Source organism: Lithobates pipiens, unplaced genomic scaffold (assembly GCF_037356315.1).
Source record: "Lithobates pipiens isolate NorthernLeopardFrog02 unplaced genomic scaffold, aLitPip1_a1.2 Scaffold_47, whole genome shotgun sequence".
Classification (NCBI taxonomy): domain Eukaryota; kingdom Metazoa; phylum Chordata; class Amphibia; order Anura; family Ranidae; genus Lithobates; species Lithobates pipiens.
In genome coordinates this window covers 5,471,131-5,615,309 of record NW_027507871.1, presented here as the reverse complement: position 1 = coordinate 5,615,309, position 144,179 = coordinate 5,471,131, and the positions used below count along the sequence as shown (strand labels likewise).

The following is a 144,179-nucleotide window of genomic DNA, read 5'->3' as shown; positions in this document are numbered from 1 at the left end:
TTTGTCGCCTCAATCATGGACTTGTTAACAGAGAAAGATTATGAACCTTCACCAAAATCTACCAAATTTTGACAATATTTTTTTACAATCCAGTTTACTGTACAGACGTTCGAAAATTCCCAACGCCAAGAACGCGGTGACGTACAACACTTACGACAAACCGAGAAAAACGAAGTTCAATAGCTCACTGCCTCCCATTTGTCACCTCAATGTGCTAACAAGGAACCCGCTAACGGAAAAATATGAAATTTCACCAAAATTTCTCAGATTTTGGTAAATTTTTTTGAAAATTTGGTTTACTGTATGGCTGCTCCCTCACTGCCTTCCATTTGTCGCCTCAATCATGGACTTGTTAACAGAGAAAGATTTTGAACCTTCACCAAAATCTACCAAATTTTGACAATTTTTTTTTTACAATTCAGTTTACTGTACAGACGTTCGAAAATTCCCAACGTCAAGAACGCGGTGACGTACAACACTTACGACAAACCGAGAAAAACGAAGTTCAATAGCTCACTGCCTCCCATTTGTCACCTCAATGTGCTAACAAGGAACCCGCTAACGGAAAAATATGAAATTTCACCAAAATTTCTCAGATTTTGGTAAAAATTTTTGAAAATTTGGTTTACTGTATGGCTGCTCCCTCACTGCCTTCCATTTGTCACCTCAATCATGGACTTGTTAACAGAGAAAGATTATGAACCTTCACCAAAATCTACCAAATTTTGACAATATTTTTTTTACAATTCAGTTTTTACTGTTCAGATGTTCCCTCACTGCCTCCCATTTGTCACCTCAATGCTGCAGTGCACATGTGCTAACAAGAAACCCGCTAACGGAAAAATATGAAAATTTTGCCAAAATTTCTCAAATTTCGCCAAAATTTCTCAAATTTTGACAAAATTTCTCAAATTTTGCCAAATTTTTTTTTTTTTAATTTGTTTTACTGTATGGCTGCTCCCTCACTGCCTTTCATTTGTCACCTCCAATGCCTCATAGAACACCCTTCAAAGTACTTATGGAACTTCTTTAGTGGCTTTTGGGTCAAAGCTTACACAGGGTTATACATCCCGCTACTGTACCATTCCCCCCCCCCATGTGACAATGCTCATGCATGATGATAGGCTGGTTAGGCATCCAAATATCATTTGCGGGAGGAAGAAGGAAAACATACATGCTTCCAAAACCTGGAAGTACCAGGTGGTTCCATGGGCTCCACCGAATGAATATGGAGGTTATTGAGTAAGAAGATAGGCTACCCACTGAGCTCGGTATTTTGCCCTAAATGGAAAAATGTTCTGTTTTGGAAGAAAATAGGTTGTGTATCATATATATAAATTACTACATATAATTATTTTTATTAATAATAATAATAAATATGTTAAATTCTGTAGCAAAACTAGATTTGCCCTTTTAAGCAGATAGGAGGACTATCAGAAGATCCCATAGGGTATTTTGGGTACACAGATTTTCTGTTAGTGGATGTTGCCCCCTCTCTCTTTCTTTGTCTGTGGATCTGTTTATCTTTATACAAGTGGTCATTTCGAGGAGTCTTTAGGTTTACCTGTATCATTGGTGTAACGGGTCTCTTTCTGGTCCAGGTAGTAATCGGAGATGCCGTACAGGACACGTTATGTGGACGCAACTTGGGTGGAGTCCCAGGACAACCCATAAAAGAAACATACTACCCCTCCAATGCACTAAAGCTGATCTTTACGTCTGACTTCTCCAACCAGGAGCAATACACAGGATTCTCTGCCTACTACGTGGCAGTCGGTATGTGTGTGACACGTCTTTGTCTTACCTGTGCTCTACCTAGTAGAAGATATGGTCACCAAAGTGCCACTATGGAAGAATAATTTGTGGAACCATTCAACTTTTGCTTAAATGCAGACATTTACATAGATAGATATACCACATAAGTCAGCCTTTCTCAACCTTTTTCAACACAGAGGAACCCTTGAAATAGTTCTCCGGTCTCGAGGAACCCCCTGCTAAAAATTAGAAGTCTACAACTCATTATACATTAGTGTGATGGTCAGTGAGAGGAATGGTCCTCACACTTGTGGTCATTGGGAAGAATGGTCCTCACACTTGTGGTCATTGGGAAGAATGGTCCTCACACTTGTGGTCATTGGGAAGAATGGTCCTTACACTTGTGGTCAGTGGGAAGAATGGTCCTCACACTTGTGGTCATTGGGAAGAATGGTCCTTACACTTGTGGTCATTGGGAAGAATGGTCCTTACACTTGTGGTCATTGGGAAGAATGGTCCTTACACTTGTGGTCAGTGGGAAGAATGGTCCTCACACTTGTGGTCATTGGGAAGAATGGTCCTTACACTTGTGGTCAGTGGGAAGAATGGTCCTTACACTTGTGGTCATTGGGAAGAATGGTCCTTACACTTGTGGTCATTGGGAAGAATGGTCCTTACACTTGTGGTCATTGGGAAGAATGGTCCTTACACTTGTGGTCAGTGGGAAGAATGGTCCTCACACTTGTGGTCATTGGGAAGAATGGTCCTTACACTTGTGGTCAGTGGGAAGAATGGTCCTCATACTTGTGGTCATTGGGAAGAATGGTCCTCACACTTGTGGTCATTGGGAAGAATGGTCCTTACACTTGTGGTCATTGGGAAGAATGGTCCTTACACTTGTGGTCATTGGGAAGAATGGTCCTTACACTTGTGGTCATTGGGAAGAATGGTCCTCACACTTGTGGTCATTGGGAAGAATGGTCCTCACACTTGTGGTCATTGGGAAGAATGGTCCTCACACTTGTGGTCCTTGGGAAGAATGGTCCTCACACTTGTAGTCATTGGGAAGAATGGTCCTCACACTTGTGGTCATTGGGAAGAACGGTCCTCACACTTGTGGTCCTTGGGAAGAATGGTCCTCACACTTGTAGTCATTGGGAAGAATGGTCCTCACACTTGTGGTCATTGGGAAGAATGGTCCTTACACTTGTGGTCATTGGGAAGAATGGTCCTTACACTTGTGGTCAGTGGGAAGAATGGTCCTCATACTTGTGGTCATTGGGAAGAATGGTCCTCACACTTGTGGTCATTGGGAAGAATGGTCCTTACACTTGTGGTCATTGGGAAGAATGGTCCTTACACTTGTGGTCATTGGGAAGAATGGTCCTTACACTTGTGGTCATTGGGAAGAATGGTCCTCACACTTGTAGTCATTGGGAAGAATGGTCCTCACACTTGTGGTCATTGGGAAGAACGGTCCTCACACTTGTGCTCATTGGGAAGAATGGTCCTCACCCTTGTGGTCATTGGGAAGAATGGTCCTCACACTTGTGGTCCTTGGGAAGAATGGTCCTCACACTTGTAGTCATTGGGAAGAATGGTCCTCACAGTTGTAGTCATTGGGAAGAATGGTCCTCACACTTGTGGTCATTGGGAAGAATGGTCCTCACACTTGTGGTCATTGGGAAGAATGGTCCTCACACTTGTAGTCATTGGGAAGAATGGTCCTCACACTTGTGTTCATTGGGAAGAACGGTCCTCACACTTGTGCTCATTGGGAAGAATGGTCCTCACCCTTGTGGTCATTGGGAAGAATGGTCCTCACACTTGTGGTCATTGGGAAGAATGGTCCTCACACTTGTGGTCATTGGGAAGAATGGTCCTCACACTTGTGGTCATTGGGAAGAATGGTCCTCACACTTGTAGTCATTGGGAAGAATGGTCCTTACACTTGTGGTCCTTGGGAAGAATGGTCCTCACACTTGTAGTCATTGGGAAGAATGGTCCTCACACTTGTGGTCATTGGGAAGAATGGTCCTCACACTTGTGGTCATTGGGAAGAATGGTCCTTACACTTGTGGTCATTGGGAAGAATGGTCCTCACACTTGTAGTCATTGGGAAGAATGGTCCTCACACTTGTAGTCATTGGGAAGAATGGTCCTTACACTTGTGGTCATTGGGAAGAATGGTCCTCACACTTGTGGTCATTGGGAAGAATGGTCCTCACACTTGTGGTCATTGGGAAGAATGGTCCTCACACTTGTGGTCATTGGGAAGAATGGTCCTTACACTTGTGGTCATTGGGAAGAATGGTCCTCACACTTGTGGTCATTGGGAAGAATGGTTCTCACACTTGTGGTCATTGGGAAGAATGGTCCTCACACTTGTGGTCATTGGGAAGAATGGTCCTCACACTTGTGGTCATTGGGAAGAATGGTCCTCACACTTGTGGTCATTGGGAAGAATGGTCCTCACACTTGTGGTCATTGGGAAGAATGGTCCTTACACTTGTGGTCATTGGGAAGAATTACCTCCTTACAGATAGCTAAAAAGATCAACGGTGTCAGTGGGAACTTATCTGAGAGGCAGAAATTGCCCAATGCTGAAGGAACCCCTACAACCTCTGGAGGAACCCTAGAGTTCTATGGAACCCTGGTTGAGAATCACTGACATAAGTGGTTTATTCATATAGATTCTGAGTTTAGAGCCCTGATATGGTCCAATAAAACAGCCCGCATTAGCCTATCCACACTGCAATTTGGAAAGGATCAGGAAGGGCTTAGCGATCCTGCACTCTAGATACTACTTTAATGCAGCTCAAGTACAACATCTGGAATATGCAGTTCAGTTTTGGGCTCCAGTTCTCAAAGGGAATATCGGGGAACTGGAGAAAGTGCAGAGAAGGGCAACCAAACTGATAAGAGGCATGGGAGGAGCTCAGCTATGAGGAGAGATTAGAGGAACTGAATTTATTCTCTCTGGAGAAGAGAAAATTAAGGGGGGATATGGTCTCCATGTATAAATACATAAGGTGGGATATGATCTCCATGTATAAATACATAAGGGGGATATGATCTCTATATATAAGTACATAAGGGGGGATATGATCTCCATGTATAAATACATAAGGGGGGATATGATCTCCATGTATAAATACATAAGGGGGATATGATCTCTATATATAAATACATAAGGGGGGATATGATCTCCATGTATAAATACATAAGGGGGATATGATCTCTATATATAAATACATAAGGGGGGGATATGATCTCCATGTATAAATACATGAGGGGGGATATGATCTCTATATATAAATACATAAGGGGGGGGGTATGATCTCCATGTATAAATACATAAGGGGGATATGATCTCTATATATAAATACATAAGGGGGATATGATCTCCATGTATAAATACATAAGGGGGATATGATCTCCATGTATAAATACATAAGGGGGGGATATGATCTCTATATATAAATACATAAGGGGGGATATGATCTCCATGTATAAATACATAAGGGGGGATATGATCTCTATATATAAATACATAAGGGGGATATGATCTCCATGTATAAATACATAAGGGGGGATATGATCTCTATATATAAATACATAAGGGGGGATATGATCTCCATGTATAAATACATAAGGGGGGATATGATCTCTATATATAAATACATAAGGGGGGATATGATCTCCATGTATAAATACATAAGGGGGGATATGATCTCCATGTATAAATACATAAGGGGGGATATGATCTCTATATATAAATACATAAGGGGGGGTATGATCTCCATGTATAAATACATAAGGGGGGATATGATCTCTATATATAAATACATAAGGGGGGATATGATCACCATGTATAAATACATAAGGGGTCCATATAGTGAACTTGGTGTTGAGTTATTCACTTTATGGTCAACAATGAAGACAAGGGGGCACTCTTTACATCTAGAGGAAAAGAGATTTCATCTCCAAATATAGAAAGGTTTCTTCGCAGTAAGAGCTGTGGAATAGACTGCCTGCAGAGGTGGATCTGGCAAGCTCAGTAGATTGCTTTAAGAAAGACCTGGATACTTTTCTAAATTTACATAATATAACTGGGTACTGACATTTATAGGTAAAGTTGATCCGGGGAAAATCTGATTGCCTCTCGGGGGATCAGGAAGGAATTTTTTTCCCTGCTGTAGCAAATTGGATCCGTGCTCTGCTGTTTTTTTTTTTTGCCTTCCTCTGGATCAACTGTGGGTATAGGATTGGGTATATGGGATTGTTTGATATTTTTTATTTTTGTTTATTTATTTTTATGGTTGAACTGGATGGACTTGACTAACTGTGTAACTATCTATGTAACATCTGGGAGACTGGGGCCATGAAGATCCTCTGGAGCAGGTGTAGGGAACCTCGGCTCTCCAGCTGTTTTGAAACTACAAATCCCATCATGCCTCTGCCTCTAGCAGTCATGCCTGTGGTTGTTAGGGTCTTGCAATGTCTCATGGGACTTGTAGTTTCAAAACAGCCGGAGAGCCGAGGTTCTTTACCCCTGCTCTAGACCCAATTAGTAAATTGACCGATCCCCCTGGGGCTCCCTATGTCCCGCACTGTCCCATTTGGAAGCTGGATTTTCACGCTTAGGTCAAACATATAAGAAGTCAAGGCACAAGGCAAGGTTGTCCAATGGATCAGACAAGGGGCTGTCCATTATCTCAGGTAGTTCAGTGAGAGTCTTCGCCAACATACAGCAGAGGTCCCGGGTTCAAGTCAATTCCGTGTTATATTTTTCTCCCTATCTTTTATTCTCAGATGTGGACGAGTGTGAAGGTGATCCCTGCTCCCATTTCTGCAACAATTACATTGGAGGTTTCTTCTGTTCCTGCCCTCCCGAATATGACCTGCATGACGACCAGCGCACCTGTGGAGGTAAAGACCCCATCCTTGAAGGGAAACTCTAGATCAGTGATGGCGAACCTTGGCACCCCAGATGTTTTGGAACTACATTTCCCATGATGCTCAAACCAACCCGAAGAGTGCATGAGCATCATGGGAAATGTAGTTCCAAAACATCTGGGGTGCCGAGGTTCTCCATCACTACTCTAGATCTCTAGATAGACAAATACTTTTGTGGTTCACACATCCCTTCCACACTGCATAGCCAGGAGGGTGACACTGCTATGCACTGTCACAGCTTCCTGTGCCACCTCACCGGCCTGCTTGTTGGCACGTGACTGAGCCTGATCACTGGTGATACCTGATTTATCCCCCCCCAGTGGCGTTATTCTCAACTAGGCAAGAACTGAGGAAGTCGGACCTATAAATAAAGAAACCTCAAAAGGTGTTAGGGGTGGAGGAGGAGGATGGGCAGTACTTTCACCTTTGAGTGAAGGTCAACTTTAACCACTTGCCGACCAGCGCACGCCGATGTACGTCGACAGAATGGCACGGGCAGGCAAATGGGCGTACATGTACGTCCCTTTAAATTTGCCGCCCTGCCATCGGCGGTGCGCTCCCACGCTGGTCGGGACCCCCGTGAGTCCGGTCGCGGGACCCGCGGACTCGATCGCCGCGGGCATCCCCGCGATCGTCTCACGGAGCGGCTGAATGAAGAAATGCCGTTGTAAACAGCATTTCTCCATTCTGCCTAGCAACTAGTGACGCTGATCTCTGCTCCATGTGATTGGAGCAGAGATCAGTGTTCACTAAATGAAAGCCCAACCCCCCCACAGTTAGTAACACACCCCTAGGAACACTTAACCCCTACAGTGCCACCCACTGGTTAACCCCTTCACTGCCAGTGTCATTTACACAGGAATCACTGCATTTATATAGCACTGATTGCTGTATAAATGACAATGGTCCCAAAAATGTGTCAAAAATGTCCGATGTGTCCGCCGCAATGTCACAGTCACAATAAAAATCGCTGATCGCCGCCATTACTAGTAAAAAAAAAAAATAATAAAAAATTATTAATAAAAATGCTATAAAACTATCCCCTATTTTGTAAACGCTATAACTTTTGCGCAAACCAATCAATAATCGCTTATTGCGATTTTTTTTACCAAAAATATGTAGAAGAATACGTATCGGCCTAAACTGAGGGAAAAAAATGTTTTTTTATATATTTTTGGGGGATATTTATTATAACAAAAAGTAAAAAATAATGCGTTTTTTTTTCAAAATTGTCGCTCTATTTTTGTTTATAGCGCAAAAAATAAAAACCGCAGAGGTGATCAAATACCACCAAAAGAAAGCTCTATTTGTGGCCACGTCGCAATTGTCAGTTAAAGCGACGCAGTGCCGAATCGCAAAAAGTGGTCTGGTCTTTGACCAGCAAAATGGTCCAGGCTGAAAGTGGTTAAATTCATGAACTGTAGGAGGTGCAGAGGATGTGAGAAGAACCACAAGAATAGTAGTTTGAAAAATATGGACCCGAATCTCTTTCCTGTCAAGATGGTCTGTACAGTTGATAAGTAGTCATACATATAATGCAGAATCCATGCTTCCTCCAACAACACATTATTATTTATTTATTTATTTATTTATTTTTAATAGTCACATGACACAAGGGAGGGGCTTGTAGAATAGGGCATCAATATTCAGGTGTGCCATGAGGGCCTCATGATGGATAAATACAGCCCTGCATAAAGGCTCTGGATTTATAGTATTAAATGTCCACATATACAGTATATGTACAATAGAATGGAAGGCTTTGACTGGGTGCTACGGGTGACACCGATACCTTTTATACTCTCCAATTTTTATATAGTATGTGTGAATCTAAAGGCATGGCCAAAAGTTTTGAGAATTACACAAATGTTAACTTTCACAAAGTCTGCAGCTTCAGTGTTTGTAGATCTTTTTGTCTAATGTTACTATGGGATACTCAAGTATAATTACAAGCATTTCATAAGTGTTAATAGTCGTTTATGCAATATTTTTGGTGTTTTGACCCTTCTTTTTCAAGACCGCTGCAATTCACCCCGGCATGCTATCACCCGATTTCTGGGCCTCACCCTGACTGATGGCCGCCCCCCTCATTCTTACACAATCAATGCTTGGAGTTTGTCAGAATTTGTGTTTTTTTTTTTTTTTTTTTTTTGTTCACTTGCTTCTTAACCACTTCAGCCCTGGAAGAATTTACCCCCCTTCCTGACCAGAGCACTTTTTGCGATTCGGCACTGCGTCGCTTTAAGCCTTTGTACACACGGTCGGAGATTCCGACAACCAAATCCGTCGGATTCTGTCCGTCGGATTTTGTCCGAAACTGTTGCATACACACGGTCGGACAAAGTTGTCGGAAAATCCAATATTTCAGAACGCGATGACGTAATTTCGTTACGACGGGACTACGTTCAGGCTAGTAGCCAATAGCTTTGGTGTAGGAATTTGATCTGAGCATGCGTGGCACTTTGTCCGGAATTGGAATTCTCTACACATGATCGGAGCATTTTGTCCGAAAATTTTACCAACAAGTTGGAAAACTTGGTCCGTCGGATACTCCGACGGAAACAGTCCGATGCAGACCACACACAGTCGGAATATCCGACAAAACGGTCTGATAGGACACATTCCGGTCGGAATCTCCGATCGTGTGTACAAGGGCTTACACAATCAATGCTTGGAGTTTGTCAGAATTTGTTTTTTTTTTTTTTTTGTTCACCTGCTTCTTAACCACTTCAGCCCCAGAAGAATTTACCCCCATTCCTGACCAGAGCACTTTTTGCGATTCGGCACTGCGTCGCTTTAACCACTTTCAGCCCCGGACCACTTTGCTGGCCAAAGACCAGACCACTTTTTGGGATCCGGCACTGCGTCGCTTTAACTGACAATTGCGTGGTCGTGCGACGTGGCTCCCAAACAAAATTGACGTCCTTTTTTTCCCACAAATAGAGCTTTCTTTTGGTGTTATTTGATCACCTCTGCGGTTTTTATTTTTTGCGCTATAAACAAAAATAGAGCGACAATTTTGAGAAAAACGCATTATTTTTTACTTTTTGTTATAATAAATATCCCCCAAAAATATATAAAAAAAAACATTTTTTTCCCCTCAGTTTAGTCCAATACGTATTCTTCTACATATTTTTGGTAAAGAAAATCGCAATAAGCGATTATTGATTGGTTTGCGCAAAAGTTATAGCATTTACATTATAGGGGATAGTTTTATGGCATTTTTATTAATATTTTTTTTTTTTTACTAGTAATGGCGGTGATCAGCGTTTTTTTTTTTTTATTGTGACTGCGACATTGTGGCGGACACATCGGGCATTTTTGACCAATTTTTGGGACTATTGTCATTTATACAGCAATCAGTGCTATATAAATGCAGTGATTCCTGTGTAAATGACACTGACAGTGAAGGGGTTAACCAGGGGGTGGCAGTGTAGGGGGTTAAGTGTTCCTAGGGGTGTGTTACTAACTGTGGGGGGCTCGGCTTTCATTTAGTGAACACTGATCTCTGCTCCAATCACATGGAGCAGAGATCAGCGTCACTTGTTGCTAGGCAGAACGGGGAGATGCTGTTTACAGCGGCATCTCTCCGTTCAGCCGCCCCGTGAGACGATCGCGGGTATGCCCCGCGGCGAACGAGTCTGCGGGACCCGCGACTGGACTCACGGGGGTCCCAACCAGCATTAAAGATTGGACGTACCTGTACGCCAATATGCCTGCCCGTGCCATTCTACCGACGTACAGCGGCGTGCACTGGTCGGGAACTGGTTAACTGACAATTGCGCGGCCATGCGGCGTGGCTCCCAAACAAAATTGACGTCCCTTTTTCCCCCACAAATAGAGCTTTCTTTTAATGGTATTTGATCACCTCTGCGGTTTTTATTTTTTGTGCTATAAACAAAAAAACAGAAGGGATCTCACCACTCCAGGAGCACACATGCAGGCTGTAAACGGTCTCTTCGGCTGGGAAGCCACAGGTGCCGGCTATTACCACTAGCAACAGACGAAAAACGAGCTCTGGACTGCCGCACTCTTCAGAAAACCACTTTCTTTTATAGGAAAGTGATTTTCCAATAAAAGAAAGTGGTTTTCTGAAGAGTGCGGCAGTCCAGAGCTCGTTTAAGGTCTATAAACAAAAAAAGAGCGTCAATTTTGAAAAACAAAAAAAAACGCATTATTTTTAAATTTTTGCTATAATAAATATCCCAAAAAATATATAAAAAAAATATTTTTTTCCTCAGTTTAGGCCGATACGTATTCTTCTACATATTTTTGGTAAAAGAAAATCGCAATAAGCGCAAAAGTTATAGCGTTTACAAAATAGGGGATGGCATTTTTATTAATATATATATATATATACATTTTTTAAATGGCGGTGATCAGCGATTTCTATTGTGACTGCGACATTATGGACATTTTCGACACATTTTTGGGACCATTGTAATTTATACAGCAATCAGTGCTATGCAAATGCACTGATTCCTGTGTAAATGGCACTGGCAGTGAAGGGGTTAACCACTAGGTGGCAGTGTAGGGATTAAGTGTGTCCTAGGGGCGTGTTGCTAACTGTGGGGGGGGCGTGGCTGTGTTTTACACATCACTGATCTCTGCTCCAATCACAGGGAGCAGAGATCAGAGTAACTGTTGCTAGGCAGAACGGGGATGTTTACTTTAGCATCTCCCCGTTCTTCCTCTCCGTGAGGCGATCGTGGGTATTTCCACAGCGATCGAGTCCGCGGGGCCCACGACCTGACTCACAGAGTTTCCTGCAGGCATGCGTGTGTGCCGCCGGCGGCACGCGCACGCTCCCCTGCCGCCTCTTAAAAGGCAACATACAGGTACGTGATTCTGCCTGTACGTGCCCTTCTGCCCACGTATATCGGCGTTAGGCGGTCGGGAAGCGGTTAAGTATTGACCACAAGTTCTCAATGGGATTGAGATCTGGGGAGTTTCTTGGCCATGGACCCAAAATGTCCATGTTGTGTTCCCCAAGCCCCCTTAGTTATCCCTTTTACCTTATGGCAAGGTGCTCCATCATGCTGGAGAAGACATTGTTCCTCACCAAACTGTTCTTGGATGGTTGGGAGAAGTTTCTCTCAGAGGATGTTTTTGTCCCATTCTTTGTTCAATGCTGTGTTCTTAGGTATAATTGTGAGTGAGCCCCCCACTCCCTTGGCTGAAAAGCAACCCCACACATGAATGGTCTCAGGGTGCTTTACTGTTGGCATGACACAGGACTGATGGTAGCGCTCACCTTTTCTTCTCCGGACAAAGTTTTTTTCCATTTTCCCCAAACAATCGGAAAGGCAAATGACTTTCCTCCAGTCCTCGGCAGTCCAATCCCTGGACCTTTTGCAGAATATCCGTCTGTCCCTGATGTTTCTCCTGGAGAGAATTGGCTTCTTTTCTGCCCTTCTTGACACCAGGACATCCTCCAAAAGTCTTCTCCTCGCTGTGCGTGCCGATGTACCCACAGCTGCCTGCTGCCATTCCTGAGCAAGCTCCGCACTGGTGGTGCCCCCGATCCCGCAGCTGAATTATCTGTAGGAGACGGTCCTGGCGCTTGCTGGACTTTCTTGGGCGCCCTGAAGCCTTCTTCACAAATGCAGTGTTTTTTTTTGTTTTTTTTATGGGATTAAAGGTATGGTAAAGGTATTTTTTTTTTATTTTTTAAAAATAACAAACATGTTATACTTACCTCTAGACATGTGCAAAAGGAAAAAATTTGTTTAGTTTCGTTTTAATTCATGAATTCATTAATTTCGTTTAGTTATATTCGTTAACTTCCTTAAATTCGTTTTCGGATTTCGTTTAGTTTTCTACCGAATTCGAAAAATCGGCCACATTCGAAAATATTTCAACCAAATTCGAAAATATTTCTACCGGATTCGAAATGATTTCAACCGCATTCGAAAATATTTTGTGACCCGAATTTAGGGCCATGTATCTCGGGGTTACTTGGTGCTAGAAACTCCAAATTTGGATATGTTGTAGTGCTAGTACTATTGTGTTTGCATACCAAATTTGGGGTTTCTAGCTATAAGTGACCCCGAGATATGTGGCCCCAAAATCGGGTCGCAAAATGTCATTCTCTGCTCTAATAACTAATAACATTTTGCGACCCGATTTTGGGGCCACATATCTCGGGGTCACTTATAGCTAGAAACCCCAAATTTGGTATGCAAACACAATAATACTAGCACTACAACATATCCAAATTTGAAGTGTCTAGCACCAAGTGACCCCGAGATACATGGCCCTAAAGTCGGGTCACAAAATATTTTCGAATGTGGTTGAAATAATGTCGAATCATGTTGAAATCATTTCGAATCCGGTAGAAATATTTTCGAATTTGGTTGAAATATTTTCGAATGCAGTTGAAATAATTTCGAATCATGTCGAATTCATTCGAATTCATTCGTTATATTTCTTTCGTATTCGTTGTAATTTGTTATTTTTTTATTCGGACATTCGGATGCATCCGAATGTCCGAAAGATGCAAAATTCGGCCGAATTTCGATTTGTTACGAAACTAATTGTACTTACCTCCACAATGCAGCTCGTTTTGCACAGAGTGGCCCCCGAACCTGGTTTTCTGGGGTCCCTCGGCGGCTGTCTCTGCTTCTTCCCGCAGGTACTTCTCACGTTCATGCGAGCTCCCTCCCATGGTGAGAGGCATCTGCGGGCACGCTCCAGTGATACAGCCGGTGGCTATAGCCATTCGCTGTATCACACGGCGCCGCCCCCGGCACACCGCGTCATTGGATGTGACTGACAGCAGCGTGATCCACTGGCTGCGCTGCTTTCAATCCATCCACTCCAGCCAATCGGCGGCCAGGCTGAGTGGTGAAGAGGACGTCGGGGGCGAGCGCGGGACTTTTGAGGGGTCAGGTAAGTAAAACGAGGGGACTGGGGGCACCGACACTGTCAGATGTTTTTTCACCTTAATGCATAGAATGCATTAAGGTGAAAAAACATTTACCTTTACAACCCCTTTTCGTGTCAAAGAGGGTCTTTGCAATTCATCTGTTCGCTCTTCATAACATTCTGGAGTATATGCAAATAGGCATCATAAAAACTGAGGCAGCGGACTTTGTGAAAATTTGTATTTGTACCATTTTCAAATCTTTTGGCCACGGCTGTATGTTTGACCATCCAACTGAACAAATGCATTAGATATATACGAATGCACATGAATATACCGTGACAGGTGCTCTTTAAACCAAAGAATAAAGGCAGATTGGAAGATGACTTTGTTTTATATCTTGCCTCTAGGATCTCCAAAAAAAAAAAATCACTTTTATTTACACAAGATTTAAAAAAATCCATCCAGAGCCAAGCAGCGGGCATGTAGCAACTTGACTGTTTTTCTGTGCTAACCCTTTGCCATGAGTAAGAATTGCTGTGCGAGATTAACCATGCTATATCTGCAGTATAAAATGGGTTTCGTTTCTGTAATCCCAGACGTTGTGTTGTGAAACGAAACCAGCTTCAGGTTCTAACATGCCCGTTGTCCAGCACTAGATGGCTTTATTCAGCCTCATTTATCAACATACCGTATATACTCGAGTATAGGCCGACCCGAGTATAAGCCGAGGCCCCCAATTTACCCCCAAAAAACTGGGAAACCTATTGACTCGTGTATAAGCCGAGGGTGAGATATGCCTGTCCATCCCTGTGTGTGTCCGTCCATCCCTGTGTGTCCGTCCATCCCTGTGTGTCCGTCCATCCCTGTGTGTGTGTCCATCCATCCATCCCTGTGTGTGTGTCCATCCATCCATCCCTGTGTGTGTGTGTGTGTGTGTGTCCATCCATCCATCCATCCCTGTGTGTGTGTGTGTGTCCATCCATCCATCCATCCCTGTGTGTGTGTGTGTGTGTGTGTGTGTCCATCCATCCATCCATCCCTGTGTGTGTGTGTGTGTGTCCATCCATCCATCCATCCCTGTGTGTGTGTGTGTGTGTGTGTCCATCCATCCATCCCTCCCTGTGTGTGTGTGTCCATCCATCCATCCCTGTGTGTGTGTGTCCATCCATCCATCCCTGTGTGTGTGTGTCCGTCCATCCATCCATCCATCCATCCATCCATCCCTGTGTGTGTCCATCCATCCATCCCTGTGTGTGTGTGTGTGTGTGTGTGTGTGTGTGTGTGTGTCCGTGCAGCCTTGTGTGTCCAGCCTACCTGTGTCCCGAGCCTCCGTCCGGTCCCGTCCCGAGCCTCCGTGTCGTCCCGTCCCGAGCCTCCGTGTCGTCCCGTCCCGAGCCTCCATGTCGTCCCATGCCAGGATCGCCGCTCTTCGTCGGCGCCCTGGCGGCCATTCCCCTGTTCAAAAGCCGCGCCTCCGTCTGTGATAGGCGGAACACTCAATTTCCCAGCAGTCTGTGTTCCGCCTATCACGGACATCCTCTCATCCTCGTCCGTAGTATGAGGATGAGCGGATGTCCGTGATAGGCGGACCACTGACTGCTGGGAAATTGAGTGTTCCGCCTATCACAGACGGAGGCGCGGCTTTTGAAAGGTAGAATGGCCGCTGTCTGTCTGCTCGACACGCTGTTCGGGTAGACAGACGGCGATGACTCGAGTATAAGCCGAGGGGGGCACTTTCAGCCTCAAAAAAGAGGCTGAAAATCTCGGCTTATACTCGAGTATATACGGTACCTGACGATCTTATTGTCTTTGTTTTCCAATAGCAAATGTAGGGACCCTGCCTTAGGCTAGGTAAGCCTTTTGCAATTTTTTGAACGCATAGGAACCCTTGAAAAAACATTCCAGCATAGGAACCCCTGCTAAAAAGTACCACAGTATATCTACAGTACAATTCATGATATATTAGTGCGATGGTCAGTGGGAAGAATGCTTCTTAGCCCTTGTACACACGGTCGGAGATTCCGTCGGAATGTTTCCTATCAGACCATTTTGTCGGATATTCCGACTGTGTGTGGTCTGCATCGGAATATCCGACGGACCAAGTTTTCCAACTTCCCGTTAAAATTTTCCGACAAAATGCTCCTATCGGACATACTCCGATCATGTGTAGCCTACTCCGACGGACAAAGTGCCACGCATGCTCAGATCAAATTCCTAGACCAAAGCTATTGGCTGCTAGCCTGAACGTAGTCCCGTCCTAACGAAATAACGCCATCACGTTATGTACAATCGGATTTTCCGACAATTTAGTCCGATGCAACATCACTTCCGGACCTCTTCCGGAATTAATCTGTCGGAATTACTCAGACGGATTTGGTGGTCGGAATCTCCGACCGTGTGTACAAGGGCTTACACCTGTGGTCATTGGGAAAAATCACCGCCCTAAGACTCCTTTCACACCACACCGCCCATAGCGTCGGCGGTAAAACGCCGCTATTTCCCAAGTGTTCTTCCAGGACAGCCCTTGAGAGATGGAGCTCCTCCCATCGACACAGGAAACACATTGCCACAGTTCAAAAGGCGGTCCCTCAGGTCCCTGGTCAGTCATTTGTGTTTCCTCCGTCGGAGGAACATGTTGCCAGGAACCTGGAGGCCCCTCTCAGGGGCTGCCTGAGAACCTGCAAGCCTAAGGGACCGGGTCCTGGTTTATGGCTGCAGTTTGGGTCCATACCTTTTTTCTTTGGCTCGGGTACCGTCCAGCTGAACCGGAGCAGACCCGTTACCCTCCTCCTTCCAGTGCCGAGGTGGCCAGGGGCAGAATGACGCCGGTTTCCCCCAGGAGTGGTGAGTGGAACCTTCCATCTTCCCTCCTCGTTGTAGGGGGTCGGAGACGCCGAGCGTTCACTTCCGGCGGAACCGCGTCATCTCTGTGTGCCGAGACTTCCGGTTCCGGGTCTCTAGGGTACAAGGGGGAGAGGGAGAGCCAGCGCTGTGCCTGTAAAGCCCGACCAGCGTCCAGCAATACCGGACTAGCGGCGGGATCCGGAGCGCCAGAGGGGGACTATGGAGACTATTCCCCAGGACACTCCGGCGGAGACAGGCACCAGCCAATCCCAGGTAGGCTGCCGGGCATGCTATTACTCTGGTGGAGCGGTGGTGTTTGCAGGATGGGTTCTGTAGTGCCCCACGGTGGTGGTTACTCACAGTCTAGGTTGTGTGCAGTTAGTGGTGATTCTAAGGAGGGACAGGGGGCTGGCGCTAAAAATCCTTTGTCTTCTTATTTTCAGGTTAAAGAGATACCAAAGGAAGACAAGGCAGGCTGCAAAAAGTGCCCTAATTGTGGGAATAGGTTGTCCTCTGGCTCTAACAAAGCCCTATGCAAGCAATGCATTGCAAGCTTGCTTAAATCTGAGGCAGATTCCCCTTTAGCAAAATTTTTGGGCTCCTTTAAAGAGGAAATGGCGTCGACCTTTAAGTCCCTCCGGGAGTTAATCACTGACGTGGGATCAGCTGCAGCTGCCTCCACGAGTAAAACAACTATAATCTCCTCCTCACCATGCCTTACAACACCCAGCTCAGGGGAGCCCCGTATGGTCAGGGAGCCTAGCCCCACGTTGATTAGTCCCGAATCCTCTGACACTGACTCGGGTCAGGAAGAGGATCAAGCAGCATCTAAAGCCTCAAAATATAGATTATCTCTCGAGAAAGTAGATGAGCTAATGGGGGCTATCTATGATACACTGGAAATTGAGGAGGAAGAAACTCAGTTATCCAGACATGATCAAATGTATGAGGCTCTGGGGAGAAAGAAAGCAAGGGTTTTCCCTATACATAAGGTGCTTTCTGACCTTGTCCTTAAGGAGTGGTCTGAACCAGATAAAAAGGTTTTCTTTCCTAAATCCCTTAAGAGAAGGTTCCCTTTTGATGAGAGCCCAGAGGCGGTCTGGAATAAAAATCCTAAACTAGACGCCCCTCTGTCCAAAATCTCAAAGCAGGCTGATCTGGCCTTTGAGGATATGGGCCACCTGAAAGATCCCATGGACAGGAGAACAGACATTGTCTTAAAGAGGGCCTGGGATGCCTCTATGGCAGGCTTAAAACCAGCTCTAGCCACTTCTTGTGTAGCTAGAAACCTGGAGTTCTGGTTATCGCAACTACAAGAACATTTAAAGGCAGGCACTCCTAGGGGGGAGCTTCTGAAATCCTTCCCTATGCTTTTTAAGGCCACCAGTTTCATCTCTGACGCCTCCACGGACTCCGTAAAATTTACAGCTAAGTCTGCAGCACTTTCAGTGGCAGCAAGGAGGTCAGTATGGATGAAAACCTGGGGGGGAGACACGGCGTCTAAAACCCGCCTGTGCAGCGTCCCTTTTACAGGAGACTTAGTCTTCGGGCCTGAATTAGACTCCGCCTTAGAAAGGACGGTGGATAAAAAGAAAACCTTTCCCGCAAAAAAGAAAAATTTTCAAAGAAAAATTTTTCGTCCCTTTAAGGAACCCTCTAAATCAGAGAAGAGTTCAACCCCCAAAAAACATTGGTCGGGACATAAAGGGAAAGGAAAAGGGGGCATACTGTTTAGCCGCCCCAATCAGGATCCCAAACCCCAGTGACGTCAGGGTTCCTGTGGGAGGAAGATTAAGCAAATTTCTTCCACAATGGGAAAAGACAACCTCGAACGAGTTTGTCTTAAATATAATAAAAAGGGGTCATGCGCTGGAATTTCACAGCAACCCTCCTTCCAAGTTTCTGGTGACAAAGCTTCCAAGTCACTCAGAAAAGGCCAGGGCCTTACCTTTACTGATAGGGGAAATGGTGGATCAAGAGGTATTGACACCAGTCCCTATTCAGGAACAAGGGGACGGTTTTTACTCGCACATTTTTGTGGTAAGAAAGCAGTCAGGGAGATTCAGACTAATTATGAACCTCCGACCACTGAATTGCTCCATCCGTTACAAGAGATTTCGTATGGAGTCTATTTATTCCATAAAGAATCTCCTGCAGAAAAGAGATATTTATGGCAACCCTGGATCTAAGGGACGCTTATCTGCATATTCCAATAAGGGAGGAATGCCAGAAATTCCTTCGGATGGCAGTGCAGATAGACACAAAGGTTTACCACTTTCAGTGCAGAGCACTTCCCTTCGGTCTGTCATCCTCCCCAAGAATCTTTACCAAGGTTCTCGGAGAGGCTTTAGTTCCACTGAGGCTTCAATCAGTCTCAATTATCCCCTATCTAGACGATCTGCTCCTGACAGCACACTCGGAGAGTCGTCTTTCTCAGGATCTGGAATTGACTCAACTCAGCCTGAGTCGATTAGGGTGGATTGTCAGTCAGGAGAAATCCAAGACAACCCCAACACAGGAGATCCTGTATCTGGGTTACTGGATCAAGTCTGTAGATCAGAAAATTATACTGCCGGAAGAAAAGATTTTGAATCTGTGGCAGAGAATATCTTTTCTTCAATGCAGCCCCAAATGTACGGTGAGGGAAGTAATGTCGGTCTTAGGTCTTATGACGGCAGCCATTCCAGCCGTACAATGGGCCAGGTTCCATCAAAGAGAACTTCAGGGTTTTCTGTTAGAACAATTAAAAGGCAGAGATCTGGAGGAGGAGGTATCGATCCCCTCAAGGGTAAAACGCTCCCTCTGGTGGTGGAAGGACAGGGAGAACCTAAACAAAGGGGTTCATTGGGTCCTTCCTATCACTTCAACACTAACAACGGATGCGAGCAGTTGGGGCTGGGGAGCCCACCTCGGCTCAAACTGGGTCCAGGACAAGTGGACCCCGGAAGAGAAATGTTTCTCTTCCAATTGGAAAGAGCTAACAGCAATCCTGAGAGCTGTTCTAGCCTTTTACCCCACAATACAGGGTCACCATCTACAAGTCCGTTCAGACAATACGACGGCTGTAGCATACATAAACAAACAAGGAGGAACCAGAAGTCCTCGTTTGATGTTGGTAGCCAGACGCATTCTCCAGTGGGCAGAAGCCAATCTGGAATCTATTTCTGCAGTTCACCTGAAAGGGGAGCTGAACAACACGGCGGACTTCTTGAGTCGACAAAAGATTTCGAACCAAGAATGGTCCTTACACCCAGAGGCATTCAATCTCATAACAACTCACTGGGGAAAACCAGAGATAGACCTTTTTGCGAACAAAAAGAATGCAAAAGTTCCAAATTTTTTCTCGCTAAACCCAGGAGATCAGCCCCTGGCTGTAGATGCCTTGCAAACTCCATGGACTTTCAGTCTGGCGTATGCATTTCCCCCTCTTCATCTCATTCCGAGGGTCCTAGCAAGATTCCTCAAGGAGAAAACCTGTTTGATTCTAGTAGCACCTTTTTGGCCCAGGAGACCATGGTTCACAACGTTGCTACAATTGACAGATTGTCCGCCTCTAAGGCTTCCCTACAGACAGGACCTCCTGTCGCAGGGACCTCTTTACCATCCACAGGTGGCCACACTGAAGCTTTCAGCGTGGTTACTGAGGAGGAAATCTTAAAGAGTAAGGGCCTGACAGATGAGGTAATTGCGACCTTACTACAGAGTCGCAAACCAGTCACGAGGGCTATTTACAAAAAAGTCTGGAAAAAATTTAATAGCTGGCTGAATAGCCGTGACATAAATACGGCTAATATTCTACAGTTTTTACAGGAAGGCGTAAACAAGGGTTTAACCCTAAGTACTATTAAGGTACAGATAGCTGCCTTAAGTGTATACCTAGATGAACGCTTACAGGAAAATCCTTTTGTCGCTAGATTCTGTAAGGCAGTCGCTAGACGCAAGCCAGTCAGAATCACCAAAGTCTCATCCTGGGATTTAGCAGTTGTACTAAAAGCTTTCTTGGGGTCACCCTTTGAGCCCATCTCAGAGGCCTCCTTAAGGCTTATTACATTTAAGACAGTACTCCTGGTGGCAATCACTTCAGCCCGTAGGGTCAGTGAAATCCAAGCCCTTTCCATCAGGGAACCATTTCTACAGATCCTAGAAGACAGAGTCATACTAAAGACACCCTGGGTTCTTACCAAAGGTAGCATCTAGCTTCCATAGGTCCCAAGATATTGTCCTCCCTTCATTTTGTCAAAATGCAGCAAATGAGAAAGAGGAACGTTTTCATTTATTGGATGTGAGGAGGTGTATTCTAGAATATCTTAAAGTAACAAATCCATTCAGAATCTCAGACTCCCTTTTTGTCCTTTTTTCCGGACAGCGTAGGGGACAGAAAGCTTCAAAAGTAACCATAGCTAGATGGATTAGGCTAGCTATAGCAGAGGGGTATAAGGTCTTGAATAGGGATCCTCCTGAGGGTGTTAAAACTCACTCCACAAGAGCGTTGTCTGCATCCTGGGCAGAAAGAGCTGGTGCCACCCCGGAGCAGGTATGTAAAGCAGCCACATGGTCAAGCTTTTCCACCTTTACAAGGCATTACCGACTGGACTTAATGTCTAGTCAGGATCAGGCCTTTGGGAGGAAAGTCCTCCAGGCCGTGGTCCCCCCCTAATCTGGTAAGTACTTGGGGATCCTCTCAAGGGCTGTCCTGGAAGAACACTTGGGAAAACTGGAGTTAGTACTTACCGGTAACTCCTTTTCCGGTGGTCTTCCAGGACAGCACGATCCCACCCTTTATTTGATTATAGTGATGTACTAATGTTATTACCTGTTATGGTTTATATGTTTTTCAGTTCCATCCTTCGGTTCTTGGTGAATGACTGACCAGGGACCTGAGGGACCGCCTTTTGAACTGTGGCAATGTGTTTCCTGTGTCGATGGGAGGAGCTCCATCTCTCAAGGGCTGTCCTGGAAGACCACCGGAAAAGGAGTTACCGGTAAGTACTAACTCCAGTTTTTTGCGGCGGATTTGCGGTGCATTTCGGCCACTAGCGGGACGCTTTTACCCCCCACTAGCGGCCGCGAAAGGGTTAAAACCGCCAGCAATACGCCGCAATAGCGGCGTTTTGCCGGCGGTATTACAGCGCTGCCCCATTGATTTCAATGGGGAGCAGCGGCGGAGGAGCGGTAAACACACCGCTCCTTCACCGCTCCAAAGAAGCTGCTGGCAGGACTTTTTTCCGCCAAAATGCTCCTAACGGACATACTCCGATCATGTGTAGCCTACTCCGTCGGAAAAAGTGCCACGCATGCCCTCGGGGCTTTCACACTACACACAATAGTGCAGCTTCTTTAGGGCGGATTGCAGGCGCTATTTCTAACGCTATAGCGCCTGCAAAACGCCCTGGTGTAAAAGGGGTGTTCAAGATAGCTCACAAGATCAATGGAGATAACAAGATCAATGGTGTCAGTGGGAAATTATCTGTGAGGACCCCTTAGCAGCCTCTGGAGGAACGCTATTGCCCCTTTCATACTGAGGCGCTTTTCAGGCGCTAAAGTACTAAAAATAGCGCCTGCAAAGTGCCCTGAAAGAGCCGATCAATGCACTCCAATGGGAAAGCCCCGAGGGCTTTCACACTGGAGCGGTGCGCTTGCAGGACGGTCACGAAAGTGTATTTACTGCTCCTAAAGAGCCCCTTCCCATTGAAAACGATGGGGCAGCACTGTAAACCAGCGGTGCTTTGCATGCAGTTTTAACCCTTTTTCGGCTGCTAGCGGGGGTTAAAACTGCCCCGCTAGCAGCCAAATAGTGACACTAAAACGACGGTAAAGCGCTGCTAATTATATCGGTGCTTTACCGCCAGTGCCCGCAATGCTTCAGTGTGAAAGTAGCCTAAGGTTCTCTGGATTCCTGGTTGAGAAGCCCTGGGCTAGAGTGTCCAACCCAAATTAAGTGTTGCCTACAGCTCGGCTGTAACCAGCCTAAGCTCTGTTTGTGTCTTTGTTGGGTTCCTCCTAAGTTTAGAACATTGTTTATTTTTTCATCTGTTACCATTGAGTTGTCACCAATAGTTATTGTGAGACGTAACAAAGTATTGAGTTATGACTATTTATCTGCCTAGGCCAACCACTGAGGGGTCTGTTCCAATGATATGAGGTAAAACAGGCACCTGAGCCAAGGCTGAAAGAGTCTAAGCCCCTGTACACACGGGTCGGAGATTTCGACAACCAAATTTTGTCCGTCGAATCTTGTCCGAAACTGTTGCATACACACTGTCGGACAAAGTTGACGAAAAATCCGATCATTCAGAACATGATGACGTAATTTCGTTACGATGGGACTACGTTCAGGCTAGCAGCCAATAGCTTTGATGTAGGAATTTGATCTGAGCATGCGTGGCACTTTGTCCGATCAAAATTCTCTACACATGATCGGAGTATGTCCTATCGAACCAGTTGGTCGGGAAATATTTCCAACAAGTTGGAAAATTGGGTCCGACGGATATTCCGACGGAATCAGTCCGATGCAGACCACACACAGTCGGATTATCCGACAACACGGTCCGATAGGACACATTCCGACGGATTCTCCGACCGTGTGTACAAGGCTTAAGACAGCCTGTGTTAAGACCTGAAGACAAAAAAACTAGCTCTGGACTGCCGCACTCTTCAAAAGACCACTTTCTTGTGTTGGAAAATCACATCACAGCTCAACAAACACAACGAACAGGGAAAAATTGCTGACGTTTCGCACTAGCTGTAGTGCATGAATAAGCACTACAGCTAGTACGAAACGTCAGCAATTTTTCAGCAATTTTTCCTTGTTCGCTGTGTTTGTTGAGCTGTGATGTGATTTTCCAATAAAAGAAAGTGGTCTTGTGAAGAGTGCTGCAGTCCAGAGCTTGTTTTTCGTCTGTTGCTAGTGGTAATAGCCAGAACCTGTGGCTTCCCAGCCGAAGAGACAGTTTACAGCCTGCATGTGTGCTCCTGGAGCGGTGAGATCCCTTCTCCTTAAGACCTGAAGAACTAGGAAAATGACTGCCTATCTGGAGCATCTTTAGAGGGGGTCTACTATTCCAGAAGAATGTCCAGGAGAGTCTATGGAAAGCTGCTCCTGGATTGACATTTCATGGAGGCCTCATTACTAAGCTCCTTAGGGTTCATGTGACTACTCTTCAAGAATCAGAGAACTAGTTCTTTTGGGATGCTTCTACTGTAATTTCTAGGGCCACCAAAAGAGGTACTTGGTGTTGTAATTGGGAGGCTGATACTGTGCTGCAGGGCTGGACTGGGACAAAAATTTGGCCCTGGACTTCATCCAGACCGGCCCACTTTAATTTTGCAAACACGCAAAAGACAGTATATAAACTGTACACAATTGCCCCTAGAGAGCACCCCTTACACCAGGGTCCCAGAGAGCCCCTCCTTACATCTGGGTCCCCAGAGAGCCTCCCCTTACATCAGGGTCCCCATATAGCCTTCTCCTTACATCAGGGTGCCCAGAGATCCTCCGCCTTACATCAGGGTCTCCAGAGAGCCCTCCTTAGATCAGGGTCCCTATATAGCCTTCCCCTTACATCAGGGTCCCCAGAGAGACCCTCTTACACCAGAGTCTCCAGAGATCCTCCGCCTTACATCAGGGTCTCCAGAGGGCCCCTCCTTAGATCAGGGTCCCTAGAGAGCCTGCCCCTTACATCAGGGTCCCCATAGAGCCCCTCCTTACATCAGGGTCACTAGAAAGAGGGCAGGTAGTGGGCCGGGACCCTGTGGTTGGGGACTCCTGGACTGACACGGGGCTATGGGCCCCAGATTAGGGGCTATAGCCCCAAAAATCCCCCCCAGCGATGCCACTGGCTGTCACTGAAACCGGCCCACCAAGCCATCGACCCACCGGGAAACTCCCGATAGTCCCGATGGCCAGTACATGCCTGCTGTGCTGTTTAATTTTTTTTGGTGATAAAGGAAGCTAAGAAAGAAAAACACTGATTAATGTGTAATGCAAACCAAATGTTTTTATCTTTTGCAGTGAACTGTAGCGGGGGTCGGTATACAGAACTAAGAGGCCAGATTAGCAGCCCTGGATACCCCTCACCATACCCTGAGAACTCTCTCTGTGAATATAAAGTGCTGCTCGAGCCCGGGTACCAGGTTATCCTCACCTTTCCACCAACAGATTTCGATATTGAGAAGGCAAATGATGGGAGCTGTTCTTATGACAGTTTGACCGTGAGTATCATTGAGGAACCTTATTCCGAAAAGGCATCATAATTCCAGTCATACCTTCACTATTGTATAGTGTCCAGCATTATCCAGCTCTTTCCTCACTAACCTCGCCCCCCCCCCCCCCCCCATTCCTGTTTTCATTCATTGGATTTCAGTCCTTTCAATCATGGCTGCTAAGCATCACCTGTGGCCTGTGGGTGTGTTACCATAGGTGTCTGTTTTTCTGGAAGCTATGTAGAGCGCCCTGCCTGCCCCTCCCACCATCCATTGATATTCCTGAATTTAATAGAGAAGTACAGAAAACCAGCAATGGGGCACTACTAGGTCTAAATATGGGCCCAGATCTGAACTTGCAAACTATGTTGTGTTTGGCAATGGCTGTTATAGGTGAGCCAACTGGAATGCTGGACAACTCCCTGGACAATCCTTGAATAATCCTGCCTTGAATCCTGTTTGTCTTGAACTTTGAACCCTTTGATTCCCCCCCATGAACTTCTTATTACAGCCATGCCTGTGCACTTCCGGATTGCCAGATTATTGTGCTCTCTCCAGGCGATATCTTACTATTGTCACTACTGCCAGTGCTGCCATCCGTATCTTCGCTGCCACTTGTTACTGACCCTTGGCTTGTTCCTCGTATATGCTTCTGCTTGATCCCTACCTGTTATATCTGCTACTGGACCCTGGCTTGCTCACCTCCTAGTGGCGCAATCCCGAGGACCGCAACCTGGTCCTATCACACAGCAAAACCCATCTACCCTATCGGGAGCTTTGGTAAACATCGGTTGGTACTTAGACTCAGCACTTTAGGTGAGCCAATGTCATCCGCTGGGGTGACCTGGTTGTGTACTTATCCAGCTGGTGGGTGGGAGCCTCTCTACTGCTATAGCTACTGGCCTCCTGAGCCTGACCCCTGACCATGGCATAAGGCGTGCAATGAAAATGCAAAGGTTTTATTTCATAATTCCATTAACATGAGGGGAGGAAGAATAACATGGGGAAGGCACATTTTACTATAAACTTCAGCTTAATTTTGGAAATAGAGTGCCTTGCGAAAGTATTCGGCCCCCTTGAACTTTTCAACCTTTTGCCACATTTCAGGCTTCAAACATAAAGATATAAAATTTTTATTTTTTGCGAAGAATCACCAACAAGTGGGACACAATTGTGAAGTGGAACGAAATCTATTGGATTTTTGAAACTTTTTTAACTAATAAAAAAATGAAAAGTGGGGCGTGCAAAATGATTCGGCCCCTTATACTTTGTAGAGCCACCTTCTGCAAGTCGCTTGGGGTATGTCTCTATCAGTTTTGCACATCGAGAGACTGAAATTCTTGCCCATTCTTCCTTGCAAAACAGCTGGAGCTCAGTGAGGTTGGATGGAGAGCGTTTGTGAACAGCAGTTTTCAGCTCTTTCCACAGATTCTCGATTGGATTCAGGTCTGGACTTTGACTTGGCCATTCTAACACCTGGATACGTTTATTTGTGAACCATTCCTTTGTAGATTTTGCTGTATGTTTGGGATCATTGTCTTGTTGGAAGATAAATCTCCGTTTCAGTTTCAGGTCTTTTGCAGACTCCAACAGGTTTTCATCCAGAATGGTCCTGTATTTGGCTGCATCCACCTTCCCCTCAATTTTAACCATCTTCCCTGTCCCTGCTGAAGAAAAGCAGGCCCAAACCATGATGCTGCCACCACCATGTGTGACAGTGGGGATGGTGTGTTGAGGGTGATGAGCTGTGTTGCTTTTTTACGCCAAACATATCGTTTTGCATTGTGGGCAAAAAGTTGGATTTTGGTTTCATCTGACCAGAGCACCTTCTTCCACATGTTTGGTGTGTCTCCCAGGTGGCTTGTGGCAAACTTTAGACGAGACTTTTTATGGATATCTTTGAGAAATGGCTTTCTTCTTGCCACTCTTCCATAAAGGGCAGATTTGTGCAGTGTACGACTGATTGTTGTCCTATGGACAGACTCTCCCACCTCAGCTGTAGTTCTCTGCAGTTCATCCAGAGTGATCATGGGCCTCTTGGCTGCATCGCTGATCAGTCTTTTCCTTGTCTGAGCTGAAAGTTTAGAGGGACGGCCAGGTCTTGGTAGATTTGCAGTGGTCTGATACCCCTTCCATTTCAAAATGATCGCTTGCACAGTGCTCCTTGGGATGTTTAAAGCTTGGGAAATCTTTTTGTATCCAAATCCGGCTTTAAACTTCTCCACAACAGTATTACGGACCTGCCTGGTGTGTTCCTTGGTCTTCATGATGCTCTCTGCGCTTTCAACAGAACCCTGAGACTATCACAGAGCAGGTGCATTTATACAGAGACTTGATTACACACAGGTGGATTCTATTTATCACCATCAGTCATTTAGGACAACATTGGATCATTCAGAGATCCTCGCTGAACTTCTGGAGTGAGTTTGCTGCACTGAAAGTAAAGGGGCCGAATCATTTTGCACGCACCACTTTTCTATTTGCTAAAAAAGTTTAAAATATCCAATAGATTTCGTTCCACTTCACAATTGTGTCCCACTTGTTGGTGATTCTTCACAAAAAATTTAAATGTTATATCTTTATGTTTGAAGCCTGAAATGTGGCAAAAGGTTGAAAAGTTCAAGGGGGCCGAATACTTTTGCAAGGCACTGTATCCTGAATATGGCCACCTCTTCTTTTTTTTTTTTTGTATTTTAATACTGTTTGCTTCTTAAAATTACAACACATGCAGGTTAGCCTGTGGAAAAATTAGGTTTAAAGGACGCACGCATCAATAAGTTGACACTTGTTCCCTTCAAAGACCAATTCTAGCAGCCTTGCCTCGTGCACAAGATAACGAAGACACTGGCAAGGTCCATTCGAAAGGAAGTTTCTCTACTGGTTTCATGCCTTTGCTATGACTTACAACCTCTTGTCTAGGATTTAGCATTGTGCAGCTTCTTCTTATGTTTCAATATAGAGGAGGGCCTATGGTGGGCATGGTGGAAGGGTGGTGCTGGAATCAGGGGGCCTGTATTTTCTCAAACTTCACTTTCAGAGTCAATCAGAAAATAAGGATATCTGTAGTCCAGAGGGGGTGACCAAATGGGGCATCCATTTACGGAAGCCACTCGGAAAACAGGTCACGTCCCATGACATTAAAAATATAAAAGTTTACCTGCAGTGTATGTTCAATTCCCGTTTCAGATAAAAGCCAAAGGCTACAATTCTGGTCCTTTGTGTGGGAAAGACCCCCCTCAACCCATCAAGACGGGGAGCTATGAAGTGGATATCATTTTCCAAACAGACAGCGGCGGGGACAACAAAGGCTGGAAGCTACACTATTCTGAAGAAGGTGAGTTAACTATGGATTTATACAGTAACTTAATAGGAAATATTGTACAGAAACAAAGGCTGAAGGAAGTGCCTGTGTTGTCTGCATAACCAATCATGTTTCAGCTGCTAGTTTTTTATTAATGGGAAACCTGAGCCTCGGAAAATGCACACAACCACCTTGATGAAACTATTTTGACATCAGAAGTCCCCCTTCACATCAGAGGTTCCTTCATTACATCAAAGCCCATCACTCTTTACATCTGAGGTTCCCCCCCATTACATCAGAGCCCTACCTCTCTTCACATCAGAGGCCCCCATCATGTCAGATGGCCCCTATCACATCACAGCCTCACCATCACACCAGCGTCCCCCATCATCACAGGTTCCCTCCAACACAGAGCCCCCTATCACACAGCCCCCCTAATCACAGAATCCACCCAATCACACAATCCCCTCTTGACATCAGAGATCCACATTTTGTCCCTGGCAGAGCGTGAAAAGGGGAGGAGTTCTGGAGGAAACAGACAAATATCTTCTCTAGGGGGGCACCCACGCATGTCGTCTGCCCTGGATCAGAGTCATACTTTACCATGGTGTTGGCGAGACAGCCACCCTCACCATAGCAACAAATGTCATTGTGCAATTGAGATCTCTTGACCTCCTGGTTGTGTTGGGATTCTATTGACCTCCTAGTTGTGTGGAGACTCTGTTGACCTTCTGGTTGTATTGAGACAATTGACCATCTGGATGTGTTGCAACTCTATTGGCCTTCAGGCTGTACTGGGACTCTACTGATCTTCTGATTGCGTTGAGGTTTTATTGACCTTGTGATTGTGTTGGGACTGTATTGGCCATCTAGTTGTATTGGGACTACATTGACCTTTCTGTGTGTTGGTTCTCTATTGACCTTCAGGTTTTACTGGGACTCTATTGATCTTCTATTTGCATTGAGATTTTAATGACCTTCTGATTGTGTTTTTAACTTAACTTAACTTTCTGGTTGTATTAAGATTATTGATCTCCTGGTTGTGTTGGAACTCTATTGACTACCTGATGTATTAGGACTATATTGACCTTTCTGCGTCTTGGTCCTCTATTGACCTTTTGGTTGTGTTGAGACTCTATTGGCCTTCAGGTTGTACTGGGACTCTACTGATCTTCTGATTGTGTTGAGGTTTTATTTACCTTGTGATTGTGTTGGGACTGTATTGGCCATCTAGTTGTATTGGGACTATATTGACCTTTCTGCGTGTTGGTCCTCTATTGACCTTTTGGTTGTGTGGAGACTCTATTGGCCTTCAGGTTGTACTGGCACTCTATTGATCTTCTGAATGCGTTGAGGTTTTATTGGCCTTCTGATTGTGTTGAGACTCTATTGACCTTCTTGTTCAGTTGGGACTTGATTGGCCATCTGGTTGTATTGGGGCTATATTGACGTTTCAGTGTGTTGGTCATCTATTGACATTCTTGTTGTGTTGAGACTTTATTGACCTTCAAGCTGTACTGAGACTCTTGATCTTCTGATTGCATTGAGATTGTATTGACTTTCTGATTGTGTTGAGACTCAGTTGACCTCCTGGTTGTGTTGCGACTCTATTGGCCTTCAGGTTGTACTGGGACTCTACTGATCTTCTGATTGCGTTGTGGTTTTATTGACCTTGTGATTGTGTTGGGACTGTATTGGCCATCTAGTTGTATTGGGACTACATTGACCTTTCTGTGTGTGTTGGTTCCCTATTGACCTTCAGGTTTTACTGGGACTCTATTGATCTTCTATTTGCATTGAGATTTTAATGACCTTCTGATTGTGTTTTTAACTTAACTTAACTTTCTGGTTGTATTAAGATTATTGATCTCCTGGTTGTGTTGGAACTCTATTGACTACCTGATGTATTGGGACTATATTGACCTTACTGCGTGTTGGTCTTCTATTGACCTTTTGGTTGTGTTGAGACTATTGGCCTTCAGGTTGTACTGGGACTCTACTGATCTTCTGATTGTGTTGAGGTTTTATTTACCTTGTGATTGTGTTGGGACTGTATTGGCTATCTAGTTGTATTGGGACTATATTGACCTTTCTGTGTGTTGGTTCTCTATTGACCTTCAGGTTGTACTGGGACTCTATTGATCTTCTGAATGCGTTGAGGTTTTATTGATCTTCTGATTGTGTTGAGGCTCTATTGAACTTCTGGTTGAGTTGGGACTTGATTGGCCATCTGGTTGTATTGGGGCTATATTGACGTTTCAGTGTGTTGGTCATCCATTGACATTCTCGTTGTGTTGAGACTCTATTGACCTTCAAGCTGTACTGAGACTCTTGATCTTCTGATTGCATTGAGATTTTATTGACTTTCTGATTGTGTTGAGACTCAGTTGATCTCCTGGTTGTGTTGCGACTCTATTGGCCTTCAGGTTGTACTGGGACTCTACTGATCTTCTGATTGCGTTGAGGTTTTATTGACCTTATGATTGTGTTGGGACTGTATTGGCCATCTAGTTGTATTTGGACTATATTGACCTTTCTGTGTGTTGGTTCTCTATTGACCTTCAAGTTGTACTGGGACTCTATTGATCTTCTATTAGCATTGAGATTTTAATAACCTTCTGATTGTGTTTTTAACTTTTTACCTTCTGGTTGTATTAAGATTATTGACCTCCTGGTTGTGTTGGAACTCTATTGACTACCTGATGTATTGGGACTATATTGACCTTTCTGCGTGTTGGTCCTCTATTGACCTTTTGGTTGTGTTGAGACTCTATTGGCCTTCAGGTTGTACTGGCACTCTATTGATCTTCTGAATGCGTTGAGGTTTTATTGACCTTCTGATTGTGTTGAGACTCTATTGACCTTCTTGTTGAGTTGGGACTTGATTGGCCATCTGGTTGTATTGGGGCTATATTGACTTTTCAGTGTGTTGGTCATCCATTGACATTCTTGTTGTGTTGGTTCTCTATTGACCTTCAAGCTGTACTGAGACTCTTGATCTTCTGATTGCATTGAGATTGTATTGACTTTCTGATTGTGTTGGGACTCAGTTGACCTTCTGGTTGTGTTGGGACTCTATTGACCTTTTGGTTGTATTGGGACTATTATGAACTTTCTGCGTGTTTGTACTCTATTGACCTTCTAGTTATGTTGAGACTCTATTTCCCTTCTGGTTGTATTGGGACTGTATCCGACTATCACTTCCCTCAACCATTGTCTGTTTATGGAATACCCTTGGCTTGGTGATTCAGTACATTTGGGTTTGCAGCCTTACCACTTGTCCCAGTAATCCCAAGAAAATCCAATCACTCTTGTGGAGTAACGATGTAAAGGTCAGGCACTTCTTCGACTCACAACCCAGGCCTACCACTAGGGAAACAGAGGATCTACACACTGTGTGACAATTGCTTAGAGACTCCATCTGATCCTGAATAGAAGATACTTTATCTGCTGTCTGACAGAAGCAACAATAACTGCCAAGCCTTTAGGTCTGACCCCGAATCCTTCCCCCATTCTTTAGCCAATGAATAGATAAATCAAAGCATTGTATTTCATATAAAAGCATAGACATATACTATTGCAAAAGTACAGTGGACTGTGTATTAGGCTGTACATAGCGCATAAACCATTGCAGGTGGTGCAGCTAGCGATAGGACAGCTTGTTTACAGTCTGATCTCTAGTGAGATGACTAAAGATGACCAGCACTACTGGAAATCATCCAACACATTCGCAATAGCAGATAGGCCTATTGCATAAGAGATGGACCATTTGAAAGTGGATTGTTTTTTTTTTTATTACCACATGCACTATATTGTCATAAGTATTGGGACACCTGCCTTTACACGCACATGAACTGTAGTGGAATCCAGGTTCAATATTGATATGGGAAGGCTGACCACAAGGTTTAGGAGGGTGTCTATGAGAATGTTTGACCATTCTTCCAGAAACCCATTTGTGAGGTCATGCACTGCTGTTGGACGAGAAGGCCTGGCTCGCAGTCTCCGCGCTAATTCATCCCAAGGGTGTTCTATCTGGTCCAAATCATTTGGTGGATGGGGAGGATTATGGTGTTTGTTTGTATTTTAGGGGTTGGGCTTGGCCCCCTTAGTTCCAGTGAAGGAAGCTCTTAAAGTGGTTGTAAACCCTTACAAACTACTTTGACCTACAGGTAAGCCTAGATTAAGGCTTACCTGTAGGTCCAAGAAATATCTCCTAAACCTACACGGTTTAAGAGATATTTGCCAAAACACAGGCATAGGCGCACTGAGCGTGCCGCTGTCAACGGCGATATGCCGCAAGTGGCGGCTCCCGTGCGCATGCGTGGGAGTAACATCATCGCAGGTTCGTTGAATGACAGCGTCGGAGCAGCGAGACCCACCGAGAAGATGGAGACTCCGTACACAAGGGGACAGCAGTAACATCGCTGGCTCCTGTGTCAGGTAAGTGACACATAATGGGCTACTGTGCGATGCGATGCATAGTAGTCCATTATGCTTTACCTTTGCAGGTAATCAAAGAGGAAGTAACACCCATCAGGGTTTACTTCCTCTTTAAGGCATCAGCATACCAAGACATTTTGGACTTTGTGGGAACATTTTGGGGATGGCCCCTGTGATGGACCTCTTTAACAGGTTAGGCACTCTATATCCTGTCCTCAACTCTCTCCTATCCATGGCACCAGGACCTCCTCCTTGTATTCCCCAGCTTGGGAAGACCAATCTCTGGAAGTTCAACATCTCTGTAGAATACGTTCCACCAAGTCCCATGGGGGTCGTTTCTGGAGTCCCGCTACTGTTCTGTCAACTCAACCCCCTGCCCAAACTCCTCATGTAACCCACTGTTTATCTATGGAAAAGCCACCCCCTAATGGCCAAACAGGAAATAGCAACATCCTCTTACACATAGCATGATAGTCACTGACAAGGGCAAAAAAAATTAATTTGTAGACTGTAGTCTGTAAAATGGCTTTAATAATTGTTGTTTTCTTGTTCGTATCTAATTTTGGACTTTGCACACCTGTGTATATTACAGGTATATTATGTTATCCTCAAGAATCTCTATTTGTTCAGATTCCATGCAGGTTAACATATGAAGCCCTGATGAAGGGAGCCCTTCTGTACCGAAGTGTGCAGGCTTTTCCTGTCTGGACTTTTTCAATTTCCTGGCCATTGAATATAAAATTACATTGTGGCTATTGAGTATAACATCATGAGCTTTCAATGAATGGTACTTCAGTGTGTGGATTATAATATCTTTAATATTTTATGACAGGAGGCTCATTATCCCTTATAATACATCAAAACTCAGACTGTAAGGTATTGACAGACAGTCCCGGGACAAGGTCATCTAAAGCCCAGGGCAAACATGCCAAATTGCCCCCCCCCCCCCAAATTTATGAGCATCATGTGTAAGCGAAAATCCCCTCCCTGCAAAAGGAATTGGACACTAATCAAGATGCTTATCCCCTAAGCACACAGCTTAAACCCTCTCTCTAACATATTCCCCCAGCACCCCCCCCAAAATGAAAAATCTTTCCCCTGCTAGCACAAATCCTCTACCCCTCAAATTTCCCCTTCAAGCACAAATCCCCCACTTTCAGCACAAATTCCCCTCCTCTTCCAATCCCCTATTTTAGCACAAATACCCCCCACAAATTTCCCCTACTGGCACAAATACCCCCCACATATTTCCCCTACTGGCACAAATGCCCCCCACAAATTTCCCCTACTGGCACAAATACCCCCCACAAATTTCCCCCTACGGGCACAAATCCCCCCCCAAAAAAAAAAACAATTCCCCTCTACCATATTACTTTTGTAGCACTTTTTAAACTTTCTGGCCAGTGAATATAAAATTACATTGTGGCTATTGAATATAGCACCCTGTGCATTCAATAAATGGTACTTCAGAGTGTGGATTTTAATATTTTTAATATTTTATCCCCAAATTGCCCCCCCCCCCTTCAAAATGTATGAGCATCATGTGTCAGTGAATATCCCCTCCCCGCAAAGGGAATTGAACACTAATCTGCATGTTTATCCCCAAAGCATGCAGCTCAAACCCTCTCTCTCCCCATATGCCCCCAGCACACCCCCCAAAGAAAAATCTTTCCCCTGCTAGCACAAATCCCCTACCCCTCAAATTTCCCCTTCAAGCACAAATTCCCTCCCCTCCCCCACTTTCAGCACAAATTCTCCTCCTCCAATCCCCTATCCTAGCACAAATGCCCCCCACAAATTTCCCCTACTGGCACAAATATCCCCCACAAATTTTTCCTCCTAGCACAACCCCCCCACTCCAAATTCCCCATTTACAGCACAAATTCCCCTTCTCCAATCCCCCATCTTAACACAAATACCGCCCACAAATTCCCCCTCCTAGCACAAATACCCCCCAAGCATCCCTACTGGCACAATTCCCCCTTCCCCCAAAATAAATCCCCCTCTACCATATTACTTTTGTAGCACAAACGCTCCCTCCCCCCAAATTCCCCTCTTTCTTAACACACATCCTCTTCCCCCATCCCTCTTCCCAATACAAATCCCCCTCAAATCACCACTCCTTAGCACAGCTCCCCAAATTCGCCCTTCTAGAACAATTCTTACCCTATGCTGCCTCCCCCAAATTCCCCTTCTCAACCCAAATCTCCTCCCCCTCTAATTTGCCCCCCCATCTCGCATGATACCACAGTGCCCAGGGCACACGTGCCCCACCTGCCCCCTCATCCTTGTCCTGTTGACAGATACCGATACTGCCGGCACAAAGTGACTGGAATGTGTGACCGTAGACTGTGACTTATCAACAGACACTAATTGAACATTGGGGTGATATGGCGCCCCCTCTGTGGTGCCACCCCTTCAAATCCCTCATCCTCTTTAAACTGGCAGCCTAACCAACTGATAGAGGCAGGGCTTAAAGAAAATGGGTCACATGGCGCCCCCTCTGTGGTGCCACCCCTTCAAATCCCTCATCCTCTTTAAACTGGCAGCCTAACCAACTGGTAGAGGCGGAGCTTAAAGAGAATGGGTCACCATGGGACATTCTGCCAGAATTTGAGTAATTGGCCTTAAATTATTTGAATGTAATAATAATAATAAAAGCTATATCATTTTTTATTTGTATTTTTTCTCTTTACTCTACAGCTATTACTTGCCCCAATCGGGTAACGGACAATTCTATTCTGGATCCTCTGGATGACAAAAAAGACAAAAATGACACATATGTATTTAAAGACATGGTGACAGTCAGGTGCGAGGACGGATATGAGATTGTGACCGGAGACGTAAGTGGCCATCATGGGAAGATCATGCAAAGCCATAGATGGCTTCCTACCATCAATCCTCTTCTCTCCTCTCCTCTCCTCTTCTCTTCTTTTTAGAAAAAAACACTGTCGTTCCTGGCCAAATGCCAAGCAGATGGAACCTGGAGCAACTCCCACCTGCATTGCCAACGTAAGTGCTCATGGCATCCCATGTTTTACATTAGAAGTGGCAGACTGTGTTTTTGTGGAAGCTGAGTGGCTCTACCAGGCAACTAGGAACTCGAGACCTGACCTTGCCCCTCCTCCGATTACTCAGAGGAGCTGCCCATGATACAATGATATGCCAACAGAAAGGTGTATACCAGAGAGGGCCAATCAAGTGATGATTTCCTAGCTGAAGTCTATATTTACACGCTGGATTTTGGGCATCCATGGGGACTAGGGGTAATGTTACCTAGGGCATGGACTCTTATACCAGGGGTCTCCAAACTTCCTAAACAAAGGGGGGGGATTACTGACCCTCAGAGGAGGGCTGGATTGTTGCCAGTGGGAGTAGAAAATGTCCAAGCATCAGGGAGAAAATATGAAGCCTCAGGCTTGGTGGTCAGTAATAATGACACAGCGCCTGTGATCATTGGTGCCCCATCATTGGTGTCAGTGGGAGGAATAGTGCCCCATCATTGGTGTCAGTGGGAGGAATAGTGCCCCATCATTGGTGTCAGTGGGAGGAATAGTGCCCCATCATTGGTATCAGTGGGAGAAATAGTGCTCCATCATTGGTGTCAGTGGGAGGAATAGTGCCCCATCATTGGTGTCAGTGGGAGGAATAGCGCCCCATCATTGGTGTCAGTGGGAGGAATAGTGCCCCATCATTGGTGTCAGTGGGAGGAATAGTGTCCCATCAGTGGGAGGAATAGTGCCCCATCATTGGTGTCAGTGGGAGGAATAGTGCCCCATCATTGGTATCAGTGGAAGGAATAGTGCCCCATCATTGGTGTCAGTGGGAGGAATAGTGCCCCATCATTGGTATCAGTGGGAGGAATAATGCTCCATCATTAGTGTCAGTGGGAGGAATAGTGCCCCATCATTGGTATCAGTGGAAGGAATAGTGCCCCATCATTGGTGTCAGTGGGAGGAATAGTGTCCCATCATTGGTATCAGTGGGAGGAATAGTGTCCCATCATTGGTATCAGTGGGAGGAATAGTGCTCCATCATTAGTGTCAGTGGGAGGAATAGTGTCCCATCATTGGTGTCAGTGGGAGGAATAGTGCCCCATCATTGGTGTCAGTGGGAGGAATAGTGCCCCATCATTGGTATCAGTGGGAGGAATAGTGATCCATCATTGGTATCGGTGAAAGTAATAGTGCCCCATTGTTGGCCTCAGTGGGAAGAAGAGGGTCCTGGGTTCAGGAGGATCAGCCACAGCAGGGAAGGGGGTGGGGGGGGGGTTTTCAAGCCTCTTAATGTACCATAAAGGTGATCATGCAGCCCGGGTCACTTTTACGTGACAGCAGAAAAGAATCCATACCAAGCACAGCACTGGAGCAGCAGCCTTAAACTTGCTTTAACCCCTTAGCTACCAGGATGGTTATAAATGTACCTTGGTAGACAAAGGGTTAAAGCAGAACTATTCGGGATCTTCGGTTTTATTGATTGGCCATGCTAGGATGATGTAAGTCCTGTGTGTGTGCATTGGGCCGATGCCTACAGTGTACATTGAGAGGAGCATGCGCAGCCCAGTGTATATAGACTAGAAGATGTGACCTCCCCCAACCTCCGGAGGAGCCGGAATGTAATATTTCTCATTTTTGGTCTTCCTCTTCTCCAGCTGTGGACTGCGGACATCCCGAGGAAGCGGATTTTGCAGAAGTGACGTTTAAATCATCAACTTATCAGTCCGAAGCCAAATACAAGTGCAAGTCGGATTATTATTCCCTCCTCGGCGAAGGTGAGAATCGCAACCGTTCAACTGCGATATTCCATATGTTATTATTAGAGGTCAGTGGGGATGATCGGGCCCCAAAGCCCAACCGAGGACCCTTTATTCTTCTAATGTCCAATACCCCCCTCAGTACAGAGCTCTCCCCCAATACCCCCCTCAGTACAGAGCTCTCCCTCAATACCCCCCTCAGTACAGAGCTCTCCCTCAATACCCCCTCAGTACAGAGCTCTCCCTTAATACCCCCCTCAGTACAGAGCTCTCCCCCAATACCCCCCTCAGTACAGAGCTCTCCCCCAATACCCCCCTCAGTACAGAGCTCTCCCTCAATACCCCCTCAGTACAGAGCTCTCCCTTAATACCCCCCTCAGTACAGAGCTCTCCCCCAATACCCCCCTCAGTACAGAGCTCTCCCCCAATACCCCCCTCAGTACAGAGCTCTCCCTCAATACCCCCTCAGTACAGAGCTCTCCCTTAATACCCCCCTCAGTACAGAGCTCTCCCTCAATACCCCCCTCAGTACAGAGCTCTCCTCCAATACCCCCCTCAGTACAGAGCTCTCCTCCAATACCCCCCTCAGTACAGAGCTCTCTCCCCCCAATTTCCCCCTCGGTACAAAGCTCCCTCCCCCCAATTTCCCCCCTCAGAACAGAGCTCCCTCCTCCCAATTCCCCCCTCAGTACAGAGCTCCCTCCCCCCAATTTCCCCCTCAGAACAGAGCTCCCTCCCCCCAATTCCCCCCTCAGTACAGAGCTCCCTCCCCCCAATTTCCCCCTCAGAACAGAGCTCCCTCCCCCCAATTCCCCCCTCAGTACAGAGCTCCCTCCCCCCAATTTCCCCCTCAGAACAGAGCTCCCTCCCTCCAATTCCCCCCTCAGTACAGAGCTCTACCCCCAAAACCCCCTTCTGTACAGAACTCTCCCCTTACCCCAATGTACAGAGTTATCCTGCTAATACCCTACTAAGTACAGGGCTCTACCCCCAATACACCCCTCAGCACACAGCTCTCCCCCCCAATACCCCCCTAAATACAGAGCTCTCCCCCAATACTTCCCAAGTGCAGAGCCTACCTGCAAATCCCCCCCTCAAGTACAGAGCTCTGCCGACAATACCCCCCCGAGTACAGAGTCCCCCCCCCCCATACGCCCCAGGTGCAGAATTCTACTGCTCTTACCCCCTAAGTACAGAGCTCTCCCGCCAATACCCCCTAAGTACAGAACTCTACCCCAAATACCCACCCAAGTGCAGAGCTCTCATACCAAAACAGGTTTAATACATTCAATAAGTGCTCAAAAGATTAGGTGATAAATATAATGTCGTCCCCACTAAAAGGTAATAAATAGAACGTAGAAAAAGAAGAAACAATATATGTATAAAAAAAAAAATATATATATATATATATATATAGTGAGGAACCCTCACTGCTATGCCGTAGTAGTGTTTTGAGTAATGAACAAGTGGATAAGGAAAAATAATAATAATTAAAGCTGGTGATTCCCAATGCGATTTTTTAAAAAAGTAGCAAAGTTGTATAAAGTGACAGTGCTGGGTATAAAGAAGGTCCGTGAAAATAACTTACTACTGCATCTTGAAGTGACTAAAATAATATACATAAAGCAGTGGACGAAAAATATAAAATATAAAGTGATTCACCATGCGATATGTTAAAACTGACAAAATCGCATAAAAGTGCTAGTGCTGAACAATCAATAGATCCGTGAAAATATCTGCTAAACCAAAGTATATATGTAACAGTGTACAAAAAACAGTCACTAGCTGGATAGGACAAAAGATGCAAATAATGCTTGCCTTGTGACTAAAGAAATCGCATATAGTGTCAGAGCCAAGGGAGGGTTAAACAAAGTGACTCTGTGCAGGTATCTTATACCATAGACTTAGATATCAGTGCAGTGAACTAAATAATAACATAGAACAAGAATTGAATCAAATTGTTGAATCTAAGCAAAAGACGCATAAACAATCCTGGTGTTGGTGGGAGGGAAAAAAAACCTCTGGGAATAGTCCAAAAAAGAAGAAAGTGTGCACAATATTTAAAACTATTATATAAAGAAAAGATTGAACAATAATCTTAGTTAAAAAATGTCCATTCAGCTTGTGCAACAACGAGTGGCGATTAGCCCAAAATCGCATGTAACAAGACGATCGCCTACAGTGCTGGTGCTTTAAATATATGTGCACTATAAGGTAGAAATTTGGACGGTGATAATAGTGATGGTGGATGTCTCTCACGTGGTCCTGTGTGATCGAAATATGGGTGTCCCCTTACCTTACAGCTGTAAGGTAACAGCATATGGTATATGTGTCCTCAGGGTTCCTGGTGATCTTTATCCCTCGAGGTCCTGTTCATATGTCCCCGGATCCTGGCGTTTCCTGCCTACTGTGCCGTATTGGACTCTTTATGTGGTCCCTCAGCGGTACTTCAGCGTGGGGGGGGGGGGTGGTGGTATACCTCGGAGGTTTTATGTAAGGGGTTAAACAGATGAGGAGGAAGGGAGCCCCATAGTATAGTAATTTTTTAACAGTATTGAAGTTTATTTATAAAAAACAGATTTAGTACTCACAAACAGACAGAGTTTTTGTATGGTGTATAAACGAGCCTCGAGCTCGATTGCGTCACTTCCGGTAGCGTCCCGACGCGTGTTCGTCAGTCACGTGACTTCATCAGGGGATTGCGTCACTTCCGGTAGCGTCCCGACGCGTGTTCGTCAGTCACGTGACTTCATCAGGGGATTGCGTCACTTCCGGTAGCGTCCCGACGCGTGTTCGTCACAGTCACGTGACTTCATCAGGGGATCCTTTTATGCTTTTATGCGATTTTGTCAGTTTTAACATATCGCATGGTGAATCACTTTATATTTTATATTTTTCGTCCACTGCTTTATGTATATTATTTTAGTCACTTCAAGATGCAGTAGTAAGTTATTTTCACGGACCTTCTTTATACCCAGCACTGTCACTTTATACAACTTTGCTACTTTTTTAAAAAATCGCATTGGGAATCACCAGCTTTAATTATTATTATTTTTCCTTATCCACTTGTTCATTACTCAAAACACTACTACGGCATAGCAGTGAGGGTTCCTCACTATATATATATATATATATATATATTTTTTTTTTTATACATATATTGTTTCTTCTTTTTCTACGTTCTATTTATTACCTTTTAGTGGGGACGACATTATATTTATCACCTAATCTTTTGAGCACTTATTGAATGTATTAAACCTGTTCTGACTAGATTCTTCACCATAGTACTGCGCACCAACTACTCTTTTACCCTCTGTTTTCTTTAATTGGGGTTCGAGTACCCCATCTCAGTGTGTGCAGCGGTACAACAATTAGATTACTTTCTGATTAGGCGCAGGAATATCTCTTTTTACACTTAGCTCTCATACCAATACCCCCAAGTGCAGAGCTCTCCAGCCAATACCCCCAAGTGCAGAGCTCTCCAGCCAATACCCCCAAGTGCAGAGCTCTCCAGCCAATACCCCCAAGTGCAGAGCTCTCCCGCTAATACCCCCAAGTGCAGAGCTCTCCCGCTAATACCCCCAAGTGCAGAGCTCTCCAGCCAATACCCCCAAGTGCAGAGCTCTCCCGCTAATACCCCCTAAGTACAGAACTCTACCCCAAATACCCACCCAAGTGCAGAGCTCTCCCGCCAATACCCCCAAGTGCAGAGCTCTCCCGCCAATACCCCCAAGTGCAGAGCTCTCCCGCCAATACCCCCAAGTGCAGAGCTCTCCCGCCAATACCCCCCAAGTGCAGAGCTCTCCCGCTAATACCCCCAAGTGCAGAGCTCTTTCCTGCCCCTTCCCAGTACAGTGGCAGAAATAGATGCTGCTGTGGAACAGCAACAACTACTTACCGGGGGGGAAGTCCTCAGTCCTGGCAGGTGGAGAGGGCTTCTGGAGGAGTGGTTGCTGTTCCTGTGGCGGGGAGAGCTGTGTGAGCCATCTGAGAGGCGCGCCATCATTGTAAAAACAGAAGCCAACAGAATGAAGTGAGTACCGGCTTCTCTGTTTACAACAAGTGGTGAGCACGAGGCACGGAGTATCGCCATCTTCCAGCCAAAGAAAACCCTGCATATAATTCATTTTATATTCATTCCTCTACCATGCACAGTTACAGTTCTATTTAATCTTGACAATCGTGGGTAGCTCCAAGAAAATCCCCAATATTATCTATGGTCATGTCACCATGGAATCAATCGATTGACTTTTATCTTTTCCCTTTCCGGCTAGAGGACTATGGGTGGTTTGCATGGCTTCAGGCATTAAGATGCTTAGTGGACAGGTTCTCTTGGGTTCTCATTATACACACTTGTTTCTCTTTTTTGCAGATACCTATCACTGCTCTCTGGATGGACTCTGGGTAAACAGCAAAGGACAAGCTGATCCCCCCACATGCAAACCAGGTGAATATATTTGTATGCAGGTTATTGTTTTGTGGTTTTCATGTTTATGTCTCTTGCCAATTGTCATCTGGAGACCATTGTTTGTATTTAAAGCGGAGGTCCACCCTAAAATGGACCTTCCGCTCATCGGATTCCCCCCCCTCCCCGGCGCCACAATTGGCACCTTTCAGGGAGGAGGGGGGTGCAGTTACCTGGATAATCCAGGTAACTGCACCCACTTCCGGGCTAGCTCTCTGCGGAAAGGGGCGTACATTACGCCCCTTTCCGCAAGTGCCCGCCCCCTTCCGCAAGTGCCCCGCTGCCTGCTGGGAAACACACAGATCCCAGAGGCAGCGGGGACCGTCCTCATTGAGCAGCGCGGCTCGCGCAGTAGGGAACCGGGAAATGAAGCCGAAAGGCTCCATTTCCTGATTCCCATACCCAAGATGGCGGCGGCAGCACTCGAGTGTCGATCTAGAGATCGGCTTCGGGTGCCGACATCGCGGGCGCGCTGGACAGGTAAGTGTCACTATTTTAAAAGTCAGCAGCTGCAGTATTTGTAGCTGCTGACTTTAAAAATAAAATAAAACGCGGAGTCCCGGCGGACTCCCGCTTTAAGTCGATCAAGTACGATAACTCCAATGTAATTTGCGGACCTTCACCTTCTTCATCACGTTCCTTTCCATTCCACCCTCATCTCATCCTGCAGGAGTATCAGGCTTTTTTTTTTTTGATTTTTTTTTGTGTTTTTTTGGGGGGGAAAAAAGTCCAGCCTCACCACCCCATGTGCAGGGCTGGACTTACCATTGGACTTGACTGTGCTCAAGCCCATGGGCCCTGCCCAACAGGGGGCCCCCGCCAAGATACATAGCCAAGTGTACTCGGCTCCGCTCACAGTCACGTCCAGTCCCGCCCTATGATGGACATAACACAGGGACTGGGCGTGACTGTGAGCCGAGCCGAGGACACTCGGCTGCTCTCGGCTCCACTCGGGACTGCAAGAGGACCTGAGAGCCACCGAGAGGACCCAAAAGCCACGAGAGGACCCGAGAGCCACCGAGAGGACCCGAGAGCCGCGCCGAGATACAGAGGACTCTGTATCTCGGCAGTGCCATTTTTAAACTTCAAGACTGCAATGACAAGGCGTGTTATACGCCGATAAATACGGTAACGTATAGAAGGTAGGGCCCGAAAGTGACTCAAGCCCAGGGGCTCCCACCACCCTGGGTCCTGCCCTGCCCATGTGCATCATTTGCCTTAGGCAGTTGACGCACATCCTGCCCGTTGTGCCTCCCGGGATATGCACATCACATATCCCAGGAAGCATACCTTACATTCGAGGAAAGGAGGAAGGGGCGGGCCCACCGGCGTATCATCGAGACGTCAGAGAGAACACGGCGGGGCGTGGGACAGAGCTGTGGCCGGGCGTGAGAGGATCTCAGTGGCACAACGCTGGATCCACTGGATGGGTGAGGTTCTAAATTGTCAAGATACCACCTTCAGGTAAGCAAGGTCATAAAAAAACAATGAAGGGGTCGGACAGAGGTCCTCTTTAAGCAAAGACAATGTATTTATGAGGTCCTGATGCCTCAAATAGTTCTAACATATGGAAATATAAAAAAAGAAAAATGGTAGATATGGATATTTGTACATACAGTAGTTACATTGTTGCAAGTTGGAGCAATGTAACTGTGTACTGTATACACTACACATGCGGGATTGTTCTAGATCAGGGATATGCAATTAGCGGACCTCCAGCTGTTGCAAAACTACAAGTCCCATCATCCCATCATGCAAAACTACAAGTCCCATCGCCCGCTTAGCACGGGCACCATGCTTATTTTATTCTCTATGTGCAATTTTTTTCTTTTTTTACAATATTGCGTAATTGACTTCCATGTTATCGTTTGGTTAGAGGTCCTTGGGTTATATACGGTAAATATGACATTAATGACCATGCCTGACGTTATTGTTTTTTTTTTTTATTTCACTTTGATTACTAACAATATCTGTCTACATTTATTCCTAGTCTGTGGCAAAACCACCTTGCAGCTTCAATCCAGAATATATGGAGGTTCCCCAGCAGAGAACGGGTACTTCCCTTGGGTCATCCATTTTCCATTAGGAAACCTAGGAGGGGGATCGCTCATATCCGATCAATGGGTCGTCACAGCTGCTCACGTGGTCCAAGACGATAACCAACCGAAGATACGCGCCGGTGATGTCGCGCTCCGTAAAGGAGTGGATCTGGTGGCCAAGAAGGTCATTATCCACCCCAGATGGATCGCAGAAGATAATGACAACAGGCAGAATTATGACAATGACATCGCCCTCGTCCAGCTGAGTCGTAGGATTGAAATGGGTCCCTGTATATCTCCGGTGTGTCTGCCGGAAGATGTAGAGGACTCCTCCCCAGATATAGGTGAAGTCGGGTATGTGGCAGGCTGGGGAAAAACCAGCGATGATTTCAAGAGACTGAAAACCGCACAGCTGCACTATGCTCCCGTTTCTGTCCGCAAGACCGAAGACTGCAAGAAGTCAGTAGTCACCAACCAAGTCTTTACCGAAAACATGATCTGCGCTGGTGGAGAGGGTAAGGACAGCTGTCAGGGTGACAGCGGCGGTCCGCTCATGTTCAGGTATGGGTCCGATGAAGTGACGGACAATAGATTATATCTTGGTGGTATTGTCTCCTGGGGCCTTAGATGTGGAGAATTCGGAATGTACAGCAGAGTGAGGAATTATCTGGAGTGGATCAAAGAGACAATAAAGAAGGTCGAAAAGGAAGACGGTGAGCAGAAGGCCGAACCACTGAAGATTTGTAAATAGAATAGTATGGTGCACAGGAAGTGACATAATTTCCTGTCTAAATGATGAATATGAAACGGGATATGTGAGCACAAAGCCAAAAATTATTATCGCAATAAAAATCAATATCTAAATATTTTACTTATCACAGGTATTGATGTCACCAATAATTGATGTAGTGCTTTAAACATTGTACGTGTTTTGTATTACATATATACCGTATATACTCGAGTATAGGCCGACCCGAATATAAGCCGAGGCCCCCAATTTACCCCCAAAAAACTGGAAAACTTATTGACTCGTGTATAAGCCGAGGGTGAGACATGGCTGTCCATCCCTGTGTGTCCGTCCATCCCTGTGTGTGTGTCCGTCCATCCCTGTGTGTGTGTCCGTCCATCCATCCCTGTGTGTGTATCCATCCATCCATCCATCCGTGTGTGTGTGTGTGTGTGTGTGTGTGTGTGTGTGTGTGTGTGTCCGTCCATCCATCCATCCCTGTGTGTGTGTCCGTGCAGCCTTGTGTGTGTGTCCAGCCTACCTGTGTCCCGAGCCTCCGTCCCGAGCCGCCGTCGTCCCGAGCCTCCTCCGTCCCGAGCCGTCGTCCCGAGCCTCCGTCGTCCCGTGCCTCCTCCGTCCCGTGTCGTGCCGATGGATCGCCGCTCCAGGATCGCCGCTCTTCTCGGCGGCCATTCTACAATTCAAAAGCCGCGCCTCCGCCTCCGCCTGTGATAGGCGGAACACTCAATTTCCCAGCAACCTGTGTTCCGCCTATCACGGACATCCTCTCATCCTCGTCCGTAGTACGAGGATGAGCGGATGTCCGTGATAGGCGGAACACTGACTGCTAGGAAATTCAGTGTTCCGCCTATCACAGGCGGAGGCGGAGACGGAGGCGCGGCTTTTGAATTTTAGAATGTCCGCCGTCTGTCTGCTCGATACGCTGATCGAGCAGTCAGACAGCGGTGACTCGAGTATAAGCCGAGGGGGCACTTTCAGCCTCAAAAAAGAGGCTGAAAATCTCGGCTTATACTCGAGTATATACGGTAATATTCACACACGTTCCTCTAAGCCCCCCGTACACGCGGTCGGAGATTCCGGGAACCAAATCCGTCGGATTCATTCCGGAAGAGGTCCGGAAGTGATGTTGCATACACACGGTCGGACTCATTTGTCGGAAAATCCGATTGTACACAACGTGATGACGTTATTTCGTTACAACGGGACTATGTTCAGGCTAGTAGCCAATAGCTTTGGTCTAGGAATTTGATCTGACCATGTCCGTCGGAGTAGGCTACACATGATCGGAGTATGTCCGATCGGAGCATTTTGTCGGAAGATTTTACCGGCAAGTTGGAAAAGTTGGTCCGTCGGATATTCCGACGGAAACAGTCCGATGCAGACCACACACAGTCGGAATATCCGACAAAACGGTCCGATAGGAAACATTCCGACGGAATCTCCGACCGTGTGTACAAGGGATAAAAGGAAAGAAGTAACCAGGTGCTGCAGCAACTGCCAGCTGGAGACTGGAACCATTGAAAAAAACGATTTGTCGTAGGCTAACCAAGGATCCTTCAACCAGTGACGACCCATCCATAGGGGGCGCAGTATCTCACAAATGTGAGTACACCCCTCACCTTTTTGTAAATCTTTTCTTCTCTCTTTTCATGTGACAACACTGAAGAAATGACACTTGTCTACAATGTAAAGTAGTGAGTGTACAGCTTGTATAGCAGTGTAAATTTCCTGTCCCCTCAAAATAACTCAACACACAGCCATTAATGTCTACACCCCTAAGAGAAAATGTCCAAATTGGGCCCAAAGTGTCAATACTTTGTGTGGCCACCATTATTTTCCAGCACAGCCTTAGCCCTCTTGGGCATGGAGTCCACCAGAGCTTCACAGGTTTCCACTGTAGTCCTCTTCCCCTCCTCCATGACGACATGGACAAAGGCAGTGATGGTCTTGGAGGTGGTTATCATGTTGGAATACTGCCCTGCGGTCCAGTCTCTGAAGGGAGGGGATCATGCTCTGCTTCAGTATGTCACAGTACATGTCGGCATTCATGGTTCCCTCAATGATCTGTAGCCCCCCAGTGCCGGCAGCACTCATGCAGCCCCAGACCATGACACCCCCACCACCATGCTTGACTGTAGACAAGACACACTTGTCTTTGTCCTCCTCACCTGGTTGCCCCCACACACGCTTGTCACCATCTGACACCAAATACGTTTATCTTGGTCTCATCAGACCACAGGACATGGTTCCAGTAATCCATCTCCTTAGGCCGCGTACACACGGGCGGATTGTCTGCCCAACTAAGTTCGGCAGACAATCCGACAGACAGTCCGTTCAAAATTAGCATGAACGGACTTGACCACACACGATGAGCAGACAGTCCGCTGAAAGCGTGCGTGATGACGTGTACGGCACGTACGACGGGACTAGAAAAACGACGTCCAATACACTGCAATGCAACCTTCGGCCGTGTAAACCCTTTCTGAGCATGCGCCATACTTAGTCCGTCCAACTTGCCTACACACGAGCGGACTGTCCGCTGAAACCAAGTTTGAACGGACAAAACCAAGTTTGAACGGACTGTCTTATGGAAATTCCGTAAGACTTTGTTCGTCAGACTGTCCGCTGAAAAAGTTGGGCAGACAGTCCACCCGTGTGTACGCGGCCTTAGTCTGCTTGTCTTCAGCAAACTGTTTGTGGTCTTTCTTGTGCATCATCTTTAGAAGAGGCTTCCTTCTGGGATGACAGCCATGGAGACCAGTTTGATGCAGTGTGCGGCGTATGGTCTGAGCACTGACAAGCTGAACCCCCCACCCCTACAACCTCTGCAGCAATGCTGGCAGCACTCATACGTTTATTTCCCAAAGTCAACCTCTGGAGATGACGCTGAGCACGTGACCTCAACTTCTTTGGTGGACCATGGCAAGGCCTGTTCTGAGGGGAACCTGTCCTGTTATACCGCTGTATGGTCTTGGCCACCGTGCTGCAGATCAGTTTCAGGGTCTTGGCAATCTTCTTATAGCCTAGGCCATCTTTATGTAGAGCAACAATTCTTTTTTTCAGATCCTCAGAGAGTTAGCCTAGGCCAGTGATGGCGAACCTTGGCACCCCAGATGTTTTGGAACTACATTTCCCATGATGCTCAACAACACTGCAGAGTGCATGAGCATCATGGGAAATGTAGTTCCAAAACACCTGGAGTGCCAAGGTTCGCCATCACTGGCCTAGGCCATCTTTATGTAGAGCAACAATTCTTCAGATCCTCAGAGAGTTCTTTGCCATGAGGTGTCATGTTGTACTTCCAGTGACCAGTATGAGAGAGTGAGAGCGATAACACCAAATGTAACACACCTGATCCCCATTCACACCTGAGACCTTGTAACACTAACGGGTCACATGACACTGGGGAGGGAAAATGGCTAATTGGACCCAATTTGGACATTTTCACTTACGGGTGTCCTGACTTTTGTTGCCAGCGGTTTAGACATTAATGGCTGTGTGTTGAGTTATTTTGAGGGGACAGGAAATTTACACTGTTATACAAGCTGTACACTCACTACTTTACATTGTAGACAAGTGTCATTTCTTCAGTGTTGTCACATGAAAAGAGAGAAGAAAAGATTTACACAAATGTCACTGAGGGGTGTACTTACTTCTGTGAGATATTGTACTTTATTTTACCGTTTGTACTTTTGCAGAAGTCTCTGCCCACAATAAGCTTACAATCTAAAAGGCAGGCGCCCCAATACTTTTGGTAATATAGTGTATCTGACTGCAGTTCAGCTGTAATATCTAACTTTGAGAGGTTAGCATGTTGAAATATCATCGGGGTATAGAGGAGCCACACTGACAGTGGACAACTCCAAGAACAATAGGATTTTTATACTGACTGTAAATCCTTTTTTTTGGGTGCATTAAGGGACACTGGAAGTTTTTCAACCTAGAGTTCTATTGCCGCCTTCGGGGGGGATGTGCACTGGCAAAACTCCGTAGGTCTCCTTGATAACTCTTCCTACTACTAACATGCTTCACTTTTGAAGCAAAGCAGTACCAAGAGCATGATCATAAAAACAGAAGGGTGGGGTCTGTGTCCCTCAATGGATTCCAAAAAAAAAATTAAAAAAATTTCCAGTGAGTACAAAAATCGTATTTTCTTTTTCTTCTGTCAAGGAGCACAGGAAGTCTTTCACTTTCAGGCCATCCAAAGGCAGTCAAACTGAGAGGTTGGAAACACAGCAAACAAATGCCAAGGGGCCCAAGAAAAATCAGAACTTGGGACTGCCTGCAACTCAAAGAGACGTATGAAGAATGTTACACTCAAGGCTGGCTGTAGATAAGGCCACAATGTTCACCTGGTAGAACTTAAAGCAGAACTTCTCAAAAAAAGTTGAAGTTCCACTCTTCCGCCTCCTCCACCCCTTCTTCACATTTGGCACATCATTTTTTTTGGGGGGGGGGGTACCTGATTTTGACGGATCGCTGCTTTTGTGGTGATCTGAGCGGAAGTTTGCCCCCCCTCCTTTCCCCGCAGCCTTCTAGAATGCATCACAGGTCCCAGAAGATTGCGGGACCAATCACAAAGCACAGCGCTGCTCACACATGTGCAGTGGAAGCCGGCTGTGAAGCCGCATGACTGCCGGTTTCTCTAAGTGAAGATGTCAGCACCTGTACCCCAAGCCGTTTGAAGAATCGGCTTGAGTGAGGACATCACTGGATTCAGGGTGTCACGTACCTTACAGCGGAGTCAGACTGCTGAGGGTGGCCTCTCGCACGGTTCCGGTCTCCACGCCCCTGGAGATGGGAACAGGGAGCGTGAGGACAACGAAAGGGTGCAGGTGCCTGCAGGTGGAAGTTGAAGACCTTGGAGACGCTGGGTCCTCACGGGAGAAGAGGTGTAGACTGGTCACGGAGGTAGGCAGCGGAAGTCCAGCAGGTGTGCAGGAAGCACTACGTGTCTGTAACAGGCAAGGTCGGCAACTGGCGGGCAATGCGGTACAAGTACAGGAGGCAGGTGTGTAGTCAAGGACGAGCAAGGGTCTGGTAACGTGCTAGCAAATGAGGTACAGAATCAGGAAGCAAGCCAAAGTCGAAAGTCCAAGCTGAGGTCAGAGGTAGTCCAGGAGATCTAAACACGAGGTATCCAAGGAATGGGTAGCAGGAACAAGGTCACAGGAACAAGGATCACAGGAGCAAGGTCACAGGAACAAGGATCACAGGAACAAGGTCACAGGAGCAATGATCAGGTCTTTCAGGAGTAGCTGAAGACGATCCAGCATTGGTGTCAGGCCAAGATCCTGTTTATATAGAGGGAAGTGAGCCAGGATTGGTGGAGGTGGCCGTCCGTGCGTGACCACGTACACACGTTCAGTTTGCGCGGGTGCCTTCGTGTGTTCGGATTGGCGTACGTCCACGTGTTCGGATTAGCATACGTCCGTTCGTCCCGGAACTCGTACGTCTCTGACGGGGACACCGCGCATGGCGCCTGGAACGAAGGGGAACTGCTGCTATACGGGGACAGGCATATGTACGGTGAGTTCCCTGACACAGGGGCAGGTAAGTGTCCTTATATACAGTATGTCCAGTATTTAGAGCTGCTGACTTTAAAAAAAAAAATTGGGGAGGCTGAAGCTCCTCTTTAAAGAATGTGTGCATAGAAGACCAGACGGCCTCGCAAATCTGGGAAACGGTTGCTCAAGAAGCACCCATGGATCTAGCAGAATGTGCATGAACAGGTAAGGAGTGTAATGCCGCGTACACACAGGCGGACTGTATGGCGTACTTAGTCTGTCGAAACACATTTCAGTGGACAGTCCGCTCGTGTGTGGGCTTCAGCGGACTTTTTCAGCGGACAGTCTGGCGTACTAAGTATTTCGGAATTTCCGTAATTCTGTCCGTCGTACTTTGGTTTCAGCGGACAATCCGCTCGTCAGTAGGCTAGTTCGACGGACTAAGAATGGTGCATGCTCAGAAAGGATTTACACGGCAGAAGGGTGCTTTGCTGTGTATTGGACTTCCTATTTCTAGTCCCGTCGTACGTGCTGTACACGTCATCGCGCAAGCTTTCGACGGACTGTTTGTGCATCCGTGTGTGGTCAAGTCCGTTCAGTCAAAAGTATGACGGACTGTCCGTCGGATTGTATGACGAACTAAGTAGGCCATACAGTCCGCTCGTGTGTACGCGGCCTAACAATCCCTGTAACCATAAACTTGGAAGAAAATCTGTCTGTGCCACCTAGGGATGGTAGAAAAAGAAACCAGCCCACCCTTATGAGGCCCATCGATGGGGTTGCAAAAATGGAATTAGTCTTCCTAAAGGAAACAGTGGCTGAAGGAGAGAGTCTTTCAGCCTGAACTACATCTAGACAATTGAGGAAAATCTATTTTTGGGGAACTGGAGCCACACAGAGGGATGGGAGAGCAAAATCCTAGTTGAAGTGAAAGGTACAAACTACCTTAGGCAAGAAGGAGGTCCTGAGCCTCAAAACCACCTCGTACCTATGCAAAACCAGATGGGATTTGCAGAAGGATAAGGCTGCCATTTCAGACATGTACCTTGCAGAGGCTTTGGCTACAAAGATTATCATCTTGTGGGTGAAAGTAAAGACAGGAATGTCCCTAATGGATTCACATGGTAATATCTGCAGTGCAAAGAGAACCAAATATCGAGTCCCATCTGAGACAAAGGGGAATGAAAAGAGAAAGTTACATGCGGGACCCCCTGCACAAAGGTCTTACTCAAAGAATGAAAGGCCAACGATCTCTGAATTAAAATAGAACAGGCAGAAACCTTTCCCTTGATAATGCTGAGAGCCAAACTCTGGTCTAGGGTAGAAGTGCCGAGACCCACACCAAGTAAATTATACCTTCCATGTCAGATATTAGACCTTGTGGGAAATAGCCTTCCTAGCCTTTAGCATCCAAGAAATCACAGAAATTCTGAGATGCTCTTGTATTTCAAACCCTGGGCATCAATAGCCATTAAGGCCAGCGACTCTGAGACAGGATGGTAAACCGGTCCTTAAGACAAGAGATTCTGATATCTGGTGGAGCCCACAAGCATCTGCCAGGAGTCTTACCTGGCCAGCATAGCACCTTGGACAGTCCAGAGCAACGAGGACCACTGGAATGCCCTTAACTTGATCCTGTGAAACAGATGAGAAAAAAAGCTTCAGGTGAGGAAAGGCATAGATCAGGGTGCACTGATCCCATGGAACAACCAAAGCATCTACTGGATGATCACTGTTCCTGGAAAACAAACCTGTCCGGTTTATTTTTAAACCTGGTGGCCAGGGGGTCCACATCCAACTTTCCCTACCTGCAACACATGGCACTGTCAACTGAAAAACTTTGCCTACTAAAAGTCTATGACTGGGATACACATGACAAATAAGACAGAAACAAAAAGTTCTGCCCAGGAAAGGATAGAATCTACCTCTTTTGCCATTGAGACTTCTGATTGCTCTCTGATGGTTGAGTAATGCCACCACTGTGGTGTTGTCCCTGAACTAAATTGAGCCCAGCAGGCTGGCATATATAGTGAGGACAGAAGATAGGAATGAAGGACTTCCCTGATTTCAGAGCTGGATTCATGAGCCAGGGACAACCTGGTGCAGACTGTGCCAAACAAATCATTCTGTCCAGGCACTTGATTGGCTTGTCTCGCGGCAACAGAATGCTACATTGTAGAGGACTGCAGTGAAAATTAGCAAATGGGAATTCCTCGAAGGAGCCTACCATCATGCCCAAGATTCTCATGCAAAAGGGATGAGTCTGACAACTCCTGGAATAGAAAGCTTGAATCTAAGCTGAGGTTTCTCCTGTGGAAGAAACACTCTGGCCTAGGCGGTGTTCAGGGGTATACCCAAATATTTCATATGAGGAGTCAGTTACAGCACTGATTACAGTCAAAACCACTTTGTCTGACAGAGCCTTTGTTGACTAAAGCCGCGTACACACGGGCGGACTGTCTGGCCAACTTAGTCCGTCGAAACACATTTCAGCGGACAGTCCGCTCGTGTGTGGGCTTCAGCGGACTTTTTCAGCGTGCAGTCTGGCGGACTAAGTATTTTGGAATTTCCGTAATATTGTCCGTCGTACTTTGGTTTCAGCGGACAATCCGCTCGTGAGTAGGCTAGTTCGACGGACTAAGTATGGCGCATGCTCAGAAAGGATTTACACGGCGAAAGGTTGTATTGGACTTCCTATTTCTAGTCCCGTCGTGCGTGCTGTACACGTCATCGCGCAAACTTTCGACTGACTGTTTTGCATCCGTGTGTGGTCAAGTCCGTTCATTCGAAAGTAGGACGGACTGTCCGTCGGATTGTCTGACGGACTAAGTTGGCCATACAGTCCGCCCCGTGTGTACGCGGCTTAAGAATCCCACAATGGGGATGTCACAAAAGCACAGTAGGGCTAATACTGGGGCCAACACCTTGGTGAACACTAGAGGTGACGACGAGGGGCCAAAAGCCAGGGCCACAAACTGGAACAGGGTCCATCAGCAACAGAGTTCTAGTGAGGGCTTCCAACCTCTTATATGTTGGGTTAATAAAGACAGGTGCATCCTCCACCAGTATGGTGGTTGCTTTGTTAAGATAGGACACTGTCGGGTCCACAGTGGGGGTAGACCAGGTTTGTGCTAAAACCTCCCTAAAAAGTTCTAAAGCTTGTAAGCATTAGGAGGAGCAACCAGCTTGTCATGGGGCTTCCAATCTCCATAAAAAACAGTTCAATGGCTGGTACAAGGAAGGTTTACCCTGGGCACTCCTACAGTATTTTTCTTGTTTGCTATTGTTCAAACCTCCTGTAGGTAATAGCATAACCCAATGGTAAAAGACTTCTTATCTCCCTCAGTAGACAAGAAAGAAACAGTGTTTATACAGCAACTGCTAACTACACAGATCAGCCTTTCTCTTTTTCTTTCTTTAAATCTTTATTTTAAACAATTTTCATAGACAGACAGAGAAGGGAGAAACATTAGCCAGTGCATACCACAAGATAAAGCTTGCAACATGAGTCACATCACAAGTGGGCACACAGGGCATATTCCATGGCAAGAAACACCAGTTATAACAGACACTTAAGAGTCTACCATCCTGACCAGACTTCACTTTTCTTACACAACAAAGTAACAAAACAGATACAAAGGAAAGGGAACACAAGAAGAAGAAAAAAAAAAGAAGAGAGGATGGATGGGCAATGGGATGGTTTGAGATCCCTACTCCTCCTCTACTAGCATGGAGTCATATTCCCTAGAGTAATGTCATGGTTATGCAGTGATCTTCCTGTGTTTGCTTACCTTCCCTCATGTCTTCAGACTAAGAGGCCAGCCACTTCCACCTGGTGGTTTTTATAACCTCTCCTCTAAGCATGGCTCCACCCCAGGCCCTATCAGGGAGCCCTATATTAACCTGTGCACTGCAGGCCATCAGTGCTGATCAACCATTGTGTATTCCTTTGTGTGTTAGCTTCCTGTTTCCTGCCGTGTGCTCTGCTTCTGTTTTCCGTTACCGACTTTGGCGTGTCTTGACTATCCCTGTTTGCCTGTGATCTTGACCTTTTGGCGTGGCCCCGACTATTCTTGTCTGCTTGTGGCCCCGACCTTGGCTTTGTCCCTCACCATCCCTATCCTCCTGTTCCCTACTGTGGGTGTGAGCTGGGGGTCGCGACCTGGAGCCAGTTGCAGCCAAGTCCATCCTCACCACTAGAGGCGCTGGTGAACACCTGCTGGCTCTTAGACTCCGCTCCCCAGGGAATCTTACGCTCTAACCCCAGTGGGATCTGTCCCCCGTCTGCAGCAGTCAGCCGTAGGGTCCACAACCTTGCGGTGCACTCCAGATCCCTACGGTGTGCACCTGTCACCTCGCTTCAAGGTGACCTGACAAGTATAAAGGAACCAGTAGAATTCATTTTTGTTAAATTTCTACTCTTCACCTCGCAAGATTGCAGTAGCACTCTCCATGGCGTAAATATTAGCTACTTCGGTGAGCCACAGCGAGATCGAAAGGGGGGGATTCCTGCTTCCACGTGCTCGAATACAGACCTTTACTGCATTTAGAAGGTGGACCAACATTGTATTTTTTATTTACATTTTGAGAGATGTGAGTAATGGAGAAGATATCTGGCCGGGTCGGAGACCAAGTCGTAGTCAGTGAGCTGTTTGATAGTGCCTCGCAACTGGGACCAAAACTCGTTTTCCGCAAGACCAGAAGATATGCAACATGGTACCCTTGGCCTCTCTGCAAAGCCAACGGGTGTTCACCACTCTAGGGTAGATTTTCTTCAAGAGAGATGGGACCTTATACCAGCACATGTTGACCTTAGAGTTTAGTCCTTGGTATTTACTGGCCACTGAAGAGTAGTGATCAAAATTGAGGACATGGTCCCGCTGCTCAGCGGAAAGCGTAAGGCGATCGGCCTTATTCAACCTTTTCAACACAGAGGAATCTTTGAAGTAACTTTCCGGTCTCAGGTAACCTTCTGCTAAAAAAAATTACTATATCTACAACTCATGATCCATTAGTGTGATGGTCAGTGGGAAGAATGTTCCTTACACTTGTGGCTATTGGGAGGAATTAATTCCTTACAGATAGCTAAAAAGATCAATGGTGTCAGTGGGAACTAATCTGAGAAGCAAAAATTGGTAATTTCTCAAGGAATCCCTCGCAACCTCTGGAAGAACCCAGGTTGAGAAACCCTGAAATATATGTACCTACATAGTTCCCAACATTGTAAAAAAAAAAAATTCGGGACACTTTTTTGGCAGTAGGCGGAGTTGTATTATAATTAGGGGGCGGGACATGCGGTTATAGGTGTGGCATAGAAAAAGGTGGAAATAGCAAAATATGGGCGTGGTTTACGTAAAATAGTGGACGTGGCTTACATGGGGGCGTGGCTCCAAGGGGTGTGGTTAGAGTCTGAGATGAATGCAGGATGGAGAGGGAAAGGGGGGGAGGGATGGAGGGACAGCAGCCCCCCGATCCTACACCACAATAGCAATATGTGTTTTCCAGAGTTTGACAATCAACAGATAAAGATACTCCAAATACTTGGTGTTAGCGCTTCAATCATCCCGGCTCCATGATTGTTATGGTGTCAGGATGATTGAAGCGCATTATTTCTATTATTACATTGTAATATGAAATGAAATCATTCAAATCACCATAATGCAGAATCAGTGGGAGCCATGCGCGCGTCACTAGCCTCGTTGCCTGCCACCAGATGCCATCAGGTTCCCCCAGCAGAGTCCCTCCTTACATCAGGTGCCCCATCAGAGGTACCTTCCTCACATCTGTGTCCATCAGCGGAGCTCCTCCTTACATCTGGTGTCCCCATCAGTCCTCCTAACATCTGGTGACCCTCTGACATCCACAGACTGGCCCCCGACATCCAGACTCACTGGCCCCCGACATCCAGACTTACTGGCCCCCGACATCCAGACTCACTGGCCCCCGACATCCACAGACTGGCCCCTCTGACATCCACAGACTTGCCCCCCTGACATCCAGACTCACTGGCCCCTGACATCCAGACTCACTGGCCCCTGACATCTACAGACTGGCCCCCGACATCCACAGACTGGCCCCGACATCCACAGACTGGCCCCTGACATCCAGACTCACTGGCCCCCGACATCCACAGACTGGCCCCGACATACACAGACTGGCCCCGACATACACAGACTGGCCCCCGACCTACACAGACTGGCCCCCGACCTACACAGACTGGCCCCCGACATCCTCCAGACGAGGCATGCCGTTGTTCCCGCGCGGAAAGACTTTGAACTGCAGCGCCGCAGCATCTCTATTGAAGACCAGCTTCTGGTCTTCTTTAAAATGGCGGCCGGCGGAGACAAACCGAATTTCCCGGGACAAAATTAAATCGGGACAAATGTCCTAATCCCGGGAATGTCCCGGGAAATTCGGGACAGTTGGCAACTATGGTACCTATAGCCGTATTAGGTGGGAATTACAGCATATTAAACCTAGTTAATAAACAACTTAGATGCTGGAAATGGACCCCTGCACCTGTAGCGTAGATGGAGAATTTGAATCTACAACTCGTGATCCATTAGTGTGATGGTCAGTGGGAAGAATGCTCCTTACACTTGTGGTCTTTGGATAGATTTATCCCCTTAGGCCGCGTACACACGGGCGGACTGTTCGCCCAACTTTGTCCGCTGAACAGTGTTTCAGCGGACAGTCCGCTCGTGTGTGGGCTTCAGCGGACAGTTTCAGCGGACAGTCTGACGAACCAAGTTTTTCGGAATTCCCGTTAGACAGTCCGCTGAAACTTGGTTTCAGCGGACAGTCCCCTCGTGTGTAGGCTTGTTCGACAAACTAAGTTGTGCGCATGCTCAGAAAGGATTTACACGGCGAAGGTTGCATTGCAGTGTATTGGACGTCGAATTTCTCGTCCCGTCGTACGTGCCGTTCACGTCATCGCGCAAGTTTTCAGCGGACTGTTCGTTCGTCGTGTGTGGTCAAGTCCGTTCATGCTAATTTTGAACGGACTGTTTGTCAAACTGTTTGACGAACCTAGTTGGGCGGACAGTCCGCGCGTGTGTACGCGGCCTTACAGATAGCTTACAAGATCAATGTTGTCAGTGAGAACTTATCTGAGAGGCAGAACTGTTCATTGCTCAAGGAACCCCTAACAACCTCTGGAGGAACCCTAGTTGAGAAACCTTAGTCTAGGGGAACTCTATGGTTCCATAGAGGTTTGGTTGAGGAACCCTGGCATATAAACAGGGGTCTGCTTTTCAGGCTTGGATTCACATCAATTGTAAAAGAAGTTGCTGAGCAAAAAAGGGTATTTAGTGCAGTTAACAGAACAACCAGATGCCTAAATCCAGGAGGATTAAGGTCGCCCAACAGCTACAATGGAGTTTTGGACATGCATGTGGGACTATAGGATGAGTGTGAATGCTAAATTTTCATTTAATTTCTTGATTTTTATTTACTTTTTCCAAAATATATTTGATTATAAAAGTAAATTTTCTGTTTGTGTTGCATTTGAGGATTGTTTCAGACATCTAGCCAATTAAAATAATCAGATCTAACACCTGTTTGCAGGAAAAATCCTTAAAGGGGTTGTAAAGGTTCGTTTTTTTATTTTCTAAATAGGTTCCTTAAAGCTAGTACATTGTTGGTTCACTTTACCCTTTCCTTCGATTTCCCTTTATAAATGTTTTTTTTCTTTTTCTTTGTTTTCTTTGTCTGAATTTCTCACTTCCTGTTCCTCCTCAGTAAGCTGTTCTGGCTGACTAACCACCGCTCAGATGATGGTGAGAAGTTTACTGAGGAGAAACAGGAAGTGAGATATTCAGACAAAGAAAAAAAACATTTAGAAGGGAAATCGAAGGAAAAGGTAAGTGAACCAACAATGCACTAGCTTAGAGGAACCTATGTAGAAAATAAAAATCGAACCTTTACAACCCCTTTAAATACAACACTGATTAAGTTTAGTTTATGAATAGTGAAATAACTGTTTGCATTGCACTGAGCAGAAAATTCATAGCCAGCCTAAAGGCCACCTATTTACTGTGCACCAGTAGGACGTGCTTACCTTTCCTTCATTCCTTGGATGATCCATTCAGCTTACCCGCTGCACGCTATCAATGGAGAAGCAACAATATCAACTTTGTCTGCTCTCCTGATTAGGACTGCATATGCCTCCTCCTCTCTTTATCTCCATTACATAAGGAGAACGTGTAGTGTAGTTCATAGAAGCTAACTGGGAAAGCTGAAATTATTGTTTGAGATTTGAGTGCATATGAAACTACAAAGGCACTGAAAATCCTGCAAGACAAAGCCCTTGTACACACGGTTTCCGACGGATTTTGTCCGACAAAGTTGTCGGAAAATCCGATCGTTCGGAACGTGATGACGTTCATTCGTTACGAAGGGACTACATTCAGGCTAGTAGAGAATAGCTTTGGTCTCGTAATTTGATCTCTGAGCATGCGTGGCACTTTGTCCGATCGGAAATTCTCTACAACCTATCGGAAAAAGTCAGATCGGATCATGTTGTCGAAAAATTTTATAACCAGCTCTCAAACTTTGTTAGTCGGACATTCCGATGGAAAATGTCCGATGGAGCCCACACACGGTCGGATTATTCGACAACGCGGTCCGATCGGACATTTTCCGTCAGAATTTCCGACCGTGTGTACAAGGGCTAAGAGGTATTTTTATCTATATGTGCAGAAAATGTATTTATCCTGAAAAAAATAATCCTTTAAGGTTGGCAATGTAGATATAAGTACATGTCCCACCAAGAACAAGTAATGTTCAGACATAGGTATGTAGGCAGGTGCAGTCTACGTTGTTAAGGACAGGTGGTGCTCTCCTGCAACGGCACTGTTGTTGGAGGAGGAACTCGGGAACAACAAAGTTTCACTATGGTTTCCTTGGGTCACTGGGGACTAGCGACTATCTTATTGGATGCTGCCATCCCATGTGACTCTAGCAGCCATCCTGGGTCAAGCAGAGCCTATTTAAGGCCCTGGCTCCAGGGTTTGCTGCGCTTTATGCATGTGGGTAGCGTAGGGAGAGGTGACAGGGACAGTACTAGTTGTAGCGAAAGGTCCCCGAGGAGGAGGGAAAGCATTCCTCTTACTGATTTAGCATGAGATGGCTAGGTCGCATTCTGCCCTCTTTTGCAGACACTGTCAGTTCGGCAGAGCCTCAACTCATCCTCATCGCTGCTCTTGTGAATCATTGCTGCCTTCTTCATTACAAGCTCTTTATTGCACCCGTCGGTCTATAATATTATCTTTTTTTATGGGGGTCGACATTCCTGAAGTGACGCAAAACTGCTATATGTAAAGTTTTAAACATGTACAATATAAAAGTTTCCTTTAACTTCTAAAGCAAAATACTACATACAGTGGATATATTATATTCATTTAAAACGCAATGTTCTTATTAATATCCCAATCAAGAAATATTGTAATATAAAGAAATTATGATCTTAACTAAAACATGAACTTTTATATCTTAAAGTATGTGAATCCTTCCTTCTCACAGATGAGAGGAGGTGAAAGCTCAGCCCACGAGGGCTCTCCCAAGAAATGCTTATGAGCTTATAACAGCATATACTTTCACGAGTATAAAGATCTTATATAATTTCACTTTTTCCATACAAATAAATGAATATCTATCTATATATATATATATATATATATATATATATATATATATATATATATATATATATATATATATATATATATATATATATATATATATATATATACATATACATATATATATATATATATATATATATATACATATACATATATATATATATATATATATATATATATATATATATATATTCATTTATACAATTCAATTATTATGTAAGATCTAATCCATTCATTCTTTTGTTAATTGATGAATATTAAATTCTAACACTGTCTAAATTATTGCCATTGCACCATACTGCACCCCACCTAAAGGTAGAAGAGTGATCATATCTTTCTTGTATTTTTTTAGACACAGCAATACCGGCCTACACTGGGAATTTCCAATAGGTGGAAAAAATATCTGTGCTTCTACTAGGAAAGGCCAACATATCTCAGTCTGATCAACCACAGGCAAAGTTTAATCAGGAGCCTGGTTTGCACGGTTACTCTTATGCCGCGTACACACGACCGGACTTTCCGGCAGACTGGGTCCAATGGTCTTCCCAACGGACTTTCAGAGGAGTTCCAACTGACTTTCCGAACGAATGGACTTGGCCTCACACTAAGTTTGTTCCAAAGTCCATTAGTTTTCAACGTGATGATGTAAGACGGGGTTAAAAAAGAAAGCTCAGTAGCCAATAGCTTCCCTTGTGTCGTATTTGGTCCGTCGGACCAGCATACAGACAAACAAATTTCCCAATAGGAATTGAGTCCGTTGGACAGATTTGAAACACGTTCTATTTCTAGGTCCGTCTGATTTTTTTAATGGAAAAAAATCGAATTAGCCCACACACTATAGGATTGTCCGACGGACTGATTCCGTCAGACTTAGTCTCCCGGAGAGTCCGGTCATGTGTACGCGGCATAACATTTACATACCTCCCAACTTTATGAGATGGGAACGAGGGACACTTATTTGCAAAAGTATGTAGGCATAGGACACACCCCCTGCCATGTCCCCTTAATGGAGAATTACACAACAAAAATGATTGGTTAAACCCACAAGTGCTTATTTTTACCACTACTATTCCTTTTATACTGGCTTTTGGTATTTACAAATGCAGCAATTTAGAAACTTGATGAAACGTTTAGCACCGGGAAACACTTTTGGATCGATAAATAGTGCAATATATATATATATAACTCTATAGATCATACCAAACCAAGGGACAATTAAGGAGGAAAGAGGGACAGAGGGACTTTGTTTCAAATCAGTGACAGTCCCTCATAATCCGGGACAGTTGGGGGCTATGCATTGTGCAGAAACTTAGATTTAGCTTTAGTTTGGATTATTCTCCAGAAGCAACAAGAGACGAGCATTTTTCAAAACAGGACTTATTACCTGGCTCAATCCCAAAGTTTTATTGAAGTTTATTATTTTCTTCCATATAGTACATCCGAATACAAAATACATATCTAGACTATTCGTTTTACATCTTGTGCAGTTATAGCTGAATTTTGCAAAGCGTGTTCTACTGGTTACCTGTCTGAAATGCATAAAAGTCCAGCTTTTTTTTTTTTTGGTATTGAAGAGTGGGGGAGGGTTAGAATCTCCATGAAGTCCCCAATGAAGAACCTTCCCGTTAAAACTCTTCGTGTTTTGGGTACTATCAGTACTAACAAGTGAAGGCGAATCTTCTGAGCGGGGATACGGACAGCATTCCCGAATCCCGACCTGCCAGAGTTTCTAACCAACTGTATCTAAAACCTAAAGAAATTGTTTTGGCTGAAGTTCTACTATAAGAAGAGGCCTTCAAAGACAAGCAGCTGATTTATCAATCTGGCTAACAGTGGCGGGGATATGCTGAGGTGCTGGAGCTTTCAAACAGGGAAGACCCAACAGTACTACCTTACTCCATGCAAACTGGAGGAAACCATTTGATTGGTGTTTAAAGAATAAAGAACTATGGTGGGCAGCAGCTCCTAGCATGCAACCAGGCTTGGCTAAATAATGAAAGGTGGTCATGGACTGGTCACCATAAGTCACTGTTCTTCAAACATTGAACCTGGTCTTACTACAGAAAAAGTCTTCCAACCTCAATTCTATGAAATACCTTTTGGATGAATTGAAATGCCAAGCCAGTCACCAAACCTCCGTACCCGACCTAACGAATATTCCTTAGGCTTTCCAACAGACACGCTCCATAATCTTGTGAAAAGTCACCTCACCTCAGTAATGATGCTCACGGTTTTGGAATGGTGTGTCCAATAACCTCATATAGGTGCGATGGTCAGGTGTGCACACACTTCTGGTCATATAGTGTATATTGTCTCAACCCCAAAGGGATTTTCGTTACCAATGTGTCATCGTGCTACCTGTCCTTCCTGAGCATACGCCCCCAATGTCCTACCCTGATCCAACTGGATATTCCATTCTCACCGCCATAGCTATCGCAACAGATTGCTGTCAGAGCTAGCGCTATTATACACTATAGTATTAGGATGCCTGCTTTTACACCCACATAAACTTTAATGGCATCCCAGTCTTAGTCCATAGGGTTCAGTATTGAGTTGGCCCACCCTTTTCAGCTATAACAGCTTCAACTCTTCTGGGAAGACTGACCACAAGGTTTAGGAGGGTGTCTATGGGAATGTTTGACCATTCTTCCAGAAGAGCATTTGTGAGGTCAGGCACTGATGTTGGACAAGAAGGCCTGGCTCACAGTCTCTGCTCTAATTCATCCCACAGGCGTTCTATCGGGTTGAAGTGCGGACTCTGTGCAGGCCAGTCAAGTTCTTCCACCGCAAACTTACTCTTCCATGTCCTTGCTTTGTGCACTGGTGTGCAGTCGTGTTGGATTAGGACAGGGCCGTCCCCACACTGTTCCCACAAAGGGAGATCTCCCCAAGAAGACACAGGCAGCAAAAAAGAAAATAATAAAGTGGAGTTCCACTCTGAATTTTTTTTTTTCAGAATCGGACTCCTCTAAACCTATTAAAAAACATTTGGAGGAAATGTTTTTTTATATACTTACCAGAATCGTCTTGTTGCTATGCAGTCCTCCTAATCTGCCACTTCCTGGCCCGCGGAGCTCCTTGTCACTTCCTCCCTCGACTATGCTCCTGGGAAATGATGTGTCATCATTTGCCAGGAGTCTGTGGTCAGTACTGTGATGTTGCCATAACAGCGGGGCGGGACATTCCTCCGTCGCTGCCTGTTGTTATGGCAACTTTAGAAACAATCAGCGCTACAGCTGGTGAATCGCACATGCGAAAGATCGAGAGGTGCAGGTTGGTTACCCAATATGCACCTCTCCAAAGCTAATCCAGGAATAGATCTCAATTGGCCTTCACATGCCCACAATCATGATGGCAACTAGACATGTACACTGACCAAAAATTCCTTTTTTTTTCGTTTTCGTTTCATTCTTTTTTTGCTTTTTTCGGAAATTCAAAAAATTCTGAAAAAATAAATTTTTGAGTTTCCACATTTTCGAATTTCCGGATTTGCGAATCTTTGGATTTCCGAATTTTTGGAAATTCTAAATTCTGAAAATAAAGAAAAAAATCAGTAAAATTCGAATTATTAACTATTAAATTATAGGTATTGGAATTTCCTTTCAAATTTGGCTGTTTGGCATTCGTTATTTCAGATAATTCGTAACTTCAGATAAATTCGTATTTGTTACGTTCACTAATAGCCCCATTTGAAAGGAAATTCCAATACCTATGATTTTATATTTATTATTAGTTATTATTTCAGATTTTCGGGTTTTCAATTTTTCAGATTTTCATTCTTTTGAATTTTTCAGACTTTCATTCTTATTCTTGGATTTTCAAATTTCCAAATTTCCAAATTTTTACATTTATGAAATTTAGAATATTTGAATATCCGAATTTTCGTAAATTTGTAATTCGTAAATTCGTAATTTGTAAATTCGCAGTTTTGGAAATTCGTAATTTTGGAAATTCGAATTATTAACTATTAAATTATAGGTATTGGAATTTCCTTTCAAATTTGTCTGTTTGGCATTCGTTATTTCAGATAATTTGTAACTTCAGATAAATTCGTATTTGTTATGTTCACTAATAGCCCCATTTGAAAGGAAATTCCAATACCTATGATTTTATATTTATTATTAGTTATTATTTCAGATTTTCAGGTTTTCAATTTTTCAGATTTTCATTCTATTTAATTTTTCAGATTTTCATTCTTATTCTTGGATTTTCAAATTTCCAAATTTTAGAATTTTTTAATTTATGAAATTTCCAATATTTGAATATCCGAAATTCTGAATTTTCGGAAATTCGTAAATTTGGAATTCAGAAATTCGTAATTTGTAAATTCGCAGTTTTGGAAACATTTGTAATTTCGGAAATTCGTAATTTTGGAAGATCGTAATTTCAGAAATTCATAATTTTGGAAATTCTAAATTCGTAATTTCGTAAATTTGTAAATTTCGTAAATTTAAAAATTTGGAAATTTCGGAAATTAACAAATTTGTCAAAATTCATTAAAAACCTAATTCGGAACTAAACAAATTCCACATGTCTAATGGCAACGGCCACAACAGGAGGCGGAAAAGATGCAGTAAGAAATTTATATTTTTGCTAAATTGATCATGATCATTTTGTACTCATTTTTGTATTTCATTAGTAATAATGCTAGGATCAATTAAAAAAAAATTAATACATTTTTTCGCTGGAGCTCCGCTTTAACCTTACAAAGCGTTCAACCCTCCTCTATCTTAATCCCCGAAAGTTTTGGTTTTACATACACTTTAACTGTTCAGATGGCCTTTTATCCAATCAATGTAATTGTTGACTTTGGTGTAATACCCATAGCCGGTACCACAACCAATACCCCAAGACACAATACCCGTGGCCACCCACGTGTCCCCGTTTAGAGAGGCATATGGCCCCCCACTGTCTCCTTGGCACGAGTCTTGGTGAAGTTTGTCGGCCCCTGGAAATCCGGCACAGAACATGTTCTCTGTGAATTTCTCCCCTTTGATTTTACTGCTTGGAGGCAACTTGCTTAGTTTTTCCTTTAGCTCTTCCTGGCACTTGACCCGCTGGACCATGGGCAAAGCCACGTATTTCAGAAGGTTGGAAAGTTTTCTCTTCTCCGTAATGCCGAATCCGCTTACATACCCCATATTGCCGGCATCATACATGGACTCGTCACCGTCTTCGGGGAGGCAGATAGGAGAGGTGTTCTCATCCATGGTGACGGGATCGTTCAGGCGAATCAGAGCGATGTCGTGGTCGTGGTACCCGGGGATATAACCTGGATGCACATGAACTTCCCGAACGGCTAGGTTACTTTGTTTTAACAGCTTCTCCACATCCGTGTCACCGATGAAAATGTGCAGGTTATTGACGTCATCTGGATTGTCTTGGTCTACCTTTGCCCTTATCATATGGGCAGCCGTCATCACCCAATGTTCTCCTATCAGAATGCCACCACCACGCCCATTTTTAATCAGATAAACTTGCCAAGGGAAGTTCCCCACTTCCGCATCCGCACCATTGATAATGCGGCCATGTCCGGTGACGGGATTTGAAGGCTTTCCGCACACTGTGGGCAAAAGAGCTCACAATTAATCACCTGAACTTTTTTACAACTATAGCACTGTTGGTAGCAATCCAAAGATATGCTAGATCACAGTTTGTTAAAGCAATATTCACCCACATTTAACCCCCATCCACCGAGGCCCCCTCAGTGTGTTTGTCAATATTTTAAGGTCTGTCAGTGCTAAAGTGTACCTACACTATATTACCAAAAGTATTGGGACGCTTGCCTTTACACGCACATGAACTTTAATGGCGTCCCAGTATTAGTCCGTAGGGTTCAATATTGAGTTAGTCAACCCTTGATCATCCATGTCTTTATGGACCTTGCTTTGTGCACTGGTCCAAATCATTTGGTGGAGGGGGGATTATGGTGTGGGGGTTATTTTTTAGGGGTTGGGCTTGGCCCTTTAGTTACAGTGAAGGGAACTCTTGAGGCATCAGTATACCAAGACATTTTGGACATTTTCATGCTCCCACCTTTCTGGGAACAGTTTGGGGATGGCCCCTTCCTGTTCCAACATGACTGCTTGAGTGGGTTTTTCTCCAAAGACATGCTGTTTGGCCAATTTAGACAGGAGCCAATGAACATGTGTATGTGTATGGAACTGTAAGCCCTTTAAGGGTAGAAACCATTGTAAATGTACAATTTGTAAAGCACTGAGTACATTGTTGGCACTATATAAATACCCAAAATAAATATTATCCTCTGGTGATCCTAAGAAGAACACACTTCCAGCGTGGAACGCCCCAGCGGAAGTGACGTCACCGGGAGGAATGTAGAAAGAGCTGGAGGCCTCCGAGCGCGTAGCCTGATACAAATCCGACACATTTGGCTCTCCTCCTGGTGACGTCACTTCCGCTGGTTGGCGTGGACTTCCTGAATCTGCAGGGCATCCGTGCCTTTCCCTACCGTCTCCAAGCTGTCCGGACCACCAAGAGAAGCCTGCAGAACGGAGACGAGCTGCCGACTTTTATCATGTGATGGGCGACCTTTCCCACTGACTGGGAGTCTTTTTAATCTTGTGTTAATAAATCTTACTTTTTAATACAGCATTTAGGGGGCACCCCCTCTTCCTATATTCTGGTAGGATTAAAGCAAGTAGAAGAAAAAAGAAAAAGAAAAAAATAGGAAAGAACAAGTAGGAAAGAAATAAAAAGGAGAAGGATGAAGAAGAAAGAATAAAGGAGAAAAAAGAAGAAGGAAGGAAAAAATAGAGACGAAAGATAGGATGGAGAAGGAGGAAAGGGGAAGAAGAAGGAGAAAGAAGAAGGAAGAAGAAGAATTAAGTAGAAAGAAAAACAGAAGTGATGAAGAAAAAATAAAGAAAGAAAAAAGGAGAAGTAGGAGGAGGAAGAAAGAAAAAAAAAGAAGAAAGGGAGGATGGAGAAGAAGAAAGGGCAAGAAGAAAGAAGGAAGAAGAAGAATGAAGTAGAAAGAAAAAGGAAGAAGGAAGAAGAAAAAAAAGAAAGAATGAAAAGAAAAAAGAAAAGTAGGAGGAGGAAGAAGAAAGATAAAAGAAGAAGAAAGGGAGGATGGAGAAGAAAGAAGAAGGAGGTAAAAGAATGAGAAAGAAGAAGGCGGCAGAAGAAGAAGAAAGGCGAGAAAAGAAGAAGGAAGAAGAGGAGGAAAGAACATGAGGAGGAAGAAAGAAAAAAGAAGAAAGGGAGGATGGAGAAGAAAGAGGTAAAAGAAGAAGAAGGAAGAAGAAGGTGATAGAAGAGAAAAGAAGAAGGAAGAAGAGGAGGAAAGAACATGAGGAGGAAGAAAGAAGACTAAGGAAGAAGAAGAAGAAATATGAAGAATGAAAAAAAGAAAGAAAAAGAAGAAGGAAGAAGAAAGGAGAAAAAGAAAGAAATGAAAGAAGATTAAAGAAGAAGAATGAAGAAAAAAGAGAGGAAGAATGAAGTGGAAAGAACAACAGAAAGGAAGAAAAAGAAAGAAAGAAAGAAAGAGAAAGAAAGAAAGAAAGGGAAAGTTGAAGGAAGAAGAAAGAAGAAGAAAGAAAAAAGAAGAAAGGAAGGATAGAGAAGAAAGAGGTAAAAGAAGAAGGAAGAAGAAGGTGATAGAAGAGAAAAGAAGAAGGAAGAAGAAGGAAGAAATAGGAAGAATGGAAAGAAAAAGAAGAAAGAAGAAAGGAGAAAAAGAAAGAAATGAAAGAAGATTAAAGAAGAAGAATTAAGAAAAAAAGAGAGGAAGAATGAAGTGGAAAGAACAACAGAAAGGAAGAAAAAGAAAGAAATAAAGTTGAAGGAAGAAGAAAGGGAGGATGGAGAAGAAGGAAGAAGAAGGTGATAGAAGAGAAAAGAAGAAGGAAGAAGAAGAAGAAATAAAAATGAAGAAAAAGAAAGAAGAAGGTAGAAGAAAATGAAAGAAGATGAAAGAAGAAGGAAGAAAAAAGAAAGAAGGAACAAAAGTAGAAACAGGAAAAAGAAGAATAAAGGAGAGAGAAGTAGAAAGAAGATTTTCACTTTATGGCTCCATGCACTCTGTATGTTATAATAACGTTATAAAAACGTCAGTAGCTTTGCAGTGAGTTCTGCAATGTTTTTGCGATACCGTTCTTCAGCGTTAGCATCTTTTACCCTTTTTTTTTTTTCAAATGCATCAAAAACGTTACAAAATGCTGGTGAGTGGTGTTTTTGAGCATTTATCAGCTGAAAAACTCCTCTCAGAACCCCCTAGGGGTTTTTTTTACAGCCAAAAACAGTTGATAACAAACTATGTGTGAGCGGACACATAGGAGAACACGGACACATAGGAGAACACGGACACATAGGAGGACACGGACACATAGGAGGACACGGACACATAGGAGGACACGGACATATAGGAGGACACGGACATATAGGAGGACACGGACACATAAGAGGACAAAGACACATAGGAGGACACGGACACATAGGAGAACAAGGACACATAGGAGAACACAGACACATAGGAGAACACGGACACATAGGATAACACAGAAACACATAGGATAACACGTGGACACATAGGATAACACGGACTTATAGGAGAACACGGACACATAGAAGAACAGGGACACATAGGAGAACACAGACACATAGGAGAACACGGACGCATAGGAGAACACGGACACATAGGAGGACACGGACACATAGGAGGACACGGACACATAAGAGGACACGGACATATAGGAGGACACGGACACATAAGAGGACACAGACACATAGGAGGACACGGACACATAGGAGAACAAGGACACATAGGAGAACACAGACACATAGGAGAACACGGACACACAGGAGGACACGGACACATAAGAGAACACGGACACATAGGAGAACACGGACACATAGGAGAACACAGAAACACATAGGATAACACGTGGACACATAGGATAACACGGACTTATAGGAGAACACGGACACATAGAAGAACAGGGACACATAGGAGAACACGGACGCATAGGAGAACACGGACACATAGGAGGACACGGACACATAAGAGGACACGGACATATAGGAGGACACGGACACATAAGAGGACACAGACACATAGGAGGACACGGACACATAGGAGAACACAGACACATAGGAGAACACGGACACACAGGAGGACACGGACACATAAGAGAACACGGACACATAGGAGAACACGGACACGTAGGATAACACAGAAACACGTAGGATAACACGTGGACACATAGGATAACACGGACTTATAGGATAACACGGACACGTAGGAGAACACGGACACATAGGATAACACAGAAACACATAGGATAACACGTGGACACATAGGATAACACGGACCTATAGGAGAACACGGACACATAGGAGAACACATAGGAGAACACGGAAACACATAGGAGAACATAGTCTGAAACCAAAAACAGCCGCTGTAAAAAAAACGTCCAAAAATGTCCAGTGTGTGTGAGGACTAAAAAATAAGCCCTTTCAGTTTTTTTAGGCGGATCTGAACGGACGCTCCATACAGGTCTATGGAGAGACGGATGTCAGCGGTGACATGTTCCTCTAAAATGTGACGGATGGAAACCCTATTTTTTCTCATCCGTCTGGCGGACTCTCCGGTCCGTCTTCATCCGATCCTCCATAGAGGAGAGCGGCGCTCTGACAGCTCTCTCCATACACGGTGTGCAGAGACCGACCCGTCATCTGTCTGCTCTGCGCGGACTGACGGAGCGATCCCCCCGCTGACCAGAGCGGAGCCCGGACACGTCCGCGGGAAAGGGCCCTAAAAGATCTACATATTATTGGGAGTTTGCTACATTTGAGCCCATGGTGGTAAATCCTGAACTCCCCCTGGTCAGTGCAGGCGGTGAATATGGAGGACGGTATTTGTAGTCTAATAATGTACCTGGCACACAAAGGGGAATGTGGACTCCTCCATTCACATCCTTCCAGATTCGATCCTCTCTACAGGTGAACTCAGCTGGAGAACATACAAACATCATGGCATTAGTACAGGTAAGAGGATTTTCTGGGGTCATCATTATCAGTATAGATTAGAGCAGCGCCATCTCATTGACTTGTAGAGCTGTGAAGCAAAACCTCTGTGCAGAGCTACAAAAGCAAGAAATAGGGTTCAGATACCTTACAGCAAAATACAGCTGCCAACATGTCCACATGTAATATCACACTATATATATATATATATATATATATATATATAGAGAGACAGGTTTTCAAAAGAAACGCCAGAAAAAAATGATTTGTACAAGTTATTTTGGCTCAGCTTGGTTTTGGTATCTAACATTTGGAGAGGTGCCGGAGATGCTACAATTAGCTGTTGTATTCTGTGACGGATACAGTGTGCACTATGATCCTCTAGGCCCCCCCCTTAACTAATTTGGGGGTCACTCGCTTGTAGACAATTTGTTTAGTTCCAAATTAGTTTTTCACAAATTTTGACAAATTCGTTAATTACGAATTTCTGAATTTTTCAACTTCTGAAATTTCCGAATTTCAAAATTTGCGAAATTCCGAATTTCAAAATTTGCGAAATTCCGAATTTCTGAAATTTCAAATTTCCGAAATTCCGAATTTCTGAATTTTCGAATTTCCAAATTTCCGATTTTCGGATTTTCGGGTCTTCGGATTTCCGAATTTCCGATTTTCAGATTTTCGGGTCTTCGAATTTCCGAATCTCGGATATTCGGAATTCCGAATTTTCGGAAATTCGAAAGGCAGAAAAAAAGAAAGAAAATCTGTTTAATTCTAAATAATAACTAACTATTAAATTATAGGTATTGGAATTCCCTTTCAAATTTGTCTGTTAGTGAATGTAATGAGTACAAATTTATCCAAAGTTACGAATTAAATTATCTGAAATAACGAATGTCGCATCTAACCAAATGGAAGGTAACGATCTAATAATAATAAAAAACCTTTTTATTATTATTAATTATTTATTATTAATTATTTATTATTAATGTGTTCTGTTCCATTTGTTTAGATGCGGCATTTGTTATTTCAGATAATTCGTAACTTTGGATAAATTCGTACTCGTTAATTTAATAGTTAGTTATTAAACTGATTTTCTTTCTTTTTTTCAGATTTTAAAATGTTTGGACTTTCAAATCTTTGAATTCCCGAATTTTGAAAATCCTGAAAATTGGAGTTCCGAAAATCCCAAAATTCGGAATTCCGAAAATCCGAAATTCGGAATTTCCGAAAATCTGAAATTTGGGGTTGCTAGCTATAAGTGACCCCGAGATATGGGGCCCCAAAATTGGGTCGCAAAATGTTATTAGTTATAAGAGCAGAGAATGACATTTTGCGACCCGATTTTGGGGCCACATATCTCGGGGTCACTTATAGCTAGAAACCCCAAATTTGGTATGCAAACACATTTGGAATTTCTAGCACCAAGTGACCCCGAGATACATGGCCCTAAATTCGGGTCACAAAATATTTTCGAATGTGGTTGAAATAATTTTGAATGCAGTAGAAATATTTTCGAATTTGGTTGAAATATTTTCGAATGTGGCCGATTTTTCGAATTCGGTAGAAAACTAAACGAAATCCGAAAACGAATTTAAGGAAGTTAACGAATATAACTAAACGAAATTAATGAATTAACGAATTAAAACGAAACGAAACTAAAGGATTTTTTTCCTTTTGCACATGTCTATTATGTCCTCTCTGTCCAAACCCCTTTATAAATACAGAAGGAAAATCAAAATTATACCAGTAAATGAGTGCCCGGAGACCCACACTACTAGCTTGGAGCTCAGGATGTGGACCCCATAATGTCCACTCCATCTAAACCCAGGATGTAGACCCTATAATAATAATAATAGTACATTTTATTTATAGGCGCCTTTCAGAACACCCATGGCCACCTTACAAAGATAGCAACCAGGCAACAAAAATAATAATAAAAAATTAAAATAATGTCCCCTCCACCCAACCCCCTTTATAAATATGGCAGGAAAAGCAAACTTATACCAGGCTATGAGTGCCCGGAGACCCACATTACTAGCTTGGAGCCCAGGGTGTAGACCCCATAATGTCCCCTCCATCCACCATAATGTCCCCTCCATCCACCATAATGTCCCCTCCATCCACCATAATGTCCCCTCCATCCACCATAATGTCCCCTCCATCCACCATAATGTCCGCTCCATCCACCATAATGTCCTCTCCATCCACCATAATGTCCGCTCCATCCACCATAATGTCCTCTCCATCCACCATAATGTCCCCTCCATCCACCATAATGTCCCCTCCATCCACCATAATGTCCTCTCCATCCACCATAATGTCCTCTCCATCCACCATAATGTCCCCTCCATCCACCATAATGTCCCCTCCATCCACCATAATGTCCCCTCCATCCACCATAATGTCCCCTCCATCCACCATAATGTCCCCTCCATCCACCATAATGTCCTCTCCATCCACCATAATGTCCCCTCCATCCACCATAATGTCCCCTCCATCCACCATAATGTCCTCTCCATCCACCATAATGTCCGCTCCATCCACCATAATGTCCCCTCCATCCACCATAATGTCCCCTCCATCCACCATAATGTCCTCTCCATCCACCATAATGTCCCCTCCATCCACCATAATGTCCTCTCCATCCACCATAATGTCCGCTCCATCCACCATAATGTCCGCTCCATCCACCATAATGTCCTCTCCATCTAAACCCTGTTATAAATATATGGCAGGAAAATAAAAACTATACCAGGACATGAGTTCCTTGAGACCCACACTACTAGCTTGGAGCCCAGGGTGTAGACCCCACTATGTCCTGTCAATCTAAACCCCTTTATAAATATGGCAGGAAAATAAAACCTATAGCAGGACCTGAGTGCCCGGAGACCCACACTACATGGTGCCCAGGATGTGGACCCCATATTGTCCCCTCCACCCAAAACCCCTTTATAAATATCGCAGGGAAATAAAACCTATAGCAGGACCTGAGGTTCCGGAGAACCACACTACTAACACGGTTCCCAGAATGTAGACCCCCATAATGTCTCCTCCACCCAAACCCCAATACTAATATGGCAGGAAAATCAAACCTATACCAGGAACCAAGTGCCCGGAGACCCACACTACAAGCATGGTGCCAAGGACGTAGACCCATAGTAATAATAATAATAATACATTTTATTTATAGGAGCCTTTCAGAACACCTGAGGTCACCTTACAAAGATAGCAACCGGGCAACAAAAATAATATTCATAAAAAATGATAAAAATGTCCCCTCCACCCAAACCCCTTTATAAATATGGCAGAAAAAAAAAACCTATATCAGGACCTGAGTGCCCAGAGACCCACATTACTAGCATGGCACTCAGGATGTAGACCCCATAATGTCCTCTCCACCTCCCATCCTCCATAATGTCCTCTCCTAAACCTTGTTATAAATATACGGCAAGAAAATAAAAACTACACCAGGACATGAGTTCCTTGAGACCCACACTACTAGCTTAGAGCCCAGGAAGTAGACGCCACAATGTCCTCTCCATCCAAACCCCTTTATAAATATGGCATGAAAATAAAACTGATAGGAGGACCTGAGTGCCTGGAGACCCAAACTACTAGCATGGTGCTCAGAAATCTGTAGACCCCATATTGTCCTATCCACCCAAACCCCTTAATAAATACAGAAGGAAAATCAAGCTTATAACCCAGGACATGAGTGCCCAGAGACTCACACTACTAGCTTGGAGCCCAGGATGTAGACCCCATAATGTCCACTCCATCTAAACCCCTTTATAAATATGGCGGGAAAATAAAACTTATATCAGGACATGAGAGCCTAAAGACCGACACTACTAGCATGGTGTAGACTCCATAATGTCCCCGGCACCCAAACCCCAATACTAATAAAAATCAAACCGATACCAGGACCTGAGTGCCCGGAGACCCACACTACTAGCATGGTGCCAGAATGTAGACCCCCTAATGTCCTCTCCACCCAAACCCCTTTATAAATATTGCAGAAGAAAAAACCTCTACCAGGACCGGAGTGCCCAGAGACCCACACTACCACCATGGAGCCCAGGATGTGGACCCCATAATGTCCCCTCCATCCACCATAATGTCCCCTCCATCCACCATAATGTCCTCTCCATCCAAAACCCTTTATAAATATGGCAGAAAAAAAACCTATATCAGGACATGAGTGCCCAGAGACCCACACTACTAGCTTGGAGCCCAGGATGTGGACCCCATAATGTCCCCTCCATTCACCATAATGTCCTCTCCATCTAAACCCCTTTATAAATATGGCGGGAAAATAAAACTTATATCAGGACATGAGAGCCTAAAGACCCACACTACTAGCATGGTGTAGACTCCATAATGTCCCTGGCACCCAATACTAATAAAATCAAACCTCTACCAGGACCTGAGTGCTCGGAGACCCACACTACTAGCATGGTGCTCAGGATGTAGACCCCATAATGTCCTCTCCACCCACCATAATGTCCCCTCCATCCACCATAATGTCCCCTCCCAAACCCTTTATAAATATTGCAGAAGAAAAAACCTCTACCAGGACCGGAGTGCCCAGAGACCCACACTACTAGCATGGAGCCCAGGATGTGGACCCCATAATGTCCCCTCCATTTACCATAATGTCCCCTCCATCCACCATAATGTCCCCTCCATCCACCATAATGTCCTCTCCACCCAAACCCCTTTATAAATATTGCAGAAGAAAAAACCTCTACCAGGACCGGAGTGCCCAGAGACCCACACTACCAGCATGGAGCCCAGGATGTGGACCCCATAATGTCCCCTCCATTCACCATAATGCCCCCTCCATCCACCATAATGTCCTCTCCATCCACCATAATGTCCTCTCCATCCACCATAATGTCCCCTCCATCCACCATAATGTCCCCTCCATCCACCATAATGTCCCCTCCATCCACCATAATGTCCCCTCCATCCACCATAATGTCCTCTCCATCCACCATAATGTCCCCTCCATCCACCATAATGTCCCCTCCATCCACCATAATGTCCCCTCCATCCACCATAATCTCCCCTCCATCCACCATAATGTCCCCTCCATCCACCATAATGTCCTCTCCACCCAAAACCCTTTATAAATACAGAAGAAAAATCAAACATATACCAAGACATAGGTTCTCAGAGACCCAAACTACTAGCATAGTGCCCAGGATGTAGATCCCATAATTTCCCCTCCACCCAAACCTCATTATAACAGAATTGACCATCACGTACGTACCGCTGTCTCCCTGGGTCACCATCTTGTAGTACGGCTCATTACAGCTGTAGGTGATGGTGGAGAGGTAGGTCAGTGTGTTGGGTTCGGTCAGGAAGGTGTATCGACCATTGCGCAGAATGTCCGGACTCTTACAGCTGACGACTGCAAAAAAAAACAGAGAGGTGTAATACTGACAGTGATTGGCTCCAACAATGCTGAGGGCGTAACATATACGTCAGTGCCGACACTGACCGCCATAACTTTCACATCCCAGACACCAATTATACACAACAGAGAATGTTATTGCCCGAAATACTATGAAAATAATGACATTAAAAAAGATACAAGAAAAAAAAACGTTATTACTAAGGCCCCCTTCACACCTTGGGGTGGATCTCCCAGTAACTTTGCAACGTCTATATGAATAAATTCCTGACATGTCACTGTATACAGCAACAGCATCATTCCAACTCAGCAGTGAACTCCAGAGACTATGCCCAGGCTGAGATGATGTCACCCGTCTGCTGCAGGCAGGAAGAACCATTTCCTCAGTCTCCTCTCCCCCCCGGGATCAGACTGTACATTTTATCTCAGTAGAAAATCACAACGGGTCATCTGTGTCTTCATCTGGTAAAGGATAAGTTCACCTTTTTAGAAAAAATAATAACTACACATACAGTATTTATGCAGAAAAAAAAAATGTGCATTTATTATTTTTTTCCTGCCAGGAAGGCATTGCCCCCGTGATCAGTCAGTGGATCAGGGATACAATGTGCGACTTCTACAGACAACCCCTGCAGCTTTCAGCCCATCCCCCTCCCCCCATACGGGCTGTCAGTGTGAAACCTGCAGGGCTTGTGAATAAACTACAAGGGAGCTCACCACCACTCTTCTAAGTTCATTCAGAATTACAAGCCGTCTTCTGCAGTGGATGACGGTACTTGTAGTTCATTCATTCACAGAGAACTGTGAATGAATGACGCAGCAATTTGGGCGGAGCCCCGTTTGGCTGGACTGTTTTTTTGTTTTTTGTTTTTTAATTGTGACAGCGGGTGCGGGGAGAAGATCCCCTGCCCACTGCCACATTGAAGGGGGAGAGGCCGCAGGAGCTGGAACATGCCTATAAGTCCCACCTTAAATATGGACGAAACATGTAACATGTTCCAAAAGGTGAATATATCCTTTAACAAAGCTAAAATCTGCACTGGCACCAGGGTTTACATGATTGGGACATTTTTGAGCCTCCCCCCCCCCCCCGTTCAGGAAATGGGATGACCCTGGATGATGTCTCCATCCTTCTGGGAGGGAATGGACGATGAAGACATTGTGATCTCTGTCAGAGGTAATAAATACCTGGAAATGTTGACATTACTTAGCATGCATCTAAAGAAGTAGTCTCACTAAACAGTGAGGGGGAAATAACGATCGTCTCCCCTGCAGATGGGGTAAGTTTTCCCACTTACATAGAAATGAAGGGTCTATCATTTTTCTCATAGGTGTATTTTATATGATAGAGACAGAATATCAACCAAAATCCAGAAAAATCACATGATACAAATGTTATAAATGGAGTAAAATAAGTATTTGATCCCCGACCAACCAACAATAACCCTCCCCCCACAGACTGGCTCCAGTAGGTGCTCATGTGGTGCACAGATCAGTCCTGTCAATGTAAGAAGGTCCTCCTAACGACAACTCGTTATGTGTATAGAAGACGCCTGTCCACAGAATCTCTTCCCTCCAATCCTCACCATCATGGGGAAGACCAAAGATCTGTCAGAGGAGGTCGGGGAGAAGATTGGAGACCTGCACAAGGCTGGAATGGGCTACAAGACCATCAGCAAGAAGCTTGGTGAGAGGAGACGACTGTTGGAGAGATTATTCACAAATGGAAGAAATACAAAATAACCATCAATTGTCCTCAGTCTGGAGCTCCATGGAAGATTTCTCCTCATGGGATGAGGATGGTCATGAGAAAAGTGAGGGATCCGCCCAGAACTACATGGGAGGAGCTTGTGAAGGATCTCAAGGCAGTTGGGACCACATTCACCAAACACACCATTGGTGACACAATACACCGCCATGGATTGAAATCCTGCAGTGCCCGCAAGGTCCCCCTCCTCAGGAAGACACATGTACAGGTCCTCCTCCTCAGGAAGACACATGGACAGGTCCCCCTCCTCAGGAAGACACATGTACAGGTCCCCCTCCTCAGGAAGACACATGTACAGGTCCCCCTCCTCAGGAAGACACGTGTACAGGTCCCCCTCCTCAGGAAGACACATGTACAGGTCCCCCTCCTCAGGAAGACACATGTACAGGTCCCCCTCCTCAGGAAGACACATGGACAGGTCCTCCTCCTCAGGAAGACACATGTAAAGGTCCCTCTCCTCGGTAAGACACATGTACAGGTCCCCCTCCTCAGGAAGACACATGTACAGATCCTCCTCCTCAGGAAGACACATGTACAGGTCCCCCTCCTCAGGAAGACACATGGACAGGTCCCCCTCCTCAGGAAGACACATGTACAGGTCCCCCTCCTCAGGAAGACACATGTACAGATCCTCCTCCTCAGGAAGACACATGTACAGGTCCCCCTCCTCAGGAAGACACATGTACAGGTCCCCCTCCTCAGGAAGACACATGGACAGGTCCCCCTCCTCAGGAAGACACATGTACAGGTCCCCCTCCTCAGGAAGACACATGTACAGATCCTCCTCCTCAGGAAGACACATGTACAGGTCCCCCTCCTCAGGAAGACACATGTACAGGTCCCCCTCCTCAGGAAGACACATGTACAGGTCCCCCTCCTCAAGAAGACACGTACAGATCATCCTCCTCAGGAAGACACGTGTACAGGTCCCCCTCCTCAGGAAGACACATGTACAGGTCCCCCTCCTCAGGAAGACACATGTACAGGTCCCCCTCCTCAAGAAGACACGTGTACAGGTCCCCCTCCTCAGGAAGACACATGTACAGATCCTCCTCCTCAGGAAGACACATGTACAGGTCCCCCTCCTCAGGAAGACACATGTACAGGTCCTCCTCCTCAGGAAGACACATGTACAGGTCCTCCTCTTCAGGAAGACACATGTACAGGTCCCCCTCCTCAGGAAGACACATGTACAGGTCCCCCTCCTCAGGAAGACACATGTACAGGTCCTCCTCTTCAGGAAGACACATGTACAGGTCCCCCTCCTCAGGAAGACACATGTACAGATCCTCCTCCTCAGGAAGACACATGTACAGGTCCCCCTCCTCAGGAAGACACATGTACAGGTCCCCCTCCTCAGGAAGACACATGTACAGGTCCTCCTCTTCAGGAAGACACATGTACAGGTCCCCCTCCTCAGGAAGACACATGTACAGATCCTCCTCCTCAGGAAGACACATGTACAGGTCCCCCTCCTCAGGAAGACACATGGACAGGTCCTCCTCCTCAGGAAGACACATGTACAGGTCCCCCTCCTCAGGAAGACACATGTACAGGTCCCCCTCCTCAGGAAGACACATGTACAGGTCCTCCTCCTCAGGAAGACACATGTACAGGTCCCCCTCCTCAGGAAGACACATGTACAGGTCCCCCTCCTCAGGAAGACACATGTACAGGTCCCCCTCCTCAGGAAGACACATGTACAGGTCCCCCTCCTCAGGAAGACACATGTACAGGTCCCCCTCCTCAGGAAGACACATGTACAGGTCCCCCTCCTCAGGAAGACACATGTACAGGTCCCCCTCCTCAGGAAGACACATGTACAGGTCCTCCTCTTCAGGAAGACACATGTACAGGTCCCCCTCCTCAGGAAGACACATGTACAGGTCCCCCTCCTCAGGAAGACACATGGACAGGTCCTCCTCCTCAGGAAGACACATGTACAGGTCCTCCTCTTCAGGAAGACACATGTACAGGTCCCCCTCCTCAGGAAGACACATGTACAGGTCCCCCTCCTCAGGAAGACACATGGACAGGTCCTCCTCCTCAGGAAGACACATGTACAGGTCCCCCTCCTCAGGAAGACACATGTACAGGTCCCCCTCCTCAGGAAGACACATGTACAGGTCCCCCTCAGGAAGACACATGTACAGGTCCCCCTCCTCAGGAAGACACATGGACAGGTCCCCCTCCTCAGGAAGACACATGTACAGGCCCATCTGAAGTTTGCCAATGAATATCTAAATGATTCAGAGAAGGATTGGGGGAAAGTTCTGTGGTCAGATGAGACCAAAATTCAGCTCTTCGGCATTAACTCGACTCGCTGTGTTTGGAGGAAGAAAAATGGTGACTATGACCCTAAGTACATCATCCCTACAGTCACACGGAGGTGGAAACATGATGCTTTGGGGCTGTTTCTCTGATAAAGGTACAGGCCGAATTTGCCGCATTGAGTGGCCAATGGACGGGGGCCATATATTGTAAGATCTTGGATGAGAACCTTCTTCCCTCAGCCAGAACACTGAAGATGGGTCATGGATGGGTCCTCCAGCATGACAATGACCCAAAACATACGGCCAAGGCAACAAAGGTGTGGCTCAAGAAGAAGCACATTAAGGTCAAGGAGTGACCTAGCCAGTCTCCAGACCTTAATCCTATAGAAAATTTATGGAGGGAGATGAAACTTCAAGTTGCCAAGAGACAGCCAAGAAACCTTAAAGCGGGAGTCCACCGGGACTCCGCGTTTTTCTTTTTTTTTAAAAGCCAGCAGCTACAAATACTGCAGCTGCTGACTTTGAAAATAGTGACACTTACCCGCCCAGCGCGCCCGCGATGTCGGCACCCGAAGCCGATCTCTAGGTCGTCTGTCGGGTCCTGCCGCCGCCATCTTGGGTATGGGAATCAGGAAATGGAGCCTTTCGGCTTCATTTCCCGGTTCCCTACTGCGCATGCGCGAATCGCGCTGGGCAATAAGAACGCTCCCCGCTGCCTCTGGGATCTGTGTGTTTCCCAGCAGGCAGCGGGGCACTTGCGGGAAGGGGCGGGCACTTGCGGAAAGGGGCGTAAGTTACGCCCCTTTCCGCAGAGAGCTATCCCGGAAGTGGGTGCAGTTACCTGGATTATCCAGGTAACTGCACCCCCCTCCCCCCTGAAAGGTGCCGATTGTGGCACCGGAGGGGGGGAGGGTTCCGATGAGCGGAAGGTCCACTTTAGGGTGGACCTCCGCTTTAAGGATTTTGAAAAGATCTGTAAAGTGGACCAAAATCCCTCCCGAGATGTGTGAAAACCTGATCACCAACTACAAGAAACGTCCGACCTCTGTGCTTGACAACAAGCGTTTCTCCACCAACTACTGAGTCATGTTTTGCTTGGGGATCAAATACTTATTTTACTCGCTGAACTGCAACTCCATTTATAACATTTGTACCATGTGTTTTTCTGGATTTTTGGTTGATATTCTGTCTCTATCATATAAAATACACCTATGATAAAAAATGATAGACCATTCAAAATCTGCAGGGGATCAAATAATTATTTTCCTCACTATATGCAACATAGTTTCCTCCAGTGCCAAGGGGACAAAATGTATCCAACATTTTGACCATATTAATCTAATCTGTGGGTGCTGAGCCGAGGGTAGGTCTACAGCGCTCCCCCTCCTCCCACTAGCATCTGACCACGCTACTCCAGCAGAAGAAGAATACACAGTTAGATGTGATTGATGGCGCTTGTCTCCAAGAGCATGTACACGCTTAAGACCAGCGCCGTTATCATTCATGGAGGAGGGGTCATGATACTGTCCTGCTCCCAGTAGACGGGACTGACCCCAGCACAGCAGACAGGCGCGCTCACATGAGAAGCGGCACTAACAACTGAGCTTCACTTGAGCTCACAAATCGGGCTTCATGCAGGGAAGGAGCTCACAATACAAAAATAACATAAAGATATTCCATTCTAATGAATCACTTAATGTTTCTTTTCTGAAACTAAGATAATTATTGAAGCATGAATCAACAGATCAACAGCTGACCTTATCTCAGTATTGAAACAACTTCTTTAACATAAAAACATACACTATAGTGTCAAAAATATTGGGACACCTGCCTTTACACACACATGAACTTTAATGGCATCCCAGTCTTAGCCCTTGTACACACGGTCGGAGATTCCATCGGAATGTGTCTTATCGGAGCGTTTTGTCGGAGATTCTGACTGTGTGTGGTCTGCATCGGACTGTCTCCGTCTGAATATCGGTCAAACCAAATTTTCCAACTTGCCGGAAATATTTTTACGACAAAATGCTCCGATAGGACATACTCCAATCATGTGTAGAGATTTCCGATCGGACAAAGTGCCACGCATGCTCAGATCAAATTCCTAGACCAAAGCTATTGGCTACTAGCCTGAATGTAGTCCCGTTGTAACGAAATTACGTCATCACGTTCTGAAAGATCGAATTTTCCGACAACTTTGTCCAGCCGTGTGTATACAACAGTTTCGGACAAGATCCGACGGAACAAAATCCGACGGATTTGGTTGTCGGAATCTCCGACCGTGTGTACAAGGGCTTAGTCCGTAGGGTTCAAAATTGAGTTGGCCCCGCCCTTTGCAGCTATAACAGCTTCACCTCTTCTGTTTAAGTAGTGTGTCTATGGGAATGTTTTACCATTCTTCCAGAAGAGCAGTTGTGAGATCAGGCACTGATGTTGGGCGAGAAGGCCTGCCTTGCAGTCTCCCCTCTAATTCATCACAAAGGTGTTCTATCGGGTTGAGGTCAGGACAGTCAAGTTCCTCCACCCCAAACTCACTCATCCATGTCTTTATGGACCTTGCTTTGTGCGCTGGTCCAAAATCATTTGGTGGAGGGGGGATTATGGTGGTCCAACTCAATATTGAACCCTACCGCCTAAGACTGGGATGCCATTAAAGTTCATGTGCGTGTAAGGGCAGGCGTCCCAATACTTTGACAATATAGTGTATATGTGACACCAGGTCAACTTCACTTTACAACTTTGCGTATTGTACATTTTTTACGATTTGTGTTGACATACATTAATGTCATAGGCACACCTGCCCTGGGCAAAGTGAGAACCTTGCCATAGGTGGTGCCCTCTTGCTGCACCGGGGAGAGGAGGTTTTGCAATACTCTACAGGACTGTCTTGGGAGTTAAGCATAGTCCCAGGGTCCAGCAGGTCCAGGCCGTGTCTCAGAGCGCAGTGCGGGAACACGTGTTGCTGGTTCTTGTCAATTTCTAGCATGCATTTACATGCTTCTTCTTGTGTTTTGCAGCAAAATGAATTAAACGCCAACACACATCTAAGTTTTGAAAAGGTGTGAACAGGGCCCAAAGCTATCACTGACAACAACAGCACCATAAACCGTTAGTCCTACTTTGACATCGGGGCATAGGACGGTGCCAGGTTCCATCCTTCTGACAGAGGGCGGTGAAGGTCTTCAGTTCCTTGTCGTTCTGCAGGAGAAGGAGACAGCAAAGTACGATAAAAAGCTACAGCCACAGGTGTCTTGGTTAAAGGCAAAGCTCAATGGCAAAGGCTCACCCAAATTAATGTTCTTCCCCTTGAGTTTTAGGACTCGGTCCAGTTTCATTTCCTTCCCTAATTTAGAAATTAGGCAACACAGGAATGCTCGTTGCTCCATTGTTGGTGGGACTGCCCAAAAGTTTGCAGATTTTGGATTTGAGGGTACAATTTTATATACTCATTGGCGGGGCACACATCTTAAAAAGACCCAACAACAAGCTCTGTTGGGCCAACCAATTCTAGAGGCTCTGAGACATGTATGGAGATTGATTTCTCTTGTGTTCATTGCAGTAGCCCAATCCTGGAAGTCTCCCACCATCTCTTTTGATCTGGTTAAGACCAAACTCTCTTGGATAATGACTAATGAATAACTCTGGGCCATCCTGAATGGTAAGCTGAACTGGTTCGAAAAAACATGGGATCCCTGGATCGAATATTTCTCAGGTAACACCTAGAGCCCACACGTAGGGCTCTAGGTGTTACCCCTACCCCTAGAGCCCCTACAACATGGTACGGAGCAGCATGGTTGCACAGTCTATCCCATGGGTCTTCAAACTATGGCCCTCCAGTTGTTCGGGAACTACAATTCCCATCATGCCTAGTCATGTCTGTGAATGTCAGAGTTTTACAATGCCTGATGGGATGTGTAGTTTTGCAACAGCTGGAGGGCCGTAGTTTGAGGATCCCTGGTCTATCCCATTTATTCCTTCCTTTCTACCCTGGTGAGTTGTATATATATCCCCAGATTAGTTCATTGGGACACCATACCAAAAGTTGGGGAGCAAAAGAAAATTTTGGAGAAGTTCTCGTTTTATATGTTTTGTCTTGTTCTACTGGATTTCATTTAGATCTTATTCCGCTTACACACGATCGGAAATCTTCCTTGAAAAAAGATCTGATGGTTTTCCCGAAGGAATTCCAATGGAATTCCGCTTTAACTGTCTTGCCTACACACGGTCACACCAAATTCCCACCGCCAAGAACGCAGTGACGTACGACACGTACGACGGGACTAGAAAAAGTCAATATCCAGTAGCCAATAGCTTCCGTCTCGTAGTTGAATCTGAGCATGAGTGACTTTTTGCGCGTCGGAATTGCATACACACACACGATCGGAATTTCCGATAGAAAGTTTTTCCGTGGGGAAAATTGAGAACATGCTATCAAATTTTTGCTGGCGGGAATTCGGCCAGCTAAATTCCGATGGAGCGTACACGCGGTCGCATTTTCCAATGAAAAGCTCTCATCTGTCTTTTGCTGGCCTAAATTCCGATTGCATGTACGTGGCATTATACAGTAAGTAGGGTGGCTGCTGGCCACACACCCCACCTTAACTGTTACCATGGTGGGGTTGATGACCACCTCTACTTCAATTGGATACCCAATTATGGAACCCTATGTCATGGTTATGCAATAGAGTTCGTCTGCTTACCTGTCTGCATGTGTTCATTTCTAGAGACCAGCCGAGCTTCACCTGACTGCTTTTATTTCCTTCCTCTGGCTTGGCTCCACCCTAGCTCCTATCAGACTACTCTATATTAACCTGTGCACTGCTAGCCTATCCTGCTGATCAACCTTTGTGTGTTAGATTCCTGTTTCCTGCCGTGTGCTCTGCTACTGTTTTCCGTTACCGACTTTGGCGTGTCCTTGACTATCCCTGTTTGCCTGTGACCCTGACCTTTTGGCGTGTACCTGACTATTCTTGTCTGCTTGTGGCCCAGACCTTGTCTTTTTTTCCTCACCATCCCTATCCTCCTGTTGCCTACTGTGGGTGTGAGCTGGGGGACCCTGGGGGTCGCGACCTGGAGCCAGTTGCAGCCAAGTCCATCCTCACCACTTGAGGCTCTGGTGAACACCTGCTGGCTCTTAGACTCCGCGCCCCGGGGAATCTTACGCTCTAACCCCAGTGGGATCTGTCCCCCGTCTGCAGCAGTCAGCCGTAGGGTCCACAACCTTGTGGTGCACCCCTAACCCTACGGTGTGCATCTGTCACCTGGGCTCTAGGTGACCTGACACCCTATGTGGTCTACTCTATACCTTTCTCTGTTATATGCCTACTGGTTCAAGCACCACTCTTGAATATGCTATTCAACTGACTCTGAAAACGTTTGTACTTGTTTTTGTACATTTCATTAAAAAAAATAAAAAAGGCAATAAAAGTTTTCGGAAAATGGAAAAGAAGCAGCACACACATCTGTTTGGTTGCTGACGTTCCTACTGTGGTGCCTTCCCAAGCAGATGCATTTGAAATATCGGGTGTTATTTAGCAAGCTGAAATATAATTTCGAAAGCTGCGGGTCTATTTGATCAATGTACATGTCTAAACAATGCTTAGAACTTATACTTACTTTGACGAAACTATATATCCTACAATTGGTTGGTCTCCTAGTATAGAGATGCTGCAGGTAAGAGCTGCATAGTGATTAGATCTTATACAGACACAAACAGGCAGAGCGTTCACAGAGAGATCACTATGCTGGAAGAGATGTTTTTCATCACATTAGCACTAAGCGATCGTTACTTCTTCTTCTTTTACACGTTATGGCCCAATTTCTGTGACCAGTCCCATCCCATTCTAAAAAAACATGGCAATTAATATGGAGTTGCTCCCCACAGTGGCTTTAACAGCCTCCACTCTTCTGGGAAGGCTTCCATAATATTTTGGAGGGTGTCTTTGGGTATCTGTGCCCATTTGGTAGGTTGGGTACTGATATTGGTTGAGAAGACCTTGGAGTTCCAATTCATCCCAAAAGTGTTCAGTTGGGATGAGGTCAGGGATCTGTGCAGGGCACTTGAGTTCCTCCACACCAAACTGGTCAAACCATGCTATCACATCCTCCATTCTTCTGGGAAGGCTTTCCACAAAAGTTTGGAGGGTGTCCGAGGGAATTTGTGTCCCCGTACTTTTGGCCATATAGTGTGTGCAAGAGTTTTCAAAAGTACTTAGTCTCTCACACTTTTTCCCCCATGGCCATTATAAAGGCACCGCTATTTTGCAAGTAAGTTGCTCCCCACAGTTGCTTTTGGAGGAGTTGCTCCCCACAGTGGCTTTAACAGCCTCCACTCTTCTGGGAAGGCTTCCATAATATTTTGGAGGGTGTCTTTGGGAATCTGTGCCAATGTGGTAGGTTGGGTACTGATGTTGGTTGAGAAGACCTAGCTCGCCATTGGAGTTCCAATTCATCCCAAAAGTGTTCAGTTGGGATGAGGTCAGGGATCTGTGCAGGACACTTGAGTTCCTCCACACCAAAGTGGTCAAACCGTACTATCACATCCTCCATTCTTCTGGGAAGGCTTTCCACAAAAGTTTGGAGGGTGTCCGAGGGAATTTGTGTCCCCATACTTTTGGCCATATAGTGTGTGCAAGAGTTTTCAAAAGTACTTAGTGTCTCACACCTCTTCCCCCATGGCCATTATAAAGGCACCGCTATTTTGCAGGTAAGTCTATTCTGCTTTATGGAGAAGCCATCGGGGGAAAGTGACACCATCACAACAGCAGTGAGTTGGGTCAAGCTAGGAATTCTGGTAGGCTTGCTATGCCAGCCTTACAAACATGTGGTCTATTTTAAGAGCCCAAAAGACAGAAGACGTTAGGAGGACTTAACACTTTTAGATGGAGTAGACCTTGTCACTACAACCTCCATGTTGGAGTTATCCAGTGCATGCAGTGAAATCCCAACATACCCCTGCCAGACAGATTTCCAATTCCAATAGTTATACTGACCTCCATCAGCTGATATCCTGTTTTGCAAGACACCACGATATAATCTCTCAACTGATACTCCCTCTGCACAGGACTGATTATGGAAAATGCATCCTGGGCCATGGGCGTTGGGCATTTGACAGCTGTAGGAAAAGAAGCACGATTTTTAGGAATCAGTCATCAGAGCTGCATTGCTACAGGTTACAAAGGATATTTTCTAAACACTTGCCTGTACCTGGAAATCATCCCTGGGGCTAATTAAATAGGAGCTCCGGGCTTCCCCCACAAAGTCTAAAGTCAGCAGCTACAAATACTTGTAGCTGCTGACTTTTAATATAAGGACAGGCATCCAGCGATGCCCAGTGATTCTTCAAACAGCATAGCAAGTAAGGGGAAGTGAAGACTCCTACTGTGCTGAGCGTCGTGAATGGTCCTGTAATCTTCTGGGACCTGTGATGTGTCCCAGAAGACTGCAGGGGAAGGACGTCATATGACATCCTACAGGCAGGAAGTGGTTAAATCAAGTGCTCTTTGTTTTTGGTATTTTCGTCATTTTTATTGATGCTGCTTTTGTAAGCAGGGGTTAGTACCCTTTTTTTTAGTAAGGTCCCTCCCCTGGGTGGGTGGAGTTAGTCATCTCTATATATTATGGAGCAGGAGGAGCCTAGGGCAGAGGGTTATGGGAAAAGACTACCCTAGCCAGGGCTGGACTTACCATTGGGCTTGACTGGGCTACAGCCCATGGGTCCCACCCGCCAATGCACATAGCCGAGTGTACTCGGCTCCGCTCACAGTCACGCCCAGTCCCGCCCTATGATGGACATAACACAGGGACTGAGCGTGACTGTGAGCTGAGCCGAGTACACTCGGCTACTCTCAGCTCCGCTCGGGACTGCGAGAAGACCCGAGAGCTGCCGAGAGGACCGGAGAGCTGCCGAGAGGACCGGAGAGCTGCCGAGAGGACCCAAGAGCTGCCGAGAAGACCCGAGAGCTGCCGAGAAGACCGGAGAGCCGCCGAGAGGACCCAAGAGCTGCCAAGAGGACCAGAGAGCCGCCGAGAGGACCAGAGAGCCGCCGAGAGGACCAGAGAGCCGCCGAGAGGACCCAAGAGCTGCCGAGAAGACCGGAGAGCTGCCGAGAGGACCGGAGAGCTGCCGAGAGGACCCAAGAGCTGCCAAGAGGACCAGAGAGCCGCCGAGAGGACCAGAGAGCCGCCGAGAGGACCAGAGAGCTGCCGAGAGGACCAGAGAGCCACCGAGAGGACCAGAGAGTCGCCAAGATGCAATGCGAGACTGCAAAGACAAGGCTGCAAATGACACTGGGACAAGGCTGAAAATTACAAGGCTGCACTGACAAGACTGCAATGACACTGGACAAGGCTGCAGATGGATGGACAAGGCTGCAGATGGACACTGATAAGGCTGCATTGATGGGCATTTAAATGTAAGTTTTTTCCTTAAACTTCCCTCCTAAACTTGGGGTGCGTGTTATACGTCGATAACTACGGTAATGTATAGAAGGTAGGGCCCGAAAGTGACTCATGCCCAGGAGCCCCCACCACCCTAAGTCCTGCCCTGACCCTAGGTATACTGACAAGTAAGCTTGTGAAGAAGGAAAAGAAGTCCCAGAAGCCGCACATCACACAAAACCCTCATGCAAAGAGTGGAAGTGGCCTTGGCCTAGACTCCGTCCAAACCACACCCCCTGACATGTTTCACCCCGCCCATGGGGCTTTCCATGACTAAGCCCTGTGGGTAGGGCGAAACATGTTAGTGGGCATGGCCTGAATGGAGTCTTGGCTGAGGCTACTTTCAGTCTTTACATGAGGGTATTGTGTGATGTGGGGCTCCTGGGACTACTTTTTCTTCTTCAATGACTTCTATGGAGCTGAGATGAGTTCTTTCCCTGCCTGCATTTCCAGATGGTTGTCGGCATATAAAAATCTACTAGAGCCTGAAGCAGCACCCTCAATTCCTTTGTATGGGGTCAATTGTATGGAAATGAACCCTTTTGCCCTGATGGAGAACCCACCTATGGGAGACCTAGAGTGAGGATCATGGAGGATCATGGAGAAGCTAGGTGGCTATCCTGTTGTTAGTGTTGGACTTGCACTGTGCAGAATGTGTATGTCAAGTCTGTGAAGAGTAAAAGTGAAGATCTTGTTGAAAAGAACTATACATTTCCGCACAACCAGTAAACCCATTCTATGGCATTGTTAGGGCGCTGACAGCGGGAGAAAGTCTTTAGGACCCAGCATCTGTCAGGGCACCAACAACAGGAGAAGGGCCTAGGATGCAGCATCCCCAGCAGCACATCACTTGGTCCTTTATAAAGAAGTGTATCAGTGCTTGAAGTTGCTGACTGATCTCAGCTTCTTACCCGTGTTCCTGTGGTTCCTGGCTCCTGCGTTCCCTAGTTTCTGATCTGGCTTGTTCCTGACCTGTTTGCCTATCTCCAGTTCCTGACCCCGGCTTGTCTCACGGATGCCCTCTGCCTGCTTCTCATATTTGACCCGGCTTCCACCTGACTTTGTCTGCTCTGCTTTAAACCTGGTTCTGACCTTGGCTTGGGTTGACTACTCTATTATCTCAGTGATTTTACAGACCGGTCTCACATCACAGGCGCCACCTGCCTGCAGACTCTGTTCATCACAACAACAGCAACATCACCTGGTCCTTTATAAGGAAGTGTATCAGTGCTTGAAGTTGCTGACTGATCTCAGATTCTTACCTGTGTTCCTGTGGTTCCTGGCTCCTGCGTTCCCTAGTTTCTGATCTGGTTTGTTCCTGACCTGTTTGCCTATCTCTAGTTCCTGACCCCGGCTTGTCTCACGAATACCCTCTGCCTGCTTCTCGTATTTGACCCGGCTTCCACCTGACATTGTCTGCTCTGCTTTAAACCTGCTTCTGATCTTGGCTTGTGTTGACTACTCTATTATCTCAGTGACTTTACAGACCGGTCTCACATCACAGGCGCCACCTGCCTGCAGACTCTGTTCATCACAACAGCAGCATTCCTGAGCTTTCTGCAAGCAACTTCCCAGGAGACCTGTGCTGCTTTGTGCCCCGACTCCTCCTGTCTCACCATCAGGGGAGTCTGGAACTTAGCTGCAAAGGAAGCTCTCTCTCCAATGGTCTCCAGCACCCGGTACGTGATAAACAAGCATTGACAGTGGGGGAGAGGTGCAGTTCTGCATCCTTACCCTGGGCTCTAGATGAACCTATCTCCTGTGTCCAGGATTGAACATCTGTCCCTAATGGCGGGTAACTGCTGGATATGCTGATACATGCTTTCAGCTGCAGGCAGCCCCAGCTTCTTTCAGCCCGTCATTGAGTCCTACAGGCTGAGGGTCGGGGGTCCAGCCTCGGGTATTCGCAGTAAACTTCACCAGTTCAGGACGTGTAAATGTGCCCCTAACCTAAAAGCCACCAAAAACGACCTTCATTTTTGCCTTCTACGTTGATTCCAATTCACCAAACTGGAAAAAATCTCCCAATTTTTTTTTAAAGTTTGGGGGGAAATGGAAACCTCTCGATTTGGCTCATCCCTCCTGGCCATACACACACAATGAAAAATGAAGATGGGTCGTGGGGCACATAAAGCATTTTACAAGTTTCGTCAAAGTTTTCAGCAAGGCGTTCTTGAAGCTAGTAAAGGCAGGACATGGCTCTGGTAGCTGGTGCACTGTGGGGAAATTTGGCTTTCCTCCAATGAAGTGGGTGAATCAATTATAAGCGTGAGACTGAAGGACGGACATCGCCCGCTCTCTTACCTTTGGTTGTGTAGTGCAGTTTCCACCCTTTGCTGTCACCAGAGTCATCGGTGTGGAACAGAATGTCCACCTTGTTGCTCAGGGTCTTCAGAGTTCCAGGAGACTTCCGTCCACAATAACTACCCAGCAGGGTGCCGCCGGCAATCACCTGACAGCAGGAATGCCAATGTTAGAGCCACATAGAGTACAACACAGTGTTAGCACTTACCTTACAGCACCGGGCTTGTGGGCTCAGTTATGACCAAGGACACCACTCCCCTTGATTTTGGCCTTCTAACAAATCGGCCCTTGGTTGTGTTCTTGTATGACTGTGTGTTTGATAAGAATTTTATAAGAATTTCAGCTCCTCTGGGGCTGATGGGAATATCTCAGGGTGATCTGTAAAGCACTGTGGGTGCCATAAACAAAAAAAAAAAAAATACAAAAAAGTGGAAATAGGTCCTGTGGAAGTAAAAGTCAGCAGCAGAGTGAGGTACAGGACTGCGCCAATTTTTAAAGTTTTTGCACAAATGTTAAAATCTGATTTTTTTTTATTTTGCTGGAAGTATCTGTAAACCTCCAAAATGTATATATTTTCTGAAAAGCAGAGACCTTGGGGGAATAAAATGGTGGTAGTTGCAATTTTTTAAGTTGCACATTATTTTTGCAGTTATTTATCCATATTTAATGGAAAAAAAATACATTAAAACGGATTTCAGTGCAAAATTATGGAAGAGCCCTGGGGCCATCAAAAAAAAAAAATACAGAATTATGTTTTTGAAAAAAAAAAAAAAAATTCAGAATTCTGAGTTTGAAAGTCAGAATTCTGAGATTAAAAGTCAATATTATGAGATTTAAAGTCAGAATTCTGAGATTCAAACTCAGAATTTTGAATTTTAATCTCAGAATTCTGTAAAAAATATATATTTTTAAAACTTACAATTCTGACTTTGTATCTCAGAATTCTGACTTTTAATCTCAGAATTCTGTTAAAAAAAAAATATATTTTTAAACTTACAATTCTGACTTTGAATCTCAGAATTCTGACTTTCAAACTCAGAATTCAGATTTTTTTTTTTTTTCAAAAACATAATTCTGTATTTATTTTTTTTGATGGCCCCAGGGCTCTTCCATACAAAATAAAACCCAATATTATACCAATTTTTTTTTTGGGGGGGGGGGGGGGGTTTGCATCGAGTAACTAGATAGAAAACATGTATAGTCTTCATGGAATCGTAAAAAAAAAAATTCTCCACGGGTGACGCTTTAAAAGTCTTTAGAGGTCATGAGTTTAGAGTTAACTGTGAAAGATCCCAGAATTATTGCTCTCACTCGACTTTCACAACAACACCTCACATGTGCGGCACAATTGATGTTTACATACATGTCCTCGCCCCATGCTGCGCTTTTTAAATGGAGTGTGTTTTTAATTTTTTTTTTATTATTTTTATTTATTTGAAATGACTTATTTATATCTTATTATTTATTTATATATTATATAGAAACATAGGGAATTAATGGCAGAAAAGGGACAAAGTGCTCCATCGAGTCTGCCTTTTTTAACTTTTCTTTTTTAATTTAGACATTTGTCTATTTATTTATTTTTTTTGAGTTGTTTTTATTTTTTTATTCATTTATTTATTTTTTACACTTTTTAATTTCCTTTACTTTTTTGCTATCACAAGGGGGCTAACAAGGGGCAACAGATGTTGTTGCCCAGTTAGGGTTTCCATCTCATTTAATCATTTTTATTTTGTCAATTTGCCTGAAAGATTTCAGTCCTTATAATATTCCAAGTTCATTGTTTTTTTTTAACCAGACAAGTTTATCAAATCTGACCTGACCCACCGTACCCGTCAGTGCCATGGAAATTAAATATTCACTAACTGTTTTGTTTATTGAATTGTGACCTTCGTGGCCCTGATACTTTACCCCGCGTTCTGCCTACCAAAAGGGAAACTCCGGCCAGAAAAAGAATTTTCACATATTATCTGCCTGTTCCTCTCGTCTCTGTCACTTATTATTATTATTCCAGTTGTTGAATTTGGGTCCAATTTTGGCCCAGATGACATCATCTGCAAGCATTATCCAAAAGAGTGGGAAGAATGTTCCTTACATTGGTGATCAGTGAGAAGAATGTTCCTTACATTGGTGATCAGTGAGAAGAATGTTCCTTACATTGGTGATCAGTGAGAAGAATGTTCCTTACATTGGTGATCAGTGGGAAGAATGTTCCTTACATTGGTGATCAGTGAGAAGAATGTTCCTTACATTGGTGATCAGTGGGAAGAATGATCCTTACATTGGTGATCAGTGAGAAGAATGTCCCTTACATTGGTGATCAGTGAGAAGAATGTTCCTTACATTGGTGATCAGTGAGAAGAATGTTCCTTACATTGGTGATCAGTGAGAAGAATGTTCCTTACATTGGTGATCAGTGAGAAGAATGTTCCTTACATTGGTGATCAGTGAGAAGAATGTTCCTTACATTGGTGATCAGTGAGAAGAATGTTCCTTACATTGGTGATCAGTGAGAAGAATGTTCCTTACATTGGTGATCAGTGAGAAGAATGTTCCTTACATTGGTAATCAGTGAGAAGAATGTTCCTTACATTGGTGATCAGTGAGAAGAATGTTCCTTACATTGGTGATCAGTGAGAAGAATGTTCCTTACATTGGTGATCAGTGAGAAGAATGTTCCTTACATTGGTGATCAGTGAGAAGAATGTTCCTTACATTGGTGATCAGTGAGAAGAATGTTCCTTACATTGGTGATCAGTGGGAAGAATGTTCCTTACATTGGTGATCAGTGGGAAGAATGTTCCTTACATTGGTGATCAGTGAGAAGAATGTTCCTTACATTGGTGGTCAGTGAGAAGAATGTTCCTTACATTGGTGATCAGTGGGAAGAATGTTCCTTACATTGGTGATCAGTGAGAAGAATGTTCCTTACATTGGTGATCAGTGAGAAGAATGTTCCTTACATTGGTGGTCAGTGAGAAGAATGTTCCTCACATTGGTGATCAGTGAGAAGAATGTTCCTTACATTGGTGATCAGTGGGAAGAATGTTCCTTACATTGGTGATCAGTGGGAAGAATGTTCCTTACATTGGTGATCAGTGGGAAGAATGTTCCTTACATTGGTGATCAGTGAGAAGAATGTTCCTTACATTGGTGATCAGTGAGAAGAATGTTCCTTACATTGGTGATCAGTGAGAAGAATGTTCCTTACATTGGTGATCAGTGAGAAGAATGTTCCTTACATTGGTGATCAGTGGGAAGAATGTTCCTTACATTGGTGATCAGTGGGAAGAATGTTCCTTACATTGGTGATCAGTGGGAAGAATGTTCCTTACATTGGTGATCAGTGAGAAGAATGTTCCTTACATTGGTGATCAGTGGGAAGAATGTTCCTTACATTGGTGATCAGTGAGAAGAATGTTCCTTACATTGGTGATCAGTGGGAAGAATGTTCCTTACATTGGTGATCAGTGAGAAGAATGTTCCTTACATTGGTGATCAGTGAGAAGAATGTTCCTTACATTGGTGATCAGTGAGAAGAATGTTCCTTACATTGGTGGTCAGTGAGAAGAATGTTCCTTACATTGGTGATCAGTGGGAAGAATGTTCCTTACATTGGTGATCAGTGAGAAGAATGTTCCTTACATTGGTGATCAGTGGGAAGAATGTTCCTTACATTGGTGATCAGTGAGAAGAATGTTCCTTACATTGGTGATCAGTGGGAAGAATGTTCCTTACATTGGTGATCAGTGAGAAGAATGTTCCTTACATTGGTGATCAGTGAGAAGAATGTTCCTTACATTGGTGATCAGTGAGAAGAATGTTCCTTACATTGGTGATCAGTGGGAAGAATGTTCCTTACATTGGTGGTCAGTGAGAAGAATGTTCCTTACATTGGTGATCAGTGGGAAGAATGTTCCTTACATTGGTGATCAGTGAGAAGAATGTTCCTTACATTGGTGATCAGTAGGGATGAGCCGAACACCCCCCGGTTCGGTTCGCACCAGAACTTGCAAACGGCCCCCACGTTCGTTACGAACGTTAGAACCCCATTGAAGTCTATGGGACTCGAACGTTCGAAATGGAAAGTGCTAATTTTAATGGCTAATATGCAAGATACTGTCCTAAAAAGGGTTTGGGGACCCGGCTCCTGCCCCAGGGGACATGGGTCAATGCCTAAAATGTTTTTAAGAATGTCCGTTTTGGCGGGAGCACTGATTTTAATGACGATTAAAGTGAAAAAAAAAGTGAAATATTCCTTTAAATATGGTGCCTGGGGGGTGTCTATAGTATGCCTGTGAAGTGCCACGTGTTTCCCGTGTTTAGAACAGTCCCTGCACAAAATGACATTAAACGGAAATAACACCATTTAAAACTGCTTGCGGATTTAATTTTATATCTGGTTCCTGCAATATGGATGAAAATCATTGAGAAAAATGGCATGGGTATCCCTCCCTGCCCATTACCAGCCTATTTGGGTCTTGTACGCATATTAAGGGGAACCCCGTACCCATATTAAAAAAAGGAAATGCGTGTGGCCCCCAGGCCCTATATACTCAGAACAGCAGTATACAGGCGGTGCAAACAAGACAGGGACTGTGTAGGTTTGTTGTGTTAAGTTGAATCTGTTTGTCATTTTCAACTGGTACATTTTTAAAGTGTAGCTCCAGTCAAAAAAACTATTTTTAAGCTTTTTGGAAAACATAGGGAAGGGTTATCACCCCAGTATAATTTGTTTTGTCGTCCATCTTTTTTCATCTCACTTCCTGTTGTCTCCTTCCATTTGCAAGTAGGAGATGTTTGTAAATTGGATGTTTGAAAGTAGGGGCCTGCCCTATATGCTCTGCAGAAATGGCGGAACAAGGTGTTGGTTTTGCCACAACATTGTAAGCCCTCAAAGTGACTCTTGGTGGGCGCTGGAGCGCCCTGCTGTGAACGATTATATCAAGAATTGTAATTACATGCCATTGTTGAACAGTGGTAGAAAAATTGACCTTTGGTGGTTGTGGTGCTGGTGCCACAACACTATAAGTCCTCACCGTTACTCTGGGTGGGCACAGGAAGGGGCCCTCCTGTGAAATATTATATCAAGAATTGTAATTACATGTCCCTGTTAAACAGGGGCAGAAAAATTGGGCCTTAGGCACTGGTGCTGGTGCCACCACACTGCAACCTCTCCCATATACTCTAGTTGTAGTGCAGGAATTAGCCCTGCTGCAAAGCATTGCATCAAAAATTGTACTTAAACGCCCCTGTTAAACAGGGGCAGAAAAATTAGGCTGCTGGCATCACCCAGAACCAAAAATGTTCTTCCAACATATCAGCGGAGGAGGAAGAGGATAGACAATCAACATGACAGGACAGTCACTCAGCATCAGCATAGGCAGTCTTGAAGGGATGTGGTATTTCAAAAAAAATTATTCGGTTACATCAGCTTCAGGTGCTTGGTAGCTGTGGGTGATCCAAGACTGATTCATCTTGATGAAGGTCAGTCGATCAACTGATTCGGTGGACAGGTGCACCCTGTGATCGGTAACAAAGCCACCAGCAGCACTGAAGGTGCGTTCCGAAAGAACGCTGGATACAGGACAGGCCAGTAGCTCAATTGCATACTGTGCAAGCTCTGGCCAGTGATCCATCCTCAAGACCCAGTAAGCCAGAGGATTTTCGGTGGGAAAGGTGTCCAAGTCTGACCTTGCCCCTAGGTATTCCTGCACCATGTAAATTAGACGCTGGCGATGGGTGCTGGAACCGATCATACCTTGGGGCTGCGGACTAAAAAATTGTCTGAAAGCATCAGTCAGACGGCCACCTTCTCCACCGCTCCTTCTGACCGATGCCTCAGCAACACGTTGTCCAGGACCAGGAGTTTGTGACCTCCCAGTCTCTGGGAACGCGTTGCACAAAGCTTTCTGCAAGGCCTCCCGGAGATGTCTCATCCTCTGCTCCCTCTGCGATGGCAAGATAAGGTTGGCAACCTTACCCTTGTACCGTGGATCAAGGAGAGTGGCCAGCCAGTAATGGTCCCTCTCCTTGATCCGAAGAATACGAGGATCCTTCCGCAGGCTTTGCAGGATCAGGGAGGCCATGCAGCGTAGGTTAGCTGAGGCATTCGGTCCGGAGTCCTCTGGGTCACTAAGGACAACATGATCCGCAGCTACCTCCTCCCAGCCACGTACAAGTCCACGTGTTTCTTGGGACTGTAAATCATCCCTATAAGACTGCTGCTGCTGATGCTGAGTGCCAGCCTCCACCTCCATGCTGACACAATCATCCTCCTCCTCCTCTTCCTCCTCCTCACTCTCTTCCTGTGTGATGGGTGGCACAGCAGGAACACTGTCTGGATAAAGGGGGCCTTGAGAGGCAAGGAAGTCCTCCTCTTCCTGCCTCTGTTCTGCCTCAAGTGCCCTCTCCATTATTCCACGCAGCGTATGCTCCTAAAGGTGGACAAGAGGTACAGTGTCACTGATGCATGCACTGTCACTGCTCACCATCCTTGTGGCCTCCTCAAACGGTGACAGGACAGTGCATGCATCCCTGATCATGCCCCACTGGCGTGGTGAGAAAAAACCAAGCTCCCCTGACCCTGTCCTGGTGCCGTAGTCACACAGGTACTCATTGATGGCCCTCTGCTGCGTGTGCAGCCGCTGCAGCATGGCCAACGTTGAGTTCCACCTGGTGGGCATGTCACATATAAGGCGGTTCTTGGGCAGGTTCAACTCCTTTTGGAGCTCAGCCAGCCGAGCACTGGCATTAAATGATCGGCGGAAATGCACACAGACTTTCCTGGCCTGCTTCAGGACATCCTGTAAGCCCGGGTACCTGCCCAAGAACCGCTGCACCACCAGGTTAAGGACATGAGCTACACAGGGCACATGGGTCAGTTGTCCCTGTCGCAAACCACCATTCCTGGCTTAAGCTGGCGTGGCGTCAACCACCTCTCAGCCTGCCCCTGCAGAGCTGACAAAACATCCGCCCCAGTGTGGCTCCTGTCCCCCAAACAAACCAGCGCAAGCACGGCATGGCATCGTTTTGCCTGCGTACTTGCATTGCCCCTGGAACGCCTACGGAGCACCGCTGGTTCTGAGGACAGCACTGGAAGAGGCCATGGAGGAAGAAGAAGAGGAGGGGGTGGAGGAGAGAGGTGTGTCACAACCAATAGTAGCATTTTGGAGGCGTGGTGACGGAACAACCTCCAACACTACTGCACCTTGTCCTGCATCCTTCCCAGCAGCCAGAAGAGTGACCCAATGGGCCGTGAAAGACAGGTAACGTCCCTGTCCATGCCTGCTGGACCATGAGTCAGCGGTAATATGCACCTTACCGCTGACCGCCCTGTCCAGCGAGGCAAGGACATTGCCTTCCACATGCCGGTAGAGAGCCGGAATCGCCTTCCGTGAGAAAAAGTGGCGTTTGGGGACCTGCCACTGAGGAACCGCACATTGTACAAACTCACGGAAGGGGGCCGAGTCTACCAACTGAAAAGGCAGCAGTTGAAGTGCTAGCAATTTAGCCAAGCTAGCATTCAACCGCTGGGCATGTGGATGGCTGGGAGTAAACTTCTTCCGCCGGTCCAGCAGCTGGGGCAGGGACATTTGCCTGCTATAATCGGATGTGGATGTACCACTAGCAGAGTTCCCGGAAGCACTTGGCTGTGACACACCTAATTCTACACCTTCATTCCTCTCAGAGCAGGTTTCAGAGAGGACTGAAGGTCTAGTGGGGTTGGAGATGCCAGCTGATGAGGAGCAAGGAGAGGTCCGCTTTGTTCTTTGGTGTGGGTCTTTGAGGTACGCTTGCCAACGAGCTGCATGGCAGGTCAACATATGTCTGGTCAAGCATGTGGTGCCCAAGCGGCTGATGTTTTGGCCACGCGAGATACGCTTGAGACATATGTTGCAAATAGCAGCGGTGCGATCTGATGCACTCGTCTCAAAAAAGGCCCACACCAAAGAACTTTTAGAATAACGCGCAGAGGAAGCGATCTGCGCAGGCGGAGCTCTGCGGTGTGATTCAGTCGGTGTGCTGCCCCTAAGCTGGCCCCCGGAGGGCATCCTGCCTCGTTGGACATGTGCCTCCTCCTCCTCCTCCTTCCTCCTTCCAGGCACCCACGTGGAGTCAGTGCCCTCATCATCCCCTCCCTCTTCATCGCTGTAGCAAACCTGGCAGTATGCTGCAGCTTGTGGAACATGACTGCCAGATTGCTGTCCTTCTTGAGCATCCCCTCTCTCTGCGCTCACGCTACTGCCTTCCTCTAGCTGAGTGTCATCATCAGAGCCCACCAAACACTGGGCATCCTCCTGGAGCATGTACCCAACACTGTGCTCAAAGAGTTCAGGGGACTCCTCAGGAGGACGTGGTGGGTCTAGGGAAGGAGTCACTGATGATGACATTGAGACGAGGGACGACGATGCGTTGGCAGCTGCTTTGCTAGTACCCTGAGCCTGGGTGAGTGAGGATGAGGAGGATGAAGAGGGCTTGGTCATCCACTCTACCAAGTCGTTGGCATGTTGCGGTTCAACATGTCCAGCTGCAGAAAAGAAGGACAAGCATGTCCCATGGCCACGTGCTGATGACAATGCACCGCGTCCACGACCAGCACTGTTGTCTCTAGACACAGAGCCTGCTTGCCCTCTTTTATCGGCTCGCGCCTGTCTGCCTCTCCTTGCTGGCCTTCCAGACATGGTAATGGCCTGAAGGGAGTTGGGTAAAACAGTAGTTGGGTAGTTTATATTGTGCTGGAGGCACACAACACCCACTAACTCCTGCAGATGCCTTTATTATAGAACACCAGAGATAAAGGGGTATATACAGATGTATACTGTGCTGTGCTGGAGGCACACACAACTTCCAATAACTCCTGCAGATGACAATTGGGCCCAAATAGAGAAGAGCTATGTAGGTGGATATAGTGGTATGTACTGGGTACAGAGCACGCAGACAGCACGCACTATCTCCTGACACTACTGACTGCAAGCTCTATTATTAAAGATGGATCACTAGCTATATAGGTGAGGTGAATATAGTGGTGTATACTGCGGTCAGGGCACAGACAATAACCACTACACAAGAGCAAGATAGGAAATCAGCCAAAAACGATTGGTGTGTAACTGTGTTGAAGGTACACAGAACACCCACTGCTTCAGACGCCAACACACTACACGAGGCCGCCTCAAAGGCGGCCTTATATAGTGTGGGGCGTGCACTACACAGCCTGAGCTATGATTGGCCACAGGCAGGATGCCTGTGGCCAATCATGGCTCTCCTCACTGCTGGCGATGCGATTGGTCAAGCATGCGGGGTCACAGTGCATGCTTGGCCAATCACGAGCCAGCAATGCACTGCGCCGTCGCAGTGCATTGTGGTCCGCGCGCGCCACACGAATTTTGACGCGAACGGACCAAGAGTTCGGATTTCGCCGAACGGACGAACAGCCAATGTTTGAGTCGAACGTACGTTCGACTCGAACACGAAGCTCATCCCTAGTGATCAGTGAGAAGAATGTTCCTTACATTGGTGATCAGTGGGAAGAATGTTCCTTATATTGGTGATCGGTGGGAAGAATGTTCCTTACATTGGTGATCAGTGAGAAGAATGTTCCTTACATTGGTGATCAGTGAGAAGAATGTTCCTTACATTGGTGATCAGTGAGAAGAATGTTCCTTACATTGGTGATCAGTGAGAAGAATGTTCCTTACATTGGTGATCAGTGAGAAGAATGTTCCTTACATTGGTGATCAGTGAGAAGAATGTTCCTTACATTGGTGATCAGTGAGAAGAATGTTCCTTATGCCACGTACACACGATCAAACAATCGGGTGGAAAAGTCCGGCAAACTCAAGTCCGCCGGACAATCCCCCCGTGTGTAGCCTCCGGCATAGTACGGCGGACTTAGAAAGTAGTTTTGCACTCCAATCTTCCCGCCGGACTCGCATTTCGGCGGACAATCCGGCCGTGTGTATGCCAGTCCGCCGTACTTTTGAAATGAACGGACTTTTCCCGCCCGGAGAAAAGTCCGCTCATTTCGAGCGGGTCTCCGTGAAGAAGACGTCGCTGGCCCCGCCACCTGGTATGGACTTAAAGGGGAACCCCAACGCCGAAAAAAATCGGCGTGGGGGTCCCCCCAGGTCCACATCAGACCCTTGTCCAGGCACGCTACCCGGCCGCTCGCCCCCCCCTCCTGAGCCGTACCAGGCCGCGTGCCCTCAACATGGGGGGTGCCTTGGGGAAGGGGGGGCCGCGCGGCCCCCCCACCCTAAAGCACCTTGTCCCCATGTTGATGAGGACAAGGGCCTCTTCCCGACAACCCTGGCTGTTGGTTGTCGGGGTCTGCGGGCGAGGGGCTTATTGGAATCCGAGAGCCCCCTTTAATAAGGGGGCCCCCGGATACCGGCCCCCCACCCTATGTGAATGAGTATGGGGTACAATGTACCCCTACCCATTCACCTGTGAAAAAAGTACAAAAAAAAAACCACAACACGGGGTAAAAATAGTTTATTGCACAGCTCCGGGGGTCTTCCGTCTTCAGGAGGTCTTCTCGCCGTACTCCTCCGCTATCTTCTTCTAGCTCTTTTGCTAGCGGAGGAGCCTGGCTTTCTTCCTTGCCGCCGCCCTTCTTCCGACTTCGGGGGTCTTGTCCCCCTCTTTGGTTCTTCTGCCGGGCCACCGCGCCTTCTTATAGCTCTTTTACAGGCGGTGGCCCGGTCTTCTGTCGCCGCTGTAGTCGCTGTCGTCGCCGCCGCCGCCTTCTGTTCTTCTCTTCTTCTCTTCAGATCTTGACTCGTCGCTCCCTCCGCTCACAATGGCCCCGGCGCGACGCGCGGCAATGCCGCACGCCCGGTCCCCGTCATTGTGAGCAGAGGGAGCGAAGAGGCAACATCTGAAGAGAAGAACAGAAGAACAGAAGGCGGCGGCGGCGCCGGCGACAGAAGACCGGGCCACCGCCTGTAAAAGAGCTATAAGAAGGCGCGGTGGCCCGGCAGAAGAACCGAAGAGGGGGACAAGACCCCCGAAGTCGGAAGAAGAGGCCGCGGCGAGGAAGAAAGCTGGGCTCCTCCGCTAGCAAAAGAGCTAGAAGAAGATAGCGGAGGAGTCCGGCGAGAAGACCCCCGAAGACGGAAGACCCCCGGAGCTGTGCAATAAACTATTTTATCTTGTGTGTTGTGTTTTTTTTGTACTTTATTTTACAGGTGAATGGGTAGGGGTACAATGTACCCCACACTCATTCACATAGGGTGGGGGGCCGGTATCCGGGGGCCCCCTTATTAAAGGGGGCTCCCGAATTCCGATAAGCCCCCCGCCCGCAGACCCCGACAACCAACGGCCAGGGTTGTCGGGAAGAGGCCCTTGTCCTCATGAACATGGGGACAAGGTGCTTTGGGGTGGGGGGGCCGCGCGGCCCCCCCTTCCCCAAGGCACTCCCCATGTTGAGGGCACGTGGCCTGGTACGGCTCGGAGGGGGGGGGCGTTCCTGGCCGGCCCTTTCCTGGCCGGCCAGATAGCGTGCTCGGACAAGGGTCTGATGTGGACATGGGGGGACCCCCACGCCGTTTTTTTCCGGCGTTGGGGTTCCCCTTTAAGTCCATACCAGGTGGCGGGGCCAGCGACGTCTCCTTCGCGGGCCCCGCCTACCTGGAGACGCGCTCTAAATGAGCGGACTTTCCTCCGCGTGTGTGGGCGAGTCCATTCATTTCAAAAGTAGGGCGGATAGTACAGCGGCCTTAGTACGCCGTATTAGTCCGCTGAAAAAGTGCCATGTGTGGGCAAGTAGCCCGTTCGGAAAGTCCAACGGACAGTCCGGCGGGAAGTCCGCCAGACTAAGTCCGTCGGATAGTCGGCTACGTGTGTACGCGGCTTTACATTGGTGATCAGTGGGAAGAATGTTCCCCTACAGCTGCTATAAATATGGAAAAGTTGAATTTTCGGAAGTTCTCAAACAGCTCACTTCTTGGTAAATGTTAATGCCAAACTTCACTTAAAAGGGGAAGTTCTGCTTTTACGCATTCGCCTCCTCTCCTCTTCAACTTTTGGCACTTTATTTTTTGGGGGGTACCCGCTCCCACTTTCTGATCACTTCGCAGAAGTTCAGCCCCCCCCCCCCTCTCTTTGTCCACAGTCTGGTCACCGGTCCCAGAAGGCTGCGGTATTAGTCACAAATCGCAGCACAGCTCACAGATGCACAGCGGGAACCCGCAAGGACTCACAGCCAGCTTCCCACACTAAACATCCCGGTGACCCAAAGTCCAGTTGAGGACAACGCTGGATCCCTGGACAGGTAAGTGTACTTTTTTTTTAAAAGTCAGCAACTATGTTTTTTTTTACCAACCTTTAGGCCCCACAACCAACCACTGTCCAAATCTTTGTGCCTCAACCTCTGCAACATCTCCTAAATACGCCCCTTTCTAACCAACGAAACCACAAAGCTCCTAATCCACTCCCTGGTTATCTCTCGCCTCGACTACGGCCACTCCTCCCTCATTGGCTTACCTTTATATAAGCTATCCCCTCTTCAGTCCATCATGAATGCTGCTGCCAGACTGTCTCTGCCAATCCCTACACTGGTCTCCATTCAGTGTCCTACACCTATCTTTGCCAATCCCTCCATTGCCCCCCCCCCCATAGTGTCCTCCATCCCTCTCTAGCAATCCCTCCACTGACCTCTATTCTGGGTCCTTCACCTCTCTCTGCCAATCCCTCCACTGGCTTCCACTTAGTGTCCTCCACTCTCTCTACCAATCCCTCCACTGGCCTTCATTCAATATCCTCCACTCTCTCTACCAATCCCTCCACTGCCTTCCATTCAGTATCCTCCACTCTCTCTACCAATCCCTCCGTTGGCTTCCATTCAGTGTCCTCCACCTCTCTCTACCAATCCCTCCACTGGCCTTCATTCAGTATCCTCCACCCCTCTCTACCAATCCCTCCACTGCCTTCCATTCAGTGTCCTCCACCCCTCTCTGCCAATCCCTCCACTGCCTTCCATTCAGTGTCCTCCACCCCTCTCTACCAATCCCTCCACTGCCTTCCATTCAGTGTCCTCCACCCCTCTCTGCCAATCCCTCCACTGCCTTCCATTCAGTGTCCTCCACCCCTCTCTACCAATCCCTCCACTGCCTTCCATTCAGTGTCCTCCACCCCTCTCTGCCAATCCCTCCACTGGCCTTCATTCAGTGTCCTCCACCCCTCTCTGCCAATCCCTCCACTGCCTTCCATTCAGTGTCCTCCACCCCTCTCTACCAATCCCTCCACTGCCTTCCATTCAGTGTCCTCCACCCCTCTCTACCAATCCCTCCACTGCCTTCCATTCAGTGTCCTCCACCCCTCTCTGCCAATCCCTCCACTGGCCTCCATTCAGTGTCCTCCACCCCTCTCTGCCAATCCCTCCACTGGCCTCCATTCAGTGTCCTCCACCTCTCTCTACCAATCCCTCCACTGACCTCCATTCAGTGTCCGCCACCCCTCTCTACCAATCCCTCCACTGGTCTCCATTCAGTCTCCTTCATCCCTCTCTACCAATCCCTCCACTGACCTCCATTCAGTGTCCTCCACACCTCTCTACCAATCCCTCCACTGGTCTCCATTCAGTCTCCTTCATCCCTCTCTGTCAGTCCCTCACCTGACCACCATTCAGTGTCCTCCACACCTCTAACAACTTAAAAAGCCATCCACAACTCGGCCCGACCTACATCACTAATCTAGTCTCAAAATACCAACCAAATCTCTCGGTTCACTCCTCCGAAGACCTCCTGCTCTCTAGCTCCCTCGCCACCTCCTCCCATACTTTCTCCCGAGCCTCTCCCATCATATGAACCTGCCTACCCCAATCTGTCCGACTATCTCCTACTCTGTTTGCGTTTAGACAATCCCTGAAAATCCTCCTCTTCTGAGACGCCTAATCTGCCCGCACCTAACAACTGTACTTTTATTTTCTCCATCAGCCCATCCCTCACAGTTTTTACCTTTTCTATCACTTGATCCTCCCTCCTAGATTGTCCCCCCCAAAGAGCGGAGCTCTCTGATTCCTCCTGTATGGAATTGTACTGTCTGCCCTCATGTTGTTAAGCGCTGCGCAGACTGTTGGCGCTATATAAATACTGTATTATAATAATAATAATACAGGATTTGTAGCTGCTGACGTTTATTTTTCTTCTTTGTATGGGATGGGAAGATCCTCTTTAACCACTTCCCGACCAGCGCACGACGATGTACGTCGACAGAATGGCACGGGCAGGCATATTGGCGTACAGGTACGTCCAATATTCGATGCCACCCTGCCATCGGGAGCGTGCCGCCGGCGGCGCGCTCCCGCACTGGTCGGGACCCCCGTGAGTCCGGTCGCGGGACCCGCGGACTCGAACGCCGCGGGCATCCCCGCAATCGTCTCACGGAGCGGCCGAATGGAGGAAATGCCGTGTAAACAACATTTTTCCATTCTGCCTAGCAACTAGTGACGCTGATCTCTGCTCCATGTGATTGGAGCAGAGATCAGTGTACACTAAATGAAAGCCCAACCCCCCCACAGTTAGTAACACACCCCTAGGAACACTTAACCCCTACACTGCCACCCACTGGTTAACCCTTTCACTGCCAGTGTCATTTACACAGGAATCACTGCATTTATATAGCAGTGATTACTGTATAAATGACAATGGTCCCAAAAATGTGTCAAAAATGTCCGATGGGTCCCCCACAATGTCGCAGTCACAATAAAAATCGCAGATCGCCGCCATTACTAGTAAAAAAAAAAAAATAATAAAAAATTATTAATAAAAATGCTATAAAACTATCCCTATTTTGTAAACGCTATAACTTTTGCGCAAACCAATCAATAATTGCTTATTGCGATTTTTTTTACCAAAAATATGTAGAAGAATACGTATTGGCCTAAACTGAGGGGAAAAAATTTTTTTTATATATTTTTGGGGGATATTTATTATAACAAAAAGTAAAAAATAATGCGTTTTTTTCAAAATTGTCGCTCTATTTTTGTTTATAGCGCAAAAAATAAAAACCGCAGAGGTGATCAAATACCACCAAAAGAAAGCTCTATTTGTGGGAAAAAAAGGACGTCAATTTTGTTTGGGAGCCACGTCGCACGACCGCACAATTGTCAGTTAAAGCGACGCAGTGCCGAATCGCAAAAAGTGGTCTGGTCTTTGACCAGCAAATTGGTCCGGTCTGAAAGTGGTTAAAGTGGGGTTCCGCTGCCTACAACTTTTTTTTTTGGGACAATGACAAAGATTATATGTTTAAAAATTCTAAAGTTTTTCAGGCTTTAGGATGTCCGTTTTCTCTGTAAGAAATAAACTTTAAAATCTTCAAACAGACTGTTGTCATCTTGCCTGTGGGTGTGTGAAGCCCACAGGCATCCTCTTCCGGGATACTGTGCCGCTGATCAACCAGCATGCACCACCCGTTGTATCCCCGTTCTCGCGCATGCGCAGTAACTTTAATTAGGAGCGCCGTCAACAGCTCAGGTTGCCATCACAAGGGGCGACGTCGTCGGAAGTCCCGCCCCGTTGTGATGGCAACGAAGCGTCGAAATCACGTGATAACTCATGCCAGGCCGCCGCACAGACTCCTGGGAACAATCACAAAGGCTCCCAGGAGTCCGTGCGGATAGAGGAAATTAGGTTTTAGCCGCACTATCCCCGCCCATATCCGCAGTCCCCACATACAGGAAGTAGACCGACTGATCAGCATAACAAAGGTACAGTAATAAAAAAAAAAGGTCCATTTTTAAATTAGAACATCTACATAATCATCATCAGCTATTGTGTTAAAATCGGGTGGAGCTCCGCTTTAAGGAGCTGATACTGAGCTTGTCCAATACGATTTTAGATTGTGTGACCAGCATTAGTCTGTGACATTGGAATGTAATGAGGGAAATAATTATAGATTTACCTTCAAGGTGTCATAGGGACACAGAGCTCGCGGGTGGGAGTCTATGTCAAATGTTTCCAGGAAGGAGATGGAGACGTGGAACCCTTCTTCTACGCGGATGCTGTAGTTGCAGTTGAGGTCTGCAGGGTAAGGCTTGGGGTATCCCGGACTGGAGATATATCCAGACTCCTCCGTGAACAGATGACTGCTGCAATCCACTGAGAGAGGAGACACAATACACAGAATTGTCCATCTATTATCCTTATTACAACCTTCTATAAGCAACTTTCCTCACTGACCCTCAGGGTCCGGGAACAATGACACACTGACACCTGGGGGTCCGGGAACAATGACACCCTGACGCTTGGGGGTCCGGGAACAATGACACCCTGACACCTGGGGGTCCGGGAACAATGACACACTGACACCTGGGGGTCCGGGAACAATGACACCCTGACACTTGGGGGTCCGGGAACAATGACACACTGACACCTGGGGGTCCAGGAACAATGACACCCTGACACCTGGGGGTCCGGGAACAATGACACACTGACACCTGGGGGTCCGGGAACAATGACACACTGACACCTGGGGGTCCGGGAACAATGACACCCTGACGCTTGGGGGTGCGGGAACAATGACACCCTGACACCTGGGGGTCCGGGAACAATGACACCCTGACACCTGGGGGTCCGGGAACAATGACACCCTGACGCTTGAGGGTCCAGGAACAATGACACCCTGACACCTGGGGGTCCGGGAACAAGGACACACTGACACCTGGGGGTCCGGGAACAATGACACCCTGACACTTGGGGGTCCGGGAACAATGACACACTGACACCTGGGGGTCCAGGAACAATGACACCCTGACACCTGGGGGTCCGGGAACAATGACACACTGACACCTGGGGGTCCGGGAACAATGACACCCTGACGCTTGAGGGTCCAGGAACAATGACACCCTGACACCTGGGGGTCCGGGAACAATGACACACTGACACCTGGGGGTCCGGGAACAATGACACCCTGACACTTGGGGGTCCGGGAACAATGACACACTGACACCTGGGGGTCCAGGAACAATGACACCCTGACACCTGGGGGTCCGGGAACAATGACACACTGACACCTGGGGGTCCGGGAACAATGACACACTGACACCTGGGGGTCCGGGAACAATGACACCCTGACGCTTGGGGGTGCGGGAACAATGACACCCTGACACCTGGGGGTCCGGGAACAATGACACACTGACACCTGGGGGTCCGGGAACAATGACACCCTGACGCTTGAGGGTCCGGGAACAATGACACCCTGACACCTGGGGGTCCGGGAACAATGACACACTGACACCTGGGGGTCCGGGAACAATGACACCCTGACACCTGGGGGTCCGGGAACAATGACACACTGACACCTGGGGATCCGGGAACAATGACCCACTGACACTTGGGGGTCTCAGAACAATGGCACACTGACACTTGGGGGTCCCAGAACAATGGCACACTGGCACTTGGGGGCAGGGCCATCTTTAAGGCAGGGCAAAAGGGGCAGCTGCCCTGGGCCCTGTCATTGTTGTAGGGCCCATAGCAGCTTCCTCATACTTGCCAACTATCCCGGTTTAAATTCCCTTGTCCCTTGAAGTTTTAGTCCTGTGCTGCGTCCCGATATCTCAGTGTGAAGTGCTGCTACTAATGCTGCCCAGCTCTGCCCTATTGTTGTGTACAGGTGACTCACCTGCAGACCCTGTGTTTACATGTAAATAACTAGAATTCATATGTAAATAACTGCGACTGGCAACATTGATATGTAAATAAAGGCGGCATTCATATGTATAGCAGGCCCCCTGCAGTGATGAGATGATGTGCTGTAACCTCTAGCAACCAATCAGTGAGCCGTAATGTGTGCTGTAACCTCTAGCAACCAGTCAGTAAGCAGTAATGATATGCTTTAACCAATCACAAGTTCTGCCTGATCTGATACAGTAAACTGATCTTAAGTCCAGCTGCTATTTATTGTATGTCTCAGAGCAGGTGGAGAGTGAAATTGCATGGGGGGGCCCAAGAATTTTTTTGCCCAGGGTCCAATCAATATTGAGGATGGCCCTGCTTGGGGGTCCAGGAATAATGACACCCTGACACTTGGGAATCCCAGAACAATGGCACACTGACACTTGGAGGTCCGGGAACAATGACACACTGACACTTGGGGGTCCCATAATAATGGCACACTGGCCTTCAGGGTCCGGGAACAATGACACACTGACACTTGGGGGTCCCAGAACAATGACACCCTGAAACTTAAGGGGTCCGGGAACAATGACACCCTGACACTTGGGGGTCCCAGAACAATGACACCCTGACACTTGGGGGTCCCAGAACAATGACACCCTGACACTTGGGGGTCCCAGAACAATGACACCCTGACACTTGGGGGTCCCAGAACAATGACACTCTGACACTTGGGGGTCCCATAACAATGGCACACTGACCTTCAGGGTCCGGGAACAATGACACCCTGACACCCAAGGTTCCAGAACAATGACAGACTTACACTTGGGGTCTTGCCTAAGCAAAGCTGACCATCACTGATATAAGCCATACCTTTGCAGGTTCTCTTGTCACTCTGTAGTTTGTATCCCGGCAGACAGGAGCAGAAGTAGCCCCCGATATAGTTGTGGCAGACATGCTGGCACGGCGGGGTCCATGAAGCACTGATATCATTGGGGAGAGCGCACTCGTCATTGTCTAGAGGGGGACAACAGAGGGTCCAAGATGAAAAATTAGAACACTGGAATAAATGTTAAACAGAATGAACATGGAGGACAGGAAAACAAATCACACTAGAAATCGATTGTTCTTTGAATGCTGATCAAACAGCTACACAACGTTCCCCCTGAGTGGTGAACTCACATAGCAAAGCCTTGGGTACTTGTATCATTAGTTGCTGACATAAAGGGGAAGGTTTTAAACATTTGTCTGTCCTTCGTGTCCCTGGACAATCTCATCTCAAGGTAATGATCAGAGTTTGTTGATAGACATAGGGCTTATATTTATCACAATGCCACCCAGGGCCGGTGCTACCACTAGGCAAACTAGGCAGCTGCCTAGGGCGCCCTACCACTGGTTTTCCTATTCTCTTCTCTCTGCAGCAAGCAACTAAGTCTCAGCATCAGCAGGCAGCCGCCGCTCAGTTTGCACATAGTGTCAGAGGCGCAGCAGTGGCGGAGGACTGTGTCTGTGTCCCGACTCCTGAATGAATGGAAGCGAGCAAACATTCATTGATAGGCGCTGGTGAGGCTGCATTTGATGGGTGATGGTGAGGCTGCATTTGATCGGTGCTGGTGAGGCTGCATTTGATCGGTGCTGGTGAGGCTGCATTTGATCGAAGCTGGTGAGGCTGCATTTGATCGGCGCTGGTGAGGCTGCATTTGATCGGCGCTGGTGAGGCTGCATTTGATCGGTGCTGGGGAGGCTGCATTTGATGGGCGCTGGTGAGGCTGCATTTGATGGGCGCTGGTGAGGCTGCATTTGATGGGCGCTGGTGAGGCTGAATTTGATGGGTGCTGGTGAGGCTGCATTTGATGGGTGCTGGTGAGGCTGCATTTGATGGGCGCTGGTGAGGCTGCATTTGATGGGCGCTGGTGAGGCTGAATTTGATGGGTGCTGGTGAGGCTGCATTTGATGGGTGCTGGTGAGGCTGAATTTGATGGGTGCTGGTGAGGCTGCATTTGATGGGTGCTGGTGAGGCTGCATTTGATGGGCGCTGGTGAGGCTGCATTTGATGGGTGCTGGTGAGGCTGAATTTGATGGGTGCTGGTGAGGCTGCATTTGATGGGTGCTGGTGAGGCTGAATTTGATGGGTGCTGGTGAGGCTGCATTTGATGGGTGCTGGTGAGGCTGCATTTGATGGGCGCTGGTGAGGCTGCATTTGATGGGTGCTTCATTAAAAAGGTGGGGTTTACATGGGCAGGGAAAATGGGTGGAGCCAAAGGGGCGGCAAAATTTGCTTTTGCCTAGGGTGTCAAAAAATCCTTGCACCAACCCTGATGCCACCCTTAGGCCGGTGCCTAGGCCGGGACATTTAGAGAAGGTAACACGGTGCCGTGAAATCTACACATTGTATTGACTTTCCTTATTTTGCTTCCTTCTTCTGGTCACCTCTAGACATTTCTGGATAAATTCCGCAGTAGAACTGTAGAGGCAAATGAATACATAGGATGCCGGGAGAAGTCAGAAGACTCTTTAACTCTTTATGGTTCAGCCACATGAAATCATTTTTTATTTGGAATCTAGTTCTGCATATAAAGAAGATCTCACACTGCTTTCAAATGTATTTTAACATTCGTATTCATTTAATACTCACATGACAATAGGGATGGAGCTTCCCCAAGGTCTTCATCATCCTGTTGTGTCTAGAGTAGGGATGAGCTTGGGTTTGGCTCTGGGATTGGTCAGAATCCACATTCGGGTCAACTGGGAAGTCAGCTGTCAGTGCCAGGCCAATGATCTGCGGGTGGAGGTCCGCACATGCACAAGGGAATCGAGATGCTCAAGACATCATTGACTTAATATGGCCACAGGTCCAATTAGGTCAAAGATATCATAAGCATTGTTATTGCTTTGTGTATTTTACAGCTTGGGAGTGATTGGCCCAGAAGTGACAGCTACCTTCTGGGTTTGGCCAAAGCCACGTTGGGATCAAACCCAACCTCATCACTAGTCTAGAGCTGTGGTCTTTAAACTGCGGCCTGGGGGTCAAATGCTTTATCCAGCCCTTGGGCCACCATTTCTCCCACTGACACCATTAATGGGGCACTATTCCTTCCACTGACACCATCCATGGGGCACTATTCCTCCCACTGACACAACTGATGGGGCACAATGGTGCTACTGACACCATTAATGGGGCACTATTCCTCCCACTGATACCAATTATGGGTCACTGTTTACTGCCACTAATGCTGGGGCATTTTCTTCTTCCACTGGCCATATTCTGCCCCCCCCCCCCCCAAAGCTACCTTCTGGGTTTGGCCAAACCCACGATGGGATCAAACCCAACCTCATCACTAGTCTAAAGCAGTGGTCTTTAAACTGCGGCCTGGGGGTCAAATGCTTGCTTGCCTTTATCCAGCCCTTGGGACACCATTTCTCCCACTGACACCATTAATGGGGCACTATTCCTCCCACTGACACAACTGATGGGGCACAATGGTCCTACTGACACCATTAATGGGGCACTATTCCTTCCACTGACACCATCCATGGGGCACTATTCCTCCCACTGACACCACTGATATGGAATTATACCCCTACTGACACCATTAATGGGGCATTATTTCTTCCACTGACCTCATCGATGGGGCACTATTCCTTCTGCTAACACCAATGATGTGGCACTATTCCTCCCGCTGACACCAATGATGGGGCACTATTCCTCCCACTGACACCATTGATGGGGCACTATTCCTCCCACTGACACAACTGATGGGGCACAATGGTCCTACTGACACCATTAATGGGGCACTATTCCTTCCACTGACACCATCCATGGGGCACTATTCCTCCCACTGACACCACTGATATGGAATTATACCCCTACTGACACCATTAATGGGGCATTATTTCTTCCACTGACCTCATCGATGGGGCACTATTCCTTCTGATAACACCAATGATGTGGCACTATTCCTCCCACTGACACCAATGATGGGGCACTATTCCTCCCACTGACACCATCGATGGGGCACTATTCCCCCCACTGATACCAATGATGGGGCACTATTCCTCCCACTGACACCAATGATGGGGCACAATTGTCCTACTGACACCATTTATAGAGCACTGTACCTCCTGCTAAAACCAATGATGGGTCACTGTTTATTGCCACTAATGCTGGGGCATTTTCTTCTTCCACTGGCCATAGTCTGCCCCCCCCCCCCCCCCCCCCAAAGCCTATAGGACAGCAAACTGACCCTGTACTAGAGAAAGTGTACTCTGACCAACTACTTATCTAGCTGTAATTCTGATCTGCACAACCAGAGATGTGTATGGACCACAGCCAGATTATCCACAAGGCAACCTAAACAGGAGCCCACTACCTACCCACGGCCTGGTAGTAGGCTTGGAATCCTGGGTAAAGGATGGTGGAGCCTTGCTCCTCATTGGAAAAGTCAGACTGGAATTCAATTCTCATTTGGTTGCCTTCAGAGACAATTAGCCGATGACCAGGGTGAGATTTAGACTTGGGTGGACCGCAGAACTTCCCCAGTTCCTTGTTGTCTGCCCAAACCTGCCGAAAGAAGATTGGGATAAAAGTGATGAGCGAAAAGTATCAAGTTGATTGCGAAAAAAAACACTTCAAGAAAATAAATTTTTGTATTTTCTCACTTATTTAAACCTATCATTAAGTTAGGGTGTTGGGACTTCAAGCTTGATGGAAGCTCCAAATAAATGGGATGACCACAGAGGCGGCTTTGTAATGCCAAAAGGGAGCGCTACAAAATCCCCGGGAGAGTCAGAGTATGTGACGTGAAATGATGAGGGGATCAACCCATAGGGATTGCTTCAGATATAATAATTATTTGCCACAATAAGTCTATCAAGAGTGGATTCCCAACGTGATTGGGGAGTTCTACATAAGACTTCTTTAGGTTTATTGGGTATAAATCTGGACCCGTGATTGATGTTTGGGTTTCATTTATACAGTGCCTTGTGAAAGTATTCGGCCCCCCTGAACTTTTCAACCTTTTGCCACATTTCAGGCTTCAAACATAAAGATATAACATTTTTATTTTTTGTGAAGAATCACCAACAAGTGGGACACAATTGTGAAGTGGAACGAAATCTATTGGATATTTTAAACTTTTTTTTAGCAAATAAAAAACTGAAAAGTGGTGCGTGCAAAATGATTCGGCCCCTTTACTTTCAGTGCAGCAAACTCACTCCAGAAGTTCAGCGAGGATCTCTGAATGATCCAATGTTGTCCTAAATGACTGATGGTGATAAATAGAATCCACCTGTGTGTAATCAAGTCTCTGTATAAATGCACCTGCTCTGTGATAGGCTCAGGGTTCTGTTGAAAGCGCAGAGAGAGCATCATGAAGACCAAGGAACACACCAGGCAGGTCCGTAATACTGTTGTGGAGAAGTTTAAAGCCGGATTTGGATACAAAAAGATTTCCCAAGCTTTAAACATCCCAAGGAGCACTGTGCAAGCGATCATTTTGAAATGGAAGGAGTATCAGACCACTGCAAATCAACCAAGACCTGGCCGTCCCTCTAAACTTTCAGCTCAGACAAGGAGAAGACTGATCAGAGATGCAGCCAAGAGGCCCATGATCACTCTGGATGAACTGCAGAGAACTACAGCTGAGGTGGGAGAGTCTGTCCATAGGACAACAATCAGTCGTACACTGCACAAATCTGCCCTTTATGGAAGAGTGGCAAGAAGAAAGACATTTCTCAAAGATATCCATAAAAAGTCTCGTCTAAAGTTTGCCACAAGCCACCTGGGAGACACACCAAACATGTGGAAGAAGGTGCTCTGGTCACATGAAACCAAAATCCAACTTTTTGCCCACAATGCAAAACGATATGTTTGGCGTAAAAGCAACACAGCTCATCACCCTCAACACACCATCCCCACTGTCACACATGGTGGTGGCAGCATCATGGTTTGGGCCTGCTTTTCTTCAGCAGGGACAGGGAAGATGGTTAAAATTGAGGGGAAGATGGATGCAGCCAAATACAGGACCATTCTGGATGAAAACCTGTTGGAGTCTGCAAAAGACCTGAAACTGGGACGGAGATTTATCTTCCAACAAGACAATGATCCCAAACATACAGCAAAATCTACAAAGGAATGGTTCACAAATAAACGTATCCAGGTGTTAGAATGGCCAAGTCAAAGTCCAGACCTGAATCCAATCGAGAATCTGTGGAAAGAGCTGAAAACTGCTGTTCACAAACGCTCTCCATCCAACCTCACTGAGCTCCAGCTGTTTTGCAAGGAAGAATGGGCAAGAATTTCAGTCTCTCGATGTGCAAAACTGATAGAGACACCCCAAGCCACTTGCAGCTGTAATCGCAGCAAAAGGTGGCTCTACAAAGTATTAACGCAAGGGGGCCGAATCATTTTACACGCCCCACTTTTCATTTTTTTATTAGTTAAAAAAGTTTCAAAAATCCAATAGATTTCATTCCACTTCACAATTGTGTCCCACTTGTTGGTGATTCTTCACGAAAAATAAACATTTTATATCTTTATGTTTGAAGCCTGAAATGTGGCAAAAGGTTGAAAAGTTCAAGGGGGGTGAATACTTTCACAAGGCACTGTAACAAGCTGTAGCTAGAAAGTTTTCTAAAGTATGAGTAAAGGCAAAACTTTTCTCAGTTTTGGATGGAGTGGAGAGGGATTAGAACCCCTGTCAGTGTGAATTGCTGTCATTAAAGCAGGAGACCTGCGAAAAAAAATTTTTTTTAAAAGTCAGCAGCTACAAATACTGCAAATGCTGACTTTTAAAATAAGGACACTCCCCTGTCCCAGGGTCCAGCGATGTCGACCCCCTCGGTCCCCGGATCCTGCCGCCATCTTGCGGCTTCACTTCCCGGCTCCCTACTGCGCATGCGCGAGTCGCGGAGCGCAATCTAAATGGTCCGTGCTTTCTCTGGGACCCGCGTGTGTTCCAGCAGACAGCAAGGCGGGAAGGGAAGAGGCATAGACTCCCGTGGGAGTCTATGCCCGGAAGTGGGTGCAAATACCTGTCTTAGCCCTTGTACACGCGGTCGGAGACTCCATCGGAATGTGTCCTATCGGACCGTTTTGTCGGATATTCCGACTGTGTGTGGTCTACATCGGACTGTTTCCGTCGGAATATCCGTCGGACCAAATTTTCCAACTTGCCGGTAAAATTTTCCGACAAAATGCTCCGATCGGACATACTCCGATCATGTGTAGAGAATTCCGATCGGACAAAGTGCCACGCATGCTCAGATCAAATTCCTAGACCAAAGCTATTGGCTACTAGCCTGAACGTAGTCCCGTCGTAACGAAATAACGTCATCACGTTCTGAACGATCGGATTTTCCGACAACTTAGTCCGACCGTGTGTATACAACATCACTTCCGGACTTCTTCCGGAATTAATCCGTAGGAATAACTCCGACGGATTTGGTTGTCGGAATCTCCCACCGTGTGTACAAGGGCTTAGACAGGTATCTGCACCCCCCTCCCCCCCGAAAGGTGCCAAATGTGACACCAGAGGGGGGGGGGGTAGGGTTCCAGAGGTTCCATTTTTGCGTGAACCTCCACTTTAAGAAGATCCCTCCGTCTCTATTAGTCCTGTTTACCATTATCATTGAAAGTGAAAGTAAAAGAAAATCTCAAATTTTGGGTTGTCCCCAGAAAAGTAATAGAGGAGGAAATCTTCCAATGGGGACATTAGTTCTGGTGAGCCTGGGGGTCCCCAAGGAATTCCCTTAGTTTACAGGGTTTTCTTCTCACTTGTCAGACAGGAAGTGAAGGGAAATCTCCCCAAAGGGGAGACAGATGGAGGAAAAAGAGATTATAGCCCTCCCTTCCTCAGGCCCAACAGCCAGGGACACTAGTTCTGGTGACCTGGGGGGGGTCTTCAAGTAATTCCCTTAATTTGCAGGGATTTCCGCTCACTTCCTGTTGTGGCTATGGGACAGGAAGTAAAGGTAAATGTTCCCAATGGGACATAGATGGAGGAAAAAAATCTGACAGGGGTTATAATCCTCCCTTACTCTAAGCAAAATGAAAAAAAAGTTCTACTTTAAGGAACACTTGGTCCTAGGTCCTGCTGGTGGCTGCTCGTGTCTCTGCAGGAAGGTTCTCACTCCCAGTAGGCCTTCTACACTTCCTGAGCAAGGAGGGGAAGTACCGAGGGATAGACCATCTCCCCAAAGTCTTTCTCTGGGCCTGCACTGACCCCCTGTAGTTGTCTCCTGCTCTCTTGGGGTTATGATGGGGATCCCAGGACACTCTGCCCTCCCCCCGGGAAAGGGGAACAGCAGGAGCACAGCAGATAGATGTTGCCTTTTCCTCTTCCGTCTGCCCCACCTTCCTTCCTGGTCCTGGCTAATCTCCCAGCCTTCTCCCGTGGGTAGGATGCCCCTTAAAGGGAGAACGTACTCAACCATCTGCCTACAAATTCACTTTAAACTACAAGCCGAGGAGGCCAAGCAGTTCCTCTAGAGCAGTGCTTCTCAACCTCAGTCCTCAAGTCTCCCCAACGGGCTGTGTTTCAGGTTTTCCTTTACTTTGCACAGCTGCTTTAAATCAATATCAATGCCATGGTAATGATAAGAGTTATTCTATCTAAGGGAAGTTCCTAAAACATGACCCGTTGGGGATACTTGAGGACTGAGGTTGAGAAGCACTGCTCTGGAGAGTAGAAGTTGCCTGGGATCCACATCACCGGCATCAACACCATTATATTAACCACTTCCCACCCGGCCAATGCATATATACGGCCGGGTGGGAGCCGTCTACTCCTGATAGGACGTTCAGGAACGTCCTTCAGGAGTAGCGGGATCGCGCGCGCGCGCGCCCGCGCAGCGGCGCGATCCCGATGTGCTCGTGTCACCCGGACACGGCACATCTCAGATCGGCAGGAGGGCTCTGTGATTGGCCCTCCTGATCACATGACGGCCGTGTCCAATCACGGCCGTCATGTGATGTAAACAAACAGCCGGTTGCTAGGCAATCGGCTCTCCTCTCCTCACACGGAAGTCACCGCTGAGGAGAGGAGAGCAGAACTCTGCAGCCGGCTGATGATCAGTGAGTATGGGCTGCTTTTTACAGCTTTTTACTCACTGATCATCAGTGTAGTGTCCCCACACAACACACCACACAGTACAAACACAGTCCCCACATATGTCCCCAAAACACACATGTCCCCAAAACATACATGTCCCCAAATAATAAAAACACATGTCCCTAATAATAAAAACATGTCCCCCACATATGTCCCACTAACATCACATGTCCCAATGATTATCTGCACACATATGTACGTGATCACCTGCACACATATGTACATGATCATTTGCGTACATATGTCCGTGATCACACAAACCAATTATTATACACTTAACGGATTTTTTTTTACCAAAAACATGTAGCAGAATACATTTTGGCTTAAATTTATGACAAAATTTGATTTTATTGGATTTCTTTTCAAATAGAAAAAAGAAAATATTGTTTTTTTCCCAAATTTCCGCTTTTTTTGCGCTTATATCGCAAAAAAAAAAAACGTAGTCGTGAATAAATAACACCAAAATAAAGCTCTATTTGTGCGAACAAAATGATAACAATTTCATTTGGGTACAGTGTAGCATGACCGCGCAATTGTCACTGAAAGCGCGAGAGCGATGAAAGCTGAAAATTGGGCTGGGAAGGAAGGGGGTGAAAGTGCCCGGTATTGAAGTGGTTAAGAATGTATTCCGAGATCGTGGAAACCTCTGCCCCCCAGATAGCCCAAGGGGCTAAACACCCCCCCCACACTGGCTCCCGTACAACTCTGATTGAGTCCCTGTTTCGAACTTCACCATTCCCACCCACGCAGAACATAGGGGCAGAAGTGGGACACCTTGGACCGCTCTCGTGCCCGTGCCTGTGCGGGATGGGGGGGGGGCCCGGAGAGAAGATTCCTCTCACCCCCCACTTCCACTACCCTCGCCCACCTCATTGCACCCCCCTGCCCCCGCCCACCTTAACTTCAACCCCCCCTCCCCCCCCTCTTTTTTTTTTTTGTCTCTTTCTTCTTTTTACATTTAGTTCAACAAACTCCAGATACAGACACTCCAGACCCGCTGAAGGCTGGCTGTCACCCTTTGACTTGACAACTGCCCCTCCTTACCCCCTGCATCTCGTTCCCATTTGACGATACCCCCACTACACCGATTATTTCATAACAGAACCCCCCGACGGACAGAGTGATACCCACGACCAGCACAACCCTCCAGAGAACCAAGTTTTGATCTTTGGGAAACCTACCCTCCCTATAAACATAACCTCGGCCCCCCAAAGGATTCCATTACGCGTTTTTCTCCCATATAGGGGGAGATGTTTTATGATACAGACGGCGATGTAGGTGCAAGGAAGGGGGTTTTTGTCAGTGTTTTCCTTGTAATTTAGAGCTTTCTGTTATTTGTAGTTAAAATTTGTACTGCGCTCTTTTAGTACATCATGTACTGTTTGTTATTGTATTATTCTAAAAACCCAATAAACCCACAAAAAAAAAAAAAGAATGTATAGTAATAGTAATATGATAAACTTGCAGTTCCAGCACTTTCTTTTTACTTTCCTTAATTAGTACAGTATTTGGGGGCAGGAATGACGGACGTTTGACCCACTTGAATCCTGAGTGCAAGGTGGCGAATTCTCCCCATGTTTGGTTGGGGGTCTGGTTTCTTGCCCATAACCCAAGAACATACTCATGGGCGTCCGCAGAACTTTTTTCAAGGGGGGGCATAATTTTAGGGTCACCCATGCGCCGCCCCTTTTCGACAATGTCATTATCAGATTATCATGGTCAGAGACTGCAGACTTAGTACAATCCCTAGGATAAGTAATGGATAATGGCCAACAGGCCCTCTTACCAGACCCAGTGAAACAACACCAGTGATCCCTCCGGCTGGACGATCGCTGACGCGCCCCGGGGGCGACTCTGGTCAGTAGTGTAGCATGTCTGTACCCTGGCAGTGACTCAGTCTTTCTCTCTCTGGCGGTGCTGGGCAGCATGGCTCTCTCTGGTGGTGTGGGGCAGTGTAGTTCTCTCTCTGGTGGTGCTGGGCAGCGTGGCTCTCTCTGGTGGTGTGGGGCAGTGTAGTTCTCTCTCTGGCGGTGCTGGGCAGCGTGGCTCTCTCTGGTGGTGTGGGGCAGTGTAGTTCTCTCTCTGGCGGTGCTGGGCAGCGTGGCTCTCTCTGGTGGTGTGGGGCAGTGTAGTTCTCTCTCTGGCGGTGCTGGGCAGCGTGGCTCTCTCTGGTGGTGTGGGGCAGTGTAGTTCTCTCTCTGGCGGTGCTGGGCAGCGTGGCTCTCTCTGGTGGTGTGGGGCAGTGTAGTTCTCTCTCTGGCGGTGCTGGGCAGCGTGGCTGTCTCTGGGGGTGTGGGGCAGTGTAGTTCTCTCTCTGGTGGTGCTGGGCAGCGTGGCTCTCTCTGGTGGTGTGGGGCAGTGTAGTTCTCTCTCTGGTGGTGCTGGGCAGCGTGCCTCTCTCTGGTGGTGTGGGGCAGTGTAGTTCTCTCTCTGGTGGTGCTGGGCAGCGTGCCTCTCTCTGGTGGTGTGGGGCAGTGTAGTTCTCTCTCTGGTGGTGCTGGGCAGCGTGCCTCTCTCTGGTGGTGTGGGGCAGTGTAGTTCTCTCTCTGGTGGTGCTGGGCAGCGTGCCTCTCTCTGGTGGTGTGGGGCAGTGTAGTTCTCTCTCTGGTGGTGCTGGGCAGCGTGCCTCTCTCTGGTGGTGTGGGGCAGTGTAGTTCTCTCTCTGGTGGTGCTGGGCAGCGTGCCTCTCTCTGGTGGTGTGGGGCAGTGTAGTTCTCTCTCTGGTGGTGCTGGGCAGCGTGCCTCTCTCTGGTGGTGTGGGGCAGTGTAGTTCTCTCTCTGGTGGCGCTGGGCAGCATGGCTCTCTCTGGTGGTGCTGGACAGCATGGCTCTCTCTGGTGGTGTGGGGCAGTGTAGTTCTCTCTCTGGTGGCGCTGGGCAGCATGGCTCTCTCTGGTGGTGCTGGACAGCATGGCTCTCTCTGGTGGTGTGGGGCAGTGTAGTTCTCTCTCTGGTGGCGCTGGGCAGCGTGGCTCTCTCTGGTGGTGTGGGGCAGTGTAGTTCTCTCTCTGGTGGCGCTGGGCAGCGTGGCTCTCTCTGGTGGTGTGGGGCAGTGTAGTTCTCTCTCTGGTGGCGCTGGGCAGCGTGGCTCTCTCTCTCTCTGGCTTCTGCCCAGCACAATCCTTGTTCTTTTTCCTGTAGCGCTCTCTCCCTCAGCTTTTATTTCCCAGGCTACAGTCTCTCAATCTCTCGATCGAGCTGTATCCTCCTCCCTGTGGAAAATGGGGCCGCCAATCTTTGGGACTACATGTTCTATGATTCTCTCCTCTCCTAGTCTCCTTTGATTGGCCCTCAGTTATGGCCAATAGGGAAGGAATGGAGCGGGCAGGAAGCTGGGCGAGGAACCTGGTGAGAGCCGTCGTCTCTTCTCCCTGACAGGAGAAAGGGGGGGGGGGGTGACCGGGGGAAACCTGATAGCACCGCCGCCGAGTTCTCTGCTGGACTGAGCATGGAAAAGAGCCCGCAGTCACACTACACTGATAGGGGGGCTTGGCAGAACCTTGATGGTGTCACCCCACTGGTGGGTTGCACATGGGTGTGGGCTGCCTGCACCCCGATAGGGATGGAACTGTGTTGAATTTGAGATCTCATCCCTGATTCCAGGGGGGGGCACTTGACCCCCCTTGCCCCTACCTGCGGACGCCCATGAACATACTAGTAGTTTGATTAGTGTATACCTGAACTGGCTCTAAATGTGTGTCTGTATGATTGTGGTAAGGGCATTCGTTTTCTTCTATTAATATTAATAACTAAATACATTTTCTTATGTCAATAAAAACAATAAGGAAAATACATTTCTTAGTATATATATATATATATATATGTGTGCCTTCAATACCTTAACAAAGTCATAGGTGCATCCGTCCGATGGCTCGATGTCAAACACCAGGAACTTCAGGGAAATGTGGAATCCTTCGGGGACGGCAATGTTCCAGGTGCTGTGATTGTTGTTGGGGTAAGTTTTAGGGTAATTGGGGGACGCGATGAGCCCATACTGAGATCTCTTGGCTGGAGAGGAGGAGACGCCTCCAAGAAGAAGGAGCACCAAAAAGAACCTAGACAACAAAGACAAAAGTTTCATGCCTGGGACAACTATGATTGGTGCCACAAGGGTTGAGCTTCTGTTACTTGCGTATTGCTGTCACTAGGCAGATCTCCCTTACTTTTTATGGCAAACAGGGGACATGAGTGGGAAGATACCACCAGGACAGGAAGACCCATAAAGCAGCACCTGGTCTTTTCTCTGGTGCACAGCCGCTGGCACTTTTGGGTTTTACCTTGAGTGCTGGCACCACAGTCAATCAGGTGGCAGTTCTCCTGATTGGCATGGATTTAAATTGTAAGCAACATGTGGCTTAGCGTACGAGCAATGCACCACTACACCGAGGAACCATCATGGGGCTCGGCTTCAGTGTATCCTCCTCATGCCAAGTGTCTTTGGTACCTGCCGCTTCAGTCTTTGAGCCTCCTCAGTTCCACTGAGCTCCAGTGACTGTCAGCTTCATCTGTGGCTGCCACTAGTGTGGTCCTTTGTTCCTAATCAGCTGTCCGAGTCCACAGTACCTCTGACGGCTGTGCTCCCCGAGATTCCGGTGCACCTCAGAGCATCCTGTGCCATCTACTGACTCCAGCATGTCCCTGTGCACCTGTTGACTCCAGTGCACCCCAGTGCACCCCAGAGCATCCAGTGCCTTTTAGGCATCCCTATGTATCTCTATGCACCCCATGTCTGCAGTGCACCCCAGAGTATCCTCTGCCATCTACTGACTTCAGTGCATTCCTGTGCATCCGCTGATTCCAATGCACCCCAGATTATTCAGTGTTTTCTACTGATCCCTTCATACCCCTATGCACCCCATGACTGCAGTGCATCCCAGAGCATCCTGTCTCTACTGACCCCTGTGCACCCCACAACTCCAGTGTACCCCCGAGCATCCTGTCTCTATTGACCCCTGTGCACCCCACAACTCCAGTGTACCCCAGAGCATCCTGTCTCTATTGACCCCTGTGCACCCCACAACTCCAGTGCACCCCCGAGCATCCTGTCTCTATTGACCCCTGTGCACCCCACAACTCCAGTGCACCCCCGAGCATCCTGTCTCTACTGACCCCTGTGCACCTCACAACTCCAGTGCCTCCCAGAGCATCCTGTGTCTACTGACCCCTGTGCACCCCACAACTCCAGTGCCTCCCAGAGCATCCTGTGTCTACTGACCCCTGTGCACCCCACAACTCCAGTGCCTCCCAGAGCATCCTGTGTCTACTGACCCCTGTGCACCCCACAACTCCAGTGCCTCCCAGAGCATCCTGTTTCTACTGACCCCTGTGCACCCCACAACTCCAGTGCCTCCCAGAGCATCCTGTTTCTACTGACCCTTGTGCACCCCATGACTGCAGTGCATCCCAGAGCATCCTGTGTCTACTGACCCCTGTGCACCCCACAACTCCAGTGCCTCCCAGAGCATCCTGTGTCTACTGACCCCTGTGCACCCCACAACTCCAGTGCCTCCCAGAGCATCCTGTTTCTACTGACCCCTGTGCACCCCACAACTCCAGTGCCTCCCAGAGCATCCTGTTTCTACTGACCCCTATGCACCCCATGACTGCAGTGCATCCCAGAGCATCCTGTGTCTACTGACCCCTGTGCACCCCACAACTCCAGTGCATCCCAGAGTATCCTATCTCTACTGACCCCTGTGCACCCCACAACTCCAGTGCACCCCAGAGCATCCTGTCTCTACTGACCCCTGTGCACCCCACAGCTCCAGTGCACCCTGGAACATGCTGTCTCTACTGATCCCTATGCACCCAACAACTCCAGTGCACCCCAGAGCATCCTGCCTCTACTGACCCCTGTGCACCCCACAACTCCAGTGCACCCCAGAGCATCCTGTGTCTCCACTGACTACGGTGCACCCAAGAGAATGCAATGTCTTCTAGTGATCTCTGTACACTCCTATGCACCCCACAAACCCAGTGTACACCACAGCATCCAAAGTCTTCCAGTGACCCCTATGCACCCCATAACTCTAGTGCACCCCAGAGCATCTAGTGTCTTCTAATGATCCCTGCTCACCCTTTGCACCCCTATGACTGCCATTCCCCCCAGAACTGTGCTGAGACAAGGTCATCCAGCGCCCATTGCAAAGATGCCAAACAGTTCCCCTCCTTTCCGTAGGGTTAGGGCCAAAGCACCCCCATCCCTGCAATAAACCATTGCACCCAGGGCAGCCGTCTCTCATGCCCACCCCTTGTCCTGGTCCTGCACCAGAGAATCCTGTGGCTCAACTGAACCCTGTGCACTCTGTGACTCCAGTGCACTTCAAAGCATCCAATATCTTCTAGTGATCGCTGCTCAACCCTATACACCCCACAACTCCAGTGCTGCACCTCAGAGCATCCCGTGTCTTCTAGTGAACCCTGCTTATCCCTATACCCTCCATGACTGCAGTGCCCCCTAAAGCATGTGGTTTTTCTACTGACCCTTGTGAATCCAGTGCACCCCAGACCATGGACAGACCAAATGCACAGCTCCACTCAAGACTCACCTCTGCTGTACATGGACAACCTGAGTACCGGCCACTGTCGTCCGTCTCCACAAAATGGCTGCATGGCTACTGTATATCTCCACCTGGGAACCAACCTTCCTTGACGCGTTTCACCACTCCTGGTTTGCTCACAAGGATAGGGGAAGTCCACTGGGAGGGGTGAAGCGTGTCAAGGAAGGTTGGTTCGCACCCCAGAGCATCCAATGTCTTCTAGCGATCCCTATTCACCCCATGACTGTAATGCACCCCAGAGTATCCTGTCTCTCTACTGACCACTATGCACCCCATGACTCCAGTGCACCCCAGAACATCCATTGCTCTAGTGAACCCCAGAGCATCCATTGTCTTCTAGTGATCCCTGTGCACCCCATAACTCTAGTGTACCCCACAGAATCCAGTGTCTTCTAGTGATCCCTGTGTACTCCTTTGTACCCCATGACTCCAGTGTAACCCAGAGCATCCATTGTCTTCTAGTGATTCCTGTGCACCCCTATTAAACCCAATGACAGCAGGGCACCCCAGAGCATCCTGTCTCACTACTGACCCCTATGTACCCCATGATTCCAGTGCACCCCAGAACATTGTCTTCTAGTGATCCCTGTGTACCCCTATGCACCCCATAACGCTAGTGTACCCCACATAATCCAGTGACTTCTACTGATCCCTGTGCATCCCATAACTCTAGTGTACCCCACAGAATGCAGTGTCTTCTAGTGATCCCTGTGCACCCCATAGCTCTAGTGTACCCCACAGAATCCTGTGTCTTCTAGTGATCCCTGTGCACCCCTATGTACCCCATGACTGCAGTGCTCCCCAGAGCATCCAGTGTCACTACTCACCTCTGTGCTCCCCTGAGTAGTGCACCTCTGTGCATGCAGTCATGCAGTGTCTTCTAGTGATCCCTTTGCACCCCATGATTGCAATGCACCCCAGAACATCCAGTGCCTCCTAGTGATCCCTGTGCACCCCTATACACCCCATCACTGCAGTGCATCCCAAAGCATCCTGTGCCTCTTCTGACCCCCGTGACTTTAGTGCTCTCCAGAGTGCACATCGCTTTTCAGAGGAGAGACAATAATAGGAATCTTAGAGGCGTGTGAACGATGGATTCCATATCTCTGATTATTAGCTGAATATTTTTAATACATGGATAAATATTTATACATCAGACACTCCCGGTCCCCTGTGTCGCCAGGCCCCATAGCGCTCACATTCCCAGGTCCCCTGTGTCGCCAGGCCCCATAGCGCTCACATTCCCAGGTCCCCTGTGTCGCCAGGCCCCATAGCGCTCACATTCCCAGGTCCCCTGTGTCGCCAGGCCCCATAGCGCTCACATTCCCGGGTCCCCTGTGTCGCTGGGCCCCACAGTGCTCACATTCCCTGGTCCCCTGTGTCGCCGGGCCCCACAGCCCTCACATTCCCGGGTCCCCTGTGTCGCCGAGCCCCACAGCGCTCACATTCCCTGGTCCCCTGTGTCGCCGGGCCCCACAGCGCTCACATTCCCGGGTCCCCTGTGTCGCCGGGCCCCACAGCGCTCACATTCCCTGGTCCCCTGTGTCGCCGGGCCCCACAGCGCTCACATTCCCTGGTCCCCTGTGTCGCCGGGCCCCACAATGCTCACATTCCCTGGTCCCTTGTGTCGCCGGGCCCCACAGCGCTCACATTCCCTGGTCCCCTGTGCTGCCGGGCCCCACAGCGCTCACATTCCCTGGTCCCCTGTGTCGCCGGGCCCCACAGCCCTCACATTCCCGGGTCCCCTGTGTCGCCGAGCCCCACAGCGCTCACATTCCCTGGTCCTCTGTGTCGCCGGGCCCCACAGCGCTCACATTCCCGGGTCCCCTGTGTCGCTGGGCCCCACAGCGCTCACATTCCCTGGTCCTCTGTATCGCCGGGCCCCACAGCGCTCACATTCCCGGGTCCCCTGTGTCGCTGGGCCCCACAGCCCTCACATTCCTGGGTCCCCTGTGTCGCCGAGCCCCACAGCGCTCACATTCCCGAGTCCCCTGTGTCGCAGAGCCCCACAGCGCGCACATTCTCGGGTCCCCTGTGTTGCCGAGCCCCACAGCGCTCACATTCTCGGGTCCCCTGTGTTGCCGAGCCCCACAGCGCTCACATTCCTGGGTCCCCTGTGTCACCGGGCCCCACAGCGCTCACATTCCCTGGTCCCCTGTGTCGCCGGGCCACACAGCGCTCACATTCCCGGGTCCCCTGTGTCGCCGGGCCCCACAGCGCTCACATTCCTGGGTTTCCAGTGTCACTAGGCCCCACAGCGCTCACATTCCCGAGTCCCCTGTGTTGCCAGGCCCCACAGCGCTCACATTCCCTGGTCCTCTGTGTCGCCGGGCCCCACAGCCCTCACATTACCGGGTCCCCTGTGTCGCCGAGCCCCACAACGCTCACATTCCCTGGTCCCCTGTGTCGCCGGGCCCCACAGCGCTCACATTCCCGGGTCCCCTGTGTCGCCGGGCACCACAGCGCTCACATTCCCTGGTCCCCTGTGTCGCCGGGCCCCACAGCGCTCACGTTCCCGGGTCCCCTGTGTCACCGGGCCCCACAGCGCTCACATTCCCGGGTCCCCTGTGTCGCCAGGCCCCACAGCGCTCACGTTCCCGGGTCCCCTGTGTCGCCAATCCCCACAGCAATCACATTCCCTGGTCCCCTGTGTCGCCAGGCCCCACAGTGCTCACATTCCCGGGTCCCCTGTATCGCCGGGCCCCACAGTGCTCACATTCCCGGGTCCCCTGTGTCGCCAGGCCCCACAGCACTCACATTCCCGGGTCCCCTGTGTCGCCAGGCCCCACCGCGCTCACATTCCCGGGTCCCCTGTGTCGCCGGGCCCCACAGTGCTCACATTCCCGGGTCCCCTGTGTCGCTGAGCCCCACAACGCTCACATTCCCTGGTCCCCTGTGTCGCTGAGCCCCACAACGCTCACATTCCCTGGTCCCCTGTGTCGCCGGGCCCCACAGCGCTCACATGATCTGCTATGGCTCTAGTTTTACCTGGACAGGTATTACAGCTCATTTACTAAACTGGATTATAAAATACTTTTTATTTCGCCCTTCTTGATACTTTTTACGTTTAAAAGCCAACATAGTATCAAAACCGCATAGGAGATTGTAAGCTCCTGGGGGCAGGGACTGATGTGAATGTACGATATGTACAGCGCTGTGTATATTGTTGGACACTGTATAAAACGCTGCAATAAATAAACAAATTAATAAACAATAGGATACAATTGTATCTTTTGAACACAAGCAGAGCGTGAAATGTTTAAAGTCTATATATATTTGTGGACTGATTACTTCCGAAATTCCGGTGGAGCCTCTGAGCAGATCATTTCATCCTATTCTGCAGACTATTACATCTCATCCTCTCTAGCGGCTAATATCAAACATTTCATCCATGGGATGGTAATACTTACATTCTCTGTGCTCTTGCGGGTTAATTCCTTAGAAATGAAAGTTTCAGTAGCAATCGGAGGATGGGATGGGAGGAGAGAAGAGGAGGAGAAGAGGAGAGGAGGAGATCAGAGGGGCGAAGAGAACATTAATGACCCCAAATCTCTGCTGGAGTTTCAGTCCCTGTCCTGTGCTGACCTCTGCTGTACAAACAGAGAATTACAGCGCGGCCACAAAAATGATAGTCACCCCCGGCTGCGACTCTGAAATCGCGCGACTTCCCCTTTAAAGCTACAGGTCATGTGATTTGGAACTGTCACTGTGTGATCGGGGGGGGGGGGGGCTTAAAGGGTAACTCCAACCTCTGTGGGAAAAAATAGCAAATAATAAACAACAAATAAAAATATAGGAATTGCGACACAAGTCATATTGTGATTGAATATTATTAAAATGTATCTTTCCCTTTCAATTTGCAGCCGCTGTCATTTTCTGTAATATGCAATACGGCCACCTGCAGGGGTTTAAAGTGATTTTTCATCAAAATAAAGTACATGAGACGTGGATGGATGGATGGATGGGGGAGGGGAGTTGGGTTTGAATATTAAAAATGAATTAAACAGCGTTTTTTTGTCCGTGGGGCTCAGATACAGTTAGGTTCCCCTTTAATTTTTCTTGTTTAAAAGTCGATTCAACTTTCACTTTAAATCGACTAAATGCATTCTTGGGGCATCAAAAGAAAAATTGCGCCAAGTGTTACATTTGGTTTTCTTTATAGAAATTACAGAAAAGCCTGTGCCCTGCCAGCTGGCTGCGGAGAATGACCCTTGCTCGTTCCAGGAAGATGGAAGCAGTGGTCTCTCTGCAGAGGGGTCACCAGTCCGGTATTTATATATTGTGGGGTCACCAGTATGGTATTTATATATTGTGGGGTCACCAGTCCGGTATTTATATATTGTGGGGTCACCAGTTCGGTATTTATATATTGTGGGGTCACCAGTCTGGTATTTATATATTGTGGGGTCACCAGTCTGGTATTTATATATTGTGGGGTCACCAGTCCGGTATTTATATATTGTGGGGTCGCCAGTACAGTATTTGTATATTGTGGGGTCACCAGTCCGGTATTTATATATTGGGGGGTCACCAGTCTGGTATTTATATATTGTGGGGTCACCAGTCTGGTATTTATATATTGTGGGGTCACCAGTCCGGTATTTATATATTGTGGGGTCACCAGTCCGGTATTTATATATTGTGGGGGTCACCAGTCCGGTATTTATATATTGTGGGGTCACCAGTCCGGTATTTATATATTGTGGGGTCACCAGTCCGGTATTTATATATTGTGGGGTCACCAGTCAAGTATTTATATATTGTGGGGTCACCAGTACTGTATTTATATATTGTGGGGTCACCAGTCAAGTATTTATATATTGTGGGGTCACCAGTCCGGTATTTATATATTGTGGGGTCACCAGTCCGGTATTTATATAATGAAATCATATCCCCTCTCAGACGTCTCTTCTCCAGAGAGAATAAGTTCAGAGCTCACAACCTTTCCTCATATCTAATATCCTCCAGACCCTTTATTAGCTTTGTTGCCCTTCTTTGTAGTCGCCCCATTTCCAGTACATCCTTCCTGAGGACCGGTGCCCAGAACTGGACAGTATACTCCAGGTGCGGCCGGACCAGAGTCTTGTAGAGGGGAGAATTATCCTTTTATCTCTGGAGTTGATCCCCTTTTTAATGCCAATATTCTGTTTGCTTTGTTATCAGCAGCTTGGCATTGCTGAGCCCATCATCTACTAGGACCCCCAGGTCCTCCTCCACCCTAGATCCCCCCAGAGGTTCCCCTCCCCCCAGTCTATAGATTGCATTCATATTTTTGTCACCATCTATGAATCCTTGTCAGGACTTCCAGTGATACTCACAAAATCTCTGCCAGGACTTCCAATGGTCCTCATAGATTCTCTACCAGGACTTCCAATGGTCCTCATAGATTCTCTACCAGGACTTCCAATAGTACTTGTAAAATCTCTGCCTGGAATTCCGATAACGCTCACCGAATCTCTACCAGGACTTCCAATGATTGTAGAATCCCTGCCGAGACTTCCAATGGTACTGTAGCTGTTGACTTTTAAGAAATAAACACCGACCGCCGAGTCCGGCACTGTCATTCCTGCAGTGAGTTCTTTACCTGGCTCCCGCTCTCCAGCACCGCCATTTTTGATTTTGGAGAGCTGGCTGTGACTTCCAGGTGTCTCGGAGCCGGCTCACCACTGTGCATGCTCAAGGCACGGCAGCACTGCAAGACTGCAAGACTGCAAGACCGGTCCTGCAGGCTCCAAGGGACCTGTAACCCGTCACAGGAGGAAGCAGGTGGGGGAGTTAATTTCTTGCCTAGGCAATTATTGAAGAAATCAGAATGGGTACCTGACAAAAAACGTATTTTTGATTGAAGGTCCACTTCAGGCGCCAACGTTTGAAGTGGCTGTTTTTGTGTCTCGTAGTCAGCTACCGGAGAGTTATGATATTTGGCTGCTCGCTGTCATTGTTGCTGATCAGGTTTGACCTGACTACGCTCTCACTTGCGTCCTGCCTGGACCTCTGCTTGGATCTTACCATGCTCTTGTTTTGCTGCCTACCTAGACTTGGACCTGCCAGCTCGCTCACCATCCCATGTCTTGATCCCCTGTCTGGACCTGACTACTATTTTGTCTGCAGCGTTGGGAAGTCTCTGCGCTATAGCCTCTGCATTCCAGCCGCCCCCTTGGTGGGGGGATCTTGAGGGCCATGACCTGATGACAGTTTGCAGCAATAAATCGGGACCACTAGGGTTTCTAGCCAACCTCTACCATCCGAAGTTCTGGTGAAAGCCAACTGCCACTTCGATTCTGTGCCTCGGGATTGTCCACGTAACCTGCCAGTGGGTACCATAATGTAAACTTCCTAAACTGATAAAAAAACACTTTCGTTTAACTTGTATTTATGTCTCTGGCAAAAACCTGCAGGTCATGGAAATTATCATTCGGTTCCTCTTCATTTCATGTCCTTTTCACATGGGCAGCTGTCATCACCCAATGCCCCCTCAATCAAAATGTTACATCACATTCATCTGTGACCAGTAGAGATGGCTTTGCGGTTCGCCCGGCGGTCGGTTCGCGGCAAATTTTGCTCGTTCGTGATTCGCCAAACCGGCGGACTTCTTGCGCTGTTTGCGGCAGCCATATTTGTTTACATTGTGAAGAACTTTGACCCATGACACGTCCATCACGGGGTACAGGACAGCCAATTGAGACATTTCAGCACATGGACAATTGGACATTCCCCCTACCTTATAAATAGACCTGATCTGGCGGCCATTTTACATTCTGTCTTTTGTCAGTGTAGGGACAGGACGCTGTGTGCAGCAGGGACAGTCCGTCTAATCACTAGCTATTACTATTAGGTCCACAAAGGTCCTTTGGTTTTTGGAGCAGGGACAGTCTGCAATTCACTAGCTACTAGCTAACTACTATTAGGTCCACAAAGGTCCTTTTAAGGACTGGTATAGGTGTACTATTTGGTGTACAGTATATAGTGGTGTAATACACGTATAAAATACTTGCACATATAGAAAGCATAGTATAGTGCATTTCCACTGTGCAGCATTGTGACTGCTGAGCGGTTCTGCAGCGATACTACAAAGAGTGACAAACGCAATCAAAACAAAAGTATTATAACTGGTGTAATAGACCAGTGGCCCCCAAAAACGACAGATTGAAGCGGGGTGTTATATACCTTCTTCCACATACATACTGCACTTCTGTAGAGAGTTTTGTCACAGGGTCATTTAAAAAATGACAGGCAGAGGAAGAGGCAGGCCCTTCCGCAGGGGTGGTAGGGGTAGGGCAGGAGCAACAGGCTTGAGCCAAAGTGGGAAGTTGCAGAAGGTGCGTGCGATTACTTTAAAGGACGCACCAGACTTGGTTGAGTGGCTCGCTCAACCTTACTCTTCTGCACCCTCCTCATCCTCTCGATCTGCACCCTCTTCTTCACTCTCTGCTGTGTGCACCCCCAAAGACACTACCACCAACACCACCATATACCCTCTGCTTGAGTAACAGGAATTATTTTCCGATCCATCACAAGACATTTCCGATGCGCAGCCATTCTTGGTATTGGATCAGGAAGAGGAGGCAGCAACAACCGCCACTCAGCAGTCTGACGACAGTACCCAGATCAGCCCAGGAAGGAGGTTGGTCCCCGGTGTTGCTGCCTACTCCGAGATCTCTACTTATAGCGGTGGGGAAAGTGACGTCGATGATGACGTGTCTAGTGATGTCATGTGGGTGCCCACAAGAGAGGAAGAGGAGGGGAGTTCAGAGGGAGATATGGACCAGCAGATAGGGAGGAGAAGCAGGCAGAACTTACATTGCACAGGAGGGACAAAGCAGACTGCGAATGTATCAGGAGCGAGTCATCGACCATGTACGGTCACATCTGGCGCTCCCAGGACACCGGCACATGGCTCCGCAGTGTGGGCTTTTTTTTAACGTGTCCGCTGCTGACAATAGTGTTGCCATCTGCAATCTTTGCAGTCAACACATTAGTCGCGGTAAGTCCAACACTCACCTAGGGACGACCGTCTTAAGAAGGCACATGGGCAGCCATCACCGAGCCGAGTGGGAGCAACGGAACACACAAAGCCACACTGCAGGCTCTCACCGTCCAGCCTCGTCTTCTACTTCTCCTTCTCCTCTCTCCTCACAATTGTCCTCCACTCCACCTTCCATCACGCCAAGCTCACGTTTTTCTGGAAAAAGGCAGGCTTCCGTGGGCCTAATGTTCGAGCGTAAAAAAATGATGACGCCGGATAACACTCTTGCCCAACGGTTGACGGCTGGCTTGTCAGAACTGATAGCCCGCCAACTACTGCCATATAAACTGGTGGACTCGGAGGCCTTTCGAAAATTTGTGGGCCATTGGAACACCACAATGGAAGGTCCTAGGAAGGAAGTATTTCTCACAGAAGGGCATCCCAGAGCTATATGGCCATGTTCAGCGGCAAGTGAATGTATCTCTGGCACACAGTGTCGGTGCCAAGATACATCTGACCACAGACACGTGGTCTAGCAAACACGGGCAGGGAAGGTATATAACTTTTACTGCCCACTGGGTGAATCTTCTGACGGCCGTCAAGCATGTAACCCGTGGCACCCGTGTAGATTAGGTTTTACCGCCATTATCATTTACCGGATTGCATGCAGGCCTGGCTCTTCTTCTCCTACTCCTCCTACTCCATCCTCCTCCCTCTCCTCCTCAGCTGACTCCTCCTTTTCCGCCGCTAGCAACTCTTCCGCTGCGCCGCCCAAGCTCCCCAGAACCTATTCGACATGCCGGGTGAGACGTTGCCATGCTGTGTTGCGTCTGTTGTGCCTGGAAGCCAAGAGCCACACTGGCCTGGCACTCCTTTCAGCTTTGCGTTCACAGGCAGATCAGTGGATAACACCACTCAATTTGACAGTTGGTAAAGTGGTGTGTGACAACGGTGCCACTCTGCTTAGCGCATTGAAACAGGGCAAAATTACGCACGTGCCATGCATGGCACACGTCTTAAACTTGGTCGTGCAGCGATTCCTTGTCAAATACCCTGGGGTCCAGGACATCTTGCGGCAGGCAAGGAAAATCTCGGCCCATTTCAGAAGATCTTACACGGCCATGGCTCGCCTTGCTGACATTCAGCGGTGACACAATCTGCCGGTCAGACGTCTTATTTGCGATTGCCCGACGCGATGGAACTCAACCTTCTATATGCTTAATAGGCTGCTCCAGCAGAAACATGCAGTTAACGACTACTTGTACGAACTCTGTGGCAGAACAGGTTCTGGGAGCTTGGTTTTTTTCACCGCGTCAGTGGCTGCTCATGCGCGACGCATGCAGACTTCTGCGGCCATTTGATGAGATCACCAAACTGGTCAGTCGCAGCCATGGCGCCATCAGTGACATGGTACCTTATGCCTTCTTTATGGAGCGTGCATTGCGTCGTGTCATTGATCAAGCCGTGGAGGAGCAGGAGCGGGTAGATGAGGAAGTCGCAATGCTGGATGAATTCCCAGGGGGGGCTACTCTATCTGAGACAAGTCAACAACAGGAGTCTGAAGAGGAGTCAGAGGAGGATGGTGCCGGGGCGGATGAGGAGGAGCAAGAAGAGCATGCTTTAAACCTTTCTGGGACCCCTGTTGTGCGTGGATGGGGAGAGGAGAATGAGGAGGACGACATTATCCTGGATGATGAGCAGGAGCCAGGCCACCACACCGCTTCCACTTTAGTGCAAATGGGGGCCTTCATGCTCCAGTGTTTTAACAGGGACCCCCGTATAAAAAGCATAAAGGTCAAGGACCAGTACTGAGTGGCAACGCACTTAGACCCCCGGTACAAACATAAAATGGCGGAAATGTAACCACCATCACAGAGGGCTGTCAGAATGGAGCACTTACAGACCTTGCTTCGAGAAATGCTGCATTCTGCTTTTGCGTGCGCTGGCAGAGGAGCAATTCCCACTCCCAGAGAAGGAGTTGCGGGTACCAATCCAACAGCGCCTGCAAGAAGAGGGCGGTTTGAAGATGTGTTGGTGACTTCTGATATGAGGTCATTCTTTCAGCCGACCCACCGACAGGTGTCATCCGGATCCAGCATCAGGGAACGCCTAGCCCGGCAGGTGTCTGACTACATCGGGTTAACGGCCGATGTGGACGCTCTGAGGAGTGATGAACCCCTGGACTACTGGGTGGGCAGGCTTGACCTCTGGCCAGAACTTGCCCAATTTGCAATGGAACTGTTGGCTTGCCCCTCGTCCAGTGTCCTGTCCGAAAGGACGTTCAGCGCAGCAGGGGGGATCGTAACCGATAAGCGTACTCGCCTAGCTCATGACAGTGTTTACTATCTCACATTTATAAAAATGAATGAGGCATGGATCTCGGAGGAATTCAACACATGTGACCAGTAGGCCATGTATATGCAATACTCTATAAATGATTTATTTAATCGAGACCTTTTTTCTACCTTTGGCTCACTTACTTGTACAAAAAAAGCACACCGTACTATATGTCCGTACCCTCCTGTTTGAAGAGGTTGAGCGGTGTCATATTTTTGGGTCCCGCAGCGAGTTGCTGGTATCAGTGCTGCTGTCAGTGCTCTCTATTGGTGTCAGTGCTCTCTCTCTATCACGGTGCTGGTGTGGTGTCAGTGCTCTCTATCTCGGTGCTGGTGTGGTGTCAGTTCTCTCTATCATGGTGCTGGTGTCAGTGCTCTCTATAACGGTGCTGGTGTGGTGTCAGTGATTTCTATCTCTGTGCTGGTGTGGTCTCAGTGCTCTCTATCACGGTGCTGGTGTCAGTGCTCTCTATCACGGTGCTGGTGTGGTGTCGGTGCTCTCTATCTCGGTGCTGGTGTGGTGTCAGTGCTCTCTATCTTGGTGCTGGTGTGGTCTCAGTGCTCTCTATCTCGGTGCTGGTGTTGTCTCAGTGCCCTTTATCTCGGTGCTGGTGTGGTCTCAGTGCTCTCTATCACGGTGCTGGTGTCAGTGCTCTCTATCACGGTGCTGGCGTGGTGTCAGTTCTCTCTCTCTCTATCTCAGTGCTGGTGTGGTGTCAGTGCTTTCTATCTCGGTGCTGGTGTGGTCTCAGTGCTCTCTATCATGGTGCTGGTGTCAGTGCTCTCTATCTTGGTGCTGGTGTGGTCTCAGTGCTCTCTATCTTGGCGCTGATGTGGTCTCAGTGCTCTCTATCTCTGTGCTGGTGTGGTCTCAGTGCCCTCTATCTCGGTGCTGGTGTGGTGTCAGTGCTCTTTATCACAGTGCTGGTGTCAGTGCTCTCTATCACGGTGCTGGTGTCAGTGCTCTCTATCACGGTGCTGGTGTCAGTGCTCTCTATCATGATGCTGGTGTGGTGTCAGTGCTCTCTATCTCAGTGCTGGTGTTGTCTCAGTGCCCTATATCTCGGTGCTGGTGTTGTCTCAGTGCCCTATATCTCGGTGCTGGTGTGGTCTCAGTGCTCTCTATCACAGTGCTGGTGTCAGTGCTCTCTATCACGGTGCTGGTGTGGTGTCAGTACTCTCTCTCTCTATCTCAGTGCTGGTGTGGTGTCAGTGCTCTCTATCTCGGTGCTGGTGTGGTCTCAGTGCTCTCTATCATGGTGCTGGTGTCAGTGCTCTCTCTCTCTATCTCAGTGCTGGTGTGGTGTCAGTGCTCTCTATCTCTGTGCTGGTGTGGTGCCAGTGCTCTCTATAACGGTGCTGGTGTCAGTGTTCTCTATCACGGTGCTGGTGTGGTGTCAGTGCTCTTTATCACAGTGCTGGTGTCAGTGCTCTCTATCACGGTGCTGGTGTCAGTGCTCTCTATCACGGTGCTGGTGTCAGTGCTCTCTATCATGATGCTGGTGTGGTGTCAGTGCTCTCTATCTCAGTGCTGGTGTTGTCTCAGTGCCCTATATCTCGGTGCTGGTGTTGTCTCAGTGCCCTATATCTCGGTGCTGGTGTGGTCTCAGTGCTCTCTATCACAGTGCTGGTGTCAGTGCTCTCTATCACGGTGCTGGTGTGGTGTCAGTGCTCTCTCTCTCTATCTCAGTGCTGGTGTGGTGTCAGTGCTCTCTATCTCGGTGCTGGTGTGGTCTCAGTGCTCTCTATCATGGTGCTGGTGTCAGTGCTCTCTCTCTCTATCTCAGTGCTGGTGTGGTGTCAGTGCTCTCTATCTCTGTGCTGGTGTGGTGCCAGTGCTCTCTATATAACGGTGCTGGTGTCAGTGTTCTCTATCACGGTGCTGGTGTGGTGTCAGTGCTCTCTATCTCGGTGCTGGTGTGGTCTCAGTGCTCTCTATCTCGGTTCTGGTGTGGTCTCAGTGCCCTCTATCTCGGTGCTGGTGTAGTCTCAGTGCTCTCTATTACGGTGCTGGTGTCAGTGCTCTCTATCTCGGTGCTGGTGTGGTCTCAGTGCTCTCTATCTCGGTGCTGGTGTGGTCTCAGTGCTCTCTATCTCGGTGCTGGTGTGGTCTCAGTGCTCTCTATCTCGGTGCTGGTGTGGTCTCAGTGCCCTCTATCTCTGTGCTGGTGTGGTGTCAGTGCTCTCTATCACAGTGCTGGTGTCAGTGCTCTCTATCACGGTGCTGGTGTCAGTGCTCTCTATCATGATGCTGGTGTGGTGTCAGTGCTCTCTATCTCGGTGCTGGTGTGGTCTCAGTGCCCTCTATCTCGGTGCTGGTGTGGTCTCAGTGTCTCTATCACGGTGCTGGTGTCAGTGCTCTCTATCATGGTGCTGGTGTGGTGTCAGTGCTCTCTATCTCGGTGCTGGTGTTGTCTCAGTGCCCTATATCTCGGTGCTGGTGTTGTCTCAGTGCCCTATATCTTGGTGCTGGTGTGGTCTCAGTGCTCTCTATCACGGTGCTGGTGTCAGTGCTCTCTATCACGGTGCTGGTGTGGTGTCAGTGCTCTCTCTCTCTATCTCAGTGCTGGTGTGGTGTCAGTGCTCTCTATCTCGGTGCTGGTGTGGTCTCAGTGCTCTCTATCATGGTGCTGGTGTCAGTGCTCTCTCTCTCTATCTCAGTGCTGGTGTGGTGTCAGTGCTCTCTATCTCTGTGCTGGTGTGGTGCCAGTGCTCTCTATAACGGTGCTGGTGTCAGTGTTCTCTATCACGGTGCTGGTGTGGTGTCAGTGCTCTCTATCTCGGTGCTGGTGTGGTCTCAGTGCTCTCTATCTCGGTTCTGGTGTGGTCTCAGTGCCCTCTATCTCGGTGCTGGTGTAGTCTCAGTGCTCTCTATTACGGTGCTGGTGTCAGTGCTCTCTATCTCGGTGCTGGTGTGGTCTCAGTGCTCTCTATCTCGGTGCTGGTGTGGTCTCAGTGCTCTCTATCTCGGTGCTGGTGTGGTCTCAGTGCCCTCTATCTCTGTGCTGGTGTGGTGTCAGTGCTCTCTATCACAGTGCTGGTGTCAGTGCTCTCTATCACGGTGCTGGTGTCAGTGCTCTCTATCATGGTGCTGGTGTGGTGTCAGTGCTCTCTATCTCGGTGCTGGTGTTGTCTCAGTGCCCTATATCTCGGTGCTGGTGTTGTCTCAGTGCCCTATATCTTGGTGCTGGTGTGGTCTCAGTGCTCTCTATCACGGTGCTGGTGTCAGTGCTCTCTATCACGGTGCTGGTGTGGTGTCAGTGCTCTCTCTCTCTATCTCAGTGCTGGTGTGGTGTCAGTGCTCTCTATCTCGGTGCTGGTGTGGTCTCAGTGCTCTCTATCATGGTGCTGGTGTCAGTGCTCTTTCTCTCTATCTCAGTGCTGGTGTGGTGTCAGTGCTCTCTATCTCGGTGCTGGTGTGGTGTCAGTGCTCTCTATCACGGTGCTGGTGTCAGTGTTCTCTATCACGGTGCTGGTGTGGTGTCAGTGCTCTCTATCTCGGTGCTGGTGTGGTCTCAGTGCTCTCTATCTCGGTGCTGGTGTGGTCTCAGTGCCCTCTATCTCGGTGCTGGTGTAGTCTCAGTGCTCTCTATTACGGTGCTGGTGTCAGTGCTCTCTATCTCGGTGCTGGTGTGGTCTCAGTGCTCTCTATCTCGGTGCTGGTGTGGTCTCAGTGCTCTCTATCTCGGTGCTGGTGTGGTCTCAGTGCCCTCTATCTCTGTGCTGGTGTGCTGTCAGTGCTCTCTATCACAGTGCTGGTGTCAGTACTCTCTATCACGGTGCTGGTGTCAGTGCTCTCTATCATGATGCTGGTGTGGTGTCAGTGCTCTCTATCTCGGTGCTGGTGTGGTCTCAGTGCTCTCTATCTCGGTGCTGGTGTGGTCTCAGTGCCCTCTATCTTGGTGCTGGTGTGGTCTCAGTGCTCTCTATCTTGGTGCTGGTGTCAGTGCTCTCTATCATGGTGCTGGTGTGGTGTCAGTGCTCTCTATCTCGGTGCTGGTGTGGTCTCAGTGCCCTCTATCTCGGTGCTGGTGTGGTGTCAGTGCTCTCTATCACGGTGCTGGTGTTAGTGCTCTCTATCTCGGTGCTGGTGTCAGTGCTCCCTATCTCGGTGCTGGTGTCAGTGCTCTCTATTTCGGTGCTGGTGTCAGTGCTCAGTCTCTATCACGGTGCTGGTGTCAGTGCTCTCTATCTCGGTGCTGGTGTCAGTGCTCTCTATCACAGTGCTGGTGTCAGTGCTCTCTATCACGGTGCTGGTGTCAGTGCTCAGTCTCTATCGCAGTGCTGGTTTCAGACAGTGCGGGAGATAGCAGCGGAGAAGCCAATCAGCGGGCAGTGCCAGCACCATGGCTGAGGATCAGCACTGGAATGGCACCTCCGGACCACCACAGTGGAGCCCTGCATAGGTGGAGGTAAGGGCTGGGCAGAGGGAGGGGCTCAAGCACAGATTGGCACACTGGGACACTGGCACAGGACTGTGCTGCCCTGACTGTGGCACTGATCATCTCCTATACCCCCTTCATAGCCTGCCCTGACCTTGCCTCTCCTCCATGGCCTTCATGCGCTCCTGAATTGTCAGAATTTCACAGATAAAAAAAGAATGCTTGTCGTTGTCTATCCCAGATTCACTTCATATTTTTGTTATGTCAGTGTCCATGTGGGGGGACTATGTGTGTACAGCTAGTAAGTATTTTGTGGCTGAAAATATGACCTGGAGGTTTTTAAGGTTCGCCTGCCATTAAAGTCAATGGGGTCCGCCGCAAATTTTGCAGTTCGCAAACTTTTGGCCGCGTTCGCGAAACGTCCCGTCGGAAGTTCGTCCATCACTACTGACTGCAGTTCAGCTGTAATATCTAACTTTGAGAGGTTAGCATGTTGAAATATCATCGGGGTATAGAGGAGCCACACTGACAGTGGACAACTCCAAGAACAATAGGATTTTTATACTGACTGTAAATCCTTTTTTTGGGGTTCATTGAGGGACACTGGAAGTTTTTCAACCTAGAGTTATATTGCCGCCTTCGGGGGGGATTGTGCACTGGCAAACGAGAAAGAAAACTCGTAGGTCTCCTTGATAACTCTTCCTACTACTAACATGCTTCACTTTTGAAGCAAAGCAGTACCAAGAGCATGATCATAAAAACAGAAGGGTGGGGTCTGTGTCCCTCAATGGATTCCAAAAAAAAAAAAAATTTGCAGTGAGTACAAAAATCGTATTTTCTTTTTCTTCTGTCAAGGAGCACAGGAAGTCTTTCACTTTCAGGCCATCCAAAGGCAGTCAAACTGAGAGGTGGGAAACACAGCAAACAAATGCCAAGGGGCCCAAGAAAAATCAGAACTTGGGACTGCCTGCAACTCAAAGAGACGTTTGAAGAACCTTACACTCAAGGCTGGCTGTAGATGAGGCCACAAATGTTCACCTGGTAGAACTTAAAGCAGAACTTCTCACAAAGAGTTGAAGTTCCACTCTTCCGCCTCCTCCACCCCTTCTTCATAACTGCCGGTTTCCCTAAGTGAAGATGTCAGCACCGGCACCCCAAGCCATTTGAAGAATCGGCTTGAGTGAGGACATCACTGGATTCAGGGGCAGGTAAGTGTCCTTATATATGTCCAGTATTTAGAGCTGCTGACTTAAAAAAAAAATTTGGGGAGGCTGAAGCTCCTCTTTAAAGAATGTGCGCATAGAAGACCAGAGGGTAGCCTTGCAAATCTGGGAAACGGTTGCTCAAGAAGCACTCATGGATCTAGCAGAATGTGCATGAACAGGTAAGGAGGGTAACAATCCTTGTGACCATAAATTTGGAAGAAAATCTGTCTGTGCCACCTAGGGATGGTAGAAGCAGTGGCTGAAGGAAAGAATATTTCAGCCTGAACTACATCTAGAAAATCTATTTTTGGGGAACTAGAGCCACACAGAGGAATTGGAAAGCAAAATCCTAGTTGAAGTGAAAGGTACAAACTACCTTAGGCAAGAAGGAGGTCCTGGAAGTGTGTGGATTTGGAGGGGCGTGGCTTGGAGCTCGGAGCGGATGGCAGCAGGCTAGAGGAGCTCTGTTACACCCTCAGCCCTGATAGCACAATATCCACCATAACCACCGGAGATCATGAACAGATCCGCCCGCCACAACTCTGGAAGCCGCTCCCGTCGTTCCACACCGACACCGAGCACCAGGAGCATCCCAGACATCTTTAAAACACAGCCTCGCCGTGGCAAGGCCCTGTTCAAGATGGTGCTGCCTCGTGGTGAGGACGAGTTCAGCGAGGACTCTCAATCCGCATATGAGGAGGAGGTAAGAGATGCACCGACAGATCACCCTCTCACCCTCACAGACATGATGAAAATAGCCGCAGATATCAAGGGCACTTTTTCATCCGCCATCACGGAGTTGAAGGCAGACGTTTTGTCCATCTCTGAAAAGCTAGAGAGAGTGGAGAGGGCTGGCACTCACCGAGACACAGCTATAGCGCGCCTGGACAAAATCACAAACTCCCACACGACCCATCTCATTGCAATGAACAGACAGTTGGAGGATTTGGACAACAGGGGGAGAAGGAACAACATTAGGGTGAGAGGCATCCCGGAGTCGGTTGAAACCAGCAACATTCCTTCTGCCCTCCAATATGTGTTTAATGAGCTGCTGGAGCGCCAAACCGACACTCCAATTGACTTTGTGCGGGCCCACAGAGCCCTGAGAGCCAGGCCTGCTGAAGCGGCCCCCCCACGGGATGTGATCTGTTGCCTCTCGGACTTTAAGCTGAAAGAGGACATTATGGCGAAAGCAAGAAGCAATGCCCATATCACATTTAATGACACTGAAATCTCAATTTTCCAGGATCTTTCCCCCATTACTTTGAGCAACAGGCGTGCGCTGCGCCCCCTGCTGGAGGCCTTACGGAGACAGAACATTCCCTATAAGTGGAAATTCCCCTTTGCTTTGAATGTGACTTACTCGGGCAGACAATTGTACTTACGCACCCCTGATGAGCTGCCAGGATTGTGCCGAGACATTCAACTGCCTTCTATTGAGCTGCCCGACTGGTACAGGGAATTTCACTACGCGCCTGCCCCTCAGGCCGCTCAGGGATCCCCCCACTCTACTCCCTCAAAACCTCCGCACAAAAGGGGGAAGTTCCTGAAACAACCTGTTCCAGGCTCCAGCGCTACCCCACGACGCTCCTCCACGCCTAGAGCCCTGCAGATGAATCCGGCTCCAGAATGAGGTTCGTTCGGCCATGGATGCTCCGCCTGAATTTTCGTATTTATAGGAACGATTAAATCTAGACGTGCACCTCTTCGGTTTCAAGGGTTTCGTTTTAAACGTTCGCTGTCGCTGCTTCCCCTCCGGATTTCTGGCATCTTTTCTCTTCGTTCGTAGGATTGGTTCGTTTTGTTTTTTCGGCATACTCACCTACAGGAGATCGGTTGCTGGACGTGCAGGGGCACATTATCCGGATACACGAAGGGCTCGAACCGACTTACCTTTCTTTTTGCACTATGTATCTATGCAAAATGGCTCTGAGTGGTCAGGCCTTCCGAATGCATTCTTCCAACAGACGCTGGAGTTGGACTTATCACTTGCACAATTGTGGCCTTTGACTTGCTACTGCCTGACCCCTGCCCATCGAGCTTGGAGACATGTCGTATTGTTATGTTTTTACGGATGGAATTCGAGACCCGCAGCAGCGGTCAACTGAACTAACTATTTCAGGTGCCACAGGCTGGCGTTACACAGGTTTATTCCCGCCACCGGGTATTACGGTTATGGTGATATTTTTATGTTGCATTTTGGTTATTTTTAGCGTGTTAAACATAGGGCTGGGGGGGCGCGGAGAGCAGCAGATACTTTGGAACAGACCACTTGTCCCGGATTGTCGGGGATCTGGACTGTTGACGTAGTTCTGGGTGTTACTCCCACTACCCCCACAAGGGACACCGTGGGTTGGCCCCGTGATTGACCTTCCTAGCTTGCTGGGGCTGTCATCCGGTGGGTCATCTCACGGTCCCACTTCTTAGAAATCACCTCTGGGGACTGCTCTCCAGAGGCTAATTACCAGTTTTTTTTTTTTTGTCCCACTTTCTAGGTGTCGGTTAGTGGGCTCTCACCTTTTTTTCCGCTGCTTTTTCCCCCCTCCCGTCTTTTACCCTACTTACTTTTCTTTCCCCCCGTCTCTCCTCTCTCTTTTTCCTGCCCCCCCCCCCTCTGCTCCCTCTACCTCCTGTGGCTTCCTCCTTGCTCCCCTCGTCCACTTTCTTTCTCTGAATCTCACTTTCTCTCTCCTCCACTCGACTCCCCTCCTGCTACACGATGATTTACTCTGCTCTGGGGGGGAACCCTACCGTAATTTCGCACAACGTGCGTGGTCTCAATACTCCACAAAAACGGTCACAACTGTTGCGCCACTTGGGGAAGGAGAGGCCGTCCTTTGTGTTTTTGCAGGAAACACATTTCAGGGCTAGTGAGATCCCTAAACTGACTAACCAATGTTTTCCCAAAGCTTTTCATGCAGCTAGCCCTGACTCGAAAACTAAAGGGGTCTCGATTTTGGTGAGCCGGGACTCTGGCTTCGAGCTCACTCAGCAATTGGCAGATCCTGGTGGACGGTTCCTCTTCCTCAAGGGGAAGGTGGGGGAACTCCCTGTCACGCTGGCGAATGTCTATTTCCCAAATGTAGCACATGTGAGTTTTTGTCAGAAATTGATTGATGAGCTTTCTGGGTTTGCTACGGGGTGCATAATCCTGGGGGGGGACTTCAACATTTCGTTGGACCCCCTTCTGGATACTTCAGACGGCAAGTCTGCGATTTCATACCGCAAACTTAAAAAGATAAGATCCTTGCTGCATTCCATGGCACTGATGGACTCCTGGCGGGTCAAGTACCCCCAGGGTAGGGATTTCACTTACTTTTCAGCTATACACAACAAGTACACCCGCATAGACTTTTTATTTCTGACACAAAGGGACCTACCCACTATATTGGACGCACGCATTGGGACGAGATCAGTGTCTGATCACGCACCAATCTCCCTGACCTTAACACTACAACCGACACGCCGACAGACGAGTAGTTGGCGACTTAACCCTGCATTGTTGACGGACCCCCCGACCTTGGAACAGATAAGGGAGACCATACAACACTATTTCAGTGAAAATACGACTGCTGATGTCTCACATATGACGGTATGGGAGGCACACAAATGTGTCCTTAGGGGCAGACTGATGGGATTGGCGGCACAGAGGAAGAGAGTGGCAGAACAGGACTTAAAGGAGGCTTTTGCTAGAGTGAGGGTTTTGGAAGCACAACACAAGAGATCAGTGGCAATGCTACTGGCCGACGACCTCCTGCTGGCACGCAGGACTCTCCAGGAGAAGTTGGACCTACAGGCCAAGCGGATCGTGTTTTTCCGCCGGGGCTTCTTCTACGAACACGGTAACAAAAGTGGCAAATTTTTGGCACGGGCTTTGAGAGGAGTGCGGGCCTCGCATACCATCACCCAGATCAGGAACCGCGAGAACCGACTGGTTCAAGATACGGACAGTATTGCGGCGGAATTTCACGGGTTTTACTCGAAGCTGTATAACATTCCTCCCCCGCATAAACCAGCTCGGGTGGAGGGGTCGAGACGCGAGATTATAGAACAGTACCTTCAAAGCAGTGGCATGCCAGGTCTCTCGGCAGAGGATGCCGGGGAGCTGGACAGGCCTATTACAGCCTCGGAGCTCACGCAGGCTATTCAATCATTAAAAACCGGGAAAAGCCCAGGCCCGGACGGCTTTTCCGCCATTTACTATAAGACCTTTGCACACCTTTTAGTGCCACCCTTATTGAGGGCCCTGAACTCCCTTCCCGAGCTCCGGGAGGTTCCACCGACCTTTAACTTGGCACACATTACGGTACTTCCCAAGCCAGGGAAGGACCCTAACGCCTGCTCAAGCTACCGGCCAATTTCGCTGCTCAACTTGGACATAAAGCTACTGTCAAAAATCCTAGCTACTAGGCTGAACACATTCTTGCCCGCATTGATCGGTCCGGAGCAGGCAGGCTTTATGCCCGGGAGAGAGGCTCGGGACAATGTTATCAAGGCGGTGAATCTCCTGCATTGTATGAGGGGGAGCGCGGTCGAGGGCCTTCTCCTGTCCACGGATGCGGAGAAGGCCTTCGACAGAGTGGCGTGGGACTTTATGTTCGCGGTTTGCAGGCGGGTGGGTTTTCAGACACGACTATTGGCTTGGCTCTCGGCGCTGTACCACCGCCCGACGGCTCGTTTAAAAATAAATGGGGCTCTTTCTGAACCTGTAAGCATACGCAACGGTACACGCCAGGGCTGCCCGTTATCGCCAATATTATTTATCCTTGTACTTGAACCATGCATCCGCATGATCAATACAAACCCTTCCATTAGTGGCCTCAGGCGGGGACCTTCGCATTTCAAGCTAGCCGCTTATGCGGACGACCTTCTATTCTTACTGTCACAGCCCCACATCTCGATCCCTAATTTACTAACTGAATTTGAGATTTTTGGTTACCTTTCAAATTTTAAAATTAACTGCGAGAAATCGGAGGCGCTGAACATATCCCTGAGTCCTGCGTGCCTGAGGACTGCCAAGTCTAATTGTCCCTTTAAGTGGGTAGATCACAAACTCAAATATTTAGGGATTTGGCTCACGTCCAACCCAGACGGTCTATACGCACAAAACTTCCAACCCTTTCTGGGTGACCTACGTGGGGACCTACAGGCATGGCACACTCACCCGTTGTCTTGGTTCGGGAGGGCGGCTGCTATTAAGATGACAATATTGCCGAGGGTACTATATCTTTTTCACACACTTCCCATTAAGTTGCCTAGAAGGTTCTTCACTCACTTGCAAGCACTAGTG

The 144,179-nt window shown here is 47.4% G+C and overlaps 2 protein-coding genes across 4 annotated transcripts in view; one reads left to right on the top strand and one right to left on the bottom strand.

The window, feature by feature from the left end:
• C1S (complement C1s) overlaps window positions 1–44,498 on the top strand; it is a 55,812-nt gene extending 11,314 nt beyond the window's left edge. For both annotated transcript variants that reach the window (XM_077467144.1, XM_077467145.1), the window contains exons 3-11: window positions 1,602–1,776; window positions 6,571–6,687; window positions 24,435–24,634; window positions 27,812–27,959; window positions 35,070–35,209; window positions 35,306–35,378; window positions 37,018–37,137; window positions 41,492–41,566; window positions 43,575–44,498. In XM_077467144.1, the coding sequence (XP_077323270.1) occupies window positions 1,602–1,776; window positions 6,571–6,687; window positions 24,435–24,634; window positions 27,812–27,959; window positions 35,070–35,209; window positions 35,306–35,378; window positions 37,018–37,137; window positions 41,492–41,566; window positions 43,575–44,374 (1,848 nt within the window). In that variant the 3' untranslated portion in view covers window positions 44,375–44,498. The remainder of the gene's footprint in view (window positions 1–1,601; window positions 1,777–6,570; window positions 6,688–24,434; window positions 24,635–27,811; window positions 27,960–35,069; window positions 35,210–35,305; window positions 35,379–37,017; window positions 37,138–41,491; window positions 41,567–43,574) is intronic.
• A 16,401-nt stretch (window positions 44,499–60,899) lies between these two features.
• Window positions 60,900–126,568, bottom strand: C1R (complement C1r). Of its 2 annotated transcripts, XM_077467141.1 has the most exons (11): window positions 126,411–126,568; window positions 120,279–120,495; window positions 111,705–111,891; window positions 108,204–108,347; window positions 105,619–105,815; window positions 89,716–89,863; window positions 85,965–86,086; window positions 82,092–82,170; window positions 74,788–74,928; window positions 69,424–69,498; window positions 60,900–65,085 (listed from the first exon to the last, which is right to left on the bottom strand). In XM_077467141.1, coding segments are annotated over exons 1-11 (2,112 nt in total). In that variant the 5' UTR covers window positions 126,413–126,568; the 3' UTR covers window positions 60,900–64,285. The 2 variants fall into 2 exon arrangements, with proteins under 2 accessions (XP_077323267.1, XP_077323268.1); XM_077467142.1 differs by lacking the exons at window positions 82,092–82,170; window positions 85,965–86,086.
• Window positions 126,569–144,179: the final 17,611 nt, after the last annotated feature.

Bases quoted from the DNA above. Each gene is read 5' to 3' on its own strand.
- C1R (XM_077467141.1), bottom strand. The intron at 108,348-111,704 runs GTAGGTAGTGGG...GTCCCCCTCTAG, and splicing joins AGCCTACTACCAGGCCGTGG to ACAATGACGAGTGCGCTCTC. The intron at 82,171-85,964 runs GTCAGTATAACT...CTTCTCCTGCAG, and splicing joins CAGGATATCAGCTGATGGAG to AACGACAAGGAACTGAAGAC.